The sequence below is a fragment of the Bos grunniens genome, chromosome 12 (genome assembly GCF_055505025.1).
Source record: "Bos grunniens cultivar Pamir isolate PY7600 chromosome 12, Bosgru_T2T1.0, whole genome shotgun sequence".
Classification (NCBI taxonomy): domain Eukaryota; kingdom Metazoa; phylum Chordata; class Mammalia; order Artiodactyla; family Bovidae; genus Bos; species Bos grunniens.
In genome coordinates this window covers 13,312,174-13,434,069 of record NC_141176.1, presented here as the reverse complement: position 1 = coordinate 13,434,069, position 121,896 = coordinate 13,312,174, and the positions used below count along the sequence as shown (strand labels likewise).

The 121,896-nt window shown below is 41.6% G+C and overlaps 1 protein-coding gene and 1 long non-coding RNA gene across 5 annotated transcripts; one reads left to right on the top strand and one right to left on the bottom strand.

Moving 5' to 3' along the window:
* Window positions 1-15,899: 15,899 nt before the first annotated feature.
* On the bottom strand, window positions 15,900-18,326 carry LOC147361383 (uncharacterized). The gene is made up of 2 exons (XR_015137819.1): window positions 17,272-18,326; window positions 15,900-16,590 (listed from the first exon to the last, which is right to left on the bottom strand). It is a non-coding gene; the product is annotated as an uncharacterized LOC147361383 (long non-coding RNA).
* Window positions 18,327-18,360: 34 nt separating this feature from the next.
* EPSTI1 (epithelial stromal interaction 1) lies at window positions 18,361-116,410 on the top strand. 4 transcript variants are annotated; one of them, XR_015137817.1, is made up of 12 exons: window positions 18,361-18,613; window positions 37,892-37,950; window positions 39,753-39,836; window positions 43,743-43,816; window positions 44,626-44,709; window positions 57,453-57,526; window positions 74,251-74,344; window positions 86,092-86,175; window positions 104,003-104,076; window positions 110,663-110,762; window positions 115,459-115,575; window positions 115,861-116,410. XR_015137817.1 is itself a non-coding variant. In XM_086328847.1 (11 exons), the coding sequence occupies exons 1-11, from the start codon at window positions 18,435-18,437 to the stop codon at window positions 115,867-115,869; spliced, it is 915 nt and encodes a 304-aa protein (XP_086184973.1). In that variant the 5' UTR covers window positions 18,361-18,434; the 3' UTR covers window positions 115,870-116,410. The 4 variants fall into 4 exon arrangements, 2 of the variants coding, with proteins under 2 accessions (XP_086184973.1, XP_086184974.1); XM_086328847.1 differs by lacking the exon at window positions 115,459-115,575; XR_015137818.1 differs by lacking the exons at window positions 57,453-57,526; window positions 74,251-74,344.
* Window positions 116,411-121,896: the final 5,486 nt, after the last annotated feature.

Below are 121,896 nucleotides of genomic sequence, written 5' to 3'. Positions count from 1 at the left end.
ATTCTATTATTCTTGCCTGGAGAATCCCATGGACAGAGGAACCTGGTGGGTTACAGTCCATGGGGTTGCAAAGAGTTGGACACGGCTGAGTGACTGAGCACACACACCCCATACACCCTGGGTAACCTTAGGATAAGGATAGTCAAAGGGATTAGAAGTTTGAGATTTTTAGCCCCACCCACCAACCTCTTCATCTTCTGAATATCTGTGACCCTCCCCAAATTTATATGTTTAAATCTTTTCTTTTATTGCGACCCCTGGGGTATACACCATGTTATATATTCCTCACCCCTTAGTGTAGATGGGACTTGTGAACATGATGGAAGAGAAAGAATTTTCCCTGGTGGCTCAGACGGTAAAGCTTCTGTCTACAATGCGGGAGACCTGGGTTTGATCCCTGGGTGGGGAAGATTTCCTGGAGAAGGAAATGGCAACCCACTCCAGTATTCTTGCCTAGAAAATCCCATGGACGGAGGAGCCTGGTATCCATGGGGTGGCAAAGAGTCGGACACGACTGAATGACTTCACTTGCACTTTCAGTAAGTTGACTTTTGGTTAATCAAAATTGATGTTAGCTTGGTCAGGCCAGATCACATTCAGTGAGCCCTTGAAAATTCAAATTGAGAAAACTTTGAAAAGAGAGATTGGAAGCTCTTTTTGACCTTGTAGTAGCAAATTACTGTCTTCCTCACATGGCAGGAAATAGTAAGTGGCTTCTAAGAGATGAAGGCCTCTTTCCTTTTATCACAAAGAACTGAATTCTGCTAACAAGCAGTGGGTTTGAAAGAGGACCCTGAACCTCAGATTAGATTGCTGTCCTGGCTGACACTTGGATTGCAATCTTGGTAAAGGTGGTGGTATCAGTAGGTGGGGTCTTTTGGAGCTGATTAGGTCATGAGGGTGCAGCCCTCATGAATGGGGTTAGTGCCTTTATAAAACAGATTCCTCAGAACACCTTAGCCTAGTCTGCCACATGAGGCTACAACAAAAAGTCTATGACCCAGAAGAGGGTCCTCACCCAGCTCGGCTGGTGTCCCCATCTTGGGCTTTCTGACTTCTGGAACTGTGAGCAATGAATTTCTAAGCCACCCCGTCTGTGGTATTTTGTTATTGCAGCTTGAATGGATTAAGACAGTATCTTTAATCCTTATTTCCTTGCTGGATAGTATCTTCCTTTAAAAATACCCAATGTTATCCAGAGAGTGTAGAGAGCGGTAGAGAGTTAGAGGAATTAGATTTGAAGCCTGATTTTGGAACTGATGTAGTACAGAAACGAACACAGTGCCTAACAATGTTTGACATACAGTAGTGGGCTGCCATTCCTTTCTCCAGAGGATCTTCCCCAAGATTGAACCTGGGTCTCCCACACTGCAGGGAGATTCTTTACCATCTGAGCCACCAGGGAAGCCCCAGTAGTCCAGTGTGTTTGTGTGTGTGTGTCTGTGTGCGAGTGTGTTCATTCTGAGTTGCTTTCATCTTTAAAACTAAGAAACTAACAGTCTTCACATAGTAGAAGTAGTCGGGATAAATAATGAGATAATAAATGGAAAATTTCTTTGTAGATTCTCAACCCTCCTGTAGAGCACATTTATATTATCTATAAAAATGCTACCATCTCACTGTTACAATACTATTTGTAGATCCAGATTATCCAGTATGTCATTGTTCACTAGTTACATAACAATTATTAAAAAAAAAAAAAAAAAAAAAACACCTTATGATTTCCTGTGTGGAATAATGACATCTGGCTCTGAAATCGAGAAGTAAATGGGTAGGAGAGGTTTTACAGAAAATGAAACTGGTTCACAGGACTCTCATAATTCATTTCAAGGTCATGTTCCCTTTAAGAAAAAGAGACAATATAGTAACTTTCTTGTTTAAAATTCCCCAAATAACCAGTATCAGTCATCTCCTTAGAACACAGCTTAGCATTCGGGCCAGAATTAAACATCTGGTCTGAAGCACAGACTGTGGATGATAACTGAGAACTAATCTGCCTATTACTATTTATAACAGGATACATTGATTGCTTCATTTATTGTCTCAGGGATTTAAAACTCAATTGTAGAGCTTCATAAGCCAGAAGCACATATTTCTTGGATTGAATACACCCTGAAAGGGAATAACAGCATGATAGTCCAAGGTCTTTTGCCTTAGAGAAAGCACTCTTGACAAACACAGCGTGGAAACAGAAAAACACCATGTTTTGCTTGGGTCTTGACTTCGTTCTTGTGGCCAAAGTCTGCATAAGTGTGTGAGGTTTTGAGAAGTTTATTGCATTGTTTTAACCTAAATTGAGCCCCCAAACCTATATTGAATACTGACATTGTACAAACTGCACTACTTTTCTTGCATTTTACATGTCCTTCCTAGATTATAGCCATGATCATTTATTTATTATTATTTTTAATTATTTATTTTGGCTGTCCTGGGCCTTTGTTGCAGTGCTTGGTCTTTCTCTGTTTGAGGTGATGGGGGAGGAGGTGGCTTCTCTAGTTGTGAGGCAGGGGTGTCTCCAGCTGCCCAGAGTCAAGTGGAATCTTAATTCCTCGACCAAGGATCGAACTTGCATTCCCTGCATTGGAAGGCTGATTCTTAATCAATGGACCACCTGGGAAGTCCCCAAGATAAATCATTGAAAGCAAAAGGGACTTAGGATAATGTGGGTTTGGTCTTCAAAGCATTTTTATTTTTTACAACACGGTGCTACAACACCCATCCCATTGCTGTGACGCCCCTATACTCTACCTGAAAGAACAATGTGAACTTTTGGGGTCACCTACACAGGATCCAAAGAAATGAGACCCTGACAAACAGACACAACAGATACGTGTTTGGAAGGAGTTCCGAAAGCACTGTCTCAATAGTTAGGTGTTTCTTATATCAGTACATTTTTTTTAGTATCTTTACTCTTCCCACATTCCCCTGAGAAGTGCCAGGTATTAAATTCACCCCAGAGCCTCTGCTTTAGTGCATTCTGTGTACATATTTCAACATCCTTCCCTCACAGACCAGCTGCTGATTCTTCTGCTATACACTACAACGCCTACCCTATCACAAGCTGCAAAAGAGCCCAAATTGTCATTCTGCTTGCACACAGCCCTGTGGTCTTAGCCTAATGGTCTGAGAAATGATTTCCTAGAAGCAATTTAAAATAAATGTTCAGGACTTCTCCCTATATGTTGTCTATTTTTCAGCCTTTCAAGCCATCATTCTATTATAGTATAGCAACTTCTCTCTAACCTTTTTGGGTAAAAAGCAAATTGAGAGCTGCTCCTAAAGGTGCTGAGAATGATGATATTCGCTGGAGGGTTCTTCATCTACATGCTGATTCCCAACCTTGCTATACATTGAACTCCCAGCATCCAGGCCGTGCCCCTGACCAGTTAAATCAGTGGAGTACTTCTGGGTAGACCCCAAACCTCAGTGATTCCACAGCATAGCCAACATTGAGAACCGCTGAGCTAGAAGCTAAAGAACTGGTTTACCAACTGCTAGTCAATAGCTTTTCTAGTTTGTCTATTACCATATTTCCTGGTTGGACTTGAGATATGGAGGTTCAGATGTGTCTGTTTGTTCTTACATTTCAGTGTTGACCCCACACGTCTGGAACTTTAGTCTGGTTCATGAATATTCATTCCTGGATTCCCAGTGCATTTGTACTGACCGACCAGTCTGGGCCTGGAGCGAGCAGGGAGAGAATTCTAGTTCTCCTTTACATATCTTTTCTCCTCTTCTTCTATATTTAAAAGTTTCGTAAAATTTTAAAACTATAAAATTGATTTTATATTTTAAAACAAGGGGAGGGGACACCCAAACTCCCTTTTCTATCTAAACTCACTCCCTGGGTAATCTCATCCAATCACTTCACTTTAAATACTCTCTATCTGTTGCTGAGTGCATGCTAAATCACTTGAGTCATGTCTGACTCTTTACGACCCAATGGACTGTAGTCTGCCATGCTCCTCTGTCCATGGGATTCTCTAGGCAAGAATACTGGAGTGAATTTCCATGCCTTCCTCAGGGGATCTTCCTGCTGATGAGTTCCAAATTTATATCTTTGGTTTGGGAATATCTCTCTTGAACTCTCAGCTGGTAAAGAATCCACCTGCAATGTGGAAGACCTGGGTTCGATCCCTGGGTTGGGAAGATCCCCTGGAGAAGGAAAAGGCTACCCACTCCAGTATTCTGGCCTGGAGAATTCCATGAACTATATAGTCCACGGGGTCGCAAAGAGTCAGACATGACTGAGTGACTTTCAAAAGCAAGCTCTTGAACTCACCCTTGGATTTCAATAACTTTCTGTACTTGTTTATCAAGTAGGCTTTTAAAACTTAACAAGTCTGAAAGTGAGCTCATGTCTCTCTCTCTGCTGCTACTGCTGCTGCTGCTGCTAAGTCACTTAAGTCGTGTCCGACTCTGTGCAACCCCATAGATGGCAGCCCACCAGGATGCCCCGTCCCTGGGATTCTCCAGGCAAGAACACTGGAGTGGGTTGTCATTTCCTTCTCCAATGCATGAAAGTGAAAAGTGAAAGGGAAGTCGCTCAGTCGTGTCCGACTCTTTGAGACCCCGTGGACTTCAGCCCACCAGGCTCCTCCATCCATGGGGTTCTTCAGGCAAGAGTACTGGAGTGGGGTGCCATCACCTTCAGCCTTCCCCAAATTAGTTGATGGCAACTCCATCCTTCCAGCCAATAATGCCAAATAACTTTATATCATCTTGAATCCTTTCTGCATAACTCACATCCAGTCTTTTCTTATTAATCCTACTTTCAAAGTCATGTTCATTATACTTTTAAGACATATCCCAGAATCTTGCCATTTCTCATTACCTTGTTATGGCTATTGTGCTGGCCCAAGCCACCATCATTTCTCATCTGGATTATTGCAATAGCTTCTCAACTCGCCTTCTTGCTTCCGTCCTTGATTTCCTTCAGTCTATCCTAAATAGTCATTGGAAGCCCTCTTGGAGGTTAGCTGCCACAGTGTGCTCATGGGTCCCCAAAGACTCATATCTCTCCAACATGCACAATACACCCACCTTCTCCTACCCCCCTGTAAATCTCATCCCATTAGAGCACCAGCTCAAATCTAGAATTTGTCATCTAAATCAGGTCTTATACAGCTGAGGTTCCTTACATGTGTATGAAGTGAAGGGATAAGTATCTTTCCCCAGTATATCCAATATGATACTCTGGTACCCCCGGGCTATAGCAACTCTGAACTCCAGTGAGACACAGATTGATACTCCCTTGATAAGGACTCAGACCTTCTTATTCATTTATTTTTATTTTTGGCTGTGCTGGGTCTTTGTTGGTGCACGTGGGTTTCCTCTAGTTGGGACGAGCAGGGGCTACTCTTCCTTGAAATGTATGGGCTTCTCACTACAGTGGCTTTTCCTGCTGTGGAACATGGGCTCGGGGGCATGTAGGCTCAGTAGCTGTGGTGCACGGGCTTCATTGCTCCGTGGCAGGTGGAATCTTCCTGGATCTGGGATCGAACCCATGACCCCTTCATGAACAGGCAGATTCTTAGCCACGGGGCCACCAGGGAAGTCCAGGAATAACTCTTTATGGCATTTGGTTATATGTGGGGCTTTAAGTTCGGTCCTTTAAGTTACCTTTCTCCCAGGAAAGGTAGCCCAGGTGTACAGCTGTGAAGTTTTCTCAGCCCAATTCATGTCAGTATGACTTTTTTTCATTTTTTTAATATACATCTCTTTCAGTCCAAACTGGTAGTGTTTCTACAAATACCATTCTCTTAAAATGTCTGAAGGTTTTTTTTTTTTTTTTTTAATGAATCTTATTTGGATTTATTCCATTGGACAAAAAACACCACCTTGGCTTTTTGTCTTGAAGGATAAACTTTGAAGGTCAACACTCTTGAGTTTCTGAAAGTTTTTATTTTTGGACTGAATGATTTCCTGAGGTATTTATAACCTTAGGTCATGCTGATGTCTTAATAAAAGAATTAACAGCTGCTCTCTCAGCTTCCTCTTTCCATTAGGTTTTCAGGATGGTGCTCTGATCTGGTCCCTTCAACAACTCATTTCTTAAATTTAGCCTAGTTTGCTATTTGAGAGGGTGCTTCCAAAACCAGTAAGTCCTGGCTCCTTTTTGTTTCATAATCCTTCATTGAGGTTCTCTCTCTCTCCTCTCATATTTTTGTCTCAGATGGTAAAGAATCTGCCTGCATTGCAGGAGACCCAGGTTCTACCCCTGGGTTGGGAAGATCCCCTGGAGAAGGTAATGGCAACCCACTCCAGTATTGTTGCACAGAGAATCCCACGGACAGAGGAGCCTGGTGGGCTATAGTCCATGGGGTTGCAAAGGGTCAGACATGATTGAGAGACCAACACTTTCACTTTCTTATATTTTATTATAAGCAGCAAGAATAAATTAGGCAGGATCTTCAACATTCTGCCCGGAAATTTCCTTAGCTAGATACCAATTTATTGAGTATATTTCCTGCTGCCCACATTACCATAGCTAACAATGTTGCTAAACTATCTACCACTGCACACCAAATATCCCCTATTCTTTAGTTCCTGATAACATATTCCCTCGTCTTTCATTGGCAGCATCCTTACAGGGTAATAGGCTTCCAATAACAGTTTTTTTAATGGTCCTAAACTTCACTATCTTTTTCCTAAAAGTCTTTTAAGTACTGTTCTCTGTTCCAAAGCCAAGCCCATATTCTCAGTTTTTGTTAAACTGCACCACACTTCCAAGTATTAAAATCTATATTAAATGCCTACTACTACATTACATTTTATCCCAGATTTGGGGTAGGAAGCAAGAATTACTGAAGGCCATCTTGAAATCTGACTACCATAGTTCTTAACAATATCTAACACAGTACACATCTCATTTTTGTTAGTTGTCCATCTAGAATGAGGCTTCCCCCGTGGCTCAGTGGTAAAGAATCTGCCTGCAGTGCAGGGGACACTGGAGACCTGGTTTCAATCCCTGGGTCAGGAAGATCCCCTGGAGGAGGGCATGGCAACCCACTCCAGTATTCTTGCCTGAAGAATCCCATGGACAGAGGAGCCTGGCGGGCTGTAGTCCATAGGGTCCCAGAGAGTCAGACACAACTGAAGCAGCTGAGCACTCATGACCACACGCATCTAGAATGAAAGGGTTTTCTAGAATGGCAGGGCTTTTCAGTGGATTGATTCACTGCTCTAACCCCAATACCTGGTATACACTAGATACTCAAGAAATAAGTTTTGAATGACTGAATTAAGACTAAATTTCTTGGCCACTCTTACAAGTGAGCTTGACCATTAACTAAATTTGACCAATGATGTGTGAGCAAAAGTGATGAGAGCAGTCTCCGGGTTGTACACTTGAAAGGAATGGACTTGTCCTCTGATTTCCTTTTCTCCCTCGTCACTGGCTGGATTATTTATGCATTAGATGCACATAAGGGAAACACCCTAGAGAAGGCAGAGCAACACAATAGGAGCCTAGACCTTTGGCATCATAGAATTACTATACTGGCTGCAGCCTGCGTATGCCAGAACTGGTACCTAAGAGCAAATTTCTAAGCTGTTTAAACCACAGTTAACTTGAGTCTCTACTATTGCAGCTGGACCTAAAGTTTATTCACTCTAAGTTACACGGGGGGAGGGGGAGGGGCTTGATAGAAATACAGTGATAATTGCAAATGGCCTGAGGAAGTAATACAATGGCTAACTAGTATTTAGCTGTTTAATCACTAAGTCATGTAAGAGTCTTTGCAACCCCATAAACTGCAACCCACTAGCCTCCTCTGTCCATTAGGATTTTCCAAGCAAGAATACTGGAGAGGGTTGCCATTTCCTTCTCCAGAGGATCTTCCCGACCTAGGGATCGAACCCATATCTCCTGCATTGCAGGCGGATTCTCTACCGCTGAGCCACCAGGGAAGCCAACTAGCTCCTATTTTGATAAATATAGACCCACTATTATATGGCAGTACCCTGGAGGAATTTACTACAATTTATTAATCTCTTGTTGATAGACTTGTGAGCAGTTTCTAGTTTTCTACTCCCCTGAAAGATCCTCATATAAACATTCTTGCACATGACTTAAGAGAACACATGTACAGTGGGATGGCTGGATATGAAAGTATTCAGCCTTAGAAGATTCTGCCAAACAGTTTTCCAAACAGGTTGTAATACTAATTTACAAGCCCATTAGCTGAGCATGAGACTTCTAGTTGTTTCACATCCTTGCTCACAATAGTTTTCTCTTTAATTTTAGCCCTTCTATTGTGTGCATGGAGGTATATCATTGTAATTTCAATTTGCATTTTCCCCAAGACAAATGAAGCAGAGCTCCTTTTCATTTATTTGTTAGTTATTTGGATATCTTCTTCTGTATAAAGTGTTTATTCAAGTATATTGCCCAGTTTGTTTTAGTTTTGGGGTTTAAAAAATGATCACTGCATTTATTTATTGAGTATACTAGGTTGGATACATGGTAGCAAGCACTGTTGTTGTTTAGTCACTAAGTCATGTCTGACTCTTTTGTGACCCCGTGGACTGTAGTGCGCCAGGCTCCTCTGTCCATGGGATTTCCCTGGTAAGAAAACTGAAGTGGGTTTCCTTGTCCTTCTCCAGGGGATTATCCTAACCCAGGGATCGAACCTGTGTCTCCTGTATTGGCAGGCAGATTCTTTACCACTGAGCCACCAGGGAAGCCACCTAATGCATACAACAACACCATTTAGTTGGTCTTATGACTCTTATTCCGAAGAAGGCAATAGCACCCCGCTCCAGTACTCTTGCCTGGAAAAGCCCATGGACCGAACATCCTGGTAGGCTGCAGTCCATGGGGTCGCTGAGGGTCGGACATGACTGAGCGACTTCACTTTCACTTTTCACTTTCTTGCATTGGAGAAGGAAATGGCAACCCATTCCAGTGTTCTTGCCTTGAGAATCCCAGGGATGGGGGAGCCTGGTGGCCGTCTATGGGGTCACACAGAGTTGGACACGACTGAAGCAACTTAGCAACAGCAGCAGCAGATGACTCTTATTCCAGAGAAGGAAATGGCAACCCAATCCAGTATTCTTACCTAGAGAATCCCATGTGCAGAGGACCCTGATGGGCTGCTGTCCATGGGGTTGCAAGAGTCAGTCATGACTGAAGGGACTTAACATGCATGCATGCATTGGAGAAGGAAATGGCAACTCCAGTTGGATACTGGATTATCCAGTTGGATACTGGATAATCCAGTATCCTTGCCTGGAGAATCCCAGGGACAGAGGAGCCTGGTGGGCTGCCGTCTGTGGGGTCGCACAGAGTCAGACATGACTGTAGCGACTTAGCAGCAGCAGCATGACTTTTATTCCCATTTAACTGATGAAGAAATGAAGCCTCTTGATATTCAGTAATTCACCCAAAACCTCTCAGTTGTAAATGGTGGAGCCAAGATCTAAACAGAGATCCATAGTCTAAAGTTTGAACAGCAAACCTTGGTAGACAATACAGGAAGCACTCCCTTTCCTGGGGCTACATGTAACTTCATTATCTTAACCATTTTTAGGAATTGTCTTACTGCTACCTCAAGAAAAGAAGCCACCTAGTTGGGCTGCTGAGGACCACTCAGAAGAGTCTTCAACTTCAACCTGTGTGGTATGCCTATGGGGAACCCAACCGCAAGTCACACTCCTGGAATTACTGAAAGGCCATGGGAATTTCAAATCAAGTCAAACAGGAGAACCCTAGGTTTTATCCACGTAAATGAAACTCTTGTCAGCTTCCAGAGGTATTAGGGATAGAACAGTGTCACAAATGTCTATGAAGTGCCCAGTGTCTTCCAGTTATGCCAACAGAGTTTCAGTTCCATTGGGGACTCCACATCTGTGCCAGGCATTTATATGTTGGTAAGTAAAAGTATATACTGCTTTATTTCTATTCTGAAAGGGAGTTCAAGATAAAACACACTGAGGATATAGCTCTGTAATGTTTTAGCAATTGAAAGCCAAGCACTGTGGGAACTGAAGTTAAGAACTCTATGAGGACAAATTTAAGTATTATTAGAAAACATATATAAAGCTCTTGCATTGACAGCTCAAAAAAATAACCTCCATTTATATATGGCATCAAGAGGTAATTTATGATCCACTTTCACATGTTATCTCATTTGGTCCTCGCAAACCCCTAAAGGTAGATCGGACAGGTGGTATTATTATGATCCATATTTCCATCTTACGAATGAAGCAACCAAAGTTCAGAGAGATTTAGTGGTTGCCTGAGGTCAAAAACTCTTAAATGGCACTGCCAGGTCTCAAGGTCAAGTCTTTTGCCTAACCTCTCCTTGCCCCCAGGTCTCTAGCAACACACATTCTCTTATTGACTTGGCCATATTTACAAAGGACTGTGAATGCTCACAAAAGAGTTGGCTGAGAGTTAACACATCGTAACAATTAGGAGTTCCCAAAGAGGGGGCACCTGTGGAAAAAGCACAGTGGCTGGGTAAAAAACTGACCGTGCTCTGTAGAGTTTCTGTTTGATTCATCTATCACAGCTAAAGAACCGGTTCAGAGGAATCTCCCAAGCCACTGACCAAGTCTTCAAAAGTTTTTCCAGAGTTAAGGGAGATTCCTTTCTCCCTGCAGCCAGTAGAGGCCTTTTTTTTTTTTTTTTTTTTTTTTTTTAAGATTTATTTATTTTGGGCTGCGCTGAGTCTTTGTTGACGCTCTCAGACTTTCTCTAGTTGCGGCGAGCAGCAGCTACTCTCTAGCTGTGGTGCAAGGGCTCCTCACTGCAGTGGCTTCTCTTGTTGCAGAGCATGGGCTCTAGATCACTTGGGCTCAATACTTATGGTGCACGGGCTTAGTTTCCCTGTGGCATGTGGGGTCTTCCCAGACCAGGGATCGAACCTACATCACTTACAATGGCAGGCAGATTCCCAACCACCAGACCACCACAGAAGCTCCAGTAGAAGTCCTGTGACAGCTACCACACAGTATTAGAACCCAGAGATGGGAGCGATTATGTATTCCTCAGAGTCAAATGTACAAACAAATTCAGCCACCTTCCAGAAGACAGGAAATAGCATCAAAAGCACATTTCTACATTTCCTGTTTTCCCAAGTGACAGGACACACTGTAAATAGAAAAATAGAGGGAGAAAACGTACATCTTTCCATTCTTAAGTAGAAGTCTTTGTGCTACACTATAAAGTATTTTCATACTGTTAAAGAGAAGGAATTTAAGCTAAAATGAGCATGTTTTGCTGCAAATTTGACATGTTGCATAAAGTACTGTCATGATATAGATCAATTGATCATGTAATTATAGGGAGGCATATTGAAGTGTTAAGGCTTCTATTAATGTTGATTCTGATAGGTTTAGAACCTTTGACACAACTGTTTTGGAAAAATAATATATAGCTGCACTCTGGCAAAATTATAATAATTGAGAAATGTTCCAAATTTTGAACTTTGTCAAAAATATATTTTGTCACAATCATCTTTCAAAATGTTTGCTAGACTTGTAGTCAGAAGACCTAAATCAAGTTCTGGTTCTGCCATGGATTGTTACATAATGCTGACATTCACTTTACCTCTCTAACTTTCTGTTTCCTAAAATAAGGTGGTAGTTAGATAATTTTAAACTTGGAGCTGGAATAACAAGGTTCTGTCTGTTCCCCACCATAGCATCTGGGGTTGACAGAGTAGATGGTATATGCTTAACATTAAATAAAGATTTCTTCTTTAAGAATTTAAGGTGACTTATTACTGCAGCATTCTATGATATTATGCTACAAATTTGAAGAATTTCTAATGAATATGAAATTGTCATGATATAGATATGCTCATTCTTTCTCACACACACTCACACACACACACATGCGTAAAATGAGGTTATGCCAAGTATTGGGTGTTTCATGTGGTTCCTTTGTTACAAGAAAAAAAAAAAAAAACAAAAAACCTTTAAAGTAACTGTTGTCCTAAATCTATTGGGTTAATCTAACTTTCCACTGTAGGATCAAATTTAAGGAAGCAGGACTTTTTAGAATTTTCAGACTGTTTTCATGGGACACTTGAAAGTGAAAGTGAAAGTTCTCAGTCATGTCTGATTCTTTGTGAGCCCATGGACAATACAGTCCATGGAATTCTCCAGGCCAGAATACTGGAGTGGGTAGCCTTTCCTTTCTTCAAGGGATCTTCCCAACCCAGGGATCAAACCCAGGTCTCCTGCATTGCAGGCGGATTCTTTACCAGCTGAGCCACTAGGGAAGCCCTTCATGGGACACTTAATGACAAGAAAAAGCCAAGTCTATGTATTTTTATTTGGGCTTCTCTGGTGGTTCATCTGTAAAGAATCCGCCTGCAATGTAGGAGACCCGGGTTCCATCCCTGAGTTGGGAAGATCTCCTGAAGAAGGAAACGGAAACCCACCCACTCCAGGACTCTTGCCTGAAGAATTCCATGGACAGCTCATGAGGTCAGAGTCAGACACAACCAAGTGACTAACACTTTCACTTTAGGGACTAAACAACTACAATGTATATCTATTTATATTTATTTATTCACACTAATGAAGGAATATCTAAGGCAACTGATTTAAAAATCAGATACATTTTTATATATTTCCATTTATTTCCTCAGAAAATAAAGACACACCTGGATATTTTAGCATTAGACCAAATTGGTGAAGGTTGTTTTTGCTGCAATCTTTGCTTATGGTGCTGGCTAAACCTGCTCATTGAGCCCTGAATTGCCATTTCTCAACAATGTCTCATTTAAACAGCGTTTTCCTTTGCACAGCTTTTTGGAATCCTCCTCTTTCCCTCAGCTTCCCTCTTCCCCCATCAAAATATCTTGTGCTCAGATTAAACTCCTTTACCTAAAGGAATGAATAATGATTATTTCCCAGAGGCAGTTCTATTTTAATAGAAAACTATTTCCTAAACAAATCACTAATTGGCCACATTTCAGGCAATTTATCTCACTAGGCCTCAGCTATTCCCCCGGTCCCCTAAAACAGGGGTCCCCATCCTCCAGGATCTAATGCCTGATGATCGGAGGTAGAGCTGATGTGATAATAATAAAACGCGCAGTAAAAGTAACGTGCTTCAGTTCAGTTCACTTGCTCAGTCGTGTCCGGCTCTTTGCGACCCCACGGACTGCGGCACGCCAGGCTTCCCTGTCCATCACCAACTCCCGGAGCTTGCTCACACTCATGTCCATCGAGTCGGTGATGCCATCCAAGTCGGGCTTCCCTTGTGGCTCAGTTGGTAAAGAATCTGCCTGTGATGCCGGAGACCCTGGTTCAATCCCTGGGCGGAGAAGGGAAAGGCTACCCACTCCAGGATTCCAGCCTGGAGAATTCCATGGACTGCATAGCCCGTGGGGTCTCAAAGAGTTGGACATGACTGAGCGATTTTCACTTCACTGTAATGTGCTTGAATCATCCCCAAAACCACTCCCCTGCCCCCAGGTCTGTGGAAAAATTGTCTTCTATGAAACAGGTCCCAGGTGTCAAAAAGGTTGGGCACTGCTGTCTTAAAACATATAAGTACAGTGGTTCTACAAACTTTTAAAGCCATAGAACTCTTGCTTCAAACAGAAATCAGGCAGCAGTCCACTGTACAGAAGAGATGAGGGCTGGAAGACCCCAGTGGGAGCAGGCATGGAGATCCAGAATCTTGCCCCCTTACCCTGCTTCTCTCCACCGGTGATGCCGCAGAGGCACACACCTCAGGACAAGCCATGCAAAAGGCCAGCCCATCTTCTCATACAAATGCACACACATACGGTGGGCTTGTCTGGTGGCTCAGACGGTAAAGAATGTGCCTGCAATGCAGGAGATCTGGGATGATCCCTGGGTCGGGAAGATCCCCTGGAGGAGGAAGTGGCAGCCCATTCCAGTATTCTTGCCTGGAGAAGTCCATGGACAGAGGAGCCTGGAGGGCTGCAGTCCTGTTGCAGAGAAGAAGCCAATGCTGACTCCATGTTGGAACTGTTGCTTTGGCTTATTTTTTGTTGCTATTGTTATTATAATATACAGAATGGCCTGCCTCAGAGAATCCTGCCCCTCTGGCTGACTGTTAAACTAAGCGCCTTTGTTCAGGACTCTGTCCACCTATAGATCCCCTGCCTGACGCTTGCCTGTTCTGGGAGATGTTGGCAAGATTAATGGCCTTTTTACTTTGCTTCCTCACCTCCCCTGCCCCTCCTCCTCTGATCTATAGAAGAGCCGAGCATCCAGACCCCCAGTGATTGGTTATTTTGAGGCACTAGCCTGCCATCTCAGTCAGCTGGTTTTTAGAATAAAGTAGTTTTCCTTGCCTCAACACCTGGTCTCTTTCATTGGCCTCTTGTGTTGAGCTGAGTGAGCTTGGACTGGCAACAGCCCGTGGGTCGCAGAGTCCGACACAACTGAGTGACTAACACATGAAGGTGAGACGGTGGGTGGTAAGGCGGTAGGTGACTCCCTCTTAAGCACCTGAAGAAGCTTGTAGATGTCTGTTGTAATCACAAATCAGATTCACGGTTTTAAAAACACTTTGAGGACTTCCCTGGTGGTCCAGTGATTAAGACTCTGTGCTTCCATTGCAGAGAGCACAGGTTCAATCTCTAGTTGGGGAAGTTCCACATACCACTATAGTGTGGCCAAAAAGAACAGAAGTAATAAAAATTAATTTAAAAAAATAAAATAAAAAAATAAATAAAAATAAAAACACTTTGAGAACATAGCCAAGAGTAGTGAATATTAATAGAATAAGCGATTTAGATTTTGACCATTATCTTCTATTTCTGTCTTATGTTTGAAACATGGGTGTGTTGCACGGTTGTGTTGTAAAATAAACATGGTCAACTAAGTGCATTCCTAAAGTCAGTTTTACTATTACCTCTAACAGAACTGGTTTTCCCCTAATGGGCTTTCCCTTACTCAAAATCTGAATGTGATCTAACCACCAAAAACAACTGCTTTCTCTTCTGAAACAAAAGCTTCTGTGGTGTATTCCCAGGGGTAGAGATTCTGACGCTCATCACCTCCAGAAAGACCACTCAGATCCATGGGAAGCATGTCTCACCTTTCGGGCACCTCCAGCCCACCCAGTCTCAAATCAAACTCTCTCACCTTCCGCCTGATTAATAATGAATGGTGGTACCACTTACCCACTTACAAAGCTAAAACCTTAAAGTCACCACAAAGTAGCAACCATTAGACTCTGGCTCTCTGTTGTTGCTTAGTCAGTAAATCGTCTCTAACTCCTGTGACCCCATGAACTGTAGGCCATCAGGCTCCTCTGTCCACGAGATTACCCAGACAAGAATACAGCTGTGGGTTGTTGCTTCCTTTTCCTAATTTATTTATTTTTAATTGGAGGATAATTGCTTTACAATGTGGTGCTGGTTTCTACCATACGTCAACATGAATCAGCCATAGGTATACATACGTCCTCTCCCTCTTGAATCTCCTTCCCACCTCCCACCCCATCCCACCCCTTTAGGTTGTCACAGAGCGCCGGGTTGAGCTCCCTGTGTTATACAGCGAATTCCCACTGGCTATCGTTTTACATATAGTCATGTATATATTTCAATGCTACTCTCTCAATTCATCCCACCCTCTCCTTCCCTCACTATGTTCACAAGTCTGTTCTTTATGTCTGCATCTCTATTGCTGCCCTACAAATAGGTTCATCAGTAACATTTCTCTAGATTCCATGTGTATGCATTAATATATGATATTTTTCTCTTTCTGACTTACTTCATTCTGTATAACAGGCTCTAGGTTAATCCAACTCACTAGAACTGACTCAAATTTGTTCACTTTTATAGCTGAGTAATATATCTTTGTATATATGTACCACCGCTTCTTTATCCATTCATCTGTCGATAGACAATGAGGTGGCTTCCATGTCCTGGCTATTGTAAATGGTGCTGCAATGCACACTGGGGTGTATATGTCTTTAAGAACTGTGGTTTTCTCAGGTTATATGCCCAGTAGTGGGATTTCTGGGTCATACGGTAGTTATATTCCTAGTTTTTAAAGAAATCTCCATATTGTTCTCCAAAGTAGCTGGATCAGTTTACGTTCCCACCAGTAGTGCGAGAGGGTTGTCTTTTCTCCACATCCTCTCCAGTATTTGTCTATAGATTTTTTGATGAGGGCCATTCTGACCCCTGTGAGATGATACCATATTGTAGTCTTGCTTTGCATTTCTCTAATAATGAGCGATGTTGAGCATCTTTTCATGTGTTTTTTGGCCGTCTGTATGTCTTTGGAGAAATGCCTGTTTAGGTCTTCAGTCCATTTTTGATTGGGTTGTTTGTTTTTCTGATATTGAGCTGCCTGAGCTTCTTGCATATTTTGGAGATTAATCCATAGCCAGTTGCTTCATTTGCAATTATTTTCTCCCATTCTGAAGGTTGTCTTTTCATCTTGTTTATGGTTTCCTTGGCTGTTCAAAAGCTTTTAACTTGATCCATTGTGTTTGGGGCAGGATGATGTTCTGTGTGGGGAAGCCTGTCCTGTGCTCTGTGGGGCGTTTAGCAGCTTCCTCGGCCTCCACTAGATGCCGGTAGTCCCCCCTCCAGCAACTTCCAGGCTCCACAATAATGACCTCTAGGCATTGCCAAATGTCTGCGGGAGGCAAAACCAACTCCATTTGAGAACCACTGATGCGGATTATTTGTAAATCCTCAAAATACCGGACAGGGTCCCACCCCAGACCTACTGAGTCTCAGACATAAGGATTAGGGGCCAGCAGTCTGTTTCAACACACCCTCCATGTGGTTCTGATGCTCTCTGAAGTTCGAGACCCAAGTCTACTTGACAGACCTCTAACGCTGCAGGGTGGCCCAGAAGCCTTGACTCCCTTTCCTGACTAGCACCTCGCCACTGCCTTCTCCTCTCATGTGCCCCTCCACCCACTGCCTGCCCTTCATTCAATTCTTCTACTAGCTACCAAACATTATTTGTCTTTCTTTTCTAAGTACCAGTGTGTGGTTTAGTTGCTAAGTTGTATTCAACCCTTTTGCAACCTCTTTTGCAACTGTAGCCTGCCAGGCTCCTCTGTCCATGGGATTCTGCAGGCAAGAATACTGGAGGGGGTTGCCATTTCCTTCTCCAGGGGATCTTCTCCAACCAGGGATCCAACCCTAGTCTCCTGTATTGCAGGCAGTCTCCTGCCTTGCAGGCACATTCTTTACAGACTGAGCCAAGTACCAGTAAGACAAGCAAAACAATTGAGCTCCTTGGTGACTCCCTGACTACAGGCTGGGGTGCTCCACCATCCTGCCCCACCTGGAGTTAGGTACACACCTTGTCAGTTTAAGCCACAAGCCTCCTTCTTCCTGGTGAACTTCTTGACTTTTGTGGCTCGTTTCCAAATGTCTCTGAATTATTCAGAGGGGTTAAGCCCTAGTTTTCCTGAACATCCACAGAGGTTGGATCCCCAACCTCTGGGATCTGAGGTGGAGCTGATGTAGTAATAACAGAAATGAAGGGCATGATAAATGTAATGCACTTGAGTTATCCTGAAACCATCCCTCTCCAACAGTCGTTCTTCCAGGAAGTCAGGCCCTGGTGCCAAAACTGTTGGGGACCGCTGTCTTAGGGTACAGGTTAGGTGAAGGAAGAGACTTCTTTCAGGGTTGTACAGCCAACTTTAGGACGATGGTGATCAACCCAGCACACTTCAGAACCATATGGATGGGGGCACTAGTCCCCAGACCTACAGAATCTTGCAAATCTGTATTCCCACACCATGGTTGAATTATTGCCCAATGTCTTGCACAGAGCATGTATTTCATCAAAACTTCTTGACTGTCCGATCAGTCACTTAGCCGTGGAGTCATCGCTGCCTTCTCGCTGGCTTGCTTCTCTCCACTTGTGCTTTTTCTTTGATTTCACTTTCCATTTCCTGTATCTTGAGCTTACTCGGCAAAAGCCAAACAGCAGCCTTTACTGGTGAAAGGCCAAATTGTGTCTAGATGATTTTAACTATTGACCTAATCTCTGGCATCTAAAGGTTAATACATTGTTCACAGTCTCAAATACTCTGCAGGAACTTCATATCAGGGTGACGAGTTAAACAGTCCCTAAGGCGTCTTTCAGGAATTTCAGTTACCTGGTGGCTACTCCGTGCTTACCCGAGGTGTCCGTGGCTGATCATAGACAGCTTTTAATCACCATTTAAAGTGGTTGTGAGATCCTCAAACCGACCCACCTGGAGCCGGCCAGGTTCGCTCCACATCCCTGGCTGGGCGGGGCGGCGGTCTCCTGAGATCAGGTCAGAGGGCGCCAGAGAGGAGCGAGGTCGGGGAAATCCTGCGGGGGCGGTGCTATCCGCTGCTGGGAGCGAGAAATCGAAACTCAGCTGTTAAAACCGCTGCCGCCGCTCTTGGAGTCGCAGTCTCGAGACCCGTCACGCATCCCAGCGCCGCCCGCATCCATCCTGCAGCGGCGTCGGCCGGGTCTGAACCATGTATACCCGCACTGGGGTGCAGGGCTCCGGGTTCGGGGCCCCCGCCGCCTCCCGCCCGACCCGGGACCCCCCTGCCTTGCGCGGGGAGCTGGGCCCACCGCAGGCGCCCAAGCAGGATTTGGAGGCGGCTCCCGAGAGGCCTTCGCGGGAGAGCACTGAGACCGCGGGCCCAAGATTGTAAGTATTTAACCACTTGTCCGGTGCGGCGGCGGCCCAGCAGGTCTTCCCCGAGCAGACCCGCAGGTTCTTCCCTGATCTTTGGAGTTTGAGACACGCGGGCCCAATCAGGGTTCACAACCGTGAATTACAGTATAAATTGAGAGTGCCAGTCGGGGCCCTTTCCTGAACATCCAAGCCCCTGTTCCTTTCCTGATTCTTTGGACCGGCTCCAGGATTGAAAGACATGCCTGTGTAGTGACTGCCTAGGCTTTTTGCGAATTTTCCAGGTGTCTCCAAAACTCATGCTCTTGTGTGTTAGTCGCCCAGTCGTGTCCGATTCTTTGCGACCTCATGGACTGTAGCCTGCCACATTCCTCTGTCCATGGGTATTTTCTAGACTGGAATACCGGAGTGGGTTGCCATTCTCTTCTCCAGGGTATCTTCCCAACTCAAGAATCGAACCAGGGTCTCCAGCATTGCAGACAGATTGTTTACCAACGGAGCCATCAGGGAAGCCCTTAAATAATATGAAAATATTTTAAAATTTCCTTTCTTAAAAAAAAAAAAAAAATCGTTGCCCTAAATAGTATCTTCACATCAGCTGCCAGGGTAAGGGTGAAGAGGGAGTGTGTTATGGGGTAGAAGGTGCAAATATTGCCTCTAGGAGTTTGCAGCCCAACAACAAAATAGTGACCTCTTAGCATCAGAGGACTGAGTCAGAGAGGATGTGAATGGCTGCAGTGTTTCTTTTAAGAGTTTTTATTATTATTAATTTTTTGGACTGTGGTGGGTCTTTGTTGCTGCACATGGTCTTCCTCTTGTTGCCATGGGTGGGCTTCTCTTTGGAGCACAGGTTCTAGGTGTGGGGGGTTTCAGTCGCTGCAGCTCATGGGCTCTACAGTGTGGGCTCAGTAGTTGTGGGGCACGAGCTTCATTGCTCTGTGGCATGTGGGATCATCTTGGACCAGGGATTGAACTGGTGTCCCTTGCATTGCAAGGCAGATTATTAACCCCTGGACCACCAGGGAAGCCCTGCAGTGTTTCTTGTCTCCGGTGTTGAGAAGTGCTCTACATTTATCAACAGGTAGGTAGCATTATTCCTGGTCTTTGGTTTAGGGACTACAGTTACTATCCTGGAAACATTTATTATGTAAAGTGTCAGTGACGCTTTCTTTCCCACCAATGGATAAGCTACTTTATTAAGCTGACAGTAGGGTTTGTAAAGACGTTACTGCTTTTGAAGTGCTGCCTCTGTGAACCGGAACTTTCTATTGATAGGTAGTTTCATTTTCAGTTCTCCCTTTTCATCAACTTCTAGTTACATGAAAGGCAAATGTTGGTTGCTTAGGAACAATATATAAACTTATGACCAATAAACAGATTTTATTTCATCCCTTAACTTTTGAAAGAATTCATAAGTACCTGGCTTTTAATATTATTCAACTTAGAGTGGAACGTGAAGTCAAGTGGGCCTTAGGAAACATCACTGCGAACAAAGCTAGAGGAGGTGATGGAATTCCAGTTGAGCTATTTACAATCCTAAAAGATGTGCTGTGAAAGTGCTGCACACTTTCACAAATGTCAGCAAATTTGGAAAACAGCAGTGGCCACAGGACTGGAAAAGGTCATTTTCATTGCAATCCCAAAGAAAGGCAATGCCAAAGAATGCTCAAACTATTGCATATTTGATCTCACATGCTAGTAAAGTAATGCTCAAAATTCTCCAAGCCAGGCTTCAACAGTATATGAACCATGAATTTCCTGATGTTCAAACTGCGTTTAGATAAGGCAGAGGAATCAGAGGTCAAATTGGCAATATCTACTGGATCATCAAAAAAGCAAGAGAGTTCCAGAAAAACATCTATTTCTGCTTTATTAACTATGCCAAAGCCTTTGACTGTGTGGATCACGACAAACTGTGGAAAATTCTAGAAATGATGGGAGTACCAGACTACCTGACCTGCCTCCTGAGAAATCTGTATGCAGGTCAGGAAGCAACAGTTAGAACTGGACATGGAACAACAGACTGGTTCCAAATAGGAAAAGGAGTATATCAAGGTTGTATATTGTCACCCTGCTTATTTAATTTATGTGCAGAGTACATCATGAGAAACGCTGGGCTGGAAGAAGCACAAGCTGGAATCAAGATTGCCAGGAGAAATATCAATAACCTCAGATATGCAGATGACACCACCCTTATGGCAGAAAGTGAAGAGGAACTAAAGAGCCTCTTGATGAAAGTGAAAGAGGAGAGTGAAAAAGTTGGCTTAAAGTTCAACACTCAGAAAACTAAGATCATGGCATCTGGTCCCATCACTTCATGGCAAATAGATGGGGAAACAGTGATAGACTTTATTTTTCTGGGCTCCAAAATCACTGCAGATGGTGATTACATCCATGAAATTAAAAAACACTTGCTCTTTGGAAGGAAAGTTATGACCAACTTAGACAGCAGATTAAAAAGCAGAGACGTTACTTTGCCAACAAAGGTCCGTCTAGTCAAGGCTATGGTTTTTCCCGTAGTCATGTATGGATTTGATAATTGGACTATAAAGAAAGCTGAGCACCAAAGAATTGATGCTTTTGAACTGTGGTGTTGGAGAAGACTCTTGAGAGTCCCTTGGACTGCAAGGAGATCCAACCAGTCCATCCTAAAGGAAATCAGTCTTGAATATTCATTGGGAGGACTGACGTTGAAGCTGAAACTCCAATAATTTGGCCACCTGATGCGAAGAGGTGACTCATTTGAAAAGACCCTGAAGCTGGGAAAGATTGCAGGCAGGAGGAGAAGGGGATGACAGAGGATGAGATGGTTGGATGGCATCACCGACTCAATGGACATGGGTTTGGGTGGACTCCGGGAGTTGGTGATGGACAGGGAGGCCTGGTGTGCTGCAGTCCATGGGGTCACAAAGAGTCGGACACGACTGAACAACTGAAGTGAACTTCATGAACTTAGAATTGCCCTTAGATGGGGTGGATGATCTGGATGATTGCAATTAGAAATTGCTGCATTTGTCTCCAACTCAGAGTAGCTGGGGGTGGGGGAATTCCTTACAGGTTCCCCCCACCCCGCCCCCCTGCACTGCCCCCACCCCCTACTGCAGTCCAATAGGGGGACTCAGTGCCCTCACTCCCTGGGCCTGGAGTGTAAATAAGGTTCCATAAGCTGAGCATAGTGGCAAAGAAAAAAAAAAAAGGAGGGTTATCTGGTCATAATGGAAGTCCATTAATTTTGAGTAACTTCCAGCTCTATAAGCTGTAGCATTTGATAAAACAGAGGTCATGGATGTATGTTGATAATAAATACCCTCTATGCCTTTTTTTATATTATACAGCATCTACTTAGATGTAATTATTTAATTGCAAGCTCATAACATCACATAAACATTGGCAGTGGCATCTATCTGATTTCTTATTTGTAAATTAATTGTACCAGTAAATTACCCTCAGAATATTGATGATCTGAATTATTCAGAAAGAGGTAGTTTTCTAATTAATTTTCCAGACCTCAGTATCTGAAGACCTCACTACAGACTATTTTGTAGTTTCTAATTTGCCAGTAGACATTAGAGAGTTCATGGGTGGGTTCAGTTGTACTTCACAGAACTCATCATTTCCATGTGAACCAGCTGCAATGAGCAGGACATTATAAGATGCATTTCCTCTTAAGTATCTAACATGTAAGATCCTGCTTTGACCACTCTGAGCTCTTCTTACATCTCCATTAGTCACTTGTATCTGCTCTTTATACTTGGTTGTCTCCTTTAATGGAAGTAGGGAAGTAAAGAAACTGGTTGAACAGCAGATATTAATAACAGCTCAATAAAACTGACAAAAAGCCATTAAGATTTATTTTTCTGGGGAGAAATTAGAAGCATTTTCTGATGGAAAATTAAGAAAAAGGAAGGAGAGAGTTGAGTGCTTAATAGTGAAACCTCACGAGTTCTCTTTCAATGTGAGCTTATTTATATGATAAAGGGTTGAACTTTGACCTTGTTTTGTATGCATCCTTCCACTTATTCACTGAGGAAGCCTCAATCTGGGCAGAGGAGCAGGAGCTTTGATACCAGTTAAAGAACTTGGGTTCAAGTTCTGATTCTGCCATTCCTTACTCTCTGCACTCCAACAGGGTTTTAGCTATTTTATCTCTTAGTGTCTTCATTACGTGAAGTGGGATAATACCAGCCTCTCAGGGTCTGTGTGTGTCTGTATGTGTGAATGCATGTATGCATAAAACAATTTCATGCCTGGTAGAAAGGCAAATATCCAGTAAGTGTTGGGTGCTGATACCCTTGAATTCATTTCAGAAATGTCTCATTGACCAGGTACAGTGCTCTCACCCCGGAGTGTTTATGCCTTGTAAAAGCATACTGGTTTAAAACACTGACTTACATATGAAGAGACCTTAAGGCAGGTTGTTAGATTTCTGAGGTCCTCTGATAGACTCTAAGGCAAAGCTGAGCCCTCGACTCTATTTGGATTTAAGTAATTACAAGTGTTTACTAATAAATATGAGCTTTCCTAATTATTTTCAGTTGGTGATTTTATCTTGGCCTTAAATATTGTAAGCTGTTTATACAGATTTAAAGAGGAAAGAATGGGGACTTCCCTGGCGGTCCTGTGGTTACGACTCTGAGCTTCCACTGTCAGGGGCACGGGTGGGGGAACTAAGATCCACAACCAGTCTTGTGTGTGTGGTGAAGCCAAGTGAATAGCGCAAACTTCTAATCAAAGTGATCCTTTACCCTTCCCCCAAACTCTAGATAAATATAAATGTAAGACTAAGACATGGGTTTTTCTGGAAGGGCATTTTACCCAAAAGGCTCTTTGCCTATGACAATAATACAGGCAAGGTTCAGATACTGGTCTATAACCATCTATAGAAGTGGTCCTTTAGCTTGATGCTAAAAAGATATTCTGAAAGTGAACCCATTGCGTGGATTTTTACTATACACTTAACTTGAACCTAATTTGTATACAAACTCAGTTTACCTTATTTGTGGCCAATTTTATAGTGAGAACTGTAGAAATAAAGATTAGCAAAAATAATGGCAAATACTTGTGGATTTAACATATGTATGTTAAAGTGGGTTACAAATATTAACTCTTAGATTCTTCACAACAACCTTGTAGTAAGAGAGGGTCTCTAGCTCTGGAAGTTTAATTAGAAATATAGGAACAAATACCTACTCAACAAAAAGACAAGCCCTTATGAAGCTTATGGTCTAATTAACGGGGCAGACAGTTACCAAAGAATTACATGAGTAACTCTTTATATGCTCCGGGAAGCAGAGCCAGCACCTGAGCTAGCCCTGGGAGTAGGAGAATTACTTCCAGGAAAAGAGAGAATGTTTCAGCTGTAATCTACCAGATAAATTAGGAGTTGTGTCTTTTGTTTTGTTTCTGATGAATATGTTCTAACAATGATTATTTCTAATTAAATTCTGACAGTATTCAGAGTTGATATAGACCCCACAAGTTAAGGGCTCAGTCCCACAAATCTGCCCCCACTTTAGGAGTAAGCCAATAAGGGGGACTGCAGGCTACCCACATTTCTGACTACAAATTTGGCTGTTTCCCATGATCTCCCCTATGCCCAGGTTTAACAGTTCACTAGAATGACCCCCAGCACTCATGGATACCTCTGTACTTACAATTACAGCTTTATTATACAGGATACAGCACTGGAACTGCCAAATGGAAGACATGGGGATGGGCGTTGCACACTGCTTCCACACCTTTCGGGGTGGGTCACCCTCCTAGCACCTAGATGTGTTCACTAATTTGGAAGTGCCCTAAACTCACTGTTTGAGGATGTTTATTAAGGCTTTATCATATAAGCATAACGGATTAAACTGTTGGCCATTGGTGACTGAACTCAATCTCCAGCCCCTCTCCCCGCCTCGGAGCTGGGGAAGGAGTAGACCTGAGGTTCTAACTCTAATCACAGGGTGTTTTTTTTTTTTTTTTAATGGAAAACATCTCCAATCTTGAAGCTATCTAGGGCTCCCACCAGGAATCATTACTTTAACATGATTGATACCCTTCTAACTTAGAATTCCAAGGATTTTAAGGAGCTCTGAGCCAGGAACCGGGGACAGTGATCGAATACTTAAACTTCATTATACCAGCATTGTTTAAATAGCCTCTGTGGCAGCCAGGGAAGCCTGCTACTCAGATCTTCAAGACAACTTAAAGCGAGGAGCATAGCCAACTGACAGCTCTAGTGGCCATTCTTTGACTCCACTGCACCCTTTGCTCTGAGAGCACATTTATTTTGCCCTCTTTCCACCAAGGGCTGAGCATCCCAGTGTGGGACTTCTCTATGGGGCAGCTTTTGCCAGAATACTCCCCACGGACCTACCCAAGATTTTCTCAGAACTGTATACCAGTCCGAGGCTCTTCCTACTAATCCTCCTTCCCTCTCTCCTTTCACAGGAATCAGACCTGCTCACGTTCTCAAGGCTTTCCCCGCCTACTCCTGCTTGCTCCCTTTATCCTTCACAAGTCTTCCTCTCAGCAGATCTCTTGCTTGTCTAACCTCGTCTTGATGTCTGCTCCTTGGAAGACCCAAACCAACTCAGCCTTTAAGATACACCCTACTCCCAACCATAGCAGCTGAGACACCATGGCTATGGGAGTGTTCTGTGTTCTTTGGGAAGCCTCTCCTCTTCCTTATTTCCTTCTTTTGGGCTCAGGGGACATTCTCTAGTTTCTTACTCCAACCTCAATGCCTTCTCCAGCTTTTTCTGCTCTAGGGATGAAAGTAACCCCGGTAATTAATACTTCTTTTCTTCTTCATCTGCAAAATCTCAAGGGAGAGTGAAGGGAGAATAAAGAATGGCTTGGTAAGCCCACTGATTAATGGCCAATTCCTGATTTTTCTCTCTTAAAGAAGACGGTGTTGCATTAATATTAAACATTTTGTAAATGTAAGGTGAAATATAAGATGTGCTATATGATAATATAGTCATTAAGTTACAGCATTGGTCCCATTTTTATAAACATCACTATTTAATCATTGTTGAGTATACTCTTAATCCTGATGTATAATTTATGCCTAAAACAGACCATGAAAAAAACTTAAGTCATTCTTGATTCAGCTCATTTGGGAATCCGAACTAGCCACATAAAATAGTCTTAAATGAAATGCAAGTTTTTACAAACTTATGACATCTATAGGAACTGCTTTTCCTATTTCTTCACTGTGAATGTCCCAGATTTCTCTTCTGTCTCCTCTTATGACTGTAAGAAAATACGCTTTTGCCTGTAGGTGTTGAATGGCATGAAAGCATCAGGCTGCTACTTCTCCCTGGAGATGGAGAACCGAATAATGCTAGAGTTCCTTTTAGTGCTCTGAGATAATGGTACACGGGAAGAGAAAATCTATGATTGATTCTAATGAGTAATCTTCTTGATGGCTCAGTAAGGGTAGCTATTCATTAGGGAACTATTTAACTCAATCTCCAGGCCAGGCTCATAAGCATTCAGAAAGTTTGTGAAACAACAGATAGTATTTAACTCAATTATACAACTCAGTGAGCTGGGTAGGTGTCTCAATGATGACCGGATTCTACTAGGAAACTAATCAGTAGAGCTCTGCTGATTAGCTACTTGACTGATTTTAGACAGGAGAAATGTGACAAAGCATCGCAAATGTGGTAGCGGAAAGGAAATTAGTTGTGATCTAGAATAGTTAAATTGGGTACTCTGAGGGACTGAAAACCAAAAGAACAATCAATAGCTCCAACTCTGATGTCTCAAACTTGTAATGCTATGATACACACGTCATATAATTCATTTTTCTCTTCACAATGAACACTTTGCCCCATTTTAATTGAAGAAACTGAATCTTGAGAGAGTATATGATTTCCTAAGGTCTCATGGCTTTTTAAGTCACAGAACCAGCAGTCAAACCTGAATCTATCTACCAGAGTCTGGATCCTAAACATGATGGAGCTGAAGGAGGGAATGACCGTGCAGCTCATGAATTTCCTATCAATGGTCCTCTATTCACATAAGAAAATAGATTTTCTATAGGCTAAAGAGAGTGGTACTACATAGAATCAGCAATGTGACATTTATTTCCAGCTTTGACATGATGTGCATAGAGAAGTAGTTTGTCAGAGCAAACTTGCTGTGGGGATGCTCTGCTCTCTGCTGCGTTCCTCATGACAGCTTGGTTGGCTTGCATTAGAACAGTTTTCTCACTGTCACAGTTTCTGAGCAACCTAAACTACATGCTGCCTTCCAGCAATCTTTCAGACTTCTGACCATAGCCTAAGGTTAGCAATGCATTTGAGATTCATGACCTAGTACATGTATGGGATATGTGAGTTTGTAGATAATTGAAAAAAAAATGTCAGAAAATAATTCTTACCCTTACTTACTACATGTGATGTACTTTGACATTTTCTATTCTGATTCATTAAAAATAAACCCATTAAATTGATTTCATGGCCCACTAGTGGGTTATCATCCACAGAGTGAAAAGCAAAGCATTGTTCTGTGCATGGCAGACAAGATTATTTGAGTGGATGGAAAGAAAAGACACTTTGGTTTGATTAGGTCAAATTTACCTTCCTGTTTATACAGGAGGGGAGGAATTATGGTCCTATTTAGGATGAATTTCCAACTTTTCTGCACTAGACTCCACTCCTCAGTATGATATGTATTTGCATTCTGCCAGGTCTTGGGGAGCAATCATTTTTGTTCAAATATAATATCAAAAGTGAGTGGGAATGTCTCAGAAAGTCTTTTGACAGCTGAAACAGTGAAACAATAAATCAGCAGTATGATGAAAGCCTGCACACACATAATACCTATAATAATCAGTAGAAGCATAGCAGAAATGGGGGGGGGGGAGAAACTTAGTTCAATTACACAGTAAGGTTACTTACTTCAAAGTCAGCAGAGTGTTGTAAGGTTATACATATTGTTAAGGTTAATTGCATCTATTCAGAATGCATTTGAATCTGAAACAAAAGCTTAACAGGAAAAGAAAAATCATCAAAGGGAGAAGACTGTATTTGAAGGGTCTGTTCTATATCAGAGAATCAGCCAATGATGGTTCCTTTGTTCTGTAATGTTGGTAACCATTCCCCCCTCCCCTAAACACTTAAAAGGCAATTTATTAAAGTCTGGAACAAAAACTGACCATTCAGGTATGACCTAAATCAAATCCCTTATGATTATACAGTGAAAGTGACAAAAAGATTCAAGGGATTAGATCTCATAGACAGAGTGCCTGAAGAACTATGGATGGAGGTTTGTGACATTGTACAGGAGGCAGGGATCAAGACCATCCCCAAGGAAAAGAAGTGCAAAAAGGCAAAATGTCTGCCTGAGGATGCCTTACAAATAGCTGTGAAAAGAAGAGAAGTGAAAGGCAAAGGAGAAAAGGAAAGATATACCCATTTGAATGCAGAGTTCCAAAGACTAGCAAGAAGAGATAAGAAAGCCTTCCTCAGCGATCAATGCAAAGAAATAGAGGAAAACAACAGAATGGGAAAGACTAGAGATCTCTTCAAGAAAATTAGAGATGCCAAGGGAACATTTCATGCAAAGATGGGCTCAATAAAGGACAGAAATGGTATGGACCTAACAGAAGCAGAGTATATTAAGAAGAAGTGGCAAGAATACACAGAAGAACTATACAAAAAAAAAAAAAAAATCTTCATGACCCAGATAATCGCGATGGTGTGATCACTCACCTAGAGCCAGACATCCTGAAATGCAAAGTCAGGTGGGCCTTAGAAAGCATCACTATGAACAAAGCTAGTGGAGGTGATGGAATTGCAGTTGAGCTATTGCCAATCCTAAAAGATGATGCTGTGAAAGTGCTGCACTCAATATGCCAGCAAATTTGGAAAACTCGGCAGTGGCCACAGGACTGGAAAAGGTCAGTTTTCTTTCCAATCCCAAAGAAAGGCAATGCCAAAGAATGCTCAAACTACTGCACAATTGCACTCATCTCACACGCTAGTAAAGGAATGCTCAAAATTCTCCAAGCCAGGCTTCAACAGTACGTGAACCATGAACTTCCAGATGTTTAAGCTGGATTTAGAAAAGGCAAAGGAACCAGAGATCAAATTGCCAACATCTGCTGGATCATGGAAAAAGCAAGAGAGTTCCAGAAAAACATCTATTTCTGCTTTATTGACTATGCCAAAGCCTTTGACTGTGTGGATCACAAGAAACTGTGGAAAATTCTGAAAGAGATGGGAATACCAGACCACCTGACCTGCCTCTTGAGAAATCTGTATGCAGGTCAGGAAGCAACAGTTAGAACTTGACATGGAACAACAGACTGGTTCCAAATCGGGAAGGGAGTACGTCAACCCTGTATGTTGTCACCCTGCTTATTTAACTTAAATGCAGAGTACATCATGAGAAATGCTGGGCTGGAGGAAGCACAAGCTGGAATCAAGATTTCTGGAAGAAATATCAATAACCTCAGATATGCAGATGAGATCACCCTATGGCAGAAAGTGAAAAAGAACTAAAGAGCCGTTTGATGAAAGAGGAGAGTGAAAAAGTTGGCTTAAAGCTCAATATTCAGAAAACTAAGATCATGGCATCTGGTCTCATCACTTCATGGCAAATAGATGGGGAACAGTGGAAACAGTGACAGACTTATTTTTGGGGGCTCCAAAATCACTGCAGATGGTGACTGCAGCCATGGAATTAAAAGACACTTGCTCCTTGGAAGACAAATTATGACTGACATAGACAGCATATTAAAAAATGGAGAGATTACTTTGCCAACGAAGGTCTATCTAGTCAAGGCTATGGTTTTTCCAGTGGTCATGTATGGATGTGAGAGTTGGACTATAAAGAAAACTGAGATCCAAAGAAATGATGCTTTTGAACTGTGGTGTTGGAGAAGACTCTTGAGAGTCCCTTGGACAGCAAGGAGATCCAACCAGTCCATCCTAAAGGAAATCAGTCCTGAATATTCATTGCAAGGACTGATGCTGAAGCTGAAACTCTTAATACTTTGGCCACCTGATGTGAAGACCTGTCTCATTTGAAAAGACGCTGAAGCTGGGCAAGATTGAAGGCAGGAGGAGAAGGGGACGACAGAGGATGAGATAGTTGGATGGCATCAGCAACTCAATGGACATGAGTTTGAATAAACTCCAGGAGTTGGTGATGGACAGGAAGACCTGGCGTGCTGCTGTCCATGGGGTCGCGAAGAGTTGGACACGACTGAACGACTGAACTGAACTGACAAAAACTGAAGCCATTTGCCATCTTTAAAACTCACGGGCTAGTATTATCCAGTGTTTGTTTTACTAGGGAGCCAGTGAGAGCAGATATCCTGGGCTACCTAGGATTTTAAGAAAATCTGAACCCCTGCTTTAAGAAATATTTAAATGTTTTCTCATTTAAAAATCCTTGGAATATATTTTTCATGGCTGGAAAAGTAAAGTTGTATCTGCTTGTTATAAAAATCTAAACTATATCAGGAATTCCCTGACAGTCCAGTGGTGAGGACTGAGCACTTTCACTGCTGTGTCCCAGGTTCAGTTCCTGATCCGGGAACTCAGATCCCACAAGCTATGTGGTATAGCCAGAAAAAAAAGTACCCCCCCCCAACCCCAGAATAAAAAACTGAACATTACTAAACTAATATAGAAAGGAAAAATCCCTTGCCATTCAGAACCTCAGAAATAAACAAGCTGTTGATGTAAGGACCTCTTTAATGTAGGTTGTGCTTTTTCACTTTTTACACCAAGTAGAAAGTCTTAGAGCCATTATGCCCTTCAATTTCTACTGCCAATTGAAGGTGAGAAAAATAATGTCTTATATATAATTATTATGATTGCATATAATAAAATAGATATCTCTAAACAGGTATCTGAAGCATTGATGGCTTTGTTTCTCTCCTATAGAATAATTCTGAAGGTGAGTAGTCTAGGGCTGATAATAGTACAAATAATAGGCAACCTTAATAGAACTTTTGTTATTTCCTAGCTTTATTCTAAACACTTTATACTCTAAGTGATGGATACTTGTTATCCCCATTTTACAGGTGAAATAATAGAAAAACTAGGCAATTTGCTCAAAGTTATAGCTAGAAAGTAACAGAATTAGGGTTCAAAACCGGGCAATTTGGCAATGGATTACCACTAGTGTGGTGGTTTTACAGTTACAGGGCACCAGATCACTTCTTTCTGCTCTGCTATTTCTGAGGCATGTCGTCTATATCCAAGTTGCCTCACTGACCAAGATGGTTGCCTGAGCACCAGCTACCACTTCAACCATCCAGGAAGGGGGGAAGGCAACAAAATACCTTTCCTGTCCATCTGTCTTCACTTAATGGAGCTTTCCTAGACATCCTTCTCAATGGCTTCCCTTATATCTCAGTTTGTTAAACAATCACACGTCATGTTTGACTATAAAGAAGGTTGGAGACTATAGTCTTTACTGGGCACATTATTAACCTGAATAATACAGGAGTGCTTTTAGGAAGGAGGTGGTGAGAATGAATGGGTAGGTAGGCCAGCATATTGTCTGGTTTAGGCATTAAGGAGAGTCAAGCATATGAGCAGAAATCAATCATATGATCAAACTATTGCAGGAACTTCTCAAAATGCAAATGGGATATCTAAGGAAGAAAAATTTTAATGTAGTCCACATTACTGTTCAGAGTATTGATTTTAGAGAACTATTAAGGGTTTTCTTCTGGATGATGTTCTGTGCAATCTTTGTTTTATGCCTTGTACATTCTGCAGGATTATAATAGTGAACAGTTGAAATAACTGAAATGGTTAAGTGAGTGGTTATATCAATGATGCATCGATGTTGTGAAATATTATGTAACCATTTAATATTAAGCTTCTTATGTGCATAATCGGAAAAACCACTTACAAGTGAAAGCAGCATATAAAATTGGACTTAAGATATGACTGCTAAGTCTGCTAAGTCACTTCAGTCGTGTCTGACTCTGTGCAACCCCATAGACGGCAGCTCACCAGGCTCCCCCGTCCCTGGGACTCTCCAGGCAAGAACACTGGAGTGGGTTGCCATTTCCTTCTCCAATGCATGAAAGTGAAAAGTGAAGGGGAAGTCGCTCAGTCGTGTCCAACTCTTAGTGGCCCCATGGACTGCAGCCTACCAGGCTCATCTGTCCATGGGATTTTCCAGGCAAGAGTACTGGAGTGGGGTGCCATTGCCTTCTCCGAGGCTTGCTTACTACCTGCCTCAAAAATGGTGGATTCCACAATTCAGTATTCCTCAGCTGCAATGCAAACACTTTGTGTGTGTGCAACATCCATCATGTTAACCTGAAAAGAGAGAGACAGAGACCAGACATAAATATACTAATGCGGATGCTGTGCCATGAGTAATAGAGTCCTTTGTCTCTGACTCAGGAGTCTTGTCCTCTGTCAGCATCCATGACATAGTAATAGCCTGTTAGGCAAATATTTGCTTATAGGTAGGCTCCAGGCAATGAGCGACTTCACTTTCACTTTTCACTTTCATGCATTGGAGAAGGAAATGGCAACCCACTCCAGTGTTCTTGCCTGGAGAATCCCAGGGACGGGGGAGCCTGGTGGGCTGCCGTCTATGGGGTTGCACAGAGTCGGACATGACTGAAGCTACTTAACAGCAGCAGCAGCAGCAGGCTCCAGTCACATCCCAGACCTGACATCTCTGTCCTCTGAAAATGTGAGTGTCTTGTAGTTTTTTACTGAGGAAGCAACTTAAAACATTTTTAAGTATTCTTACCAACTGGTCCTCATCTCTGCTTCCATCATATGGTTTTTGGTCTCTTAAAGACGGCAAGTCTCTATAGTGTTACGTGTGTTTTAAGTGAAGAAGCATCACATCTTTCAGCTCTGTGCTATATGATTATCTGGGTAAGATAGTAATCTGAAGCTGGAGTACATACCACGTCATGTGCCCTAATCAGGTGGGATTGCCTCCGCCTGACAGAGGGGGCACTCTTCTGATTTGCGTCAGTTTACCGCCTCTCACTAAGCCATGAGTCTACATGAGGATCCTGGGTGGAGATACGTGTGTGTGTCCCTCTTTCTGCTTTCCATAAAGGTGTATTATGAACAAAGGCCCTGGTGTCCTGATGGTCTCTTATCTTTTCTGTCTGGGTGCCTATGCCGCCAGCCTTCTGGACATCGGTTCAGCCCTCCATCAGAAGCTATGAGAGAACTAACCAGCCTCACATCAGCCTCTTGGGTGTGCAGACAAAGTCCTGGGCTCTTCAGACTCTGAGACTAAAGAGAATTCACTAGTCCTTCCACACCAGGGATGTGGAATATGGGTCAGGGCTGATGTGACAGGCTAGGGATCAAGGATGATTTACTCAGCCTGATCTTGTCATTTTTTTTTTTTTTTAACTTAGGAATATGGTTTCTTTACAAAAGAACTCTTGAAAACCTGAGTGCCCTATAAGTTGACTCACATTGGTTAAAAACATATGCTTGAGTCCTGTGCTGAAAACCATGTTTTAAAAACCAATATGGAAAACCATATCTAGAAATTAAACATCCAGTGCCTTTGTATAGTTTTCTTTCTTTCTTTTTGGCCATGCTGGGTCTTCGTTGTCATACAGGCTTTTTCTCTCGTTGCGGTGCGTGGGCTTCTTGTCACGGCTTCTCTCGTTGGGCTCTGGATCAACAGGCTTCGGGAGTTGCAGCTCATGGGCTTAATTGCTCTGAGGCATGTGGGATCTTCCCGGACCAGGAATCGAAGCTGTGTCTTCCACATTAGCAGGTGGATTACTTACCACCGAGCCACCAGGGAAACCCCTATCCACTACGTTTGATTAGCCAAAAAATTTTTCGTTCTTTCAGTGTCCCCCAAAGGTAAGATTTTCTTGAACTATGAAAACCTCAAACCAGCTTTTTATAGGACAGTAAACTTTGTGTCTACTGTTCTGCTTTATCTGTTTGTGATGTAATCTCTTTCTGAATTTTTGCTTGTGACTACATTCCTTTTTCAGTCAAATTGGTGTTGTTCCTAATTAGAAATTTAAATTACATCTGCTGTGGTTTATACACACCAGGGGATATATTTATGTAATACTTTTATCCAGCCCAGATAGTCTTCATAACTTCAACAAAACATTTTTTTCATAGAGTGCTTATTGATGAGACCTTATTAAAAACATGCAAGAATGTACACCAGAGAGACAGTGGTGTGGCTTAGGAGAGAGCTCACAAGGCAAAGAGTTCTTAAATATATATATTTTAATGGTACAGAAAAACATTTTCCCCTTGTCACATGCTAATCTTTATACGTTCTCCCTTAGTATATCTCATGGATGTGGGCTGTTGGAAAGTGAGAATAATCTTACAAATGGAGATGTTTCATTAAATTTCAATGAGGTAATTAAGGAAACTCATTTTCAAAGATATACATTTATTTCAGTGGCTTTTGAATGTTGCTTAATCAGAAAATGACTGGAATACTAAATATAGTTAGGTTGGGCTTGTCTCCATCAGCAGCTTTGAGAGTCAGGCTGTTGAAAGGGATGACATGGAGGTTAAAACAGCGGAGGCCCTTGCTGTGGGTGGAAACTAATTGGCTGAAAACATGAATAAGTTATACTTGTTATTCATGTCAAGGAAAAGCCAAGAGAGCAGGGATGAATATTTGTGTCTACCCAGGCATTAGGCTGTGCCACAGGATATTAAAAAATAAAAAGTCGATCCTTAAACTTAAGCAACTCTTCCTACAGGAAGGAAGAGGGATAGAGGCTTCATTACTTGGCCAGTGCTTTCTTCTGAATATTATGTTTCAGCTTTGACATTTTCAGCCAAAAAAGTACTGCTAAGAAGGTTGCTAAGGAATTCTTTAACATAAAACATTTATTACTTGGACCACTGTCCTTGAGCCCAGGGTTATGTTTAAATGTTTTCAGTTAAAAGCTTCTGATTTCAAGGCTGCTGCTGCTGCTGCTGCTAAGTCGCTTCAGTCGTGTCCGACTCTGTGCGACCCCAGAGACGGCAGCCCACCAGGCTCCCCCGTCCCTGGGATTCTCCAGGCAAGAACACTGGAGTGGGTTGCCATTTCCTTTTCCAATGCATGAAAGTGAAAAGTCAAAGTGAAGTTGCTCAGTCGTGTCTGACTCTTCACGACCCCATGGACTGCAGCCTACCAGGCTCCTCCGCCCATGGGATTTTCCAGGCAAGAGTACTGGAGTGGGGTGCCATTGCCTTCTCCGGATTTCAAGGCTAGAGAATTCTTTTCTCATGGCCCTGTTCTGAGTCTGGGTACTTGTCAGCTACCTATGTTGGCCATAGATTGACCGTAGTCTTATTTAATCCTAAGACTAAAGATTCTATGTGATGTTGTCATGCTGCTGCTAAGTCCCTTCAGTTGTGTCCGACTCTGTGCGACCCCATAGACAGCAGCCCACTAGGCTCCCCTGTCCCTGGGATTCTCCAGGCAAGAATGTTGTCATACTTAATTAGATTAGATATTGTAGAATAAAATCTTTTACAAACTGTTTTTTTTTCTTTTCAAACCTTTCCTGAAAATTTCATAAGAGAGATTCATGGAATTTGGAAAATTCTCTATAAAGCTTCTCTTAGCGAACATCCTTGTGGTCTGCTCTGATGGTTTCATGAATTGTTCCTAAGTGTGCATGCTCAGTTACTCAATTGTGTCCAACTCTTTATGACCCCATGGACTGTAGCCCTCCAGGCTCCTCTGTCCTTGGGATTCTCCAGGCAAGAATACCGGAGTGAGTGAGCTGCCATTTCCTTCTCCAGGGGATCTTCCTGATCCAGGGATCAAACCAGAGTGTCGTATAAGTCTCCTGCACTGGCAGGTATAAGCTCTGTTAAAGGGGTTGTATCTGTTTTTTTGGTATCTCTCCTCTCTCCTCGTAAGTCCCTAACACACAAGACCATAGTGGGTGCTGAGTTACATTTACTTCCTTTGTTTGGAAGTCTATCAAGAGGCCAAAGTTAAGGACAGTCATATTTGATGTTTTCTACTTTGAGATGAATGTTTACCTCCAGACACCCCCCTGGTTTAAGTCAAAAGTGCTAGGTTTGAGTCTCAACACAATTGCTTAAAAAAACCTTATGATTTTTGGCATATGATTTAACCTCTATGTCTTTATCAGTATTTATGAATCCTTCAATTCCCTTTTGGGGCTTCCCAGGTGGCTTAGTTTGGTAAAGAATCCGCCTGCCAATGCAGGAGCTTCAGGAGACGTGATTTCAACCCCTGGGCCAGGAAGATCCCCTGGAGGATGAAATGGCAACCCACTCCAGTATTCTTGCGTGGGAAATTTCACGGAGAGAGAGGAGCCTGGTGGGCCACAGTCCATAGGGTCGCAAAGAGTCAGACACGACTGAGCGACTGAGCATGCACGCACAATTCCCTTTTAGTCCAAGTATTTGAAGACAGCTTGATTGATCTACATCCCTGCTTCTCAAAGTGTGGTCCCCAGGTCCAGAACATCATCATCATCTGGGAATTGTTAAAAAGGCAAGTTATAGGCTCCTCCATCCCCCACATACCGGTTGAATCAGAAACTCAACATTTTATAAACCCTCCAGGTGATTCCGATGCATGTTAAAGTTTAAGAACTACTGATTTGCAGTGTAGTCAAACCCCTGGTATGTTGAGAAGCTCCATACCACCATGTGAGGGGATCCTGAGGCTTCTGCAGTCATTTCTTCCTTGGCATTTAAATCCAGCACCTCATGTTTCATCTTTAAGGCCCTGCAGAATGGCTCACTGTTGCATCATATTCAAGTCTGCAGGTATGAACTGCAGCTCTCAAGCTTCTATCAAGGGTGGCCACTTCAGTGAAAAATCTTTCTGAGGGTGAACAAAAAATATGCAATGGACAAGGGATTAATTTCCAGTGGTGGCCTCCTAATTTTGTATTCATCACGTTGTACGTTTGTGAGGCTACACAGGCAACATCTGCTGATATCCGTTAGGTAGTTGGGCACCCAGCAGCCACATTTGCATGCAGAGGGGGTCACACACCTCCCGTGTACAAGTCTAAAATTAAAGCGCAGTTTGAAGCTGGCTGAAGGCTCACTGCTAGGAAAATAATGAGATAAGGAAGAAACGGGTTCTGTTAATCAGCACTTTTGGCCTCTACTGTTCAATCTTTGCTAATTTGTCCTTTGAAACGGTACAGTCTGTGTTGGACGGAGACTTCTAAGCGTATCTGGGCTTTTTTTTTAAAGGCCGACGTTTATAAGCTGATTGTATTTATCCATAACATTTCCCCTCACACTGTACCCATATGTGTGCTGCATTCGGTTACTGTGTTATGTTTTTGCTGTATGAAATAGTCATACTTTTGTGGGATTACATGCATCATGACAAAGAAGAGCCACCGCAGCACAGACTCACAGACTGGGGTCTGTGGTATCATTTCAGTTCAGTCCACATTCATCAAGCAGCTACTTTGTGCCAGGGGCTGGGCATATACAGATCAATCAAGTGGAGTTTCTGCCTGCAAAAGCTCACAATGTTTGAACAACTCCTTGTATCTCAGTGCTGAATATTTTTGCCTAATTGAAGTTTCCCCTAATTCCCACTCCCTCCCCACCCGCCCATCCTGTGCCCAGTGAACTGAAGTGACTCTTGGCTTCTCTGAGCTCCTGATTATGCTCAACCTGTGTCCCCAGAAAAATGAGGGGCCCAGTGGACCCCTGCCTGGAAGTCAAAGCCCCAAAACCCAAGACTGTGGCCATCTGGCCACTCAAATGGGTCATTAAGAAGAGGTGTCTGCATTGAAATGGCCCCTACACCCAGTTTGCGGCAATGAAAAAGGAGCGTGCCCTATATTCCCAGTGTGGGTGACATGGGAGAATTCCAGTCATCTCAAGTGGATGTGCCCTTGAGGGCCACAGGGAGGAACAGTGGAGTCCTACGGTTTACCGAGAGCTAATGGTGAAGTAGTCACTTGTCAGGCTTCACCAACTGCTCTATATTTCCATATTGAGCCATGTGTTCTTGTTTTACTTTGACAACTAGATTGTAAGCTCCTGGAGAACATGGGTCTTTAGAGAATGATTATTTTTCATAGTACTTTTTTGATGGTGATGATCATAAATACAGTACATTATCACAAAGAATATCTGGTGGCTTATATGCATTAATAATTTCTCATGGGGACTTCCCTGGTGATCCAGTGGCTAAGATTCTGTCCTCGCAATGCAGGGAGCCTGGGTTTGATCCCTGATCAAGGAACTAGATCCCACATGCTGCAACTAAGTTCTGATGTAGCTAAATAAATATTTAAAAAAAAATTTCTCCCGGTAATTGATTTTTTTCTCTTCTTTCTAGCACAGGTGCATATACCTTGATAGCACCAAATGAAAAACGAAGAAATGAGATACAACAGAGTATGTATATTATTTAACACTCAAAATACTGCTCATTTTCTTAGTAGAATTGGCTTGCATTGGTCTGAAGAATTTTTAGTTTCTGATCTGTATAGACTCACTGGAGCTCATTTTTTTCCTTTTTAAGTTTTGGCAGTTTTAATTATACCTTTTAAAACTATTTTATTGTTAATGCTTCTAAATTTCTTTCTCTATGCTAATAGCAGAACTCATTGCGTAATCATAAATCTGAGGTTTCTATTGCAATTAAACAATTTCACACCTATTGCCAACCGACCTATCAAGTTCCTGCAAAATTGGGCTTACTTCAGATATCTTTACAGGACTAGGAACACTTTTGAAAGGGACAAGCGATACATGAAATAGATTATAAAATAATCTTTTTCCTGGATCTGTTCCATTCCTTCTTAATGGAATTTTTCTTTAGTTTCTGTGCTCGTTTAATTTTGTAACCAACAGAGTCTAACCTCAGCTGTTTTTATTGGTGACTTCACTTTCCTTCTCTAGATTGTAAGCTCTTTGAGGGCAGGGCTACATCTTGCTTGTTTTTGTGCTCCTTGTACCTAGCGGACATACAACACGATTAATGTAGTGTTAATGTTACGGTAAAATAAGGGCTGCTGTTTAAAGAGACAGCATTAATATTTTCGAGTTAGGAGGAGAACTAAAGTTCATTTCATTCCCAGAGAAGTTTCTGAGGCTTGTTCAAGTCAGCTATGGGGCTAGCACTGAGATCTTGTGCTCTCCATTCCTGATCTTCCTACGAAATTTGATTTTGTAATGACTGATGAACATAAGGACATAGCAGGAAGGCAGCTGTCTAACGGTCTCCACTGGACGAGCAGCCTCCTGGGTGGCATATCTGAGTCTGTGCAGAGTATGACCGTCACAGTGGTGCAGACGTGGTGACTGTGGGTACTGCCTGCAGTTGATCAATGGAATCCCAGAGATTCTGGCATCTTACACGTTTTTTATTTAAATGGTCAACAGGAATTTAAGCTTAAGTGTGGTCTGGATTTTTGAGATGTTTCAGAAGTTGTTTTTTTTTCCTCTAATAATTAAAAAATATAAATGGATGTTTGAAATAATCATGTCTCATGAGATACCTTGGAAAAAACAGAACTAGTATCTCTGGCGCCCCCTGCTGCCAGTCAGTGTATACTTGGGGAATTGGGCACTGCTCCACAAGGAGTAGGCTCAGCTCAGTGGGCCCAGGTAGTAGGAATTGGAGAGCCCTCATTCCTCACGGTTACAGTGATCTTGGGGAATATTTAAAATGCAGCAGATACAGGCATCAGAATTCTACCGGGGCTTATGTTTACTGTGTGTGCAAAGTTCTTATTGCCGCATGAATGTTTTGCATACACCCTATAGGAAACTTTTAACATTAAATGATGTGCGCTTGGTCGCTTCAGTCGTGTCCAGCTCTCTGCGACCCTATGGACCATGGCCTGCCAGGCTCCTCTGTCCATGGAATTCTCTGGGCAAGAATACCGGAGTGGGTTGCTATTTCCTTCTCCAGGATTAAATGATGTAGGGTTTGAAAAATGCCAGGATGTGAGGAAGAACTAAACTTCTTTATTTAGCAGGAGTTTACCTTGTTTTCACATCTGTACTTCTGTGTCAGCTCTTGGAGAGAAAGTGCCTTAGGGTGACCCCAAGGGGTTAGGACTAGGTGGTGGCTTCCTTTCCTGGATATCTCGCCCACTCATGCCCGCATGTAGTTAAATGTCCATCTCAAGGGAGCGGTTTCCTTTTCGCACTCTAATAATTGATGATTTCATATTTCTCACCTGACTTAGGGGCTGCGAAAGAGCTGGAGGAGCTGGAAAGGTGGAAGAAACAACAAAGGGAGAAGTCCATTAATCTACCGCCCATGACGCTAGGTAAGCCAGCAAGCCAATTGCTTGAATGCAGGAGAACAAGGCCGCCCAACAATCTGCTTAGCACCTTGCCCACATCTGTCTTTCAGCGTCCGTTATAGGTCCTTGGGTCATTGTGCTGCTTGGAATGAAATGCATTTAAAGTCAAAACATACATTTAAAGTCAGAAGTATGCAGGTAAACCGTTGTTTCTGACTCTCTGCAAATAGCAAACAGATGATGCCACAGTTATGGGGGAATAAGAAGATGGCTTAATTGCCAAATAATTTACAGCCTCTTAGTTGATCAGCTCTGAAGAAATCTTACCTAGGGCGTCGCATATGCCTCGTCATAGCTCTTACTCCCATCCTGATTAGTGCTATCACAAGCATATTAATCATGGCAGTTAACTGGTTATGGGAGAAAAAATTGGAGGGTCAATTCTGACAGTAAGATGTCAGTGGGCTGGGGACACGGGGTAGGTATAGAGATAATATCATCTGTGTTTTCATTTGCAAATAGAGACTTTGGGGCCTCTGGAGCATGCGGCAGTGTGATAAATTGCATGGGCTGCTTCTGCCCGGCGTTTGACTCACTCACCAGGGAAGTCCTCTCATGCGAAGCATTCACGTCTTCTCTCTGCCAGCAGCAGCTGGGAGCTTCAAGGGCTGGACGCGCCGTTCCCACAGGTTTAGTTTGCACAAATGTGGTAGAATCAGGGGCCACTGACTCTCACAGTAGTTTGCAAGAAGTACTTTTTCCAAGATGTCGGTAGAAATAAGCTCATTTGGTGATTGTGTACAAGCAATAGCATTATCATTATCATCCCACTGTATTTCATGAATGGGGTTCATCTCATGTCACCTTTATGCTGAAGAAGCTGCATTTGAGGGGTACAACCTGGAGGACAGCTCTGTCTTTCCTAACTGGCCCCCTCACACTAGCTATCTGGGTCTGTTTTTTTCCCCTATGTTCTTTGGATGAAATTAGATCTTTGTGGTCTTTCTCAAATAATAAAGTTGTCCAGCTAATTCTAGGCATAAAACAGTGTCTTTTCAGTAAGTTCAGCCCTAAATACTGGTCATGACTCTATTGCTAATAGAGATTAAAGCTTCTTCCCTGTTCCAGCCCGGGCCTGCTTTCCTTTTTTTGCCATGCCACGTGGCATGTGGGATCTAGTTCCCCACCGGGGATCGAACCCCTGCCCTCTACAGTGGAAGCATAGAGTCCTAACCACTAGACCACCAGGGAATTCCCATCCTGGGCCTATTTTGGATAGAAAGTTGGCAAAGGAAATGAGTGTGGCTGAATTTTTCTCTATTGACTCCTCGGTTTCTCTGTTGATTCCTCCTCCTTGTGGGTCAAAGGAAGAAGAAGAGATTATGGTCTCTCTTGCACCGATACCAGTTTCCTCAAGTTTTGGGGTGTTTTTGCTGTGCATCTCATCCCTGGGGTCCTTGAAGTTCTTCAGAGACCCCCTTTTGCTCGCCGTCCATCTCTCACCTGGCTTTCCCTGATGTAGATGATACTTTTCTGCTGTTGGCTCCTGGTAGCTAGACTACCTTTGTAGAGCTCCATTGTGCCTATGGAGTTGTCCACAGGGGCAAGTCCCTTTTAAAGTGGCTTTAGATTGGCATTCTCTTTCATGACAGCCAGACTGGGAGTGTGGGAAACACTTGTGTACTCTTCCCACAGACTCTGGGAATACAGGCCATTTGCCCTGTGGCCACTTCTTCTTGATGACCAGTCTGAGTAGCCACTTGAGGACAGCCATGTGCCTTCTGGCACTGTCTTTCCTATGCATAGGTCCCTCAGTCTTCTGGGGACACAGCTTGAGCTCTTCAAATGATTTTCATTAAATCTCTCTTACTCACATTGAAGATGTGAAGATTCTTCCTTCCCCAAACACATACTCAGAGAAGATGAAATTCACAAAGACATCTTTTCTCTGATTTCTACCTCCCTTTGACCTAGCTAACCTCTTTTACAGGCTGAAAGTAGTTGCCAATTAATGTTCCCCAAACTGGTTTTAAGTTACCCCCTTGCAGATCCTGCTTAGGGAGCTAAGCACTTGCCTTGGGTATTTGGAGATGTTGGTGTCTATTGTCTTGGGGTCTTAAGCAAAAATGATCAGGAGTTCTGGTATTTGGTGTATCTAGGAATGGTCAAGAGAAAGAGGGCACAGTAGAAAAGAGTTCTGGGATGTATTAAACTTTGAGATGAGTTTTAAAGGAAAACCTGTAAATGCTTAGACATCTGATTTTCTCCATTTTTAAAATTCTCAACTCCTCTATTTCTCTACCCCTTAAAATGTTGGAATGGTTCTAGGAGATACTAAAATTAGCTGTAACATTAGATAAAAGCTTCAATAGGCCTCACTGTTTCTTTCCTTAGGGCCAGGACCAAACAGGTATTATACGTCTTTTGGGACTCAGAAGTCTCTATGGTGTCTTTAACTGTTCAATTATAAAAACTATGATGAATGCAAATTGTTTTAATGCATCTTCTGTGTAGGTGAATCTTTCATAGAACTGACACTTTTAGTGACCAAAGCACCAGAGAATTATTTCAAAGGAATCTTTAAAATATGCACGCCAAGCTTGCATAAACACTGAGAACTCCCTAAACAGTAATTTTTAGATGATTGTCAAGCTGCAAGGATTTCTGGCCCCTGGTTGTTATAGGTTTAAGAGAGAGCAGATGAATAATCTAACATCCATATTTTTTCTCTTGAATACCTAAAGAAAGAACAATAAATAGTATGGATTGACCATTAATTTTACCTAGAATATTCCCACTGTACTTAAAAATTGGGTTATAAAGACTGTATACTTGTCTCATGGCAAGACCTCTCAGGGTTTCCCAAGCTTTGCTACTTGAATACAGGGCAGTAGAATCAATAGAAGAAAAACATTGGAAACATCATTGATTATCATCTTTATTAGGTTAAGAAATGGTCATACTCTAGCAGGAAGAGTGTTCTAGAATTTCCAAAGCACTATTTCTTATTTAGCATGGACCTTCACGTGTGATTTCAGTCTATGTAAAAACTTGAATACCTACCTGATTGAAAAAACCCTCATAGCATTGTCCTTTTACTGGGGGAATGTGGCCTTATCTTTCTTTTATGCAATTACTGATGTTTAATGTCTCACTTGAAAAAATTGGTTAAGTTACCGAATCAAATTTGGGTCTGCTTGCCCCTGTGCAGTAAAGCTAGTCTACTGACACAGCTTTGTGAGGTCAGGTGCAGTGTTTATTGTAAGGCATCAGCCAAGGAGTTGGAGACAAATAGTGCTTAGAAAACTTGAACTCCCTGATGGGTTTCAAGAAAGCATTTCTAAAGGCCAGGGGAGGGAGGGGAGTCACAGAGTATATGATCGGATTGTGCACAATTCTGACTGGTTGATGGTGAGATCCTAGGACTGTATCACAGGGGTTAACATGATCAATCCTTAGGCTCCAGTGGGCTTGGGGGCTACATGCTGTAATCACAGAGTTAACTTCTTCCATTTTTAGCATCTATAAAACAACTCAGGAAAATGTACATCAGATACTATATTATCTAGGTACTTCAGAGAGGAGCTAAAGTAGAGGATATGAGGATATGAGAGAAGGTTCTATCCTGGGGTCTTCCTGAAGGGTCTTTCCCAGTTACAATTTCCCACTTTTTTTTTGAGATTCCTTAAGCATGAGGAGAACAGGTGTTAGACAAAAAAGGGAATAATGTTTTGGATGAAGAGGTTAATCATAAACTCAGCAGAGGAACTAGGTTTGAGGGGGACTCAATTTCAGTTAGCCCCTTGTTTCCAGTGGTATGAAAATGTTAAAGAAACACGTGGTGTAGACTTATCATGTATTTAATTAGTCTTTGATGGCTGACATTTCAGTTTAACATTCACGTTTCACCTTTGTGACTTTTTTCCTTAGGGGGAAGCCAATCAGAGGCTGAAGTCAGGCAGAGACAACAGCTTCAACTGATACAATCTAAATACCAGAAGAAGGTCAGAATCCATCTCTTTTAGCTTAAATTTGGCAAGAAATTAGAGCACCAGCACTTTGAAAATAACCATGAAATAACACAGTAACTTTACCAAAAAGCATAAAACCTTGAAACAAATTGCAAAAGAAAATCTCAAAAATCAAAAAATCGAGATGTGAGAAGTGAAGGGAAAAATACTGTGAATTCTCACCCAAGCTGTGTATCAGTCAGTGGGACCTTGGTAAGGGAATTTCTCCCACCCCAACCCCAGTTTAAGTCTCTACTATGGTTTGAATATTTGATTCCAGGAGCACAGATTTGTTTACTACATTCCCATCATGAAAGCATGGAAGTAGTACGAAAAAACCAATGATTTTTTTTTTTTTTTTTAACAAGGAACTCAGGTGTTTTTTTTGGTTTTTGGTTGTATCATGCAGTTCCAACCAGGGATTGAACCTGTGTCCCTTGCACCGCAAGGCAGGCTCTTAACCACTGGACTGCCAAGGAAGTCCCTGAAGTCTGAGTTAAATACTAAGGAAAAATTATCTGCCCTTTCTTCTCCCTAACCTGGGCTGGTGGTGGGGGTGGTTTGGGGCCAGGGAAGACAGAGAAACAGATATCAAGGTAGAAACACAGAGAAATTTCACGGACAGCAGATATAGCTTGACCATTTTTTGTGATCTATGTAGCCTGCAGAACCAACCTATAATCATGGTGTGCTATAGCACAAACAATACTGTAATTTGCCTTTCATCATAATTTTGTGTTCCAGGGGTTCAGGCGGAAAAATAGTAACTGCTTTTTGTCCTCTGTACTCTCAATACAATTTAGCTAAAAAAAGAAGAATGTGTAAGAATCAAGAAGGAAGCTGAAGAAGCTGAAGTCCAAAAAATGAGGGCAGCTCAGAGAGAGAAGGTAAGAACTGGAGAAGATGGTAAGCTAACATTTACCTAAGGCCTCTGATGTGCCAGGTTCCCACACTGTTCATATACAAAGTGTTTAATCCTCACAAGAGCCTGTGAAGTATATAATGTTCTTGTTGTCCAAGTTTGCAAATGGAACTGACAGTTCAGTCACTCAGTCATGTCCGACTGACCCCACGGACAGAGGATCAGATGACTCGCCCAAGGACTCACAGCCAGTAAATAGAAGAAGTAGGATTCAAATCCAGACTGACTGGTCTCAGAGCTAGTGTTATTATTATTTTTTTTTAAGTAATTTTATTTTATTTATCGGCCGTACCGCATGGCATATGGGATCTTAGTTGCCCAACCAGGAATCAAACTCATGCCCCCTCCATTAGAAGCATGGAGTTTTAACCATGGGACCACCAGGGAAGACCCAGATCTGGAGTTCATTGTCTTCACACTCTCTCACCTTCTCAGGTGGGTGATCAAAAGAGTAGCTGTGTATTTGGCCAGAAGGCACAGCAACTAGTAACGACGGCCGCCAGTGGTACACATCATGTTTATGTACAAATATTGAACTTTCCAGGCTAAATGTTAAATAGGTGAACATGCCTTTCTCACGGGTAAAAAGAAAAAGCATGCGTTTGCATTTCAGTATTAGTGATATGCTGCTGCTGCTGCTGCTGCTAAGTTGCTTCAGTCGTGTCCGACTCTGTGGGACCCCATAGACGGCAGCCTACCAGACTCCCCCGTCCCTGGGATTCTCCAGGCAAGAACACTGGAGTGGGCTGCCATTTCCTTCTCCAGTGCATGAAACTGAAAAGTGAAAGTGAAGTCGCTCAGTCGTGTCCGACTCCTTGCGATCCCATGGACTGCAGCCCACCAGGCTCCTCCGTCCATGGGATTTTCCAGGCAAGAGTACTGGAGTGGGGTGCCATTGCCTTCTCCGTCTTAAAGATTGGGTGTTGGTCAAACTTAAACCTGGTTACCAAGCAATAGATATCTTTACTAGTTAGAGTTAACAAAGCCCAAAGCTGATGGCTTATAGAATACACAAGAATGTGAGTCTTCTTTTGCCACGAAGCTCTTTACCTGGCTGGAGAGAGATATTTCTTGGAAGGTGTCCTCTTGTGTTGTGTGACCTTGGACAGGCCCCTACCCCTCTCTGAACTATTCCTGTAAAATGAGTCTGTAAGCTCCACCTCCTCTGTTCCCAAGGCCAGGAATATGTGTAGATATAGAAATGCTACATCCTCTAGAGATGTAGGCTCTGGGGTAGAGTTAAGATTGGACATATACACAAGGAATTGAAATGAAACGCTGGTGGTATTAAAAAAAAAAGAGTATAGGCAGTTTGTTTACTAAATTTGATTCAGCAATTCACTTCCAAGTCATTGGCTATTACACCTTCATTGAAAAAGATTCTCAAAATAATTCTTTTTAAAACCTATCTCTCTCTCTCTCACTTCCTCTCTATTCTTCACTGTTTTGCATTCAAGGCCCCCCCACCCCCACCCCATTTCCTCCTTCAGAGGAAGGTTTACACTTCAGTCTCAAGATTGTAAAGGAGGTATTCCCTTTATATTCCCTTTATAGCATAGTCTTTCTGCATTTCAGGTCGAACTCAGAAAATCATCAAATAATCACTGGGAACTAATTAAGAGGCTTGCAGATCCTGAAGAATTGTGTTGTGAACTCTTATCCTAAAAGTGATTTACTGGTCATTTAATACCCGTAATTGGCTGACTTGTGGGTCATTTATAGCTTGTTTCTTCGTGGTTCAAATAATGTACTGTATACTGTTTAGAAATGTTAGTGGCTGAAACAGTTTTCATTAACACCGAGTGAAAGCAGCATTCCCTCCTTCTTAAGTTATGCCATGCCACTGGATGTACAGCAGCCGTTAACTACAAAAATCTGAACTGAATCGGCTTTTCTAAAATGACAGCTATAATGATTATCGGTGTAAATTTGTCTAAGAGTAAGAGATGGTGCGGAGAAGGCAATGGCACCCCACTCCAGTACTCTTGCCTGGAAAATCCCATGGATGGAGGAGCCTGGTGGGCTGCAGTCCCTGGGGTCCTGAAGAGTCGGACACGACTGAGCAACTTCACTTTCACTTTTCACTTTCATGCATTGGAGAAGGAAATGGCAACCCACTCCAGTGTTCTTGCCTGGAGAATCCCGGGGACAGGGGAGCCTGGTGGGCTGCCGTCTGTGGGGTCGCACAGAGTTGGACACGACTGAAGCGACTTAGCAGCAGCAGCAGCAGCAGCAAGAGATGGTGAGAGAGAGTTGATGTATAGATCCTTGCCATTCCAAACGCAGTTTCTGAACCAGCAGCCTTGGCATATCGCTTATACACATGCAGGAACTTCCCTGGTGGTCCAGTGCTTAACAGTCTGCCTTGCAATGGAGAGGACAAAGATTTGATCCCTGGTAGGATAATTAAGGGGCTTTCCTGGTGGCTCAGCAGTAAAGAATCTGCCTGCAATGCAGGAGACTCGGGTTCAGTCCCTGGGTCTAGAAGATCCTGTGGAGGAGGGCGTGGGAACCCACTCCAGTATTGTTGCCTGGAGAATACCATGGGCAGAGGAGCCTTGGTGGGCTGCAGTCCATGGGGTTGCAAACAGTCGGACCCAACTGAAGTGACTGAGCACACACACAGGATAACTAAGATCCCATGTGCCACAGAGCAGCTGAGCCCGGGTGCCATAACTAGAGAGGCTGTTCACTGCAATGAAGATCCTGATGCTGCAACTAAGACCCGATGTAGCCAAAGAAATAAATATTTTAAAAAAAGAAATGCAGAATCTCAAACCCCACCCCAGACCTTCTGAAACAGAACTGGCATTTTAACAAGCTCCCCAGGTGATTCTCGTGCGCATCCTGGTTTGAGGAGCCTTCATCTAAACTGCCTTGAGAGAGACAGGGCCGCCCACTCTGGCCCTTCCACAGACCTGATTTCTCTGGCTAATTGGCTCGGACTGCCACCCTGACCTAATTTTTCCTACTGTATATAAATCTGTGGCTTTCATAGTAAATGTGAGCCTATTTAGTAGCTTGTGTCAGATAAAAGAAAAATGGACATTAGCCATCTCGAAATGGCATGCTTCACATTGCCAGTGTGAAAATGGCCAAGGGAAGCGATAATGGCTGTGCTTATGGAGCATTTATTCTTTGAAATGCACAGCAGACACACACATGGACACCGGCGTACAAAACACCACCCTCCTCCCCAGGCACATGGCTGCTGTCCAGGAACGACAAGCCAAGGAGAATCCAAGCAGCCTGTTGCCTCCCGAGGACTTCCAGCTTGGCCCATTGGTCTTAACACCCCCTTGACCTTTATTTTGTCCTCTCCCGGGAGGGCCACCGGACTTCCCAGGTGGCACTAGTGGTAAAGAACCTGTCTGCCAATGCAGGAGACGTAAGAGACGTGGGTCGGGAAGATCCCCGGGAGGAGGGCGTGGCAACCCACTCCAGTATTCTTGCCTGGGAAATCCCATGGACAGAGGAGCCTGGTGGGCTACAGTCCATGGGGTTGCAAAGACTCAGACGTGACTGAAGCGATTTAGCACACATGCACGCAGGAGGGTCACCTAGGAACAGCAGGTCTCTTTCTGATTGGCCACCACCTGTGTGTGAGTGAGGGGCGCGTAAACTGCATTCCCTGTATCTGGGAGGAGTTAATCCTGTGGGCTCAGGGGCACTTAGGCGAGGGCACTGGGGTGCTTCAGGTAAGCTTGTATTCCCTATACTAGAGGACGTTGATGATGCATGCTCTCCCAGCGGTGTGCTGGGACCTCCTTGTTGTTACATTTTTATGAGTTAGATGACTTCATGTTGGTAGATTGAAACTGACCACGAGGGGTTATTCTCACCACTGGAATCAGTAAATGCTACAAATCAACCACCCCTCCCCTCCTTGCTAGAGCTACCTGTTAAATTTATCAGCACACCACTGCTTCACCCTAAAGGAAATAAGACCTCCCTCCCTCTCTCCCATTCTAAAACTAAGCCTCAGAGGGCTGGTGGGGCGCAAAGATTCTGTGAATTATCTGGCATGTTATGTATCTGATTTAAAAGTGGATTCCAGGCAGAATAACGCCCCCTCCCCTGCTCTTCCACATCCTAATCCCTAGAATTTAGGAAGATGTGATGTTACGTGGCAAAGAGGAATTCAGTTTGCAGGTGAAATTAGGTTACTAATCAACGTACATTCAAATAGGAAGAATAGCCCACATTATTCAGGTGGTTCCAGTGTAATCATGAGGTTCCTTAAATTGGGAAGAGGGATGCAGAAAATTGAGAGCATTAAAGATATGGAGCTGCTGCTGTTGCTGCTGCTGCTAAGTCACTTCAGTCGTGTCCGACTCTGTGCGACCCCATAGACAGCAGCCCACCAGGCTCCCCTGTCCCTGGGGTTCTCCAGGCAAGAACACTGGAGTGGGTTGCCATTTCTTTCTCCAATGCATGAAAGTGAAAAGTGAAAGTGAAGTTGCTCAGTCGTGAACGACTCTTCATGACCCCATGGACTGCAGCCCACCAGGCTCCTCGGCCCATGAGATTTTCCAGGCAAGAGTACTGGAGTGGGGTGCCATTGCCTTCTCCGAAAGATATGGAGCAGGAGAAAGATTTAGCCTGCCGTTGTTGGCTTGAAGATAGAAGAAGGGCACTGGATAAGAGACTAAACCTATAGGTAGGAGCTACAAAACCGTAATGTGGAACCCCTAACTCTACACTGACCAAATAGATGACTGGCACTTAGCACAGCAGGACGTACAAACAGATGTGATTTCTGGAAACAGAGTTCTTATCGTAGGGGTAGAACGAAGTAAAGACTCAGCTGTAGTCTTTGGAGGGCACTCATTGCTAGCTACCTGAAAGCCTTGTGGTCGTGACAGCTGGTACTAGAATCTGCTAGTTTCCCTCAACCTCAGGATATTATTTGAGCCCCATGAGACCCATTTTGGACTTCTGATCTCCAGAGCTGTAGGATTATTAACAAACTTATTGTTTTAAGCCACTAAGTCTATAGTTGGTACAGCACCAACAGAAAGCCAATACAATCCATGTGGTTATACAGTGTATTAATTTCACTTCTTGGAAGTCTATATGGAAGAGAAAATATTGCCAAAATATCAGTGCATCAGTAAAATAAAGTCCTTGAAAAAACAAACAACAGCATAACACATGCAGGGACTTGCTTTGTCGCTGGATCTCAGCGTGGTAGACACGTTTCAGGAATTGTCATAGTGAGCCTTTCACCTAAATGCAGTGCCATGGAAATAAACCTCCACCACACTTTCCCCTCATAATCACATTGATGAATTAAGGAATCATTTGATTTTTTTCCCAGCCTTTCATAATGCCCACAAACTTAAAAAATAAAAATCTCCAAGTCCATGTCAAAGACCTTCTTTACCTCTTGGATTTATCTTAGTCTGCTTTTGATCAACACATGTTTGAAATAATATATAGTGCTGTATAGTTTATGAATATTTTCATTCGATTCTCCCAACTTCTTAGAGCATCAGGACGTCAGAGGGGGAAGAAACCAGCTAGAAATCTGAGTGGTAAACGAAACCTTTCTTTGCTCCTTCCAATAAACTATAAAGTCATAAAGCTGATGAAGTTATGTGGAGCCCTAGAGGTCATGGTATTTTTTATAGACACTGAAAAACATAAGTAGTTAGTTTTAATGCTAAAAGTGAGGTAGGAACTACTTCATACCTTCTTCATTTTCTATTTAGCATAGAAAACAAGGTTTGCATATTAGGGGCGGAGGTGCATTCACATACACGTTTTTAAGGAATCACACCTGTTGCTTATTTCTAGGAAACAAATAGTAGTAAGGGCTAATTTAGAACAATTTTAGGGTTAAAACTCAACATCAAGGTAATTATTCCAATACTGCTTTTAAAAATTGGGAAAAGTTTCCATTTCTGAAAACTTTCAAGGAACAAAACAAAACTTTCAAGTTTTTCCCAGAAATATGGTTCCTACATTATGCATTTCTTTGTGCATGACCCAGCGTGGGCATTAAGCCTCTGATTGTTGAAATGCAGTAGGGTCCCATTAATTGACCCCATTAATTAACACATAATGATATCTCTGAAATGCAGGTATAGGATTAAAAGTGTAAGCCGTTTGTTTATTTATGCTTAACTTTCCTTATCTGTAATAAAGTGTGTGTGTGTTAGTCGCTCAGTCATGTCCAACCAACTCTTTTCAACCCATGGACTGTACCCCAGCAGGCTCCTCTGTCCATGGGGTTTTCCAGGCAAGAATACTGGAGTGGGTTGCCATTTCCTCCTCCAGGGGATCTTCCAGACCCAGGCATCCAACTCACATCTCCTGTGTCTCCTACGTCTCCTGCGTTGCAGGTAGATTCTTGAGCCATTGGGGAAGCCACTGTCTGTAAAATGGGTATAATAATATAATAATGGGACTGGTGGGATTAAAGGATACAGTACATGTGAATCCCTTTGTATTGAATACCATGGATAGTGCTAAGGAAGCACTGAATAAGGTGCCCTGACCTAATTGACTATATCTGTAAACAAAGCACCCTATCTCATTTGACTCTCTTACTATTCTTTAAACTATGTGTTTATTTGGCTGAGTCGGGTCTTGCTTGTGGTGCGTGGACTCTCCCGTTGTGGTGCACGGACTTTAGCTGTGGTGTGGGCTCAGCGGCGCTGGCGCCTGTGCTTAGTTGCTCTGAGGCAGGTAGGATCTTAGTTCTCCAGTCAGGGATTGAACCCACCGTCGGCTGTATTGCGAGGCAGATTCTTAACCCCTGGACCACCTGGTAAGTCCCTACCTCTATTACTATATCAACCTCTCGTGTGGATGGCAGACAGGATTTTTATTTTACACACGAATTGGATTGGCTTAATGATTTCATTTTCACTACATGCACATGTTCATTGGAAGGACTGATGCTGAAGCTGAAACTCCAATACTTTGGGCACCTCATGCGAAGAGTTGACTCATTGGAAAAGACTCTGATGCTGGGAGGGATTGGGGGCAGGAGGAGAAGGGGACGACAGAGGATGAGATGGCTGGATGGCATCACTGACTCGATGCACATGCGTTTGGGTGAACTCTGGGAGTTGGTGATGGACAGGGACGCCTGGCGTGCTGTGATTCATGGGGTTGCAAAGAGTCAGACATGACTGAGTGACTGAACTGAAGCTCACATGGACTGGGTTGCTGGAGAAAAAACACATTTGGCTCCTCTTCTCACAGAAATTGTTGGGCTTCCCTCTTAGCTGGGTCTTTAATCATCCCCAGGGCACAACATTTTCCTTTGCAGTCTAGGCTCATCTCTAATTATCAACATCGTTCTCCCTTATCCTCATTTTTCATTTTCAACACATGACCTCATTTCTCACCATCTCGGAGATAAAGACCATGAGGCTGAAAGTCTCTATATTTTTCTGTTTCCTTACTCTTTCTTTGCTGCTTCTACACCCACCTCATCTCAGGAGGAATAAGAAACTGCTTTTCCTTGTTGCCGTGATGGATTCTCCCACCTGTGCTTCCCATCCCGTCCCATCTTTCCTCCATCCTCCTCAGGAACCTTGTTGCTCCCTTGGTTAAGGCTCCATTTCTTCTGTAGCTTTCGTGTTTGTTTTTCTCTCTTAGGGTATAATCATACTCAAATCTCTCACCTTAAAAACAAACTGTCTCTATGCTGGCTTGCTTTCAACTCCTTCCTCCCAAGCATCACAGCTCAGCTCCTTGAAAGTCTTCTCTGCCCCACTGGATTCCCACATGCCAGTCTGTAGACCAACTCCTATCAATCATCTGAACTGCTCCCCTCCAAAATCTGTTTTAAGTGATGCTCCCCAGGTGATTTGCTGAGCTCAGCTGGCTTTTAGGAACTCACTTTCTTTGCGTCCTCACCTTTACTTGCTCCTTGGTGGGCCAAATTTGACTTCTGTCTCTAGTAATTCATTGGTTTGGATCTAGCTAAGATGGAGCTTAGTTGAAAAACGCAGTGGAGACTCTTCAGCTCATAATTTATTTAAACTGTTTGTAATATTGTATCTATTAAGCACTCTGTCCTTCAGACTCTCTCCTTCTGGACTTCCTCTGGACCCTGTTCCCTGCTTGTTTTCTATTACTGATGTTCTATCAGGTCCCTTCCATTCATATTCTCATTGCCTTGCGCTGCCATATTGCTAGGTGAAAGCCCCCACCTTTCCACATCCGGATTTTGCTTGTGCTGATGATCTGTGAAAGCCACATCTCTCGTATTCCTGAATCACAGAACATCCATTTTACTGTATGCTTGCTATTTCTTTCGAGATATTCCACAGTATATCTCAATACAAATGAGCATACTCCTAACAGGTTCAAAACTGACCTCATATTCATTCTGATGCTCTTAAATCATAGTCACCTGTAATCTTCCCCCCTTTTTGACACATCCTATTATTAATATGGATTTCCCATGGCACAGTGGTAAAGAATCTACCTGCCAATGCAGGAGGTGCGAGAGATGTGAGTTCGATCCCTGGGTTGGGAAGATTGCCTGGAGAAGAAAATGTCAACCCACTCCAGTATTCTTGCCTGACAATTTCCATGGATGGAGGAACCAGGCAGGCTACAGTCCATGAGGTTGCAAAGAGTCTGACATGACTGAGTGCATGCGTGCACACACATATACGTTAATATAGCCCGCCTCCCATATTTCCTTTTTACTCTCCTCTTATTTCTGTCCCCTATAGTTTTCCAGAGTTTGTCCTTTCTTTTATGTCTGTGTTGTCTTAATTTGGGACTCATAATTTTATGATGTGGCTTGTGAGAACCACACCATTGGTTTTTATATTTGTGATCCTTTCTGCTGCTTATCCTTCATGTTGCTTTCAGGATTAACTGCTTACTATCCTGCTTAAAATAATACAGTGGCTCATCATTGCCTTTAATGAAGTCCAAACTCCTTTACGTGGCATATATATTTCTTTATAATTGCCCCTTCCTGCTTTCTCAATCTTATCTTCTACCCATCTCGTACAAATCCCTTTGAATTTATACATAAGCTTCTTGGGGTTTCCTCAACTGATATATTCTCTTCTGCCTTTTGGTACTGAAAATATATGTTATAAATATGCCCTTTTCCTAGTCAGGGCCATGACTAGCCCATCGTTGCCTTCATGCAAATTAGAAACAGATTCTTCGTCCAGGCAGGCAGTTCTGTGGGTGCTCAGACTGCCACAGAGGTGACAGATGGTACCTTTGTGAGACACAGAGAAAGATACCTCTGCCGTGCTGAAGCCCCCTGTGCTGGGATGCAAAGCTTGGGGAGCTGAATGCTGCCTCTATTTTAGCCCTTTGGACCCCTCTGCTAGGCCCCTGGGCAGTGAGAGACTCATATAGTGGAATGCAGTTTCCTGCTCCCATTACCCCTGTTTCCTCCTGCGAAGTTCTTGCTTAATATTGGTCTCCATCTAGAATTTCTATCTCTCACTAGACCCTTGGTTCTTATCCTTTTATTTGGTCATCAGCCCTTAGGGAAATCTGAAGAAAGAAAGCTATGAACTCATTCACCATAAAACTGAGCATATTCCTAACAGACACCTAATTCATGAACCCAAGGTTAGAAACCACTAACTCTGAGTCAGGCTAACCCTGACTCTACCCCTAACCCAAGATGGGGCCTGCCACATAGAAGACACTGAACGAATGTTTATGGGAACTGTTGAAAGCATTTCTCCAACAGGCCACTTCTGTGCTTGTTTCTTTATATTCATACTAGAGATTTGCAAACCTTTACTCCCTAATATATTTTATACTTTGCCATCATGGCTTTCTTGTCTATGGTCCCAGCTAGATTCTCGAATTTTCCAGGGTAGGCACTGCTCGGTTTATATCTGTAGTCCCAGCATCTAACAGAACACAGTATGGAGCATGTAGTAGGCATATGAGGAGTGTTTACTGAGTGCCTGGGATTCGGTGATAGTAAATGATTTGCTTCAGGTCACTCAGTGATGGTGAACCTAGAACCGACTCCATCATTTTTTCCTCTGGACCTTTCTTCTTAGATATTTTACATTCTGCCTTTGTATATGCATGTGTAAGTATGGTTGGGTGACTCCTTAATGCACTGCTAAATGGAAAGAAAGAAATAGTCTGACTAAATCTAAGTATTTGGATTAGTGTACTAAAATACCTGGGCTTCCCAGGTGGCTTAGTGGTAAAGAATCTGCCTGCTAAGCAGGAAACGTGGGTTTGATCCCTGGGTCGGGAAGATCCCCTGGAGAAGGAAATGGCAGCCCACTCCAGTGTTCTTGCCTGGGAAATGCCATGGACAGAGCCGCCTGGCGGGCTACAGTCCATGGGGTCACAAAGAGTCGGACACAACTTGCTGACTGAACAACACAAAGCAACCAAAACAACTACCACAGTGGAAGGCACTGAATACTCAAATACTCCAGAACTGTGAAAACTACTTCTCCATCCACTCTTCAGGGAGGCACAGACCTTTGTTGGATGGAATATAGCTACTGGGTAACTATTTCCGTGAGCTGAGTACAGTGCCAATCTACTGGTGGAGAGATGAGAGTCCGTGTCCCAGCTTCTGACCTCACTGAAGGAACCCAGCCGTGGCCTCTGGGGGCCTGTGTGGCTTTCTCACTGTTCTCTCGGGAGCATTCCTAGTTCTGGTTTGATCAGTACCTACCTGCTGCTTGCTTGCTGCCTTTTAACTCTTGGCCCCCCTTTCTTCCCCACCGAGATGTGGGGAGCTCATCAAAACTGACCACTTTTGGTCTCATGAGTCAGGATTTTTTTTTCTAGATTGAGATCATGTTTATTCAGTTTGCTTCCTAGAACTGTTTCATTAATAACCCCATTGCCTTGTTTCATTAATAACCCCATTGCCTAATTGATGCTTTCGGATTGTAGTAAATTTTCCCTATTATTATTTTTTTTTTCCTGAAACCGAAATCATCCATTTTACCTTTCAAGATGGGATAAGTAAATAGTTCTGTGTGAATGAAGGCTTCCACAGAAATGAACAATTTTTTCCCTCTTTGGAAAATGGAACTAAACTTATGTTAGAGTTTGGAAGTGATGATTTCCATTTTCCTTTTTCACAGGTCGTCCCAGTGGACAAGTCCATTTTTTTAAAATTAAATCAAATAAAAGATGCTTGACATTAAAACTTCAAATCTCTCCTGTGTTGTGGAACTTGTCTCAGCTCCCCATTAAATTTGCTGTCTAGGAAGTCTACTTGTTTTTCATATGCAAATTTAAAAACTGACAGTTGTATCATAGTTAAAAAAAAAAAAAGCAAGTTTTCTGGGTTATTAAGTCGGATTAAAATATGTCAGAGCCATGGTGACAGTAATATCAAATGTGAAATTCTTTAGACTCTCCAAGCAACTAATTAAAAAAAAGGAGAAGAGTATTTACGCAATAGCTTATTTTGGACATTTGCTGTTCTGTCTCTCAACAGCTTTAAGTGTCTGATTCTAAGTCAGAAGGGAACTGAATTGGCTTATTGAAAATTGTTTCCTGAATGCTTTATCAGGATATAGAGTGATATATATATATATATATATATGTAGTATAAACTATTTAATCATATACATATATATGATTAAATCATATACATATATATATTTATATCAACTATTAAACCATTTATCATCATTTTCATTTAACATGATTGGTATGGAAATTTTATGTTTTCCCTAGAACATTCTGAAGACATTGCTTAAGATAGAAATATTGCTATCATCTGAACTAAGATTAAATTAAATATTGCTATCATCTGAACTAAGATTAAAAATATGAAATACTGATTTTTGTGATTATACCCATCAATCTGGGAGAGGGGGACCATGGAAGGAACTCGGGGCTTCTGGCTTTCAGTGTAGGGCCCAAGAGTTGTGAGAGGGTATTATCTTTGCTGCCCTGCTATGTACCATAATGGATTATGGAGGCCACCTGAACCTAAAGATTTTGGACCTTGGGTAATTTTAACATCATGATTCTGCTTAGTTCAGTTCAGTTCAGTCGTTCAGTCATGTCTGACTCTTTGCGACCCCATGGATCGCAGCACCAGGCCTCCCTGTCCATCACCAACTCCCAGAGTTCGCTCAAACTCATGTCCATCGAGTCAGTGATGCCATCCAACCATCTCATCCTCTGTTATCCCCTTCTCCTCCTACCTTCAATCTTTCCCAGCATCAGGGTCTTTTCAAACGAGTCAGTTCTTCACATCAGGTGGTCAAAGTATTGGAGTTTCAGCTTCAGCATCAGTCCTTGCAATGAATATTCAGGACTGATCTCCTTTAGGATGGACTGGTTGGATCTCCTTGATGTCCAAGGGACTCTCAAGAGTCTTCTCCAACACCACAGTTCAAAAGCATCAATTCTTTGGTGCTCAGCTTTCTTTATAGTCCAACTCTCACATCCATACATGACCACTGGAAAAACCATAGCTTTGACATAGCAATGTCTCTGCTTTTTAATATGCTGTCTAGGTTGGTCATAACTTTTCTTCCAAGGAGCACGCGTCTTTTAATTTCATGGCTGCAGTCACCATCTGCAGTGATTTTGGAGCCCAAAACATAAAGTCTCTCACAGTTTCTATTGTTTTCCCATCTATTTGCCATGAAGTGATGGGACCAGATGCCATGATCTTAGTTTTCTGAATGTTGAGTTTTAAGCCCACATTTTCACCTAAAGCTTCCTTAAAAGATAATATTTTGTTACTTGCAATTTCAGAGCAACAAATTAGAGGAGAAAAAAAGACTTCAAGAAAACCTCAGAAGAGAAACTTTTAGAGAGTATCAGCAATAGTAAGTTTGTTTTCAGAACTTTGTACCTTTTACAGAGATATTGTTCATTGTGCTTTTAAATTCCAGGTGATGGTAACCATTTAAAATATCTGGTAATGAATTCTTGGCTATTAATTATGTAATTGAACTCTAAAAGTAAGGTTCTAAGTTTGGAGACATCTGTACTCACCAAAGTTGTGGTTTGTAGTCAACAGATTAGAATGAATACTGCTAAATTTGAGAAATTCCATATTCTAAATAACTTGGAGGGCTTGATTTTTTGGTAATCCAGGTTAGTTTTGATTATGAAGACTTCTGAAACACCAATATAAGCAAGACACTGTTTGAAAAGAAGTACCCAAGCAGAATCTAACTAGGGATTTAGCTAATGGACTGAGGACTTACATTTTTATAAACAAGATTTGAGAAATAATTTCACAGTTATCAGCAAAGCTCCAATTGATGGTCGTGCATCAAGGTACTTTTTCCAGTGTGACTTGGGAATCACAGCAGCTAACGTGTATAGGGCAACCACAACATGCTTTATAAGTTTGTGTCCCAGCTCTAAGTAACACCGCCTTAAAGAATAGACAAAATTGAAGAACCGTATTTCTGTCCCTAGATTAATACCAAATATTGCGGAATTAAAACCAAGCAGATCTGGGTTCAAAATCCTAGCTCCATTCTCCAGCTGTGACATTGGACAAACTACTAAACCTCTTGGAAACTCAGTAGTTTTTTTGTTTTTTGGTTTTTTTTCCCTCATAGGGTTGGTAATATACCATCAGCCATTTGTAAGGATTAAATAAAATATATAAATGGTATACAAGTGATTTCATTTTATGGGGACTTGATAAGTAACTTCGTACAGAAAGAGGTTCTTGTTGCATGGAATCAGAAAACTCATTTTGTAGAGACTGTATAGAGATTGGGAGAAGGCAATGGCAACCCACTCCAGTACTCTTGCCTGGCAAATCCCATGGATGGAGGAGCCTGGTAGGCTGCAGTCCATGGGGTCGCTAGGAGTTGGACACAACTTACGTGACTTAGCAGTATAGAGATTTTTGGTTGCACCAGAGCTAGACATTGGCCTCCCACTTTCAGATGGATTGTTCTGACTGCTTCCTCTTATCTATTCCCATTGTTATACCTCATTTGCAGAATTTAAGCTTATTCGCATGTTGGTGTGAGCATATGTGACACCCTAAAGTGTATTCCTCTTCTAGGTACAGCCCTCTCTGGTTTTCTCATTCCACTGAAATTTTCTTGCCTCTGTTGTAAGCCCTAACTCCTTGCTTTAAGACTCAGGTCAGAATGCAAAATATGTTTCTCAATATTTCACTTTGCCCCTTTTCAAATGGGGCACTTTGTCTCTGCTACCCAGGCCAGGTAAAAAGTGGGAGATGGAAAGGGGTTGGGTGGAAGTGCTAATGAATGGTGTTATCTTTCCCCACTTTCGTTTTAAGGCAGGCACGGGGTAAGAAAGCTGGTGTGAAGCTAAACACCAGGAGAAGTTGACCGTCCTAGAGATTGAGGGAGACAGGCAATGCTGCTGCTGCTGCTAAGTCGCTTCAGTCGTGTCCGACTCTGTGCGACCCCATAGACGGCAGCCCACTAGGCTCCCCCATCCCTGGGATTCTCCAGGCAAGAACACTGGAGTGGGTTGCCATTTCCTTCTTCAGTGCATGAAAGTGAAAAGTGAAAGGGAAGTTGCTCAGTCGTGTCCGACTCCTAGCGACCCCATGGACTGCAGCCTACCAGGCTCCTCCGTCCATGGGATTTTCCAGGCAAGAGTACTGGAGTGGGGTGCCATAGCCTTCTCCGAATGTATTGTTGCCTCTGCCTTCTTTGGTAGATAATGGATGAGAGTTGATTTCTTGGCTAATCAGTAGGAGTTGAAGGAGATATAGTGATTCCATGGGGGCATGTTGCCTGGAGACAATAAGAAAGTATTTTAGTATTGTAATACATAATATATTTATCCTGTGGCATCCTCCTTTTACACTGGAAAAGGGAAGACCTTCTCACTGTGCGGAATCTTAGGTACAGGACTAGGAAAACAAGCTTATCCTCTGTGAAGTTTTAACATGATAATGTGAAGGATAAGAGATTCTTAGAGTTTTAGAGGATGTGGGAGATTGTGTCATTAAACCTTTTTTATGTTTCCTAGTCCTCCAGCTTCTTGAGTTTGTGTTTTACTAAATATTAGAGATCATCCTTTTTCTGTAAAGAAAAAAGAATTCTACCCTCAGCCACCTCACACACTATCAGTGGAGCTGAATTCAATTTCATGCACATTTCACTCCTGCTTTCTTCTGCTTATCGTAAAAGTCCCAGTTAACCAGGAAAAAGAGAAGCTGGCTGAAAATGAGAAGTATCTCAAATTGATTTTTAAAGCCTATTGAGAAACACAAGAAGAAGTATATGTGTGTGTGTTTTAAGTATATTTTGTTTTGAAGTGCTTTCGAAATTAAAAGACTAGTAGCTAATGAAATGAATGACCATTATATAGCTAGAAATATGAAAGAAACTTCCTGGAAAAGATGGATCCTCTGTATAACAAGCCTTTATCATATTTTCTTAGACTCAATTTATGGTGGAGAGACTGAATAGGAGAGCTGTTAGAATTTTTTTTTTTTTTTAATATTTATTTAGCCGCACCAGGTCTTCGTTACAGCACAGAGGATTTTTGACCTCCGTGGTGGCACGCAAGGTCTTTAGTTGCAGCATGTGGGATCTTCATTTCCTGACGAGAGATCAAACCTGGGCCCCCTGCACTGGGAGCATGGAGTCTTAGCCACTGGACCACCAGGGAAGCCTCCCCTGAGCTGTCAGAATTTTAACAGCACAAAGTTTTCACTAGACCAACCAGGCTGTTCCCTATTCCGTCTTCTTACCCCAAAGTTAGATTCTTCTGAAGGTGTTCAAATGAAGGATCACAAAATAGAAACACAAATAAGAAATATTTTCGATGCCATGATATGTGTGATTCAAATATCAGACTGGGAGTGGTGGTCTTTGCTTTGTTTTCTGTAGAAAAGGGCAACCACAGACTTGAGCAGACTGTAACTCCAAGTTGCTGGAGAAAAAGCTCCTGATAGTATCCTGGGGCACCACCATGGGAATCTTAATGTGCTCTTTCTTACCACCTTGTTCCAGGCTTGTTCATTTGCTTCTGATTATTTTTAGTGTTGTCAATTATTTAGCTAACAGGCAGAAAACTAGGCTTTTATTGACATCTAAAGGGACTCTCCTGAGTGTAATAATGAAGGCAGTTTATTGAATGCCTGTGAGGTTGCTTTCTAATTGTACACATTAATCTGCCCGTGCAAGCTGGCTGAAATACACAAGCAGATTGCACATGCAGATGGAGCACACGGGATAGCTTTTATGAAAGGACCTCTGGAATGTACTCCTGCAGTACTGCCTTTTCCTTAACAATCGAACGACTGTGACTATTTCAGTTGGCGGCTGAGAACAGACCAGATTAATGGTGCATTAAGTCTGCTGTTCTGGCTGGGGACAGACTCAAATTTCATGGTAGAGAGTTAGTTCTAGGATTCTTGAGCATGAAAGTGAAGGGTAGAAATAGGCTTCTAACCTTGGCATAGTTTTCAGCATTATTTTACTCTGTCATTCTTTACTGCTTATAAAGGGTGAAATGTGATTTTTCAGGATTTTTTTTTTATGAGTCAATAGTACTGGTAGATTTAAGGATCTGAAGTAACAGTTAATAAACCTGTGTGTGTGTATTGTTATAATCAAAGAAAGGACGTTGTTTTTTAGATTTTTTCAAATTTCAGCATTTTTAATTTAAATGGTAATTTATTTTGAGTCACAGTCATCTTTCTAACCATGTGGCTTTTGGATGGATGTCAAGACAGGTTTGAATTTGGAGACTATATAACGAGTTATGGGGGCTAGGGTAAGGTATGAATGGGGCAATCAGATGGATTTTGGGTGCAGGTGTTAGGAAAAACAGTGCTCTCGTACGGATTTGCTGGAAAAATGAGAATTGTGTGTGTTTTAAGCATTTATAATTTTAATTCCTATCTAATAATCATTTAATATAATAGATTATACATTTGTATGGTTTTAAAAATATAGAAAGTGCGTGGCTCTTTTAAATGCTATTTCAAAGTAATGAGCTGCTCTACTATTGAGAACTTAGGGTATTTCAGCCATATGAGGCATACTATATACATTTTTCATTTAATTTTTAGATCAATCCTATTAGAGATATATCATCTTTATTTTAGGTGGAGGGATTGTGTAATTTAAATTCTACCCTTCACTTTAGTGCTTAAGAATCCTAGAACTGACTCTCCACTGTGAAATTAGAGTCTGCCCCCAAAGTCACAGACGCAGTGAACGATGCAGACCAATCTTGGTCCTGAAATTTGGGGGGCTAGGGAAAATGAGCATTTGAGAGGTGTGGTCAGGAACATCTGGCTAGGGGTGGGTGATAAGTACCGTAGCTCCATGGCATTGGGCGGGGATGCTGTGGAGAAGACTGTTGGTCAGTTCAGAGATAAAGACTTGGACAAAATTGACTTCTGATTCTTCCTAGGAAGATCTAAATTTTGCCTGCGGGAGGCAAAAGAAAAACCGAGGAATTATGTCTGCTTTCTCTGATTTTCCTCACACATGAATGACATCCTCCTCCAGGTCTCACATGGGATTAATTCCACAGTTAAGCTTACTGTAGGGTACCTGGGCTTTTGTGAACTCTCCTGGGTGGACTCAATATTTCTAGGGGAGAAGGGGCTCGGTTCCTTTTTTTTTAAATTAATTTGTTTATTTATTTTTGGCTGCACTGGGTCTTCACTGCTGTGTGCTGACTTTCCAGTTGCCGTGAGCAGGTTTCTCCTTGTGGTGGCTTCTCTTATTGTGGGGCACGGGCCCTCGGGCCTGCAGGCTTCAGTAGCTGCGGTGCCCTGGGGCTCTAGAGCACAGGCTCAGTAGCTGGGGCACACTGGCTCAGTTGCTCCACAGCATGTGGCGTCTTCCCAGACTAGGGATTGAACCATGTTCCCTGCATTGGCAGGTGGATTCTCAACCACTGGACCACCAGGGAAGTCCAGGGCTCAGTTCTTAAAACCTTGGTTGAAAAAGCGTTTGGAACCAAGCTCATTCCCAAATAGGACCTTCTTTTCCCATTGCCAAGCATCACCATTCACTCCACCTGCCGATGGTAATGTTGGGAAGTTTTCTTCATTCCCGCCATTGGAGCTATGCATCTCTTTTACTTCCATTTGAATGATAGTGTGATTAGCTCCTAGGAGGCACATCTTCATCTGTTTTAGTTTCTGAGAGCCAGGGATCCAGGCAGGTCTGCTGAATATGCATACTTAGGTTCCAAGTTTGTCTTCTAATATGCTCACAAAACTTCTAATGCCCTTCATGGGAGCTTCCAAAAGACACTTAAGGGCCAAATTGATCCCTTATCCATATGGTAGGCTTACATCCAACCTCACATTTTATAATCCAAGTAAGGTGAACCAAAAGTCATCCTATTCATAACTTTCTGTCTTATGCTAATGAAGTGAACTTATAGATACCAAAAAGCCTGATAGGATTTGGGCCTGTGTCGGGTGATGTGGGAGAGGGTTTGAGAAGACAGGGCTTTTTTCTGGGTTGGCTGTTATCAGCAAGCAGGAGTAATAGTGATTAGGTATCAAGTATCTTTTTAAAAACTTTTTATTTTATATTGGAGTACAGTTGATTAACAATGTTGTGTTAATTTCAGGGGTGTAGCAAAGTAGGTATCAGATATGTTATTTAAAAGGAGGCAAGATCAGAGTGAGACTAATACTGTAATTGATTAATAAGCAGCAGTCTCTATCATTTGCCAAAATACTGGGGGTTTAGTTTAATAGTCATTTTTGTAGTTTAGACAAGGTTCATACATTTTTCTTTGTTCAGCCATGTCATGGAGTGGTCTTATTTTTTCATAAGCCATAAAGTGACCTCCTCTGAGACTGATGTTGTATGAAATTACTTTCAATAGGAGAAGACCAAGGTTTAGCTATGAGTGCCAGGCCAGCTCCTGGATGTCAGGAACAGCTTCTGCCTTTCTTAGGATATGATTAATAATTGGTAAAAAATAAAAAGTTGACTGGCCACTTACTTACAAAATGGTTTCACTTAAACTGTCTCATCACTGGAACATCATACCATCAGTGCTCCGCCCTTGGGAGGGTATAGCAGGACACAGATATACCAGGGACCAGACTGCCTGCCTGGTCTCAAAATTTAACTTGTCTCCTAACATTTTTAATCTCTCTGCTTTATTTTTTTTTTGGCTGCAAGGCATGTGGGAATCTTAGTTCTGCAATGAGAGATTGAATCCCGTCCCCTTTCAGTGGAAGCGCCAAGTCTTAACTACTGTATTAACAGGAAATTCCTGTTTAACCTCTTCGAGCCTTGGTTTCCTCATATGCGGCATGGGGTGGGGCTAATATTTGCTAAATCAAAAGAAGATTAATCAATATAAATCACGTAAGAAATCAGACATAGTACTTGGAGGGAGAAGGTGGAGTATAAAGGAACGGCAAACAAGGACAGCAGAGGAAGAAGAGAGAGAGCAGCGAACTCTCGCCTTTACCTGCAAGGGTGGAGCCGAAGAACTTCTAGACAAGAGATTCACTAAGAAGGCCCCAGGGCCTGAAAGAGCTCCCGGTAAATATACTATGCCTGGTGGGATATGCACCACAAGCTACCTGCATAGCTAGCCAATTTGTCACTTCCGTGTGAATTCTAAGATATTTACTTTAAAATGTCACCACAAAATGAACTCTGGTCAAACAGATAAGGAGTCCTAGAGAGAGGAAGAGATATCAGAACCATTGTGAATAAAGAAAACAATGACATTTATAGTCAAATACATGATTAACTTTTTTCTTTTTCATTATTAAGAATCAATGGGATCAAATTAAAATCATGGAGGGCTTCAGTGCTAGAAGAGGCATATGGATGGAAGAGAGAAGGTTAGGAAGTAAAACAAGTATTATTTTTTGTATGAGTGAATGCTAATGAATTCCAGATATTGATGGAAAAAATGAGTAATTATGTTATTATATATTTAATTGTATTATATGTTTAAGTAGGATATATAACAAAAACATAAAAAAGTCAAATGAAAAATTGATAATTACAACAAAAGGCAGAAAAGGGTGTGGAAGTTTTATAAGCAACAAGGGAGTAGTCACAGTAAAAGGTTCAGTTCAGTTCAGTTGCTCAGTCGTGTCCAGCTCTTGGCGACCCCATGGACTGCAGCACGCCAGGCCTCCCTGTCCGTCACCAACTCCCAGAGTTTACCCAGATTCATATCCATTGAGTCAGTGATGCCATCCAACCATCTCATCCTCTGTTGTTCCCTTCTCCTCCCTCCTTTAATCTTTCCTAGCATTAGAGTTTTTTCAAATGAGTCAGTTCTTTGCATCAGGTAGCAAAACTATTGGAGTTTCAGCTTCAGCATCAGTCCTTCTAATGAACATTCAGGACTGATTTCCTTTAGGATGGACTGGTTGGATCTCCTTGGAGTCCAAGGGACTCTCAAGAGTCTTCTTCAACATCTCAGTTCAAAAGCATCAATTCTTTGGCAAAAGGTTATATAGGCTAAATTTCCTTATTAAAAAACCTTTCAGATTGAAAAAAAAAAAAGGCAAAAATCTAGCTGTATGTTACTATTAGAGATACCTACGACAACAGAAAATAAAAGCACAGAACATATATCCATAAATGCTGATAAAAAAAGGCAAATGTAGCAATATTGAGACACAACTGAATTCAAGATGAAAGCATTCAATAGGATAAAAGATATTTTATGCAGATAAAATATGTAATCCAAAAGATAATATGAACTATAAATACCAATAGAGATGTGAAATATATGAAGCAGAAACTGCTGAGGTCTGTATGTAGATGATGGATGTGTCAAATTTTCCTTTTATTTAACTAATTCTCCATAAAAATTAATATGTCATCATGTGAGCCAAAAAAATTTCATAAGGCATGGAGGATATATGAATAACATGACTTGGCATGATTATACAGACATAGTTACAAAGTATTGTGCCTAGTTTATGAAAATACCTATTCTTTAAAAATATGAGTTAATCACCATTAGCCATGACTCAAAGCCCTGGAATAGGAAATATCAACCCACTCCAGTATTCTTGCCTGGAAAAATCCATGGACAGAGGAACCTGGCTGGCTACAGTCCATGGAGTCACAAAGAGTCAAACACAACTGAAGTGACTAAGCAACAAAATGACTCAAAGACTCTCAGTAAATTCCCCAAATACTCCCCAAATCTATAAAGTCACCATTCCTAAGGGGACAAAATGTAATAAAATTAGAAATTAAGCAATAAGAAATTTTAAAGTCTATCCACTTAAAATTTTTTCTAATTACCTTTTTAAATGTTAGGTCACCGTCTGTCACCATATTGGATTTATTGTGGTGACCATTTCATAATGTATAAAAATATCAAAGTCACTATACCTGAAACTAATATTATGTGTTAATTATTATTCAATTAAAAAATAAAGATTCAGGTTTCCTGGGAGGATGGGGGAGACTATTAGGATAAAAAATTTTGAAACCAAAACTGAATTGTAAAGTAATTACAAATTACTTTAGGATAAGAGAATATAAAGTTTAAAGTATTCTGCATCTTTTATTTGATTCAAAGGTAGGGGAAGAATCGAAACTTATTTTTCAATGTTAAACTGCAGATTGAGAGTGGCAATCTGATTTTTTAAATTCTAAATTCACACTGATCTGTTTTAACTACACATCAAATAAAATAATGAAGAAAATGAAAAAAAATCTATGGAATGTGACTATAAAATTATTTCGAAAATGTAGAGGTTTAAAAGCTTTTAGAAAAATGGAAATAAAATAACAAAGCACATAAAATAAATGCCAAAAAAAAAAAAAAAACCCAGAAAGAAGGAATAAATAAAGGGAGAGAAGTGATGAAGTTGAATAGAATAATTTATCATCGATAAACCAAAGCCTAAGTTTTTTGTAAAACTCTGATAAAATGGATAAACTTTTGACTTGTCTGAGTAAGGAATAAGGAAGAACGCCAAGGATAAGAAAGGAAGTATAACCACAATTCTAGAAGAGAAATACTATGTCCTGCTTCTGTTAATTTGTTTAACTCAGATTTCCTAATTTATTTCCTAGGAAAGAGTATGCCATTAGACTTGAAACCTGAATAGAATAAAAACTCTAAATGGAAGAGAAAATGTTGTTTGATCTCATCTTAAAAAAGACAGTAGGCCCAGCTGGTTTGAAAACAGAAAAAGAAGGCAACTTTTTCAGTAAAGTCAGGAACAGGATGACAAGAGTATTTGCTATTTACAACTGATACGGATTTTTAGATAGGAAATTAGAATTTATTTCTAACAAAGAAAGAACTTAAATATTGGAAAGGAAGAGATAAGTGACTCTGTTTATCTAAAACCTCTCAAGGGACTTAACTAAAAAACTGTTAGAACTAATCAGTTTGGCTATCATGAATGAATCTAAAATCAATATGCAAATACTTCTGTCTTCACATCATCAGACACACCATCAAAAGTCCACTGTAAAATATAATTAAAAGAAAAATTTCATTTATAATATCTATTGACATTGTAAAACAGGTGAATGTAAGTCTAATAGACTTTTATATATAAAAGAAAATACCTAAAATAAGATGAAAATAAATATAGAATATCTATTTACTATAAGAGGAAAAAATCACCATTGTAAAGATAATTCTACTCTTCTTCATATATAAATTAAACAGGACCTTTTATGAAATATGATAAACCAATTTTAAAGAGAAAAATATTTAAAAAATAGACAAACTTGAAAAATTGAAGGGAAAAGGGAGAAGAAGCTGGTGACATGAATCATATACAACATAGGTATGGTAATAATAAAAAAGTGTTATTGGCATCGCAATTAATAGTGAATGGAAGAGAGTCTACCATTCTCTTAGTCGTGTCCGACTCTTTGTGACCCCATGGACTGCAGCATCCCAGGCTTCCCCTTCCTTCATTATTTCCTGAAGTTTGCTCAAACTCATGTCCATTGAGTTGGTGATGCCATCTAACCATCTCATCCTCTGTCATCCCCTTCTCCTTCTACCCTCAATCTTTCCCAGCATCAGGGTACTTTAGCTGTTGATACAAGTATTTTTTTTCAAATCAGCATCAAAAGAACAGATAATTTGACAAATTGTATTAATTCAACACAGAAAGTAATGAACGATGCTTTTAAAATTTTGTGGTAGAAATGCCTTCCTATGCTATGTGTACAACTTAGAATCCATAAGAAAAAAAATACAGATTTGACTACAGGAAACACTTATGCTAGATGACATAGTGAACTGTGTCACAAGTAAGTGGTGGTCTAGGAGAAACTATTTGCTTCAAAAATAATAAAGGCTTAGTTTCACAAAGAACTCTTACAAATTAATAAGAAAAAAGGCAACTCCAGAAAAACTGGCAAAGCGATTGAAACAAATAGTCCAAAGAGAAGAAATATAAACTAAAAAATATTTGAGAAACACAGATAAAATTTTTATTCTAATGCATCGATAGTATCTCACAGGAAATGTGCTTTCATATATTCAACAGTTTGTACTGTACCTGGTGTGTATGAGCTTCCCTGGTGGGGAAGTTTGTACCAGTATGTACGGCTTCCCTGGTGGCTCAGATGGTAAAGAATTTGTCTGCAGTGCAGGAGACTGGATTCGATTCCTGGTTGGGAAGCTCCCCTGGAGAAGGGAATGGCCGCCCACTCCAGGATTCTTGCCTGGAGAATTCCATGGACAGGGGAGTTTTGTGAGCTAGTCCATGGGGTCACAAAGAGCTGGACACGACTGAGCGACTAACACACTTACCATTACGCGCCTGGCGCGTGTCAAGCACTGTACTAGGTTAGCAAGTTCTTGGTATGTGTACTGTATTACCGAGCGGTGCTCCTTTGGCCACCCTCTGTCTAGGCACCCTTCACTCGTTTACCTCACTGTCTGTGCTCTGCAGCTACTGGAGTTTGTGTGTCAACTGACTAGGTGATGAGAGAAGGAAAAACTACTCCATCCACCCTGCAAGGCAAAAAGAGAGATTTGTCACTGCTCTTTTTTCAGGGAGCGTGCCTTCTTAATTATGACTCTTGAGGGTTAAAATGGGTCCTCTAACATTTTTATTAGCACCTTCTTATCTGTCATGGTTCAGCATCGGATGTGGGCAACCAGGCAGAGGAAGGTGCGTGGCACACCTTGTAACCCTGGGGTGCAATGGCTGGCGGGCACCTGACTCATGAGCTCTTACAGATCACAGTGAATGTTTTTAAACTGATTGGTTTTTTAAAAAATCCTTGTTGTTTACCTTTTTTTATATATGGTACTGTGCATCTGTTGATCCCATACTCCCAAGTTATCCCCCCACCCCCTTCCCTTTGGTAACTATTATAAGTTTTTTTTTAATATAAATTTATTTATTTTAATTGGAGGCTAATTACTTTACAATATTGTATTGGTTTTGCCATACATCAATATGAATCTGCCACAGGTATACACATGTTCCCAATCCTGAACCCCCCTCCATACTATCTCCCCACACTATCCCTCTGGTTCGTCTCAGTGCACCAGCCCCAAGCATCCTGTATCCTGCATCGAGCCTGGACTGGTGATTCGTTGCATATATGATATTATACAATGCTATTCTCCCAAATCATCCCACCCTTTCCCTCTCCCACAGAGTCCAAAAGACTGTTCTATACATCTGTGTCTCTTTTGCTGTCTCGCATACAGGGTTATCGTTACTATCTTTCTAAATTCCATATATATGCGTTAGTATACTGTATTGGTGTTTTTCTTTCTGGCTTACTTCACTCTGTATAATAGGCTCTAGTTTCATCCACCTCATTAGAATGGATTCAAATGTATTATTTTTAATGGCTGAGTAATACTCCATTGTGTATATGTACCACAGCTTTCTTATCCATTTGTCTGCTGATGGATATCTAGGTTGCTTCCATGTCCTGGCTATTATAAACAGTGCTGCAATGAACAATGGGGTACACGTGTCTCTTTCAATCTGGTTTCCTCGGTGTGTATGCCCAGCAGTGGGATTGCTGGGTCATAAGGCAGTTCTATTTCCAGTTTTTTAAGGAATCTCCACACTGTTCTCCATAGTGGCTGTACTGGTTTGCATTCCCACCAACAGTGTAAGAGAGTTCCCTTTTCTCCACACCCTCTCCAGCATTTATTGCTTGTAGACTTTTGGATCACAGCCATTCTGACTGGCGTGAAATGGTACCTCATAGTGGTTTTGATTTGCATTTCCCTGATAATGAGTGATGTTGAGCATCTTTTCATGTGTTTGTGAGCCATCTGTATGTCTTCTTTGGAGAAATGTCTATTTAGTTCTTTGGTCCATTTTTTGATTGGGTCGTTTATTTTTCTGGAATTGAGCTGCAGGAGTTGCTTGTATATTTTTGAGATTAGTTGTTTGTCAGTTGCTTCATTTGCTATTATTTTCTCCCATTCTGAATGCTGTCTTTTCACCTTGCTTATAGTTTCCTTTGTTGTGCAGAAGCTTTTAAGTTTAATTAGGTCCCATTTGTTTATTTTTGCTTTTATTTCCAATATTCTGGGAGGTGGGTCATAGAGGATCTTGCTGTGATGTATGTCAGAGAGTGTTTTGCCTATGTTCTCCTCTAGGAGTTTTATAGTTTCTGGTCTTACATTTAGATCTTTAATCCATTTTGAGTTTATTTTTGTGTAAGGTGTTAGAAAGTGGTCTAGTTTCATTCTTTTACAGGTGGTTGACCAGTTTTCCCAGCACCACTTGTTAAAGAGATTGTCTTTAATCGATTGTATATTCTTGCCTCCTTTGTCAAAGATAAGGTGTCCGTAGGTGCGTGGGTTTATCTCTGGGCTTTCTATTTTGTTCCATTGATCTATATTTCTGTCTTTGTGCCAGTACCATACTGTCTTGATGACTGTGGCTTTGTAGTAGAGCCTGAAGTCGGGCAGGTTGATTCCTCCAGTTCCATTCTTCTTTCTCAAGATGCTTTGGCTATTCGAGGTTTTTTGCATTTCCATACAAATTGTGAAATTATTTGTTCTAGCTCTGTGAAAAACACCGTTGGTAGCTTGATAGGGATTGCATTGAATCTTTAGATTGCTTTGGGTAGTATACTCATTTTCACTATATAAGTTTTTTTTTAATATAAACTGATTCTTCCTTGAACATTAGAGATGCTGGTTGTCTTTTCTAACAATTTTATTTTTTAAAGCCTTATAGGAATTATCTTTGCCTTTCTGGCCTATTTAAATGAGCCAACACATACTCATTTCACTCTCTGTGATCTTTCCCATATATTTTATCCTTTCAAAAAGGTCAAAAACTTTTTGATTGATGAATTGCCATTAACATTAATATTCCATCATCTTACATTATAACCAGCCATATCCCTCTCCTTCCCTGACTTTCTCGCCCTCCAGTTTCTCCTTTCAAACCCCCACTTGTCCTCAAACTAGACAAATCTTAGTGGTACTGAGATAAGTGCCTGTTTATTTTTATACTGTGGGCCTAGGCAGCTGCTAGACCAGACGCCCGGACAGCCTTAAGGACAGGTGGTTTCCTCCCCTTTCTCACCTACTCCTCCCCTAAGGTTCCGAAATAACTAAGATGCCGAGCTTAACCCTTGAGAATTCTACTTTTTCTACTGTTCCTCAGCCCTTCTTGGCCTCTCCTCATGTCCTGTGAAACTGATAACCTAAACTGAGAGGTGATTCTCTTGTGTATATTATGTTGTATTAGTAGGGTTGGCTAATTGCTGTAATCAACAAACCTCAAAATAAAATAATTATTTGAGCCCTATTTTTTCTTCACGTAAGATATGGGTGAACAGGTATGAGAAGAGGCCCCCTCCCCGCAGATATTCCGACACCGAAAACAGTGGTTCTACCACCTTTAATACACAAATGACTTCCAGGATTGTGCCAGGGCTTGTCCCTATTCCAGACAGCCAGAAGGAGGAGGGGAATGTATGGAGGCTCATGCATGGGAAACTTATTATCAGTTCATCCTGGAAGTGGTGTGCATTACTTCCTTCCTCATTTTGTTGGTCAAAACCACCACGTGGCCAACCTTAGCTGCATGGGAAGCTAGGAAATATGGTCAGGTTATATGACTAGAGGAAAAGTCTCATTTTGATGGATATTTAGAAGTATTGGCTACAACAGAATTATGTCCAGGTGATGTTACCCCGAAGAGGCCTTTTAGGATAAGCCATAGGCACCACCCTAAGGACAAGTAGGAAGGATGCTTAAGCATCCTAAGTTGGAGATGAGTTAAGGTTAACTAAATCTTCAAAACCAGTCTGTTATTGGTGGTCCATTCTCAGGTGTTCTCTGGAGAGTAAAGGAAGGGATCCTGTATCTGTGCCTGGGTCAAAGTGCTAACGTGGGAGAAGATCACCGCCCCCCCCCCTCATTAGGTGACAGAGTCATGGTGGTGGCAAAGACGGAACCCCAATAAAAAGGTGACTCAGTGCTGGAGTCTAGGGTTCCGTTTTGTTGGACTTCCCCTCCAGTAGATGTTTGTCCTGTTGAGCCTCAAGGAGGTTCTTTATTTTATTTTTATTGAATTTGACCATAATTACCTACAGGGATTCCAATCCAGTTCAGCCAATCTATTGATAACAGAAAAATGCCAGTTAGCCTGGTAGCTTGGAACTTGTCTTGTTTGTAAAGTTAATCACTTGGGAGTAACCCACATTCTTCCCAGGCCCCTACTGGTATGCCTCTGGCAGTCCCGTGGCCCTGGCACTGTGCTCTGATCTTGTGGCATGAATGGGGCGGTGATCACGGGCACAAAGGCCGTGGCTGCTGGTGAGCTACCCAGCCAGCTCTGTGCTTGGTGTTGGCAGGTAAGAAGCATCCCTTAGAACACAGTGCGGGGCTGCTGGTGTACCTGGTCTGAAGCTCCTTACTTGCTTATCATGGTGCTTCTTTTCCACTGCTTTCTCACATAGTCTGCTCTCAGCTAAGGATATTCAGAAATCTCAGCCAAACTTCTGGCAACACTCTTCTTTTTACACTTGTGACTGATGGCTTCATAAAGCCTCAGACGATGGGGCAGCTTCCAGCTTCTGCGACATCATTAGTCTCCTTGTCTACTCTGGGCAAGATAAGCAACCCTAGACAAATGGAAAGGCTGCTCGTCTCAGCTGCTGAAGCCTTGTGTTTCTCTGGGTTATGTTTGTCGCTTAACTTTCAGCTCTTCCTTTCCCAGCTGAAGATTCTGACCTTGTTCAGATGCCATGTTCTACCTAAGTAATTATTTGAAGTGATGTTGGCATCTCTGTTTAACTTCTAATTCCTTATTTTGATTTCCACCCTCACTGGATACCATTTATTCTTACCAGACCATTTGTGTCTCCTTTGATGCCCATGCCCTAAGTGCTTGATAAATTGGATCTTAGCATCAGGCCTAAAATATGAGGGGGGAGCCGAGGGGTGACAGAAGGAAAAGGCAGAAGGAAAGCAGGCTGCCAGGGTCTCGTGCAGTATAAACCAGGCCTTGCTGAGCTGTTTGATTGTGAATATGAAGTAAGAGGATCAAAGTTCCACCAGTTACATGGGGAAAGGACAAAGCAATAGAAATTCATCAGTGGGAGGCAGAAAGGGGCAGTCGTTAAAGTAAGGACTAGGAAACCATTCCAGCATTCTATGCTTGACACATGTGAGGGAGAAGTTGGGGTGACGGTTTGAATTTTTAAGGGAAAAGCAACTTATTAAAACTGAGGGGACTTCCCTGGTAGTCCAGTGGCTAAGATTTCGTGCTCCCAATACAGGGATCTGGGCTTGATCTCCGGTTGGGGAACTGGATTCCATGTGCCACAGCTAGGCTAGCATGCAGCAACTAAAGACTCCATGTGTTGCAACTACAAGATCCCACATGCTGCAACTGAGACCTGGTGCAATCAAATAAATCAACAAAATACTAAAAACACTGAGGCTATGTCTTGGTATGCCTTTTGCAATCTCTCAGAGCTAAAAAGAGATATAGATCAGAACTGGCAGCATGTCTTTCTTCCATGGAAGGTACAAATGAAATGCAAAGGGGTGTGTGTATGTATAGGGAGAGGGCCCATTCCTGCTTTCAGAATTCCAAAGGGGTCCATCACCCGTAAATGGTTAAGCATGACAGGCTTGGCGGCTCTGGGTATCCTGAGGGTAGTCCAAGCCACGGGGGCAGTGAGATGACTAGCAGAGAGACCCCTGGAGGGTGACGAGTCTGACGTGGCAGCAGCGTGGTGGGAGGGACACCATACCACGGGAGGGATGTCGTAGGGGAGGGAAGTTCACTCTACAGCCCTACACTGAAGTCTGGGTGTCAAGCTTCAAGTGCTCAGATAGGAAATTAGGGCCCATACTGTGGAGTCTGATAGGGCATTTATCTCCATGTCAAAGGACACAAAGAGAAAACAATGAAACGGTAGGCTCACATTCCACAAGCCTAGTGTTATATTTTCCCAACTGTGAGGTGCCGTCTTGCAGTAGCATTTGCTTGACGTTGTACTCTACCATGCCCACAAACTCACCTTCCATCGCGGCCACTTTTAGTCACCCCCCGATAGAGGTCCAGGCGAGTATCCAAAGGCACAGTGAACAGCGATAGTTCTTCTTTTACAAAGGCGCTAACACCTGTTTGTGTTCCTGCTAGCAAAACTGCCGAGTTCTTGAGAAGATTTGAGGCAGACTTGCCACACAGAGGGGCCTGTCCAGTTGCTGGTGATGACCCACAGCCTTCAGCTTGGGTGAGTGGAATATCACGCAGGGTGCCGTCTGGCACTTTTTAAAGTGGATGAAGATCGGGGCCACAGAGTGACTTCTACAGCACAGAATTTTGGAACTAAAGGCAGAGATGATCTGAGCTGAAAGTGACCTCAACTATTGTCTCAGCTGTAAAACAATGCTTGCACTTGTTGCCAACATCATGGCCCCTGGGACGAGCAGCAGCCTCTGAAACCTTTGCTGTCACCCAGTCATCCATCGCTCAAATGTGATTGTTTATATAAATACTGTCATGCTGCCAAGTTGCTTAGTAGTGTCTGACTCTTTGCGACCCCATGGACAGAAGCCCGCCAGGCTCCTCTGTCCATGGGATTCTCCAGGCAAGAATACTGGAGTGGGTTGCTATGCCCTTCTCGAGGGTATATTCCCAACTCAGGGATCAAACCCTTATCTCTTGTGTCTCCTGCATTGGCAGGCAGGTTCTTTACCACTAGCACTGCCTGGGAAAGCTCCAAAAAGGGCATGTTGCCTCCTCATTGGGGAATCAAACCCCTGACTCCTGCGTGACAGGCAGGGATAGTCACCACTGTACTAACAAGGACCAGGCACATACAATTTCTGCCTAGAAGGACCTTAGTCCAGTGAAGAGGAGAACTAGGTATAGAGCAGAGTGGTGAGTGTAGAGGATAGAAACAGTCGGAAAGCTGAAGCTTAAAAGATGAGTCACAAGGGAGTCATTCCAGGTGTCAGGAATTAGAAGAAAGAAGGAAGGTATAATGGCAAGGAAAAGCGTGGATGAATTTTGTGCAGCTGCAGTTGAGAAGGGCAAGCTAGGAGCCTGGAGAAGTCAGGAGCCCTGAGGAGAGTTCCTCAGCTGTAGCCGTCTGGGTGGAGTGGTTCATTGGGTGGGCTGTCTTGGGTACTGCAGGATGTGTAGCACCCCTGACACCCTGGGCAGAAGATGCTAGAAGCATCTCCCGGGCTTTGAGGCTCCAGAGATGCCACATACAGGAAGCTCCTGGTGCCCATGGTGGAACACCACTGCCGACCTGAATGAACTTGAACTTCATTCTGTGAGTCCTGAAGGTACTGAGATGTTTTAAACAGGGACGCTTCAAGGTCACCTTTGCATTTTGGCTGCTGGATCACACTGGTAACCAGGTGAAAGATGGGTCTGAAGTAACAGAGAGGTCTCTGAGGCTTCCATATTAGACTCAGTGACCGATGATGAAGGTCTGAAGCAGACTGGTGGGTGAGAGGGTGGAGATGAGAGTGTGGGTCAGAGGGACGCTTAGGAGGTGAAAAGGGCAGAGCTTGGTTACTGACTGACCAAGTGGGGGCAAGGATGACCATGGGACAGGGTTGTAAATGAAAGAAAAGGTTGTTTTAGGTTTTAGAAAAACAGCTTTTCAGTGTCTGGGGAGGTAAACGAGAGGCTGTTAGAGATATCTGATTGCCCTCTTCCCCCAGCCCTCTTTCTCTTTAGTGACCACATTTTAAAATGTCAGGAAGATACTATGACACTCCTTGGGAAAAGGTCATTCTACTCTTACCAGAAACCTCTCAGTGCTTCTTACTTTTTCTGGGCATTGAAGGCCACGGTGTCCCAAAGTCCAGATTTGCTAAATGTGGGCTCCACCAGTCATATCAAATCCATTGTCCTTCTCATTGCAGGGTACTGGAGGGAGAAGTTTTGAGGAGCTGTAGGTAGTAAGGTTAATCCCGTGCAGAGATGCTCCTTGACATACGTCTACACGGCCTTTTCGTGATAGAGGAGGAGAGGCAAGACAGGAGTTGGATAGCTTTACCACCTGGGTGCCTGGCTGGCAGGACGGTCTTGATTTCTGTTTGAAGGGTCTTGAATCCTGTGGCTGAAACACCTGTGTGCTTGCCCTATTGATTTTGGCTCATTTCTTCAATTGAACAAGATCCTCCTGGAATTTCAATATTGTTGTCCAAGGCATTAGTAATCTCTCCCAGAGCTGCATTTCCTGTGGATTGATTAGTGCCTTAGGCATAAGATCCTCAGGCTATTAATAGAAAATATGCAGCAGGATTGCACCCAGGATGGCTCCTCACCAAGAGCATTCAACAGCGGCTCCCATTTTGACACCAAACTAGTAATAATTTGTGGGTGTTCAATATATTTCCTGACTTGTTACCCATATTGTAGTCTTCTCATACTGTCTAATCCATATGCATGGAATTCCTCAGAGAATGCACTGCAGAACCATTTTTTAAATGCTTTAGGAAAATCAAATATGTACATTACACCTCTGTGAATTTAAAGGCAGACACCTGCAGTTTGCCTTAATTATGGTCAGTGCGCAGAAGGTGAACACTGCGTGATACCCAAATATGTGGGGTGTGAGGAGCTGCAAGGTTTCAAGTTTTTTTTTTTTAAGCTATTTCAGTTTTACTACATAATACAACTTTCCTGAGAAAATGGTTGTTCTTACCACTTCTTTAAATGTGGGGCTACCATGACAGATGGGAATTTAATAAATACTATATATGATGTCGGAGAAGGCAATGGCAACCCACTCCAGTACTCTTGCCTGGCAAATCCCATGGACAGAGGAGCCTGGTAGGCTGCAGGGGTCTGTGGGGTCGCACAGAGTCGGACACGACTAAAGCGACTTAGCAGCGGCATATATGATGTCGATGTAAAAAACAAGAAAATTCCTGTAGGTCAGAATGTCAGAGAGGAGGAATTCACAGTGTTTGCTCACACATGGATGGCTGTAGTTCTCTATGCTGGGTGTGGAAGCAGACGTGCCAGCAGCATCCCCCCCCACTCCCCAGTCGCTATCATAGCGTATCTCCAGTTGTGCATCATCCCCCCCACTCCCCAGTTACCATCATAGCGTGTTTCTAGTTGCACCATCAGTGTACGACCAGTCTCTGGTTTGCTTCCCCCTGCCTCTTCTACCGAGATTAACACTTTGAGAAAAATACCACCTCATTCTGTTGTTCCATGGTCCAGTGGCTCCCCGTCTTTGGGAGAATGGCATTGAAACATGTGTAGTATCATGTATGAGACGAGTCGCCAGTCCAGGTTCGATGCACGATGCTGGATGCTTGGGGCTGGTGCACTGGGACGGCCCAGAGGGAGGGTATGGGGAGGGAGGAGGGCGGAGGGTTCAGGATGGGGAGCATGGGTATACCTGAGGCGGATTCACTTCGATGTTGGGCAAAACTAATACAATATTGTAAAGTTTAAAAATAAAATTAAAAAAAAAAAAGAATCAAGTCACAATGCCCTAGCTTATGCACAAAGCCCTCTCTGTGCCTCCACCCCCCACCTCCCCCACAGCCCCCCTCTCTGTGGGCCTGCAGTCTAGGTCTCTGCTGCTCCAAGTGTGGTCCATGGCCCAGCAGTAGAGGCGTTGCCTGAATGATGCTGCAGACCTGAATCAGCGCCCACAGTTTAACATGGTCTGTGGCTGATGTGTGTACACGTTTATGTGTGAGGAGCACTGCTTTCTATTCATGCCTTTCTGGCCCCTGCTGCTAAGTCACTTCAGTCGTGTCCAACTCTGTGCGACCCCATATATGGCAGCCCACCAGGCTCCACCATCCCTGGGATTCTCCAGGCAAGAACACTGGAGTGGATTGCCATTTCCTTCTCCAATGCATGAAAGTGAAAAGTGAAAGTGAAGTCGCTCAGTCGTGTCTGACTCCTAGCAAGCCCATGGACTGCAGCCTTCCAGGCTCCTCCGTCCATGGGATTTTCCAGGCAAGAGTGCTGGAGTGGGGTGCCATTGCCTTCTCTGTTCTGGCCCCTACTACTGCTACTTTCACTTCCACCGCTCCGAACACTTACTGCAGGTTGCTTTAATTTCTATCCACGTGTCACATGTCCTTTAAAAAGTCAACACTGAAAGGCATAGGTCTCTCACATGCCATTCAAACCCACTTCTATTCCCGTTCTTTACATTCTTAGTATAACGTTTCCTTTGCTGCTGTAGTGAATTTTTGCCGTTTTAGGGGCTTCAAACACAAGTGGAATCTCTTGCAGTTCTGGAGGTCAGAGGTCAGATATGAGGAGGAAGGGACTGAAGTCAAGGTGTCAGTAGGGCTGGTTTATTCTGGAGGCTCGAGGAGGAATCTGATCCTTGCCTCTCCCGGTGTCTCTTGGCTGCTGCTGCCATTCTTTGGTTCTTTAACCCGTGTGTGTGTGTGTGTGTGTGTGTGTGTGTGTGTGTTAGTTGCTCAGTTGTGTCCAACTCTTTGTGACCCCATGGACTGCAGCCCACCTGGCTCCTCTGTCCATGGAATTCTCCAGGCAAGAATACTGGAGTGGGTTGCCATTTCCTTTTCCAGGGGATCTTCCCTACCCAGGGATTGTACCTGCATCTCTTGTGTCTGCTGCATTGGCAGCCAGATTCTTTACCACTGAGCCACCTGGGAAGCCCCTTCCTTGACCTGTGGCTCACTCTAATCTTGACTCTCATCATCATATCACCTCCTCTCCACTCTGACCTTCTTGCCTTCCTCTTGTAAGGACCATTGTGATTCTGTTGGTTCTACCCGTACCACACAGGTGCCTCTCTCTGTGTCCCGATTCTTGATTTCTACAAAGTTCCTTTTGTCATATAAGGTAACACTGACAGCTTCCGAGGCTTCCCTGGTAGCTCAGATGGTAAAGAATCTGCCTGCAATGCAGGAGACCAGGGTTCAGCCCCTGGGTCGGGAAGATCCCCTGGGGAAGGGAATGGCTATCCACCCCAGTATTCTTGCCTAGAGAATTCCATGGACAGAGGAGCCTGTTGGACTACAGTCCATGGGGTTGCAAAGAATCGGACAAGACTGAGCAACTAACACTTTCACAGACAGTGTGCAGGGATTAGGATGTGGAGCTCTTTGAGGGGGCTGTTATTCATCCAGCCACACTCCCTTAGCTGTCTTTTGTTATTTGGCTCTGAATATGTTAATGAAGTTTTCTATAAAGAAAGCTGAATGCCGAAGAATTGATGCTTTTGAACTGTGGTCTCAAAACTGTGGTCTCAAAAACTCTTGAGAGTCCCTTGGACTGCAAGGAGATCCAACCAGTCCATCCTAAAGGAAATCAGTCCTGAATATTCATTGGAAGGGCTGATGCTGAAGCTGAAACTCCAATACTTCGGGCACCTGATGCTAAGAACTGACTCATTTGAAAAAGGCCCTGATGCTGGGAAAGATTGAAGGCGGGAGGAGAAGGGGACGACAGAGGATGAGATGGTTGGATGGCATCACCGACTCAATGGACATGAGTTTGAGTAAACTCCAGGAGTTGGTGGTGGACACGGAGGCCTGGCATGCTGTGATTCATGGGGTTGCAAAGAGTTGGACAGGACTGAGCGACTAAACTGAACCCAACTGATGTTAGTAAAGTATATGGCTATCTGTTGATTCATCTATTTTTAATCTTATGATTTTTTCCCCCTAATTCTCCCCATCTAATCATTCAGTATCTCAGGCTTTCCTTTATTATGACTCTGCAAATATTTTTTACTGCCAAGCCAGTTATAATTTACATTTTCTTTCTTTTATAACTTCAGAAATCTTTCATTTTATTTTTCATTTTTTTAGTTTCCTTTGAACATCTGACTGCTTTCCTTTAGCTTTTGTGAGTGTTCTACAAAGTGCCTCTTGATGCAAATTTCCTTACAATTTTCCACGTTGTGACTGTCAGATTAACTTGTCAATTCTGGGTTTCTTTCCCTTCTGCAAACCTCCCTCCTCACTTCATCTGGGCTGGTTGATTTTGAAGCCTCCAACAGCGCTATAGTTCTGGGACTGTCCTTTCAGGGAACAGTTCCCGACCTCAGCTGTCCACTGGAATCATCTGGGCGGCGGACTTTAAAGCTCCCTGATGCCTGGGTCACGCCCCCAGGGCTCCTCCTGTACTGTGGCCTGGGCTTTAGGCTTTTAAAGCTCCCTAGGTGATTCTAGTGTGCATCCAAGGATGGGAATCAGGGCTTTACAATCATCCAGGGAATTGCTTTCATTGCTTTCCTGTGTTGGGTTCCCTGATTTCTGGGTCGCATTTCTTCTTTTTTTCCTTTTGCTTTATTTATTTGTGTTGGTGGGGCATATTATTTAGTAGCTTCCCAAGAGAAGATGTATGTTCAAGTTCTTGGATGTCTGAAACTATCTTTATTCAGTCCTCACACTCAACTTGCAATTTTCTAGTAAGTATTCTAAATTGCAAATAATTTTCCTTTACCATTTTGAAGGCATTGCTCTTCTGACTTTGAGTTATTTGTTCCTAAGGAATGCAAGGCCATCTGAATTTTGTACTTATATGGGGGCTTTCCCCTTCTTCCCCTGGAAATATTTCTATATCTCCTTCTCTTTTATTTTTTTCTGGTATTCTGTAATTGCATAATGATGTATCTTAGTGTGAGGGTCATTTTTATTCATTTTTCAGTCTGGAAATTTATCTCTAGTTTTAGATGATTTTCTTGTGTTATTTCTTTGATTTATTTCCTTTCATTTTCTCTTTATGGGATTCTTATTATTCAAATCTTAGGCTTCCTTGATTTATCTTCTAACTTTTTCATAAAAAAGTATTTTTTCCCCTCTAATTTATCTTTGATTACTCCCCCCACCCCCACCTTGTGTGTGAGACTGTGTGTGTGTGTGTGTGTGTGTGTTAGTCACTTACTTCCTGGCATATTGAATTAGAAAAAACTCCTATCTTTTTCCTCCTAAGTGTATCCTTAACTCCTACACTTGTGCACACACACACACACACACACACACAGAGCACTTCTGATACAAAATGTGTGCGGGGTTTTCCCCACCAAGCAGTTCTGCAACATTAGCTAAATGTCCCACAATTTAACTCGGTTCTGACACTCTCTGCCTGGAGATAGCATCAGATCTCACAGGCTAAGGACTCAGTCCCATAAGACTGCTCCCCACTTCAGATGCCAGTCACAAGTGGTCAGTCCCCAGGGAACCCAGAGCTTCTGCCCAACTTGGCTACAAATCAAACATATCCACAAGGGACTTCACTTGTGGTCAGTCCAGTGGTTAAAACTCCACACTCCATTGAGAGGATTCAGGTTCAATCCATGCTTGGGGAACTAGGATCCCACATGCCATGTGGTACAGCCAGAAAAGAAGTTCCCACAACCCGCACTTGGGATTTAATTAATTTGCTAGAGCCACTCACGGAACTCATTCTACTCTATACTTACTTACGTTTACAAGTTTATTAAAGAGTATGATAAAGGATATAGATGCACAGCCAGATGAGGAAAGATACAGGGAGAGGCCAGGGAGGGTTCTATGCAGAAGCTTCTGTCCCTGTGGGGTTGGGGTATGGCCACCCTCCTGGTGGATATGTTATATTTGGATATGTGCATCTACTCAACAGTTCCTTGAACCCCTGTATTTCTGGGACTTTTATGGAGGCTTCCTCCTATAGGCACGATCAGTTATTAATTCCATTTCCAGCTCTTTTTTCTTCTCTGGAGGATGGAGGTTTGAGACTGAAAATTCCAAACGTCTAACCATGACTTGGTTCTTCTGGTGACCAGGCCCCATGCAGGAATCATTCAGGAGCCCACATGGAGTTGCCTCAGTAGAACAAAAGGCCCTCCTTGTGGTCTGATCACTTAGGAAATTACAGGGTTTTAGGAGCCCTGAATCAGAGATGGGGTCAAAGACCAAAGACTGGAACAAGAGATGCTCTGAAAGCTCTTATCATTTAGTAAATGACAAACGTTTTAGGAGCTCTGAGCTCTGTACCAGGAACTTGGGGTAGGTGTGTGTATATATACACACACACACACACACATACATATCTGCCATATTTATGTTTTGGGATGACCCTGATGCTGGGAAAGATCGAAGGCAAAAGGAGAAGAGGGCAGCAGAGGATGAGATGGTTAGATAGTATCACTGACTCAGTGGACAGGAATCTGAGCAAACTCTGGGAGATAGTAAAGGATAGGGAGGCCTGGCATGCTGCAGTCCATGGGGTCATAAAGAGTCAGACGTGACTTAGTGCCTGAACAACAACAACCTGCCATATATACTATATACAAATATGTATGTGTAGGAAAATTTTAAATATACATCATTTTTTCTGTTATCTCACACATTTTGTTGGTTTTATCTTCTAAATATTTTACTTGTTTGTCTTTTTGTGGGGAAGAGGAGATATTTTTAATTTCTAAGAGCTCCTTTTTATTTTGTTGCTTAAAAAAAACAACCAGCAACCTGTTCTTGTTTCATGGATAAAATATCACACTCTATGTCTCAGAGGGAACAGTGCAGGGAGCAGTATAAATGTTCAAAGAAGGGCCCAGAGTTCCACAGCCTGGTACGCAGCAGTTCACACAGGCCTTCCACTCTCACCCTGGATCTGAACACGGCTGTCTTCTGTCCTAGGCCTGTCTGGTTTGGTTGATCCAGAGGATACACTTTTGATTTCCTGTCAGGCTGGGGGCATTAGCACCTGAACTGTCGGGGTGGAAGCAGATGTGGGCGCCTTCCTCTCATCCGTCACCTTCCCGGTAGCTGGTACGTCCATCTCTGGGGCCCTCACCTTGCTCTGCGGGGCTAGCTGCCTTCCTGCGGCTCCTGCATCCCCACCCCCCGCAGCAGGGCTTTAGATTTGCTCTTTCCCTCCTGGCCCCTCAGTGTCTCTCTACTTTGTCTTCATAGATTTTTTGTCTCAGAACACTGGTTTCTCTTGGGTTTTTGAAGCTAGGGTTTGTGGTTGTTTCATTTCCTCCTCTTTTTAGGGTAATTTGCTGAGAAAAGCATGGAGCAGAAACATATTCACTTCACCATCTTCAAATGGGAACTCAGTGCTTGTTACGCATTGAATTGTGTCCCCTGGAAATTTATACGTTGAAGTCGTAACTGCCAGTACCTCCGCATGTGAGCCTATTTGGAGATGGGGGTCTTTACAGAGGACATTAAGTTAAAATGAGATCTAATCCACTAGGAAAGGTGACCTTATAAAAACACGGAAATTTGGTCACAGAAGCAGACAGGTATAGAGGAGGAGGATGTGAAGAGACACGAGAAGACTGCCGTCTGTAAGCAGGAGAGAGGCAGAGATCCTTCCCTCACAGCCATCAGAAGAAACATGTATATATCCTACCGACAATGCGTATGCGACAGATAACTGAGGACCTACTGGCTGGGGCAGGAAACTGCTCTGTGATCCGTGGTGACCTCAATGGGAAGGAAATGGCAACCCACGCAAATGGACATCACATTGTAAAGCAACAATACTCCAATAAAAAAAAAGAAGAAGAAGCCAACTTTGTAGACACCTTGATTTTAGACTTTTAGCTTCCATGTGAGGCAATAAACATCTGTTGTTTAAGCCACCCGGTCTGTGGTTCTTTGTTATGACAGCCCAAACAACCTAGTATAATACAATGCCATTTTTCATTTATTCACAGAATGTCCTGCCCCTGCTTAGTCTGATTCCTACTCTTTAAAAAGCAACCTATGTCTCCTGCTTTGAGACTGTGTCCTTGATCTGCTTTAATTAAATGTCCTTCTTTTTAGCATCCCTTATCACAATACCTCTCATGCTGTACTGTAATCAATAATCTTGTTAATCTTTCTATCTGACTTCCACACTAGGCTATAAGTACTTGAGGCCTGTGGTCCTGTCTGACCTCAGCGATTGTGCACAGGAGGCTGAAATATTGCTTATTGAATGAATATATTATTAGTATAGCTTGTGGGGGAGGATGAGCAAAAGTGTAGTTGAGTAACAAATTTATCATTAATATGTTAAATCAATACTTTTTGATAGAAAAATTATATGAATATAATTACATAGAAATTTCTGAGACTTCAAGAAAGCTAGTGATACCCATACATGCACACACAACACTCAAGATTAAAATTTCATCGTGAGAATAAAAATACAGAAAACCAGTAATCGAGAGTCTTTGCCCGTATTTTTAAAGAGAAGCTTCCTGTCCTGCCTAGGGACCACAGCTGGGTAAGCCAGCACTGGCATTGCAAGTAGCTTTGAACTCTGTAGTTGCGATGCCTTGTGAACTGCCCAGTTTCTGTGGCCTTTTCATTGACACTTACTGTGTCTCACCATTTTTTTCTAAGTCAAATATTGTGCGCTGTGTCCATGTGTACTCAGTCACGTCCAACTCTTCGCAACCCTGTAGACTGTAGCTTGTCAGGCTCCTCTGACATGGAATTTCCATCCAAGAATCCTAGAGTGGGTTGCCATTTCCTACTCCAGAGAATCTTCCCGACCCAGGGATAGAACCCACATCTGTTGCGTCTCCTGCATTGGCAGACGGATTCTTTAACACTGCGCCACCTGGAAAACCCAGGACCCATATGCTGATAAAAAACTCAACAGGTTGAGTTTAAAAGGAAGGTATACAAATAGGTTCCTCACTCAAGTCATCTTATCTGCTTTAACTAAATCTCTTATTCCTCCTTTTACTCCTTTGAATAGAAAATGTGCCAGCAGCCTCTCTCCCCTCCTTTAAGACCTTCTCATGTAAAAATAAAGGGTCACTAGAGAATGATTCCCCACCGTTTATATCTTATCACAGTCCCCTTGTGTTCAGGATATGGATAAAGTCCTGGGATGTGTGTGCCTGTCTGATGTGGCAGGGTTTGGATATATGTGGGCTTTCTGAACACATCTGGACACATTTGGAGCACTGCAGTTCTACTTATTAGTGCTACAGCTGATGCATCCTGAGAATCTCTCTCTTTCCGGCGAGTGCTTCTTCTTATTTGCTGGAAGATGGGTTTTATAGTGACAGAAATGGAGGAATGAATTAAGAACTACTTGAGAAAAATTATAGTAAGGGAAAAGGGGGGACCAGGCTACAGAAGCTTTATGGATTATTAGTCCAAAGAACTAGGGCCTGAAATATGTCGCTGCTGCCATGATGCTGCGAGTAGTTTATGAGAACAATGGCTTTCCTACGTGTTAGCTTATCAGGCTGGCCTCTCTGCCTTCCTGAGGGTGGGCTGCAAATCAGTGTGAGGGAGAGAAAGTGTATGACAAATGAACAGATAGAATACTTGAAATCTCATCAATTCCGGCACATGTGGTCTCTGTGCCCATGGCGGGGGCACCCTGACATGGAGGGTCACTGGGACTGAAGGACATCTTACTGTGTGCGCTGACTCTTCCGAGCTTCCCCCTTGAGGTCCTAATTCAGCCAGAAATGATGGCTTCTGTGCTCCTGAACAGACTTTGCTTTCCCTCTCGGGCACAGAAAGGAACTTCAGGTACACATTAGGGACACAAAGACCTGGAGGGAAATTCGTCTCTGGAATCGCACGGCATCAATCACCAGCCGACACGCCGTTTAATAGGACGTCATTAATGAGCAGCAGACACGTCCGTGCTGCTGCAGCCGGTGGCATCACTGCCTGCCTCTGAGATTCATCAGCTAGTTAAAATATTCTTGAAAAAGTACATTTAACTTTGCTCTGCTTCAAATCCTCCTCACGAGAAGGAATAAACTATGTTGATTATCTCTGAGGGGATATTTTTTTAAAGCTTTTAACAAATGTTTAGAGCATCCTTTAAAGTGTGCTAGATGGTTGTGCTTACACTCTTCTCTTCTTGTATATCCCAAGGGGCATCTGCAGACATATACATAAATCACTCAATTTTAAGCAAGTGTATGTGGAGAGCTTGCTATATGCTCAGGTTGATCTGAGCATATAGCTCAGATCAGAACTGGACCCACGGTAGGTCTGACATTGTGGTGATGCTTTTTCTCATGATTCCTTTTTTTCCATACCATTTCAGGCCAGAAGACAGGCTTATATGGATACTCTAAAGGAAGAAGAAAATCAAAAATTGCAAAAGATGAAGGAAGGACAGCACCAGAAGGTATTCAAAGACCATATTAGCATTCGGTTGCGGTACTAGATAATGTTGAAGAGCTTGAGAGCAGTAATATTTATATACATGAAAATCCTAAAAACAAAACAAAACACCACAGGTGTTAAAAATGGTGAGATGTGAGTATGTTTTAAGAGTATGGTGGTGTGATGGCGGCTTCTGTTCAACTACTTATTGGCTCCTGCTACTTACTCAGCCTCTGAGGGCTACAGTGTGTCTGCTGTAGTTGGTGCCACGGTCCAGGGAGAAGATGATAGAACACTTGGGAACTTCTTTTTTTTTTTAACTTTTTATTTTGTATTGGAGTATAGTTGCTTAAAAATGTGTTAGTGTCAGGTATATAACAAAGTGATTCAGTTACACGCATAAACATGTATCTATACTTTTTCAAATTCTTTTCCCAGTTAGCTTGTTGCAGAATATTAAGTGGAGTTCCAGGACACTTGGGAACTTCGGGTCTACAAAATATAACAAATGCCACTGCCATTTTTAAAATTAAAGATATATGATGTTGCAAATAATGTCCAGAGACCACTATAATGCATAATGGAAAAAAGCAGGCACACAAAATCGTGACACTGGCTTAAATGTTCATCTAAAAATACCCAAGGAATGAAACGACGCACTCTACACGTACACAAATATGTGAGGTGTTTCCAAAAAACACAATATTCCAAATAAAATGAGCAATAGAAATCAGGGAAATGAACACTGAGAAAAGTACTTAATGAATAAGAAATTTCTGACAGGGTAACTGAAAACAGTATTGTGACTTGATGGTCATACCTGCTTTGATTCATAGGCTCAGAGGCTCCTCAACCAAGGATGGGAGTCATGAGAGAGATGGGAGTCAGCTCCAAGGGGCCACTTCGTCCCAGGTCCTTTAAAAAAGCAAAAAAAAATTATTCAGCTAGTGGGAGACCATTATCTTCCCCATATTTATTTTCGAACTTTTTTTCTTGTTCTATTTGTACTTAATATATCCTGCCATTTCTTCCAGGATATCCCTCAAGTCTGTTTCTTCAATTATTCAATTACCTTGAATTCTAACGCCCATTCTGATTTCCTTAATTTGGTTTGTTTTTTCCTCTTATGTCTTTGCTCTACAAGGTAGCTTATTATAGCAATTGAGTGTGGAAATCATATTATAACATATTCATATTATGAAATGTGTACTAATTGTTGTTGTTAGAATTGACCTTCTGAGTGCTACCCTCCTCCCAACAGAGGTCAAACCCTTACTTTTTCATAGTTTCATCCAACATACAATATAAGTGGTTGTCACTGAGTTGTTTTGTGCTTCAGTTCAGTTCAGTCGTTCAGTCATGTCTGACTATGACCCCACGCACTGCAGCACGCCAGGCCTCCCTGTCCATCACCAACTCCTGGAGCTTGCTCAAACTCATGTCCATCGAGTTGGTGATGCCATCCAACCATCTCATCCTCTGTCATCCCCTTCTCCTCCTGCCTTCAATCTTTCCCAGCATCAGGGTCTTTTCCAATGAGTCAGTTCTTCGCATCAGGTGGCCAAAGTATTAGAGCTTCAGCTTCAGCATCAGTCCTTCCAATGAATATTCAGGACTGATTTCTTTGAGGATGAACTGGCTTGATCTCCTTGGAGCCCAAGGGACTCTCAAGAGTCTTCTCCAACACCACAGTTCAAAAGCATCAATTACTTAATATTCAGATTTCTTTATTGTCCAACTCTCACATCCATACATGACTACTGGAAAAAACATAGCTTTGACTAGACAGACCTTTGTCAGTAAAGTAACATCTCTGCTTTTTAATATGCTGTCTAGGTTGGTCATAGCTTTTCTTCCAAGGATCGAGTGTCTTTTAATTTCATGGCTGCAGTCACCATCTGCAGTGATTTTGAAGCTCAAGTCTCTGTTTCCATTGTTTCCCCATCTATTTGCCATGAAGTGATGGGACCAGATGCCATGATCTTAGTTTTTTGAATGTTGAGTTTCAAGCAGCTTTTTCACTTTTCTCTTTCACTTTCATCAAGAAGCTCTTTAGTTCTTCTTCACTTTCTGCCATAAGGGTGGTATCATCTGCACATCTGAGGTTATTGATATTTTTCCTGGCAATCTTGATTCCAGCTTGTGCTTCATCCAACCCAGCATTTCACATGATATACTCTGCATATAAGTTAAATAAGCAGGGTAACAATATACAGCCTTAACATACTCTTTTCCCAATTTGGATCCAGTCCATTGTTCCATGTCCGGTTCTAACTGTTAAATTGTTGAAAGAAATAATGTAAATTGTCAGTTTAGTTATTAAGCCACTTACTAGGCTTAATTATTAAGCCAAGTGCCAATAAGGTGCTTCCCTAGTGGCTCAGTGCTGAGGAATCTGCCTGCAATGCAGGAAATGTGGGTTTGACCCCTGGGTCTGATAGATCCCCTGGAGAAGAAAATGGCAACCCACTCCAGAATTCTTGCCTGGAGAATCCCATGGACATAGGAGTCTGACGGGCTACAGTCCATGGGGTTGCAAAGAGCTGGACATGACTTAGCGACTGAATACAAGCATGATAAGCAATGAAGAAGCCATGAAGCATTTTTATCTCTTGGTGTTTAAAAAAAATTATTTTTCCTTTGACAGAGGCTTCATATGGAAATCCACAGTTAAATAAGCAGTGTTTTAGTAAGATTCTAGTAATTAGCAAGTAGAAACTGAATCTAGTATATATTTAAGTTATATTTTCAATGATGTCCATCAAATGACATGAAAGTATTAATATTTTTCTGTGATCTTTCAACGTATCACCACATCCTGAGTTACAAATCAGTGTAGACACGATGTATTTTAAAATAACTACTAGTGAATCTTAAATACTGTTTTATAAAGTTTGGTATATTTCGAATGTGAAAACCTGTAAATGTAGAATATTTTACAAAGGGCATGCTCAACAGATTAGAAAATCAGATCTGCTATTTAATTTTCAGGTTGAGCAGTTATTTTAAACAGTGAAAATTAAGCTTTTTATCTCTTAATCTTGTTTTTCTTTTGGAGTCAGACAAATGTTGATACACACATATTTTTCTGGTTATTGATTAAACATATTTTCTTTTTACATAAATTATTTCCTTTTACTTACTGAAGCTTTCAGTAAAATGAATAATGAGTGTATAGATGGTTCCATCACTAGGGACTTCAATAATGGTAGAGTACATAAGGATATTTACCTTATTTTTGCTTCTCTCCCTTTTTGTTCAGTCTGTTGTTAAAAAAAGGCCACTGGAAGCTTCCCTGGCTAGTAGAATCTGTCACTCATGTCACTTCAGTGGTTTTGCTTAAGAAAACAAGAAGAATCATGTTCATGGTAGGGAGCCATAACACATTTGTATCATCACATCTTTTCATGTGTTTGATTTCACCTAGTAGCCCAGATGGTAAAGCATCTGCCTGCAATGCAGGAGACCTGGGTTCAATCCCTGGGTTGGGAAGATCCCCTGGAGAAGGAAATGGCAACCCACTCCAGTATTCTTGCCTGGAGAATCCCATGGACAGAGGAGCCTGGTGGGCTGCAGTCTATGAGGTCGCGAAGAGTCAGACACAACTGAGCAACTAACACACACATTCATGTGTTTACTTGTTCCCTTGATTCAACAAGTATTTAATGAACACCTACTGTGGAGAAATTGGAGAGTAGATTCTCTAGGTTAAAGTGAGGTGTAAAGTGACCTAGTGATCAGCTGCGTGTTGGCCCTGCTCTGTCTGTCCCTGACTTTCACATTCTTCCACTACTCTGGTCTTTGGGGACAGTAGATTCTTCCTTAATTTTAATTCCCGGTATTTTACATTTGAGTCAATTCCCTCTTCCAACACTTTACTTGTAATTACCTTGGCTTGCCTGGTGGCTCAGGTGGTAAAGAATATGCCTGCAGTGCCGGAGATCTGGATTTGATCCCTGGGTTGGGAAGATCCCCTGGAGTAGGAAACAGCAACCCACTCTAGTATTCTTGTCTGGAGAATTCCATGGACTGAGGAACCTGGTGGGTTACAGTTCATGAAATTGCAGAGAGTCAGACACAACTGACTGACTAAAACCTCCTGTTTTCAGTTTTTCACCCTATCAGTTCAGCTGAGTTGCTCAGTCGTGTCCGACTCTTTGTGACCCCATGAATCACAGCATGCCAGGCCTCCCATCACCAACTCCTGGAGTTTACTCAAACTCATGTCCATCGAGTCGGTGATGCCATCCAACCATCTCATCCTCTGTCATCCCCTTCTCCTCCTGCCCTCAGTCTTTCCCAGATTCAATGTCTTTTCTAATTAATCAGCTCTTTGCATCAGGTGTTCAAAATATTGGAGCTTCAGCTTCAACATCAGTCCTTCCAGTGAACACCCAGGACTCAAATTCTTCCCAACCCAGGGATCAAATTCTCCTTTAGGATAAACTGGTTGGACCTCCTTGCAGTCCAAGGGACTCTCAAGAGTCTTCTCCAACACCACAGTTCAAAAGCATCATTTTCCCCCTACATCTTCAGTATATTTTCTGTTAACTAGTATATTTTTTGTCAGCAGGCATGCTGACTCTCGCCGTAACAAAATAAACAAGCTGACCTACTTCTTCCTTGATTCGGCTATCCTCAGGGTTATCACCTTTTCTGCTTCTACCAAAAAAAAAAAAAAGACAGAGGTAATATTACTATAATCACATCTTTATTGCCCACTTTGTCCTTAATGCTTTATGTTCTGGTTTATATTCATAAACGCTCTTACTGAAACTGCTCTCTAAAGATAAAATCCCTTCTGAACATTCAATTCAGTGGTTCAGTGGTCTTTTTGCAATCCCTGTGTCCCTGTAACTCTGACATTATTTATACCATTTAAAGCTTTTATGGCTTTTTTTTTACTCTATTATTCTGATATTATTCTATCTCAGAGTAATCCATCCCAGTATTCATCCACCGACCCATCTATCCATCCACCCATCCATCCATCTATTCTGTCGACAACAGGGACTGAGCTCCTATTATGTACTGAGCCTCCTGGAAGATACTGAAGTTCCAACTAGAAACAGGATAGACAAGGCCCCTTCTCTCCTAAAGTTTACTTTTTTGTGGAGGAGATGAACAATTAAAAGAGGACTAGTAAAACGCTGTACTTTTATTTTATAGTGAATAATCACTTGGTAGTAATTAATGCTGCCCAAGAAAAAATTGTGTGTTGTGATAACTTCAGAGTGATGTATCAAATAGTGTCGATTACCTACTTCTCTCCTAAAACCTCATTTTTTTTCCCCCTTCATATATTCATCCTACTTAGCATGGCCTGTTTCAGAAAAGTCAGAAGTCAGCCCAGGGATGCATTTGCAAATGGTCTAACTGATCATGGGAATTCTATTCTCATTGACTGTGATTGGTTCAGCCATTGAAATGGGAAGTAGTTCCAACCAACATGACTTATGGGAAGCCAGCCTTTCATACAGGATTTTATCAATATGAAATGGACTACTCTTCTCACTTAGTGATTTTCACCTTGATGGTTCTTGGTCTTAATTTTGTCTGATCCTAATTATTTTGCCATCCTTCTTGTTAGAACTTATATGGCAATTTCTTTTTCCGTTACTCAATTTTAACCCCTCTGTGTCACTTGGCTTAAATTAGATTTCTAGTAACAAAAATGGCTGATTTTTCTTTTAGCCAATTTCATAATCTCTTTTTAATATATTCTCATTTATTGTGATTACTAGTGTATCTGCCCATTTTCTTCTACATAATTTACTTTTTATTTTTGTTTTCCATTCTTTATTTTCTTGACTCCGAATTTTCTGTCCTGTTTATTTACTTTTCCTCTTTTCTCTCCTCTCCTTTCCTCCCTATCGTAAGAAATTTCTTAGTGGTTTTGATTTTAATTTTGTATTACCTTTTGTTGGCCTGTTTAACCTCAAAATATGTCTTACTGTAGTTCTGAAAAATTTCTATTTTCTTTTCACATTTCTTCCCTATTATCAACCCTACTCCCTGTTTCTTGGATATGTATCAAGTAGCTTTGGAAATTCTAGCTAGACCTGTCCTCTGTCTCTCTTAACCATTTGTCTTATACTTCCTGTCTGGCCTTTTCCATTGCATTCTGGGAGAACCTTTCGCTAGATCATCTTGCTCCTGGAATCATTTCGTCATTCTGCTTATTTGGCCCCTGCATTGAATTTGTTTATTTACCAGTGTTGCTGACTTACTTTTTCATAGCAGTGTTCTGCTTTATAAGTGCAATATCCTTTCTGATCTCTTCATTAATGGCAGTTATACAATCATTAACATTTTCTACTTACTATTTTAATAGTATTTTTTTCCTTTCTGATGTAAGTTTTATCTCATGTAGTTTTGTCTCTCACATGTTTGGTGATTCTTGGTTATCTCCTCATGTTTCTTTGGACACGTGAAAGTGAAAGTATTAGTTGCTCAGCCGTGTCTGACTCTTTGCGCCCCCATGGACTGTAGCCCACCAGGCTCCTCTATCCATGGGATTCTCCAGGCAAGAAAACTGGAGTGGGTTGCCATTCCCTTTTCCAGGTGATCTTCCCAACCCAGGGATTGAACCCAGATCTCCTGTACTTGGGGCAGATTCTTTACCATCTGAGCCACCAAGGAAGGCCCTGGCCAAGTTAAGATATGCAGAAGCCAGTCTTCTGCATGTGGCAGCCTCTTGTTCTCCTATGGTCAGCATGTACTGGGACACTGTCCTGTTCCTCTGAGCTCAGAGCCCCTCCTCCATTCTGTGTTACCCAGGGGACGATGTCAGTGCGGGCTGCTGTGTATGCCAGCACGGGAGACGAAGAACCCACTGTCAAGCTCCTCTCAAAGCACTTCTCCACCTGATCATCTTTAGCTTCTCTCAGATCTCCTTTAGAAACACAGCTAACTCAGACCCAGTTGATCCTGCATACTTGTTTCTCCATATAATTTATTTTATCCCTTTTCTGCCTACAAGTAATTTAAAATTTTTCTGATAGGTTGAGTACACTTACTGATTTTGCATGGTTATTGATTTTATATAGTCATTTGGAAAGTAAAAACAAACCATGAAAACATATTTAAATTATTCAATGACAGAGAAAATGATTGTAGACTACTTTAGAAATTATGGTGAGAGCAGCTTATAGGGAATCCTCGCAAAGCCGTACTCAGAAAAAGAAAAATCACAACTTTAAATCCAGTCAGGACTCAAACAGAAACAAATTAATATATCCAACCTAAGAATTTAAAACAAGAACAATAAACAATACTGAAGGAAGTAATTAAGAACAGAAATTAATAAAAAAAAAACTTGAAGAAACAGCTGTTATAAAAATTCAACAGCTTCTTCTTTGATGAGGTCGACAAAATGAACAAATCTCTGGTAAGTCTAATCAAGAAAATATTAGTAAAAATGCAAATACACGACAGTATAAATGAGGGGCTAGAACCATAGTTTTAGAGAAGATTAAGTGAATGGTTTTATGAGAATATGTAAAACTCTAAACTGACTCAAAGAATTACAATAAAGACAAAAATGCAAGTGATTTTAAAGTTTTCTGAGAATTACTTTCCCTTAACAAGCTAAATTTGGATAAATTTACAGGCAGGTTCATTAGAATTTTCAAGTAACACATTTTTTTCCTGTGTTCTACAAGTTGTTTCAGAGCAAGGAAAAAGATGAAATAATTTAGAATTAATATAATTTAATTGTCATTCTCATGATGTCACAACCTGGTAAAGGGACACACTCACAGATTTATAGAGATTAACATCTGAAAGAAAGTTCTAGCTAATGGGATTTGTTTCTCATATCATTTACATAGTTAAGTTTATTCTAGGAGTGCAAAGATGACTACCTATATATTATAACTTTTTATATCACTGCAATATGATAGTGAAAGTTGCTCAGTCGTGTCTGACTCTTTGCGATCCCATGGACTATATAGTCTATGGAATTCTCCAGGCCAGAATACTGGAGTGGGTTGCCATGCCCTTCTCCAGGAGATCTTCCCGACCCAGGGATCGAACCCATTCTCTTACGTCTCCTCAGGTGGCAAGCGGGTTCTTTACCACTAGTGCCACCTGGGAAGCCCCCTCTCTTACTAGTTATTGTTAATTCTGTCATTATTTAATATAAAGAAATGGACTTTCAGCTACAATAGTCATTGAATTCTCTATCTCCCACCCGGAAATACTTCCTATCAAATTTCTTCCAACTTCTAAAAAATATTTTTTATCATAAAAGTTGCTTTTATATGGTGGAAAATGTAAAAAGTATAGAAATTACGAGGAAAAATATAATCATCACTCATAAAAACTCTCCACCCAGAGATAAGCTCCTTTAACATGTCAGTATATTTACTTCATTTCTTGGTTTCCATACATGCAGAGACTGTAGCTGCTTCTCTCCACCTCGGGTCACATTTGCAGGCTTACCACATGCCAGGCATAAGCTAAACTCTCCATGTGCTTGCTCTCAGGTAATCTTCCAGTGTCATGAGGTAGACAGCACGACAATCATCCATAACAAATGAGGTTTAGAAAGAGAAAGTAATCCGTACAAAGTACAAGAGAAGAGGCAGGCTTCAAAACTCACCCAGACTCTCTTTTATAATCACTTTTTTTCCATTTTCACATAGATAAGCACATTCTTACATCATTGAAGCATAGTAGTCACTGTTGCATGGTACTCCAGACTTCAAAATCCTCAACTTCTCTACTGCTGAAAAACTATTTTAAACCTCCCATTAAGCTGATTTTAAATATAAACAATCCTATCCATACAGCTTGCGTGCATTTCTGATTATTTCCTCAGAATACATGTATACCTTTTAGGTCTAAGACTTTTATTTTAGGAAACTCTTTAGAATTTGATACTGTCTGAGTCCTTTGCTGTCCCTCTTATCAGCAGCAGTACGAGGGAGTCTGTAATGTTCTTTAATAGCTAATAATATAAACCCTCCTCACCCCAGCAAACACACAAATTATTTCTTATTTAATCTTGTGATTATTCTCTCAGTTGAAGTGTAGATATGGTTTTTCAAACTACCTCAAATTCCACTGAAATTTTTACTGGAATTGCATTAAGCTCACTAATTAATTTGGACAGAACTGTAGTTGTTACAGTATTGAATTTTACCACTCAGGGGCATCAGCCATCTCTACTTTATTCAAATTATCATTAAAGGATTACAGGAAAGGTCTCAGGTATTCTGGGGCTTTTTTAGGTTTGGGGGTTTTGGATGTGTTTTTTTTTTGTTTTTTTTTTTTTAGGGATTGAGCAATTTTTTATATTGTTGCTTTTTGATGAAATCTCTCTATCTCCTATTTTCTCATTAATTTTTACTAACATTTGAGGGCATTATTGATTCTTACATATATGTTTTATGCTGTGCTTAGTTGCTCAGTCATGTCCAACTCTTTGTGACCCCATGGACTGTAGCCCACCAGGCTCCTCTGTCCATGGGGGATTCTCCAGGCAAGAATACTGGAGTGGGTTGACATGCCCACCTCCAGGGAATCTTCCCAACCCAGGGACTGAGCCCAGGTCACCCGCATTGCAGGCGAATTCTTTACCATCTGAGCAATGAGGGAAGCCCAGGAATACTAGAGTAGGTAGCCTATCCCTTTCTGCAGGGGATCTTCCCGACCCAGGAATCAAACCGGGGTCTCCTACATTGCAGGTGGATTCTTTACCAGCTGAGCTACCAGGGAAGCCCTAAAACATATGGAATGCTTCATGAATTTGTGTGTCATATATATATGAAGTGAAGTGAAGTGAAAGTCACTCAGTCATGTCCAACTCTTTGCGACCCCATGGACTTTACAGTTCATGGAATTCTCCAGGTCAGTATACTGGAGTGGGCTGGTCTTTCCCTACTCCAGGGGATCTTCCCAACCCAGGGATTGAACCCAGGTCTCCCACATTGCAGGTGGATTCTTTACCAGCTGAGCCACAAAGGAAGCCAGCTCATTTAATTCCATTTGTTCTAAGCAATTTTTAGTTGATTGTCTTGGGTTGTACAGATTGCTCTCATCCATAAATAATAACTTTTATTTCCAATAATTAGATAAAACTTCTTTTCTATTTTTGTCCTATCAAGTTGGCTAAAACCATTCTGAACCTTGTCCCATGCAATACTGAAGCTTTCTTCCCCTTCACTAGAAGAGTTTTTCATCAAATGACACTAAAAAGCATTAGGTTAGAATTTCCAGAACAAATATTTTTGTAAACATCCAAAGGTAGGGGTCCTTGAAGTTCATGGCATCAACTCTCCCGCTTCCATTATCCTTTTCCTCTTGTTGAGTTGAGAGAACATTCTCTCCTGGGAGAAGCATGTCTGCTTTAATGGTGATGACACTTTAATGTTTACATATAATGCAGTCAGGCTGACCATGTCAGAACACGCCCCACTGGAATTCGAACATGATTTTAAAATGACCCTGTCCTAGCCTCCGATTACCACAGCCTTGCTTTGGAACATGCCTTTAAACTCATCAGCTTTCTCACGCAGCCGGCCTTGTACACACCTGTTTGTTGTTTAGTCGAGCCTTTGGTAGAATGCAACGCAGAGAAGTGGTTTCTGTAACCCCTGGCAGGAAATGGTGACTATTACTTCTTGCCATTAGCTTGGTCCCCCCAGCAGTGCTTCATCTCAGCCCTTCCTCCAGCAAGAGCAGTCCCAGCAGGACCGGCACAGACTGGCACCATTTGCAGTGTTGTCCTTATTTACTAAACACTTACTTGGTGGCTTAGGTAGTAAAGAATCTGCCTCCAATGCAGGAGACCTGGGTTCAATCCCTGGGTCGGGAAGATCCTCTGGAGAAGGGAATGGCTACTCACTCCAGAATTCTTGCCTGGGAAATTCCATGGATGGTATAGTCCATGGGGTCACAAAGAGTTGGACACAACTGGGCGACTAACACACATATCTGACTTGGCCAGTGTTTACAGGAGGTTCTGCTTTAGCATCTCCAAAACAAGACTTTGTTTATCAGAGGACTTACGTACCTTCTCTCGATGGAGCGCCGTCTGAATGCAGGGAGGCGAGCAGAGCAGTGAGAAGACACACGTTCTCTCCCCTGGGAGCCTTCGTGGATACACTTAAAATGTTGAACCTTCGGGAACATTTGCTCCTTGTCTCTAGTTTGCATCCCTTCTTATTCTCTTGTCATGTTGCTTGAACTTGTGTCCAGTGATGCGTTTCTTTCTGTTTTGTGTCACAGCTGTTTCCCGGGTCTGTCTTCCTCATTATTCTGTGGTTTCCTTGAGGTTGGAGGTGGGTCTTCTTTGCATCTGTATCTCAGCCTGAATCCAGGTGTCTGGAGAATGGTTGGTGCTTCAGAAATATGTGTTGAGTGAGACAAGATTTGACAGTGTCTAAGATGCTTTGTGTCGTGTCCCTCCGACTTGGAGAGCATTTTTATTTTCTTAGTGTCCAAAGCTCAGTCCTTGGAACAGGAACGACTTGTTTTGTATCTGTCCAAGGAGGTGTTGCACTTCTGGGTTAGAACCACATCAACGACCCAGGAATATGCTTATAAAGCATGCAGATGCATCTGCAGTGGCTGTCAGCTCAGCAGAAGAAATTAATTAGTTGAAATTATCCTTTGTGGCACCAAAGGAAAACCAGCCTCTCTCTCCCTAGTAAACACGCTTTGCTGCTTGTAGAATAAAAATCCTGAGTGCAGCGGAACTTGAGCACCCCCTTCTGCCACCTGGGGTCGTGGTCCTGCGTGGTGGTGCCTCATTGACTCCCCTCCTGCCTCTCTCCTGCTCTGTTTTCTTCTCTCCCCTGTCCTTGCCTCTGTAACAGCACGCTCTGTGCTAGTCTCTTCCTGGCCTCTTTTTTGCCTTCCCTGACAGTTCTTGGCTTCATGATGTACTGTTTTGCTCTTTTACATTTTTGTGTATTAAAAACTAGATATCCATTGGGATTCTCCAGGCAAGAACACTGGAGTGGGTTGCCATTTCCTTCTCCAATGCATGAAAATGAAAAGTGAAAGTGAAGTCGCTCAGTCGTGTCCGACTCTTAGCGACCTCATGGACTGCAGCCTACCAGGCTCCTCCATCCATGGGATTTTCCAGGCAAAAGTACTGGAGTGGGGTGCCAAGATATGTATACCAGCATATAAAAGTTAAAAATGGATATATGTGTATCTTTTCTATTTACATGGAACAGTACCCTCCAAACTGCTCTGAACATTACTTTTATCATTTAATGTATCTTAGAGATCTTATCATAGGCGCCCCCTCTCTGCCATCTATCTAATTCTTTGGAGCTGTTGCATAATATTCCATTGTGTGGACGATGCGGTACTTTACTGTGCCAGGTCCTTGTAAATGTGCATGAAGTCTTTCCCTTAAACTTTAACTGTTTCAGTAATTCAGATGTGCCTCTCCTTTTACACGTCTTTGAACATTCTGCTAAGGATGCGTACATTTTACATATTTATGGTTGCTGCTCGCCAAAAACTATTTTTTTATTAACTTAGACACTCCACCAAAATGCTGGAATGTACCTGATTCTCTATCAAACTTTTGTAGTTTTTGTCAACAGGATAGAAGAAAAACTTTATCTCATTGTTTTGGTTTATATTCTTTGACTATGTGTGAAAATGATGACTATTTTTAAATGTACAGGCATTCTGTGGTTTAGCTGCCAACTTCCTCTTCCTTTGCCTGGCCCTTTTTCTGTCTGGTGTCTGTGTTTTCTTTATTGGTTTATATAAGGTCTTTAGCTTCCTCCTCAGGCCTTCCCTGAGCCTCCACCTAAAATAAGAACTGAGTCACTGAGCCTCACAACGGCATGTTTAATCCTCTGCATAGGATTATCGGTGGATATTTTTCTCACTTATTCATGGTCTTCTCTTTTTTTAGAATATAAACTCTTAAGGAGCAAGGATCTTGTCTGTCCTGTTATTGTATCCCCATCACATAGATGCAAGCCTGCCTCACAGTATGCACTCAGATATTGTTGAATGGCTGAATGAAAGAGTAACTGAATTAGCCTATGTGGGCCATAAACATCTTTTTAAGTTTTTATCCCAGTTGAAGTTTTGAATTTTGATGTAGCCAAATTTATTAATCCTTTTATTTCCTGAGTCTGTACCCTCCTCATTTCAAGTTTATAAATAAACTTACCCATGCCTCCTTTGGCAACTTATACGATTCCATCTTTTAAGTTCAAGTCCTGGGGCTCTGTAAAATTTATTTTGATATAAAAATAAAGGATCTTGCTCTGATTTTTTCTCACAGTAGTCAGCTAGTCCATCATCATTCACTGCTCTCTCTCTTCTGTGAGGGTTTAGCAAAACAACTTATGGTAAGCTGTGCTTCCATGCAGTAAGTCTTTTCCTGAACTCAATCAAATTGTTTTAATTCCTGCAGTTTCATGATATTTTTGAATATTTGGGAAAGCTGCTTTTCACTCATTTCTTTTTTTCAGGAATTTTTTTATTGCTATTTGCTAATTTATCTTTAACCAGATAAATTTCAGGATCATTTTTGTCAAGGCTGAAAAAGTTATCTTAAAAATTATTTTAAGGAAATATGTGGTAATACGCATCTATAAAATATATGCTTCAAAGGTTTTAAAAAACTCTTTTGTCTCATATCTAGGATTGATGTCCTAATTTAGCCTGTCCAGGGTTCATGTTATCAAACTTGGAATGGCTGGATACAGAAGTTGCTCCTTGGAGAAATGGGTTAATATAAGTGGGAAAAAATAGCATCCTTTGACAAGAGGGATTTAGGTTTGAACTTAAGTTAGATAGATTCTGCTAGAACTTTTGAGTGTAATGGACTCTACAGTTCTAGATGTGGCTGTTTATTCTTGAGTATGATTAACTAATGACAAGTTATCCTTTATCTCCACAGCCTATACTGGATGCATTTTTATAGATTAGGTACAAAAATGTCCAAGCTCTCGTCTTTATTTGTTACTTAGGAGCCATTTATCCCTTGACAAAATACTTAAACTGAGTCTCTGATCCTTTGTTTCCTCTTCTATAAAGCAAGTGTAATAATGTTTATCCATTCATTCATCAAAAAACACTGTCTGCCTACCTTTGAGAATTGTTGTGAGGATCAAGTAACAGAATTCCAGTGTAATTTTTGCTTCAGAATATTAAGGTCTGGGTAAACACTGCACTTTCACAACAGTTCATTTGCTTAACTCCAGTCCCTCTCTCCCTAGATCCCCTAAAAAGACAATAAAGGGAATTTTTTTTTTGTTAAAGGCATAAGCCAGTATGTAGAACAAAAATGCAGACCAGGAGACTGTAGCAAAAAACGTTATCAGCACAATTTTGGAAGCTGGTAGGAAGAGCAGGAGAAGGCAGAACTCATTTTCAAGAAATGTAATACTGATATTGAAGCAGTCCAGATACAGATGTGGAATTAGAGGCACCTGGCATCTCGGAGGGCTAGAGTTGAAAAAAGGGTGACTTGGAAATCTGGCTGAGGAGTGGTAAGACCCCTAGGATGCTTCCCTCACCACAGTGAAACTTAAAATAAAGTTATCAGGATGAAGGATGAGGATGGTGGTGTACCAGGAAGGGAAGTGGGCACTGGGATGGAGGTAGTAATAGAGATGTAAATCTCCATGGTAGGAGGCCAAATGATAATGCTACTTTTTTTTAAATTAAGAAACAGAAGAATATTCATGCTTTAAACAAGACAATTGACAGATGAAATCACACACAAAAACTGAACATGATTGTATGGGTGAGAGGGAAGACTGGGACTTCCTTTATTTTAATCTAAGCCTAGTATAAGTAGTACTGTTGCTTGGTAGATTTTTAAACTATGCTTATACAATGACAGAAATTAAAGTGAAAGACTTTATGCCACTGTGAAAAAGTAAGTCTCTAGCACAAGCCTCAGCATTTAATACTTGCAAAGTGACTGAATGAATACTCTTTTTCCTTTGTCATTGGTGCTCAGGAGAAATTAGAATTAAATATTGTGCTTTAGGGATTCAGTTCAGTTCAGTCGTTCAGTCGTATCTGACTCTTTGCGACCCCATGAAAAGCAGCACGCCAAGCCTCCCTGTCCATCACCATCTCCCGGAGTTCACTCAAACTCACGTCCATCGAGTCGGTGATGCCATCCAGCCATCTCATCCTCTGTCGTCCCCTTTTCCTCCTGCCCCCAATCCCTCCCAGCCTCAGAGTCTTTTCCAATGAGTCAACCCTTTGCATGAGGTGGCCAAAGTACTGGAGTTTCAGCTTTAGCATCATTCCTTTCAAAGAACACCCAGGGCTGATCTCCTTCAGAATGGACTGGTTGGATCTCCTTGCAGTCCAAGGGACTCTCAAGAGTCTTCTCCAACACCACAGTTCAAAAGCATCAATTCTTCAGTGCTCAGCTTTCTTCACAGTCCAACTCTCACATCCATACATGACCACTGGAAAAGCCATAGCCTTGACTAGACGAACCTTTGTTGGCAAAGTAATGTCTCTGCTTTTGAATATGCTATCTAGGTTGGTCATAACTTTTCTTCCAAGGAGTAAGCGTCTTTTAATTTCATGGCTGCAGTCACCATCTGCAGTGATTTTGGAGCCTCAAAAAATAAAGTCTAACACTGTTTCCACTGTTTCCCCCTCTATTTCCCATGAAGTGATGGGACCAGATGCCATGATCTTCATTTTCTGAATGTTGAGCTTTAAGCCAACTTTTTCACTCTCCTCTTTCACTTTCATCAAGAGGCTTTTTAGTTCCTCTTCACTTTCTGCCATAAGGGTGGTGTCATCTGCATATCTGAGGTTATTGATATTTCTCCCAGCAGTCTTGATTCCAGCTTGTGCTTCCTCCAGCCCAGCGTTTCTCATGATGTACTCTGCATATAAGTTAAATAAGCGGGGTGACAATATACAGCCTTGACGTACTCCTTTTCCTATTTGGAACCAGTCTGTTGTTCCATGTCCAGTTCTAACTGTTGCTTCCTGACCTGCATGCAGGTTTCTCAAGAGGCAGGTCAGGTGGTCTGGTATTCCCATCTCTTTCAGAATTTTCCATAGTTTATTGTGATCCACACAGTCAAAGGCTTTGGCATAGTCAATAAAGCAGAAATAGATGTTTTCCTGGAACTCTCTTGCTTTTTCGATGATCCAGCAGATGTTGGCAATTTGACCTCTGGTTCCTCTGCCTTTTCTAAAACCAGCTTGAACATCTGTTCATGTATTGCTGAAGCCTGGCTTGGAGCATTTTGAGCATTACCTTACTAGCATGTGAGATGAGTGCAATTGTGCAGTAGTTTGAGCATTCTTTGGCATTGCCTTTCTTTGGGATTGGAATGAAAACTGACCTTTTCCAGTCCTGTGGCCACTGCTGAGTTTTCCAAATTTGCTGGCATATTGAGTGCAGCACTTTCACAGCATCATCTTTCAGGATTTGAAAAAGCTCAACTGGAATTCTATCACCTCCACTAGCTTTGTTCGTAGTGATGCTTTCTAAGGCCCACTTGACTTCACATTCCAGGATGTCTGGCTCTAGGGATTAATGTGTAGCTTATTTGGATTATCACAGTATAAGAAACCAGTCTTTATTTTGCAGGCTATACAATGTTGGAAGGCCTTAGAATAAAACTAAAAGAATAAAATATCAATCTGAATTTTGAACTTACTTTATACTTTTCATCATGGAAGTTTGGAGGTTAAAAAAAATACACAAGCTGCTGTGTGTTTATCAAGAGGTGGCTGTATTTTCTCTGTCAGTTAGTGCTGGAGTTGGAAAACCTCTTTGACTCAGGCACTAACTCATGACAGGGGCCTGATAACTTCCCTCTGCCTTTTTCTGCCTGTGACATGAGGTTATAACTTGAGGTTATAACATGAGGTCTGCCTCAAGGTGTAGGCAGTTGAGTATTGAGATTCTCCAGCAACCTAGTTGTTTGGTTTGATACTGTGAGCATAGTAACTGAATGTGGAAGTTGCTGACTCTTCCAAGAAGACAGAATGTCAGAAGCTAGAGATTTAGTTGGAGTAACATGACCGCCTATTTGAAGCAAAGCATCCACTCCCATGTTCTGCTAGTATTAGAAATAACTGGTCAATGAGATGGAGAAGGCAATGGCACCCCACTCCAGTACTCTTGCCTGGAAAATCCCATGGATGGAGGAGCCTGTTAGGCTGCAATCCATAGGGTCGCTAAGAGTCGGACACGACTGAGCGACTTCACTTTTCACTTTCACTTTTCACGTTCATGCATTGGAGAAGGAAATGGCAACCCACTCCAGTGTTCTTGCCTGGAGAATCCCAGGGACAGGGGAGCCTGGTGGGCTGTGTCTATGGGGTCGCACAGAGTCGGACACGACTGAAGTGACTTAGCATAGCATAGCATAGTCAATGAGAGCTAAGCGATTATTCTCCAGGATGGAAAATGTGTTTCTAATGGAATTGCTCTACAGAGTTGAGTCCAATATATATTTGTAAGCAGCTGTGGATTTGTTGGGAAAAAGAAGCTCAAGAAATTACCAAGAAATAGTATTGTGTAACATTCCTTAAGGGAACTAATTGGATTTGTTTTTCTTTGTAAGACACAGGTGAGTTTGGCTCACTTTGCGTTTTCTCCTGAGTATGTTGTACCTAATGGTCTAATAGCTTGAACATGCACATTCCCTTTTTAATCTCACAGTTTTACACTCACAGTTATTACTTGGCTGAGGCACAATTATTTTTGCTACCTAGTTATGTAAGAAAACAATTTCACATGGAAATGGCACTTAAGTAAAAGTTTCAAAAATGAAATATTGTGCTAGCTAAGGTTAAATATGTAATTAATTTGGGTGTCTTCTGTACAACCATGTTAACTGAAAACCATATTTTAATGTTCCTAGGGTGAATTACTGGAATTTAAACGACAGCAACAGGAGGAAGAAAGAACCAAAAGCCACCAAGCTGAACACAGGAGGTATGAACCACTAAGATAAGCATCCTTGGTTAAAACGATTACCTATAAAGGTTTTGCAATGTTTTAGGAAAACACAGTCATACTGAACAGGATTTTGGAATCTATATTAGTTTTTTAATCATTATATTATTGGGGTGTGGTATATGTGAGAATGCCAGCTGCTACACACACATACACACACACATACATATACAAACAATATCCAATTTTTCTGAACTGGCGGCATAAATTGACCCTAGAAAGTGGACTCAGCTCTCAAGGTCTGTTTGTTTAGGTTATACTTAATCTCCCTCCCATAAGACAAAGCCATAGTAATCCTTTTATATAATCCTTACCATTTGTACACTACTTTATAATAACTGAACTAGTATAGATGGTAAGATACTCATACCTGAATATAAAAGCTGAGACAAGAACTACCATTGGTTATTTTATGTTGACTGATATATGAGGGAAAATTTTTTACAATCAGTAAGTAATTTTTAATAGTGGAAATAGTCTTTATCTTATTTCTAATGTCAGACATTGAGAGTGCCCAGAATATCATGTTGATATTGGGTGAGCGCTAATAATTACCTTATCTATCATTATTCTAGATTTTCCTAGGGAGCAGTTGGGTTATTTGAGTTTATTGCCATGTGATTGAGTGTCTCAGGAGAAGAATTTAATATAAAGGCCTTCATGATTTAAAGGAGCAAATTCTTTCGAAACTGACTGGCTTCATTTATGTGTTTAACCTTCCCACTATTACTAAGAAGTACTTTTAAACTGTGGTGGTTTCATTTTGTAAATGACACTTTAGAAAGTGTTAATGGAAGTTCCTAATTCTGCTGTACCTGCCAACTGTGGCTGTGTTTTCATATTATTTTGAATGGATTATTCTGCTTCCATGGTCCTGTCAAAATAGTTTTAAAATGTTAAATGTGAATTTATGTGTTTTTCTCCGGTTATAAGTGAAAAAGTGAAAGTGTTAGTCACTCAATTATGTCTGACTCTGTGCAACCCCATAGACTGTAGCCCACCAGGCTCCTCTGTTCATGGGATTCTCTGGGAAAGAATACTGGAGTGGGTTGCCATTTCTTTTTCCAGGGGATCTTCCTGACCCAGGGATCGAACCTGGGTCTGCTACATTACAGGCAGATTCTTCACTGTCTGAGCCACCAGGGAAGCCCCTCTCTGGTTGTAAGGAAACATCAAAATTCTGATACACTGGTTAGACTATTTTGTTGGATAAAGGGGAACCATTACTACTACCTATTTTTTGTTTTGTTTTTATTTTTCATTTTAAAAACTTTTTATTTTGTATTGGAATATAGCCAGTTAACAAACAATGCTGTGATAGTTTCAGTTGAACATCAAAGGGACTCAGCCATATATATACATGTATCCTCTCCCCCACAGGTGGACCTTTGCCAACAAAGGTCCGTCTGTCAAAGCTATGGTTTTTCCTGTGGTCATGTATGGATGTGAGAGTTGGACTGTGAAGAAGGCTGAGCGCCAAAGAATTGATGCTTTTGAACTGTGGTGTTGGAGAAGACTCTTGAGAGTCCCTTGGACTGCAAGGAGATCCAACCAGTCCATCTTGAAGGAAATCAGTCCTGAATATTCATTGGAAGGTCTGATGTTGAAGTTGAAACTTCAATATTTTGGCCTCCTGATGCAAAGAACTGACTCATTGGAAAAGACAGTGATGCTGGGAAAGATTGAAGGCAGGAGGAGGGAACAACAGAGGATGAGATGGTTGGATGGCATCACCGACTCGATGGACATGAGTTTGGGTAAACTCCAGGAGCTGGTGATGGACAGGGAGCCTGGCGTGCTGCAGTCCTTGGGCTCGCAGAGTCAGACACGACTGAATGACTGAACTGAACTGATTCTCCCCCAAACTCCCTTCGCCATTCAGGCTGCCACATAACATTTACTGCTACCTTTTTTTTTTTTTTTTTAATAAATTAGGTCATAAATTAGTTTAGTCTTTTACTTTTTCTCTTTAAAAGTCTTTCTATTAAAAAACCCGATATTTCTATAACAGTAGTTATTAGTAGCCAGCATTTCTCTGGATTTCTGAGGATTAATTGGATTATAAAGCTTTAGGCATTTTAAAGATAGTGATATGTCACATTAATAGGCCCCTCTACTAAGAAATTAATCTTCAGTGGGCACCCAATAAAAATACATTATTTGATTAGAGGTCAAAAAGATTACTTTTTGTTATAGGAACTTTGACCTTTATTTCCTTATTGCTGAATACCTAAATACTGATGGCACTATTTCTTTCCTTCACCTTCTATTCTTTCTATTGATTCTAGTTAAATATAGATCCCAGTTTAATCCAATAGGAAATCCCTCTGGATAATAAACTCAGTAACCAGTTTTGAAACAATTGGTCAAGTCTTTACACATATTTTATTTATACTATCAGTTTTTGATAAAGGCTCATGTTTGTATTGTCCTTTGGTGTTTACAGTGAGCTTTTCCATCTTTTCATGCTCATTCAGTTGTCACTTAAAGAATAAAATAGCTGTGTCCATTCCTGCTGAGGGCAGCAATACAAGCTATGTGGTTTGGGGAAAGGGGTCGTTAAGTTAGGTTTTCTCCAGGGACATAATTTTATTGGAGACAAGAAGACAATGTGTTTTCTACTGTTTGGAAGTTCACATAGCAGAAAATGCAGCCCTGAGTTTTATAATAGAAATCATGCACATTCCTAACAAGCTTTACAACCAACCCTGTAACGATTGAATCTGATGGCACCTGAACCTGACCCAGTGTAACTTTCTGAGGAAGAGAAGAAAGTTAAAACTTCAGAGGAAAAAACAGAGCGCTGGGGGTGAAGGACTTGAACTGGGCTGCAAGCTGGAAATTGGAATCAACTGAATTGATTTATTGAAACATGAATCATCTCTGAACAATAGTTTTTATCCAAGTTAAGCCTCTGAAGAAAATCCTGAGCACTAGCTTGACAGCAATGAAATATATGTATTTTCTAAAACTAGTAAACAAAAATATAAACTGGTACTTTTCCCCCCATTTCAATTTGTTACTGAGTCCAAGCTCGCACTTTTTGTCCCATGACAGGCCAATAAACTGAGAGATGAGTTGTTGGGACAAAGAATAGCAACGTATTGGACAGCTGGCAAAAGATGGTAGACGTGTGTCTCAAAGAACCAGTCTTGCCTGAATTAGAATTCAGGCTTCTTTTCTACTAGAAGGGGAGGGAGTAAAGTCAAACATTTCCTGGTTCCAGTCAGTCACTGGAGTTTATAGTTTCTTCTTCGCCGAAGTCATTAATAGAGGACCTGGTCAGGATGTTTCCTGCGAGCTAAACAAAGGTATTTTAGCTTAATGCTCATTATCTGAGAAGCAGGGTTCTCAGAGATGGCCCATTATGTATAATTTAAGCTTATAGGCAACATCCCTTTTGTGATTAACTTGTAATAGAATACAAAAGGTTCTTCCCTATTACAAATTCTTGATAGAAATTGAAAAAGTAATCTCTTTACCACCTGTGATCTCTAGTTGACCCAGTCTGCTGTCCTCTTAGTAACACGCTCAAAAGTGAATCACATTACCTTGTGAACATGACAAAGTCATCCATCTTCAAAGTGTTTAAGTGAATTGAGAGCAGTGGACAATCAACTACTCTCCCTACCACGGCTAATTTTACAATGCAGCTGCAGTCACAGAAAGAGGCTAATGTGGGGACCATGCACCAGGACAGTTCATTCATTCACCTCTTAGGAATCAGGGCATACCCTGTGCTTTGTTCTAGGCACTAGGAATAGGTGTGAACAAGGCAGAGGTCGTCCCCAACTGCATGGGATTTACAGGCTAGAGGAGATAAATAGAAGTTAACAATTTAGCAGCAAGATTGTTTCAGATAGCGATGCACACATGAGGACCACATCCCAAAGTGACACTAAGGGAGAGATTACAGGCAATAGTTCCTCAGTGAAGAGGTGACATCCAGGAACAAGAGTCGGTCACACAGAGATGGGAAGGGGGCAAAACATTACAATGGGATGTCCCCTCTTACCAAGCATAGCAACAAACACAAAGGCCCTGAATCGGGAATAAGCTTGAACTTTCTGAGGCCCAAATGATTTGATTATAGACGGTGAGAAAAAGAAGACTACAAAATGAGGAAAGAAAGATAGGCAGGAAATAGAAGATTTTGTAAGTCAATTATTTTATTCTAAGACTAATAAGTCGTGGGAGGGTTTAAAAAAAAAAGGAAGGCCTGATCCCTTTTATAATTTATTCAAGTGGTTGTGTGGAGAATGGATTGCAGAGGGCAGGAGTGGAAAGAGAGGCAAATGAGAGAAGATAGGAATTTGGACTAGAATTGTGGCCATGGAAATAAACAGGTAAATTCAGGATCTGTTTAGTGGGTGGAGCCAACAAGGATTCTAGTGGATTGGATGTGAGGTGGGAAAAGGAATATTGAGGGAACGTCTGTCTTTGTTACTGACAGAGAGACTGGATAAAAACAGCCCCAGGTGTATGGACTGTCCAACGAACAGTCCAGGTGTATGGACTATACTGTTGGTTGTAGAGTTTTAGGGGAATCAAAGCCACTTCCTTCTTCCTTAATATTCAAGTCTCCAGCTCAGGTATCTTATTTCAATCTGCATGCTGAGAGGTCTAGAAAAGGTGGTGTAAACATTCAGTTCTGCAGTGAACTAGGCTGACCAGTGGAGAAGGAAATGGCAGCCCACTGCAGTATTCTTGCCTGGATAATCCCACGGACAGAGGAGCCTGCTAGGCTACAGTCCACAGGATCACAAGAGTCAGACACGACTTAGCACCAAACCACCACCACCAGGCTGACCAGAATATGACACCTTGGTAGATTTTATAGTGAGGGATTAAAAAAAAAAAAAAAAAAGCTTTCTAATAACTAAGATGTAACCACTGCCAAATGGGGCTTGAAGTTGAAAACAGCAACCAAAAACCAGAGACTAACATGAATCAACATGCAGTTGGCATTTTAGCTAAACACACTGAGCAAGACCAAGAGGCAAAACCCCCAGCCTCTGACTCTGCCACTCAGCAGTCATTATCCTCAAAGTTCCCAAATCTTACATAGATGTTGACTTACAGCCACCCACAATGACCACATTCGTTACACTTCATGACTAAAAAGGAGGCTCACCTCACTGGGTCCTGCCTAACCCCTCTTCCACAAGCATGGATTGAATGGTTTCTGGGCTCCAGGCACTGTATTTCTGTTGAGAAGCTTATGGCCTTCATGATGCTATTCCTCCACAATTCATTCACATCATAGGGTACCTGCTGCTGTTAAGTTGCTTCAGTCATGTCTGACTCTGTGCAACCCCATAGACGGCAGCCCATCAGGCTCCGCCGTCCTTGGGATTCTCCAGGCAAGAACACTGGAGTGGGTTGCCATTTCCTTCTCCAATGCATGAAAGTGAAAAGTGAAAGTGAAGTCACTCAGTTATGTCCAACTCTTAGCAACCCCATGGACTGCAGCCTTCCAGGCTCCTCCGTCCATGGGATTTTCCAGGCAAGAGTACTGGAGCGGGGTGCCATTGCCTTCTCCGTCATAGGGTACCTATCACCATGCTCTTTCTCCAGCTGCCATGTCTCTGACTCTGCTCAGCCATACATGGGCAACACAGAGCATGGTGTGGCCTTTTTCCTTCTTAAATTTAAAAACTGTAAGATGTAACACACAAAAGTCCATGAAAAGGATATTTAGGATGGTTAATTATAAAATGGGACACCCAGGTAGCCAGCTCCAGTAACATAATATAACCATTATCCTACAGGTAACCCTATCTTAACTGTTAGGATGATCACTTCTTGCCTTCCTAATCCGCTCCAGTAATCTTGCCTGAAGAATTCCATGAACGGAGGAGCCTGGCAGGCTACAGTCTATAGGGTTGCAAAGAGTCAGACGTGACTGAGCAACTATCACTCATCACTTATATGTTTGACTTTATTTCTGCAATTGGTTGCTGCCAGTATGATCAAACATTAGGGAAAGATGTATCCCTTCTTTTGAAAGCTTGGGCTTCCTTCTTCAGGTGCCTGTCTTTCTTCCCTTTTCTCACACTCTCTTCCTGTTTTCCTTCTGCTTTTCACTAGTGGGATTTACCTTAGAAAGACAGGCGATGGGGTACAGAGTGTATGGGAGAGACATTTATCTTGTAATACTATTAACGGCACCACAGAAGTGTGTTTGGTTTCTCTTCATGTTTTAGCTCTTGGTGAAGCTTCCATCTTCCTTCCTCCTCTGGGGTTCACGCCTGGCATGGCCCTGAGGGGTATGGTGGTTTGGGTGACCAAGACGCTTGTAGAACTAGTAGAGGTGGGTGAGTGAACCTCTGGAGTAAAGAATTTATGCCCGTTTTGGACTGAGTCAAGACTACCACCACCTCCACCAGAGGACTGTTCCCAGCATGTCATATGGTTAATATGAAAAGAAGTCTCTGTAGATTTCTTCTGAGCTGGATGGGGGCAGAGCTCCCCACAGTCCATTCAGACAGCACATTAGGTTCTCAAAAATCTCTCAGCCCTGCAGCAAGCTTTCCACTTACCCACATTTTTCATTGTTTTAAAGGGTAAATAATGCTTTTCTGGACCGACTCCAAGGCAAAAGTCAACCAGGTGGCCTCCAGCACTTTGGTGGTTATTGGAATATGAATAGTGGTAACAGCTGGGTGAGTTTTATTTTTTTTTTTTCTCAAAAAATAAATATTTCCAAGTTGAAGAATAAAAACAATGAGAATTTAAAAAATATGTTGTGGCCTTCTCTCTAGATAAATATTTTTTTGGTGTGCCATTCAGCTGTGTGGTGGGCAGGCAGCTGGGGTGATTACTGTAAATTCCACAATAGCTTCTGAGAGATGGAGAAAGTCCTGATTTCAGCTCTAGCCCAATGCCAATCACAATAAAAAATGACACCTGCCCTTTGTTTGCTGTGTGATTGCCTGGACTGCAAGTCTTTAAAAAAAAAAAAAAAATCCCCCTTTGCCCAGGCATACAATAAAAACCAAGGAACATTTTTTTTTTTTCCAGGAAGATTTTCAGTGAAATATGGTTCTAAAAATAGTAAGCATTCTCTTGTAACATATTCTTTCAGTGAAACTAGCACATCAAAGAAATCAGTATTTAATTTTTCACTACAAAATGATTTTTAAAAAAACCCTATGGCAAAAGGCACTTTTTGAAAATGAAATGTTCTTACAGATCTGGGGGAAGAAAGCCCTGCAACTATGTTGTAATATGTGTGTAATGTGTTTTGTGTGCACAGTAGATTATTTAAACAGCACCAAAGCTTTGGAATGTATGGGATTGTGGGGTTTGCAATGTGTACAGAATTAAAACTAAGCACAGTGGGTTTTACAATTTAATTGAAGCCTAAGTGTATTTGTACTTATTTAAAAAAAAGGAACAGACAGAAATCTTTAAATTGGTAAAATATGAGAAAATAATCAAGTACTTGCTGACCTGGTAACTCTAGAGGAGATCACCCCTTAATAAATACTTGGTGGACAAAAAATCATTTTTGAGAAAATAATCTGTTAGAGATTTGATATGCATGATTCCTTGGAATGCATCTAGTGGTTAAAATTTATGGATAGATCTCACAAACGTATATATATTGAAGATAATTAAATGTAGGCAAATTGTAGAGAATGCATAGTGGGTGTGTCTATTTATAATGTATGCTCCTGTGTATCACTAAGGCATTCAGAGTAGAGACAATGTACAAAGATAGAAAGGAATCAAAACAGTATCTTTGTATTGTGTGTGAAATTGACAAATTATTGAGTTAAAAGAATATGTGAGTAGGAGTCATGTGGAAAATAGGGTATTGTGAATTTAAGACACTATCCAAGTTTATAGAATTTATAAGTAGTGAATGTGATTGAAACTCAGATTTTGGACAGGACTTGGAACCTTGCTGTATATTTTCTCCTGTACTTAATAACCCCAATTTTGAAGGTGCATATACATAGAAAGGGCTTCCCTGGTGGCTCAGATGGTAAAGAATCCACCTACTGTGCAGGAGACCTGGGTTTAATTCCTGGGTTGGGAAGATCCCCTGGAGGAGGGCATGGCAACCCACTCCAGAATTCTGGAGGTGAATCCCGTGGAGAATCCCATGGACAGGGGAGCCTGGCGGGCTACAGTCCATGGGGTAGCAAAGAGCTGGACACAACTGAGAGACTAAGCACACACACACAGAAAAACACCTGGGGCTGAAGAGTAGATGACAGGAGAGAGTAAATGAATACTCCATGGGCTGCCATGAGGGGAATAGGGATGTGGGAGTCTGGCTTCCCCTGACTGTTGATAGGTCTTAGGTAAGTGAGTTGTGAATCTCCACTTGGGTTCCTCACAGATAGAAAGAGAGAAACATCACTTTCTCAGGATATGATGTGAGTGAGGATGACTGAAGATTCCTTACTAAGACGGGCATACCCAAGTCCAGCGTGGTCACTGGCTTTTCACTTGCGTGAAAGAAGTAGTGACACAGAGGCGAAAACTTGCCCAGGTTCTCATCTCCACCTCACTTCACTGCAGACATCCCTTCCTCTGTGTCTGCTTTTCGTTATGGCGCAGATTCTGTCTTCTCCATCCACTGGGGGGCTTTATTCTAACAGTGCTCCTCCCTCTCTTCCGAACTGTCACATGAAAATTCTCATCAGCAGAAAATGTAAATATTAAATTATATTGATGCCCATTTTCCTCTTGCTACTGTCCTATTTCTTTGTTCCCCTTTAGAGAAAAACTTTGAGGGATTTGTCCTGTTTCCAATTTCTTTATTCCCTTTTCTCTTAAACCCCCTCTAATCAGAATTTAGACCATCTCTGTCTAACCACAAAGTTCTTCTTGTGGTCACTAACATTATCTACATTGCAAAATCGAGTGGTTATTTCTCAGTCTTCATCTTTTGACTGATTAGCCTCATTTGTCATGGTAAATCACTGCCTCCTCTTTGAAACTCTTTGTTTACTTGGCTTCTGTACTCTCCTGGGTTTTATTTCAGTGACCACTGCTTTCCAATCTCCTTTGCTGAATCCTCTCTTTCTGTCCTCTCCGCATTAGAGTGCCTCAGGGATACATCTTGGACTACCTTCTTTACGTTCACTTAAGACCTTCATGGCCTCATTCATTCTCATGAAATTAAATACCAATATGCTTTTTACTCCCAAATTTCAACTTCCAGCCTCCATCTCTTCCTCTAGACTTGCAGATCCATTTTTCTACCCAACATCACTACTTGTGTATCTGATAGACATTTCAACCTTAACATGTCTAAAACTTCACCTCTGATGCCCTTGACCCCACTTCTCTGTCTGCACTTTTTCATGTTTGCATGACTGACTCTTACACCTCTACAGCTGATGCATCAGCAAGTCTCCTTGATTCTTCCTTCAAAATGTATCCAGTCTTGCAGCTTCATCCACCTTCACCACTATTATCATGATCCCAACCACCATCATTGCTCATCTCAATTCTTGAAACCATCTCCTAGATGGTGTCCTTGCTTTCACGCTTCCACCTAGAGTCTGTTCTCAACATGAGACTGAAAAATAAGTCATCTGCTGTCACTCCTTGGCTCAAAGCCCTCCAGTGGCTCTGATGACTCCAGAGTAAAAGCCACAGGATGTCTATTACTCATCCTTACAGGTGCTTCAAGACCTAGAGCCCACACTACTCCTCGGGCACTCTCCTCCGACTGCCATTCTTCCTCATTCCTCCCAGCCACGCCAACTTTCTTTGGCTGTTCTCTGAATACTTAAGAACTGGCTGCTCCCTCTATACTCTTCTCCAAAACATCCAAATGATTTGTTCTCTTTCAGGTATGTTCTTAAGTTCCAAGGATTCCTTGGCTATCCATTTGATGCTGCCACCAGACTCCTGCAATTCTCTTTCCAGGCTCCATTTCTTTTTTCTATAGCACTCTGCAACTTCTGGCCTAATTTTCTAACATCATTTTCTTAGATGTTTTGTTGATTAATTAGTATTATTCTATCCTTGTGGTAATTTATGTTCCATATTCCATCAGAGCAGGGCTCTTTGACTGTTTTGTTCAGTGGTATATCCTAAGTATAACACAGTGACTGGAACTTACCACAAGGATAGGAAACAGATAGCTGTGGCTGAGGGTTACCAAAACGAAATTTAGAACCAAATGATTTGAGACACTTAAATGATTAGATATTGAATTTAAGATATCTATGTATAAAACATTTGGAATAAATATTGACTTTGAAATGATACACAAAAACAAGAGACAAAGACAACAAGGAAGATTCAAAGAGAGCAAAGTAGAACTTCTAGGAAGAAAAAATTATAATCTTTGAAATTAAAGTATCCAATGAATTTATAACAAAAGGAATACAAATTAAGAACTAAACCAAAATACCACTTCTTGTCTATTATTTGGCAAAATACAAGAGATTGACAACATCCTCTATTTGCAAGACAGGGGAGACAGTTTCACACTTTGTAGGTAGGATTCAAAATGATTTAAATTGTATCTAGGTACTGTTTTCCCATAAAATAAAAAACAGGCCTACACATATTACAGAAAAGTTTTACTAAATGTTCAAGAAACAGATTATTCCAAGTGTCCAGAATGTTTTCCTGATAAATGAAAAGAAGGGAGTATTCTTCCAAAGGATTAAGCAGGTGAATGTAACTTAGAATCAAAACAAAGACTATATAGAAAAAAAAATCATAGGCCAGTCTCACTCATAAACATAGATTAAAAAAGTCACAACAAAATTTTCACAGATTTAACAATGAATTTTTTTAAAAAAGCATAGTATGTACTTATCTCAGAAATTTAAGTTTGGCTCATCACAAATAAATAGAACCAAAAAATTGCCAAGATAATATACCACATAAATTATAGGAGAAACACCTATAGATTATAGGAGAAACATCTCAACAGATACAGAGAAAGCATTTGATAAATTTCAGTATTCATTTGTGGTAAAAAATCTTTAGCAAACTAGGTATAGAAAATAAATTTATCTAATACAAGGGATCAAAAATCTATAATGAAAACACATCCAAAGCTTTTCTTTGAATCACACATAAGATGTATCTAAGGTAGGATATTTAAAGAATCAGTTCAGATGATCATTTCTCTGATACCAGTAGGTGAGACCCTTTGAGATGCTGTGGAAACTCTGAATCCTGTGTCTTCAAGGGCAGTTAAGCATCTGCCATGACCCATGAGGCAACCTGAGATTTTAGTTTCCCAGAATGTTCGAGCAGCAGTAGTCTGAAACCTCGGTGGACCTTGGGCTGGTAGTCTGGGAGGCTTGATCGAGATGACATGACTGCACATGGCGGGAGGAGGGAACTCATTTAAGTCTGTCTCCTTTCCTCCAGGTCCCCTTAGACGTCACCTTCCTGCTGTATAATAGAGTGCTCTTCCACTCCACACATTTCCACTGAAGTAGCTCTGCTCCGTACTGTATTTGCCCTGTCCTTGCTCTAACTGTGGAGGTGGGTGACAATATTTGTGAACACTGTTAGTTGTCACCCGTGTTAGCCTGTCTCTCAGAACACAGCTGATGAGCTGTCACTCAATAAGCCAACGCACTGTCGACAGAGACCATCTTGTGAGTCGAAATGGAACTTGAAAATTAAATCATTTCACTGGGACTTGAAATCATTAAAAAAATAGTCATGTAGTCAGAGTGTTTTTTGGAGGAACTTCATTTTGGATTTACAAAGGCTTTGAATTCTGTTTTGTTGCTGGTGCTAATTTTCATTTTCTTTTTCTTCCAGGATACATGAGAAATATTTGCTTATGCCTGGCCTTTGTCAACTGACCTTGAAAAACCACACGAGATGTTTTTCTTTCTTGCAGCTTTGTTCAGCTTCACTGTTTTTTACCTTGACTCCAACTACCCACCCACTCAGCTGAGCGGCTGAGGATAACTGGTTTCTTCTCCCTGTCATTATTTATGCATATTTGTAGGCGCAGATTACTGAACTCATATTTAATCTCTACTGCTAGTGAAATGCTGCATTATTTTTCTAATTGGTTTTGCCTCTTATTGGAAGGATAATTACAGCCATGTTAGTAAGCTAGAATAGCAGGGAGTCATTTGATGCTTTCAGGTTAGTGAGAGCTGTGGCTGCTGCCTGCCTGTCTGTCTCTATAAACTAGCAGCTAATTTTTTTCTGCTTCTCAGATCAGGTTTGGGGAAGCTCTGGCACCTTTAGATTTGTATCCCTATTTTCTTAATTCAGGCTACAAATGTGACCAAAAGAAAAATCCTTTATATGCTTTTAAACAAATTTATAAATAAAATTTGAACTGCTTTTGTATAAATGGTTTGTGTTTGTTTTTAATGAAAAGCTCTTGAGTTTTTCTCTCTTGTTTTTATATCTTCTTTACAGTCCATAGAGATCAAATGTAGTACTATAATCACTACTGGATTTGGCTTTGGTTTTGACTTACTAATACTGTTCCTCTAGTTTTTGAGAGTGGGACAGTTCATTTCCTGAAAGGTCATAAAAATCAGCTGGACACAAATGTCGATACCACATGTGGTTTGTGGGTGTTTTAGAAACTTGTCTTTGCTCATGCAACCTAGTTCCTATTACTAGTTCAGTAGGCTTTCCTGTTCTTTTATGACCAGTTTGTAGACCTTGGTGTGGGAATTACTGGTTTTCCACACTGTATGGTCTGGCCACCCCCTCTCCTCCCACGTTACATAAGAGAAGCATTGCAGCATTGCATTTAGTCTTAGAATGAAGGTTGGAAGAGTAGATAATTTTTGGAACTGGCCAAGAGCAGACAATACTGTGCGACATTAAGAGCTCTCCTGTGTTACCATCTGCTGCATTGAAAGTGACTTTCCAAACGTGTATTTGGAGAAACACTGGGATTTCAGGTTCTTGGACCAAGACTGGTGGGGGAGGGCTCACAGAAGTGGGGTGAGGGTGTGGTCCAGAAAGCGCTGCACTGGGTGGTGTGACGGTGGTTGGGAGCAGACGGTACTCAGTGTTTCTCTGGAGTGAGTAATGCAGACACTCCTGGTTTCCCTCTCCTCTGCCAGCCAAATCTACGTTAGTGCTGTTGACAGTAATATAAAATGTTCAGTCTATTTGAAATTTTTGTCATTGCCTAATATGGGGACAATGAAATCCCTCAGCCTGGCCTGGAAACACTGCCAAACTGACTGTAAATGTGTGAATGTTGGAGGCATTTTACTGCAGCCGTTTCAGGCCTACACCTGCCAGCCTGGCTACCTCACAGTCCATGGTCATGCTCTGGTTTTTCTGTCTAAGCTTGGCATTCTCATTTGCTTCTGTTTCCCCATGTGTAACCAGGACTCAATATAGGAGAAAGAGAGGCTTTCACACTTTGGGGACTCTCGGGAAAATTGGTGTCAATTTCTCTTCTATTGCCTGCCATATCCTGCATTCCCAAAGATTTTGTTCAGGTATCTGGTCTTGTTAAAAAGTTGTTGGGCAAGTATGGAAGATTGTGACTTTACGGCCAAAATTGTCTAGACTACATATGGGATGATACACATCTTCCTGAAACAATTCTCTATGCAGGCAGAAGTAACCAGAAAAGAAGCAAGAGTTGCTGTGTAAGGGAGCCTACTATTTTGTTTTTCACATTTAATCTGCTCTTGATTGGAATACAATTTGACTTATGGGTAACCCTGGATAGGAATTCCAAAGTTCCAATTACCCTTTCTATGCTTTTAAAGTACATTTTCTATAAAAGAGAATAAAAATGAGACAAACTGTTACAAAAGTAATAGGTATGTGTTACAGAAACATTAGACATACAGATGAGTAAATTATAAAAAGAAAAAATTAGTGACTTTTTCAAGTTTAATTTGCTGATCTTCACAGCTTAGTATTTTGGTATGCATCCATCAAGATATTATCAACATGTATATCAAACTCCCTGCAATAAAAATCCTTACAGATACTTGTCTAATGACTGGATGAGGACAAACACTTTTAATTAGAACTGGTGATTTAAGGGAATCCACATTTACTGGTATTTTAATATATGTAGTTTAATTACTTTCCCAAAAGTTGACTTCAATATTTATTGGCACCAAAAGTATGCTCTATACTCTCCTTAATCCTATTACTAGTTTTAAAAAATCTTTGCTTACAAGCTGAGTAAAAATTTCATTTGGAGAGCTTAATCCCTCTTTTCTTTCCTTAGGCCTACTGGTCATTTTTTTATCTTCTTTTGTGTGTATGTGTGTGTAGTTGATTTATAAAAGATCTCTCTGTGCTGAGATATTATGTTGGAAATACTTAAATTTTTATAAATCTTTTAGTATTATTTAGTATTGGAATTTAAACATTTGTGTATGGGAACCTATTAATCTTTTTCCTTTGTGGTTTTTCTTGGTGTTATGTTGATAGATTTTAAAGGCAGAAACCCACTCAAAGACCCATCATAAGAAAATGCAGGACTTCTCGTGGGTATGGTTATGAGTGATATGGGGCAGAAGGTCAAACTCCATTCATAGCACAGATGTGAGCTCACAGATTTGTTTTATGTATTTTTAACACTAAAGATATATTTCTTGTGGTCCCTAAACACTTTGTTAGCTTGAAAAAAATTAGATTCCTTCCACAGATTGATTTTGTTAAACATGATAAAATTCTCTAAGCTGCTTTTTAAACCTGAATATTTGTCTTTCAGAAAGTATCTATAGGAAATTACATTATATTAATAGTTTTAGTAAACATAGAAATACTTTCCTCTAAAATAAAGCACTTGGCATTTGTAAAAATGAAAACTTCAAGTTAAAATTCAAAGTTTTGGTAACTCTGGCTGAAAGTTTGTAATTGACTTTAGGAAACATAAATCATAGAGACAGTGCCTACAGGCTTAATTTTAACTTCCAGAATATTCAACAGATGGGCTGTGATGAGCTAGACCTTTTCCTATGAAAGGGCATTTTGGAGCTTTGGATGCTGGAGGAGGTAATAGATACTGTGTTAGAACTGTTAACAGATAGAAGAAAATAGTAAGAAGGCTGTGGGCCTTTTGCTTTTAACCCAATGAACTAATGCATATAGTAGGCAGCTCCATAGATGTCCAGGAAATGACTGGAGTGATGTATAATACACTTACATGAGCAAGAAAAAATATGCCTTTTAAATTACTATAAGGATTACAGAGAGAATAAGTAAACGTTCGGCATTTCTTTCAGGTAGAGACTGTGTTGGAACTCTTTTCTTTTTGGAGAGTCCATTGTTTAACGGTGGCATTTAAAAAGGATCATAGAAAGAGGATTTTTTTTTCTCACAGAAGCATATACTCAAAGCTGAGGGTTTTTAAAGGCATATAAAGGCAAATGGAGGAAAAATTTTATTACATGTATTACCATGTCATTGTGCCATCTGCTTGGGCAGAGGATACAGGGCGACCTATGCTGTAACACTCACATCCCCTTGTAAGCTGATTACTATAATCCCTCAGAGCTGTGTGCCTGTGCTCCAGCCTCCTTTACTTCCCTGAAGAGCACTGCTACAGCTGAGCTGGAGAAACTGTTCAGTCAGTCATCAGAGGGCAGCCATCTTATTCTCTACAAAATGTTACATGATGATCAACACTGAATTATGAACTGATTAGAATTTTTAATTTTTGCATTTTAGAAGCTAGAATGGTGCTAAAATGGAGCAGAAAGTGTGCTTTAGTCATGAGACAGTAGAAACAGATGAGAGAGGAATCTTTGAAATGGGACACTGTGAATTAGGAAAAAATCAGAAATCAGAGTTTAAATACAATATTTATATTCTAGTCTGATTTGAATATAGCACCATGAAGACCCAAAGATAAATGGTACTGTTCCTGTCCTGAGAGAATGAAGTGGTGAGGATAGACAAGGTTATGTGACCATAGTAAAACTCCACATCTTAGTGGACTGGTAATATCTGTTTCTTGACTACGTTATATTTCAAGCATAGGTCAGCAGGAGGTTCTGCTCACCTTTGTCCCTCAGGGAACCAAGCTGATGAAGCTTCCATTTCCTCATGTAAGGGGAAGAGACAGTAGCAGTGTCTTGCATGGGTAATTAAAGGCTTTCTCAGAAAATGGTGCATGCTATTATTGCTCATATGTTATTGATGAGAACAAATCACATGACTATGCCCAACTTTTAAGGGAGCGGGAAATATAATTTTGCAATATTCCAGAAGGAGGAAAAGAACAGGAACGTTGTAAATAATTCTAATGACTACCCCTCAAAATGCACTGTAAGGTTGAAGAAGCAAGACCCATAAAAACTTAAGACATACATATAAATGCAAAATGATAGCAGAAGCTCTGTCCAATTCAAAATTGAGTAAGGGACTACTATATGCCAAGCACTGTGCTGGGTATGGAAACTATAAAATGTACAAAGATAAACACACACACATACACACGCACACAGAACTTAGAAAAAACGAGTTAGCAACTATGTAAAGCAATGAGGCAAGAAGCGTAAGACGTGATGGATATCAGAGGGCTTTGTGTACCATATCAAGTAGTTTGGGCTTTTGAAGGGTTATGAGCAGGGAATGGACCTGATTCAACTTTGTTTTAAATAAATCATGAGAGATCTCATGGAAGATAGATTTGAGGGAGGCAAGACCAGAGGCAGAGCAATCAGTTACAGTCCAAATGATCCATAATTAAAATCCTAAGCCAGAGCACTGACTAGAGATAGGGAGAACAGGATAGGCATCTGTATTTTTTTTTAAAAAAACAGCACTTTGTGAGTGACTCAAATGTAGAAGGAGAATGACAAGTGAGAGATGAGTTTGCTATTTGTAGCCTGGGTCTCTAGTTAAGGAGAGAGAGATGAAGATGGCAGAGTAAGAGGACATGGAGCTCACCTCCCACTAAGAACATATTTCTAGCCTGGGTGAATGTGTTGATAGTGATGTAACCACAGAGACAAAATGTGTGGTATTTCAGAAGATGGGGAGCCCTGATGTAGTCAATAAAGAGTTTTAAAGACTGTAGATTTAAACTTGGTGAGCTCAGTGACTTTGTCTTGTTTAGTGCTATATTCCCAGTGCCTTGAAAGATGCCTAGCACATAACAGGGAGAATATTTGGTAAATGAATGGATTTGATGGAGGAGTAGGATTTTCAGAGATTAAGAGAAATAAGTATCATGGTGGTTGGTGGAGGATTGGGTGCAGAGAGAGAGAGTAGGGGAGCTACCTTGGGGGTTCATACAATTGTTGCTCAGTGTGAAACGAAGTGGGAAGATGAGAATGAAGAGAGAAGAAAACTTCTTCTTTTTTTTTTTTTTTTAAGAAGAAAACTTCTCAAAGAGTTTCTTTTGATGTTTTGGGATGTCTCAGAGCTAACTGGAGAAGGCAATGGCACCCCACTCCAGTACTCTTGCCTGGAAAATCCCATGGACAGAGGAGCCTGGTGGGCTGCAGTCCATGGGGTCGCTAAGAGTTGGACAGGACTGAGTGACTTCACTTTTACTTTTCACTTTCATGCACTGGAGAAGGAAATGGCAGCCCACTCCTTTGTTCTTGCCTGGAGAATCCCAGGGACGGGGGAGCCTGGTGGGCTGCCGTCTATGGGGTCACACAGAGTCGGACACGACTGAAGTGACTTAGCAGCAGCAGCAGCAGCATAGCTAAGTGACCAACCCCAGGTGTGGCAGTCAAGGTTTGGAAAGATTCTTGGGACCAGGCTATCAGACTAAGCTAGTCAGTTCAGCCCCTGCCACTGGCAGCTGCTGGCACAAACCAGTGCTGGCTTTGTCTATTTGTAATTCAGGAAGGTTGCTGGTGCTGCCAGTCTTTTAATGCCTACATA

Excerpts from the sequence above, each read along its gene's own strand:
- EPSTI1 (XM_086328847.1), top strand. The coding sequence starts at position 18,435 with ATGTATACCCGCACTGGGGTGCAGGGCTCCGGGTTCGGGGCCCCCGCC. Across the intron at positions 39,837-43,742 it reads TCTACCGCCCATGACGCTAG|GGGGAAGCCAATCAGAGGCT; the intron begins GTAAGCCAGCAA and ends TTTTTTCCTTAG. Across the intron at positions 86,176-104,002 it reads AGGAAGGACAGCACCAGAAG|GGTGAATTACTGGAATTTAA; the intron begins GTATTCAAAGAC and ends TAATGTTCCTAG.